General features: G+C 34.2%; 6 protein-coding genes and 3 pseudogenes across 7 annotated transcripts; 5 read left to right on the forward strand and 4 right to left on the reverse strand.

Annotated features, from left to right (window-relative positions):
• Positions 1-7,937: 7,937 nt before the first annotated feature.
• LOC120151876 (internal alternative NAD(P)H-ubiquinone oxidoreductase A1, mitochondrial-like) lies at positions 7,938-11,977 on the forward strand. 2 transcript variants are annotated; one of them, XM_039164189.1, is made up of 8 exons: positions 7,938-8,065; positions 9,512-10,128; positions 10,229-10,442; positions 10,631-10,791; positions 10,888-10,953; positions 11,037-11,200; positions 11,285-11,579; positions 11,645-11,977. In XM_039164189.1, exons 2-8 carry the CDS (start codon positions 9,553-9,555, stop codon positions 11,798-11,800), a joined length of 1,632 nt encoding a protein of 543 aa, XP_039020120.1. In that variant the 5' UTR covers positions 7,938-8,065; positions 9,512-9,552; the 3' UTR covers positions 11,801-11,977. The 2 variants fall into 2 exon arrangements, with proteins under 2 accessions (XP_039020120.1, XP_039020121.1); XM_039164190.1 differs by having other exon boundaries at positions 7,979-8,060.
• Positions 11,978-26,003: 14,026 nt separating this feature from the next.
• LOC120151912 (PAP-specific phosphatase HAL2-like) lies at positions 26,004-27,771 on the forward strand. The gene is made up of 4 exons (XM_039164211.1): positions 26,004-26,391; positions 26,492-27,158; positions 27,252-27,575; positions 27,638-27,771. The coding sequence occupies exons 1-3, from the start codon at positions 26,046-26,048 to the stop codon at positions 27,553-27,555; spliced, it is 1,317 nt and encodes a 438-aa protein (XP_039020142.1). The 5' UTR covers positions 26,004-26,045; the 3' UTR covers positions 27,556-27,575; positions 27,638-27,771.
• A 911-nt stretch (positions 27,772-28,682) lies between these two features.
• Positions 28,683-29,810, forward strand: LOC120151901. Its single transcript, XM_039164205.1, has one exon. The coding sequence runs from the start codon at positions 28,683-28,685 to the stop codon at positions 29,808-29,810; it is 1,128 nt and encodes a 375-aa protein (XP_039020136.1).
• Positions 29,811-51,030: 21,220 nt separating this feature from the next.
• Positions 51,031-51,699, forward strand: LOC120151877 (keratin, type II cytoskeletal 2 epidermal-like). Its single transcript, XM_039164191.1, has one exon. It carries the CDS (start codon positions 51,074-51,076, stop codon positions 51,536-51,538), a length of 465 nt encoding a protein of 154 aa, XP_039020122.1. The 5' UTR covers positions 51,031-51,073; the 3' UTR covers positions 51,539-51,699.
• A 1,437-nt stretch (positions 51,700-53,136) lies between these two features.
• Positions 53,137-57,564, reverse strand: LOC120151879 (secretory carrier-associated membrane protein 3-like). Its single transcript, XM_039164192.1, has 14 exons — positions 57,487-57,564; positions 57,248-57,338; positions 56,726-56,785; positions 56,046-56,177; positions 55,889-55,951; positions 55,102-55,135; positions 54,820-54,942; positions 54,500-54,562; positions 54,313-54,406; positions 54,154-54,199; positions 53,992-54,059; positions 53,803-53,851; positions 53,518-53,583; positions 53,137-53,423 (listed from the first exon to the last, which is right to left on the reverse strand). The coding sequence occupies exons 2-14, from the start codon at positions 57,308-57,310 to the stop codon at positions 53,337-53,339; spliced, it is 948 nt and encodes a 315-aa protein (XP_039020123.1). The 5' UTR covers positions 57,311-57,338; positions 57,487-57,564; the 3' UTR covers positions 53,137-53,336.
• A 6,916-nt stretch (positions 57,565-64,480) lies between these two features.
• Positions 64,481-65,861, reverse strand: LOC120151902 (N-terminal acetyltransferase A complex catalytic subunit NAA10-like). The gene is made up of 3 exons (XM_039164206.1): positions 65,708-65,861; positions 65,350-65,465; positions 64,481-65,007 (listed from the first exon to the last, which is right to left on the reverse strand). Exons 1-3 carry the CDS (start codon positions 65,859-65,861, stop codon positions 64,687-64,689), a joined length of 591 nt encoding a protein of 196 aa, XP_039020137.1. The 3' UTR covers positions 64,481-64,686.
• A 20-nt stretch (positions 65,862-65,881) lies between these two features.
• LOC120151903 lies at positions 65,882-86,084 on the reverse strand (annotated as a pseudogene).
• Positions 86,085-88,547: 2,463 nt separating this feature from the next.
• LOC120151908 lies at positions 88,548-89,537 on the reverse strand (annotated as a pseudogene).
• Positions 89,538-94,638: 5,101 nt separating this feature from the next.
• LOC120151904 lies at positions 94,639-97,324 on the forward strand (annotated as a pseudogene).
• Positions 97,325-101,217: the final 3,893 nt, after the last annotated feature.

The following is a 101,217-nucleotide window of genomic DNA, read 5'->3' on the forward strand; positions in this document are numbered from 1 at the left end:
TTGAAAACTATTTGAAAATAATTTTTGAAAAATCATAATATGTATATGAAAACAACATAATAAAAAACATCAAATTTAAAAATTAAATTCAGATTTTCGATTTTTTTTCGAAAATTCAAAAATTTCTTTGAAAATTTGTGAGTTTTTTTTATGAAATTGGTTGTAAAATCTAGTTTGTAATCATCAAACAATCAGTGCTCGATAAAATGTTCATCCTAGAACTAATTAAAACTAGTCCTAAGATTAGAATATGATAAAATAGAGGTTTTTAGAAAATACCTTGAATATTTCGGATTTGAGAGGAATGAGATGTTGTGTTGCATGATTTAATGATAGTAGCAGGATATAGAGATGAAAAGCTCGAAGATTCCGACAAATTTTCAATGATTTTGAGCAAGAGGAGAGTTTAGAGAGTGAGCGAGGTGTATAGCATGAGAGTTTATAGTTTTAGGATTTGAAATAAATAAGAAAATCAGGGTTTTTAACCAAAACCCGATGGATGCATCGATGCATGGCCTTGTGAATCGATGCACATTCAAGGCGTGCATCGGTGCACCTTTATGGTGTATCGATACACATTCAAGGATGCATCGATGCACTGTTAGGTGTATCGATGCATGAAGCACAAAAATGTCAAAAATCTGTTTTAAACACTCAAAATGCTAAATTAATTGGCTCTAGTGGTATTGGCAACTCATATATTGAAAATTAATCATGTTCAATCAATCAAATTAATCCTTAAACTACTTTTGAACATAAAATTAATTTTCATCAAGCAACATAAACTCCCCCTAACTAATAGCAAAGAATGCAATCAAAAATTATTATTATAAGCATTTTTCATTTATACTTAAAAGTGATAAAATTATTTTAAACACTAAGTGAAGATAGGTCAGTTAAACCTAATTCTCTCCTAAGTGTCCAAAATCTTTCATTGTCTAAAGTTTTTATAAAGATATCCGCTAATTGGTGCAAAATATCAACAAATTCTAGAACTACATTTTCCTTAGTGACATGGTCTCTAATGAAGTGATGTCTAATTTCAATATGCTTAGTTATAGAGTGTTGGATGGGATTTTTAGTGAGACAAATAGCACTAGTATTGTCACACTTGATAGGAATGGTACCTACTTCAATTCCATAATCAAAAAGTTATCGTTTCATCCATAAAACTTGTGCACAACAACTATCGGCTGAAATGTATTCCGCTTCAGTGGTAGATAATGCAACACAATTTTGTTTCTTTGAAAACCAAGAAATCAAGATATTTCCATGGAATTGGAAAGTACCGGAGGTGCTTTTCCTATCTAATTTGCATCATCCATAATCCGCATCAGAGAAGGCATGCAAGCTAAAGCTAGAGTCTCTAGGATACCAAAGTCCTAAACTAGGAGTGTCCTTAAGGTATCTAAAGATCCTCTTAACAGCTAGTAAATGTGATTCCTTAGGGCATGATTGAAATCTAGCATATAAGAAAACACTAAACACAATGTCCGGTCTACTTGCAGTTAGATAAAGCAAAGAACCAATCATTGACCTATATAATTTAACATCCACATATTTACCTCCTTCATCTATGTCAAGCTTTGTCGATGAGCTCATTGGAGTGTTATGTGGCTTCTCATTTTCCAGTCCAAACTTCTTGAGCATATCTTTGACGTACTTAGCTTGATTGATGAAGATGTCATCTTTTCTTTGCTTGATTTGGAGTCCCAAGAAAAATAAGATCTCCCACATCATGCTCATCTCGAATTCACTTTGCATTAGCTTAGAAAATTCTTGGCAAAGAACATCATTAGAAGAACCAAATATTATATCATCAACATAAATTTGAACTACTAATAAATCTTTACCTTTATGCTTTAAAAACAATGTAGTGTCAACCTTCCCTTTGGAAAAACCTTTCTCAATTAAAAAGATTGACAATCTTTCATACCAAGCTCTAGGAGCTTGTTTTAAATCATAAAGTGCTTTTGTCAACTTAATAACATGATTTGGAAATTTTAAATCTTCAAAACCAGGAGGTTGTTCCACATACACTTATTCCTTTATAAAACCATTTAAAAATGCACTTTTAACATGCATTTGATATAATTTAAATTCATGAAAACATGCAAATGATAATAATATTCTAATTGCTTCCATCCTAGCTGCGGGAGCGTATGTTTCATCATAATCTATGACTTCTTCTTGAGTATAGCCTTGAGCAAAAAGTCTAGCTTTGTTTCTCACTATATTACCACTCTCATCAAGTTTATTCCTAAATACCCATCTAGTACCTACAATAGATTTATTACTAGGCCTTTCAACTCATGTTCATACTTTACTTCTCTAAAATTGATTTAACTCTTCTTGCATAGCCATAATCCAATGTTCATATTTTAATGCTTCTTTAATATTCTTAGGCTCTATGCATGAGATAAATGCAACATAATTACAAATATTTCTAAGAGAAGATCGAGTTGTTACCCCTTTGGATGGATCACCTATAATCTCACCATCCTTGACATAGTTATACTCTCTTGAGTAAGATACTTCCCTTTCTTAAATGGTTGGATTCTCGAAAGGATCTTGAGTTTCCTCATCTTTCGTTTCTTCCTTTGATGATGGTTCTCTAACTTCATGTTCAACGTTATTTATATTTATAATACCTACATCATCATTCAAACAAGAATCCTTCCTCGGAAGGGGATTATCATCGAAAACAACATGTATGGACTCTACAACTAAAGTTCTTTATTAAATACTCGATAAGCTTTAGAATTTAAGGAATAACCCAGAAAAATTCATTCATCACTTTTAGCATCAAATTTGCCAAGATTGTCTTTACCGTTGTTTAAAACAAAACATTTACATCCAAAAGGATGAAAATAGCTAATGGTAGGCCTTTTATTTTTGAAAATTTCATATGGAGTTTTCTTTAAGATTGGCCTAATCATTACTCAATTTAAAACATAACAAGAGGTATTTGTGGCTTCCGCCCAAAAATATTTTGGCAAATTGTTTTCACAAAGCATGGTTCTAGCCATTTCTTCTAAAGTTCGATTTTTCCTCTCAACAACTCCATTTTGTTGAGGGGTTCTAGGTGCTGAAAAACTATGGCTAATACCATTAGAATTACAAAAATCAGTAAATCCAAGATTTTTAAATTCAGTTCCATGATCACCCCTAACACTAGTTATAGAGTAACCTTTTTCGTTTGGATTACTTTTGAAAACGTGATGAATTTTTCTAATGCTTCATCTTTAGTACTTAAGAATAGAATCCAAGTATATCTAGAATAGTCATATACCAAGACAAATGCATATTGTTTTCCACCCAAGCTAGTAGTCCTAGTTGGCCCAAAAAGATATATATGGATCAATTGTAATACTCTACTAGTTGATACATCATTAATGGATTTAAAAGAAATTCGCTTTTTTTCCTTTAGCACAAGCATCACAGATTTTATCATTATCAAATTTAAGCTTAGGCAACCCTCGAACTAAATTTCCTTGAATTAGCCGTTGTAAAACACTCATACTAGCATGTCCTAGTCTCCTATACCATAACCAACTATCATGTTCATCCTTAGCAACTAGGCATAAATTAGTCATATCAATAGAGTCTAAATGCACCATGTATATGTTTCATATTCTATGACCAACAAGCATATTCCGATTAGATGCAATGTCAATAACTTTACAACCATTAATTTCAAACATGACATTGAATCCTTTATCACATAATTGACTATTACTTAAGAGATTATGCTTTAATCCATTCACACATAAAACATTTTTAATTTGTATGGGAAGAGGTATTACCTATGGTACATATACCTTCGATGTGACATTTTGAATTATCACCAAAAGTTACTTCTCCTCCATTTTTGGCGTTAAGCTCTATGAACCGGCTTTTGTCTCCGGTCATGTGTCTTGAGCATTCACTATCAAGGTACCATGAGTTTGAATTTATTTCTCGTGCCTTGTAGCAATGCTCCTTTTCCTACAAACATAGATTAATTTCTAATTTTTGGTACCCAAATTATTTTGGGTCCATATTCATTAGTTTCCAAAATCCTAGTCCCCTTAGGTATCTATTTGTGTAGGACATCTTTATCTTTAGTAGTAATGAGTCCTTTAGGAACCCATATACTTCTAACGATTTTTTCATTAGAGGTTTTTCGGGGACCTCTATGATTGTAGTTTTTAAAACTTTTTCTAACAAAGTTGGATTTTAAATTTTCTCCATTTTCAAAACGTTTTGTTCCAACTTTATAAAAAGAAGCTTTAAGATCATCAATTTTCTTTTGATGATCATCATTGACCTTTGAAAGTAAATTTTGCAAATCCAAATTTTTCTTTTCAAACTCTTCTAGTTTGATTTGCAAATCTTTGATTTTACTTTCAAAATCATTGTTGGTCTTGGATATGAGTTTATTTTCATTTTTCAATTTTGAGACATCATTTTTATATTTTAAAAACAATTTCTCATAATCTGAAGCCAACCCATTAAATTCCTTTAATAACTCATCATAAGATAAAACATATAATTCAGATGAGTTAGAGGTTACCTTAGAATCTTCCCCGAATGTTCATCAAGCACAAGTTTGCTACTTCTTGTTCCTCTTCATCGGAACCCTCTTCATCGCTCCATGTAGACACATGAGCCTTGTACTTATTCTTTGATTGACAATTTCTTTTCAATTATGGATAATCATATTTGGCATGCCCCGGCTTTTTGCATTCATAGCAAATGATAGGGTCCTTCTCTTTTGGTTCATTTTTGAGACCTTCATTTCGTTTGAATTTTCTTCTTTGGTAAGGTCTCATCATTTTTCTGAACCGTTTGGCAAACAATGCCATTTCCTCGTCATCGTCATCTTCATCTGAATCACTCTTATCTTTTGTGGATTTGAGAGCAACTCCAATGTTTTTCTTCTTCTTCTCCTTTGGTGTTTCATCAATCTTATAGAGGTCCAACTCATCTTCAAGCATCATTTCATGAGTGAGGATAGAACTAATTAGCTCTTTAAGAGTTAAGGATTTTAGGTTCTTAGCTTCGATGATTGTCGTCTTCTTGGATTGCCACGATTTTGGAAGTGAGTAAACTAACTTCCTCCCAAGCTTTTCATTTGGAATGATCTCTCCATATGATTTGAGACCATTGATAATCGTTGAGAATCTATCCGTCATAGCTTTGATATCTTCATTTGGTTTCATCCTGAAATTTTCATAATTATGTGTTAGAAGACTAATTTTAGATTCTTTTACCTCGTTGGTGCCTTCATGAGTGACTTGTAGTTTATCTCATATTTATTTGGCGGTTGTACAAGATGAAACTCTTACATATTCATCTGGTCCAAGAGCACAAAATATCATATGGATTGCTTTGGAGTTGATCTGGAACATTCTTGTCTCTCCTTCACTCCACAATCTTGGATGAGTGAGAGGCTTGATTTATCCGTCTTCTACAACATTCCATGCTCCCATGTCACTTGCTTAAATGAAATACATCATCCTATTCTTCCAATAGGCATAGTTAGCTCCATTGAAGAAAGGTGGCTTGTTGACGGGCATCGAATCGGGACCGGAGTCAACATTTGAAGTAGAGGTCATTGATGACTTGATAATTGATGTAACTCTTCCCGAATCGACTCAAGAGACGATTAAAACTTCAAATGAGTGAGGCTTTGATACCAATTGTTAAGTTATTCGATCGACGGAATCGGCCAAGAGGGTGGTGAATTGGCAATTAAAATTTTGGTGGAAGCTTTTGCAGAAAATTAAAAGTAATTACACAACGATTTAGAGTGGTTTGACTTTCTCAATCAAAGTCTACGTCCACTACCTTAGCTATCCACACTAAGAATTTTTCAACAAATTCACTAATTTGTTCTTTCTTTTGAGGCCAAAGAGATAACCTTACAACTCCCTCAAGAATATACCCCAATTCTTGAGAACACTCTTTCTCAAATAGAATATTACAAATTTACAAACTTACAAGGAAATCCTCACAAGGTAGATTGTTTGCACAATTCTAGAACAAAGAAAAGAACACTAAAAATGAATACAATTGAGTACAAGTAGTGTTCTTAAAAGCAAAATGAATATTGAATGAAAAATATGCTTGAAATGCTTAAACTTGAGGTTTGATGCTTTCTCTTTGATTCTCTCTTGATTCTGGTTGATTGTTGTTTCTTGTTCTTGATCAATAGCTTCTAAGCTTGTTTAAATACACCTTCAAATGATTCTGAACGTTAGGGATGCTTAGTGGAGTCAATAGAGCCGTTTAAGTGTGAAAACAATTAATTAAAGCAGTTGGGAGCGTCAGTGCATCGATGCATACCCATAGTGCATCGGTGAATTAGTGTAAAATTCAAATATTTTGACCGTTGGACCCTTAGTGCATCGGTGCACTAAGAGTGCATCAATGCATCAAGTGCATTCGATGTTTCAAAATAGCCAGAGTGCATCGATGCATCAAATGCATTCGATGTTTTCATAAAATCCTCAGTGCATCGATGCATGGTATGTGCATCGATGCATGAAATGCATTCGATGTTCAATCTAATTCATGGTGCATCGATGCATGGATTGGTGCACCGGTGCATCACTTTGATAAATTGATTTTAGGCTTGATTTTAGTTCAAAATACTTTATGAAAACACAATTTGTAAGTTTTGAATTTGAACTTGAAAGACTTGGAGTAATAATTTGATATTTGATTAATTAAATCGAATATACTTAGAAAATCATTTGTAAAATCTTAAAATTCATTTAAACTTAATTTGTTATATCGAAACACAAAAATGTTTTCAACATCTGCTGTCATCAACGCTAATAGCAAAAATCTTAGACTTCTTCATATTTAATTTTAACCCCATTGCCAACTCAAATATTTTAAGAACACGATTGAAATTCTTTAAATTATTTTCATTTGCTGCTGAAAAAATTAGAAGATCATCGGCAAATTGAATATGCGAAATTTCTATATTTCCAAACCCAACTTCAACACCACCGCACAGCCCAGTAGCGATCGCTTTGTTTAACATGCCACTAAGGGCCTCCCCCACAACATTAAATAGCAGCATCGACAATGGGTAACCCTGCCTAAGACCCCTCTTTATTGCAAAATAAGTGGACGGGCAGCCGTTAACTAATACGGCAATGGACAGAGACGAGATACAAAAATGGACATATTTCCTCCATCTTTTTCTGAAACCCATTTTCATTATAATCAGGTTCAGAAAATTCCAGTCAACTGTATCATACTCTTTACTAAAGTTTACCTTAAAATGCACTGACTTTTTCTTGCTTTTAGAGATGTCTTCAATAACTTCGTTCGCAATCAAGATGAAATCCGCAATCTGTTTACCGGAAGTAAAAGCGAACTGATTCTCCCCCAACACTTCATTGAGACAACTAGCCATTCTTTTTGCCATAACTCGAGTTAATTTTTTAAATTAATCTTTTTCGTAAAATGAATAAATTATATTAAAATTTTTTAAGTATATATTTTCATACATATTATAAATATGTATAAATGTGTGGTTATTTGATGGATATAAAAGTAATTACAGTTCAAAAAGCAATATGACTTCATTCGTTAAAAAAAAGCTACTTTGGACGATAAAAACGCACTTTTGAATTATGAAAAAGGATAATGCTAAGCAAACCCTAAATTCATCAAAGACTACGTCGTGTAAGAGTTATGAATAAGAACCTTTACCGTATATTCTTGCAATTGTCTTCCCCATTGCCAACTCACATAGTATACACCGCAGCTTTCTTCTATATATATACATAAACAATATAAGCAGACGTGTTCTCAGTATGATGCTTATTTTGCTCAACAAACTTTCTTGCGCCTCAAGTCGGTTGCGCTGAGCTTTGATCTACTCTTTATTTAGTATTTGTAATTTCTTTTAGCTCAAGACATCACCAACTAAAAAAGAAATTTGGGTTTTGATTCTTAGCGTGAGAAACAACGCCATTAACATTTTCTCTTAAAACCCTCTCCAATAATCTTGGGTACAGCCGCCCACTTCAAGAACAGAAAGCTCAAGAATTTCCAAAGTAATGTTCTTCTTCTTGGTTTCAGTTAGCCATTCTATGAGCTTGAAGACTGTTCGTTTATTACAATTGCTTCTATCAGTTCACTGTGCATGCATGTTATATGTTTGATAAGTGTTTTCTGTGTGGGGTTTTAGTATCTCTCTTTTTTAAACGTGTATTCACATGGCTAAAGTTTGTCAAACTTGCTCTTGGAATGAAAATCTTTGTTTTGTGGAATCTTTTGTTTTTGAGCGTTGTAGGCAATGGTTATTTGTTTTAGTGACTTCATAGGTTAAACAATTCATGGTGCTTGTTGATTTTTTTTAATAGTCGGATATTTATTATGTTGAATATTTATTAAGCTGCCTCTAGTCTTCCCATGCTGCAGAGTCAGAACTTTCTTGGCAATGATCGATTGAGTTTTCTTCATATATATATATATATATGGTGTTTAGTGATTGGTTTTAGCTGGTATTGCTCCGAAATAAATGTTAGTCCTCCCGTCGGGTTAGAAATTTGGAGTCCTTGTACAAATTCTTAAAAAATGTATTTTTCTTAAAGTGAATTAGACAAAAAATGTCTTTTTCTTAAAGTGAGTTGGACAAAAAAAAATGAGATAAGCTTTACAGCTGTAGCATAGTATTAATTATTTGTATTTCTCATATCTTCTTTCGAAAAAAAGTTTTTTGGGCTCTTTTTTATAGTTTAATCATCTATTGTAATACCAATAATCTTATTGTGAATTTTTTGAGGCCATGTTCCGTCGCGCACATTAAACATGCCTAGCCTCACCTCTGAGTCCTCCCTTCGAGCGTTGAAAAAATTTAAACAAAGATTGATTATACTCGTATCTAAAGTATATATTTGTATATATACTCAGGGACAAACTTCTAAAATTTTAGGAGAGGGTAACATAACATTCTTGAGGAAGAGTTCACCTAAATGTTTTGATGAAATTTGGAATGAAAGCTGACAGCTTTTATTGTTTATATTATTTCACCTAATGGCCAAATAAAAGTTGGTATTTGCTTTCTTATGTTTTAGACTTTGAAACAAACGTTCTACTGAATGAGTATACTTATATCGAACATCTATACTCGTTTTGATACTCACATGGCCTTGGGGAAGAGTTCACCTGAACATTTTGATGAAATTTGGAATGATAGCTGATGGCTGCCATTTGAACATATTGTTGTCTTGTTTTGGACCTGCACATACCCCCAAATACTTGTCTGCATTGCATCTGATGACCAAAGTCGTTTCAATCCGGTTAAATCTGTTTGATCAAGTAAGTTATAATGCTTAAATTGACTTTGCAGGTGATTATAATAAGGTGAGTCACTGATATCTAATGTACCAAATCGATTTCGATTCGGATTTAATTCCTCTCCCTAGCTTCTTTATATAATCTCAGTCCATCCCTTTTGCTATATTGGAATTGCATAGCTTACTTTTGTTTAACCCCTGGACAGATTTAAAGGTCTTGCTGGAATTTGATTAAAACAAGTTCTTCATGGCACTTGCACGGTTTACCAGGAGTGGCTTGAGAAGATCAGGAGGTACCGTTGGCAATTACATGACCGAGAGGAATACCTTCTCCGAAAGAGTATCCGACCACAAAACTTTCTTTCCTTCCCCCGAAAAAAGTAATGTGCACAGCAACTTGACATGCCCTTCCACCACAGAAAATCACATTAGTTTTTGGAGCAGGGGAATTAGGACAACCCCACATCATCAGTCTAAGTTAGCTGAGCGGTTAGAGGAGTTGGAATTGGAACATGATGAAACGAGGTATCCAGGACTAGAGGCAACCAAGCCAGGTGAAAAGCCTAGAGTGGTTGTCCTTGGTACTGGATGGGCAGCATGCCGATTCCTCAAGGGACTTGACACCAGAATCTATGATGTTGTTTGCATATCACCTCGAAACCACATGGTCTTCACGCCTTTGCTTGCTTCAACTTGTGTTGGGACGCTTGAATTTCGCTCAGTTTCCGAGCCTGTTAGCCGGATACAGTCTGCATTGGCAACAAGCCCGAACTCGTACTTCTATCTTGCTTCTTGCATAAGCCTTGACACCACCAATCATGAGGTGAGTTAATGCATACCACTAAAAATATTCAATTTTTCAGTGTCTACCTTTCCCCTAACCAGTTTGTATGCCATATTGTGCATGTATATACTCATGATAGGTATACTGTGAGGCAATGAGCAATGGCGGACTACCTCAAGAGCCGTATCAATTTAAAGTTGCATATGACAAGCTTGTAATTGCCGCTGGAGCCGAGCCTTTAACTTTTGGCATCAAGGGTGTGAAAGAAAATGCATATTTCCTTCGTGAAGTGAATCACGCCCAAGAAATAAGGAAGAAACTTCTTTTGAACTTAATGCACTCTGAAAATCCAGGCGAGTGATACATTTTCCGGCCATAGATTTTTCTCTCTGGTGTCTCCTTTGGATTCTTGGTCTGTGCTTGTTACATATGATCATATGGAACACCTCGCATAACGATGACTCTCTGTCTCGATTCTAACTCCCATAACTTGTTTGCATAGATGATACATTCTCATACAGTTTGTGGTTCGTCGCTGCAGGCTTACCGGAAGAAGAAAAGAAACGCCTATTGCACTTTGTTATCATTGGAGGTGGCCCAACAGGAGTCGAGTTCAGCGGTGAGTTGAGTGATTTCATAGGGAGAGATGTCCATGAGAGGTACAGTCATGTAAAAGATTACATAAAGGTCACACTTATAGAGGTATTTAGGACCAACAAAGCAAACCCTTTCTGAAATTTCTACATGCAATATATGTATATGGATGCTGATTTTGCCGATATCCTTGCCTTTGATCAGGCAAATGAGATCCTGTCATCCTTTGACGTCCGACTCCGTCAGTATGCAACAAATCACCTGAAGAAGGTAATTCGAATCCCTCTCTATGTCCCAGAGATCTTGTTTTTTTCGTAATCCCTGAATCATGAAACTTCGAAATTTCGAATCAGTCCGGTGTGCACCTTATGCGAGGTGTTGTGAAAGAGGTTCATCCCAAGAAGATTATTCTCAGTGATGGAACTGATGTCCCATATGGCCTATTAGTTTGGTCTACTGGTGTTGGTCCCTCCGAATTCATCAAAGCGTTAAATCTTCCCAAGTCCCCAGGTGGAAGGTATAAACACTAGCATTGCTTTGCAACACCACCAATATATATATGTCTATGATCAGATTTAACTAACTTCAAAGAGGTATGCAGGATTGGTGTTGATCAATGGTTGCGCGTACCATCGGTAGAAGATGTATTCGCGCTCGGCGATTGTGCCGGTTTCCTCGAACAGACGGGGAAGCCTGTCCTTCCAGCCCTTGCTCAGGTTGCGGAAAGGCAAGGCAAGTACCTGGTGGATGTGTTCAACAGGATTGGGAACCAGGATGGGGGCAGGGCATTTAGTGCCGAAGACATGTCTTTAGTAGACCCTTTCGTCTATAAACATCTCGGAAGTATGGCATCCGTCGGTCGGTACAAGGCCCTAGTCGATCTTCGCCAATCCAAGGTAACATCAACACCCCATTGACAAATCTTCAACATTGTTCTAAACATGTGTGCCGGCTCTGGCAGGACGCTCAAGGCATATCGCTTGCCGGGTTCGTCAGCTGGTTCGTTTGGCGATCGGCTTACTTGACCCGTGTGATTTGCTGGAGGAACCGGTTCTATGTTGCGGTTAACTGGGCTACCACGCTGGTTTTTGGGAGAGATGACTCCAGGATAGGCTGAGACACGGCATGAACATGACAGTCATTAGCTTTGATTGGTGTTTAAATAAATTAAAGCTCTATATGCTATAAATCTTTCACTGATTCCACATTTGCTCTGTATTTTGTATTATTTTTATTGTCAGCTTAATGTTGGCAGAACTGATCAAAATACAGAGAAGCAAACATAGATTCAAGCATGTTTATGAATTAAAAGGGACCAATTAAAGCTATGAGCTTGATTAAAAGACGAACAGTTTGTGAAGGCAGATTAATTATTATGCTTTATAAAATAAGTGCCAAGAGGATATGGATATGCCTTGTTGGGCTGATACAGTGAACATCATGAAATCTTAAAGGGATAGTTTTCTATGTTATAAAATTTTAGGGGATAAGAGTGTTTTATTAATAAAAATATAAAAATTTAAATTATATATAAATTTAAAACTTTTAAGAAACAACATCCCGCGAAACTGTCCTTTCTTATTTAAAATTTTTTTTATTTGAGGATGGTATTATTGATAAATCTGATCTGATCTAAAAATTTTACATCTTCCATTTGATCTGAATTTAACTCGATTTTTTGTGATAGAATCTGAATTCGATCAAACCCGACTCGAAATAAAATATTTATTAAAATTTATTTTTATTAAATAAAAATAAGAATTTAATTAAAAAATAATATATAAAGAGATATTATTATAATTATTCTTAAATATGTAAGATAAAATTATATTTTTTTCAAATAAATCAAATCATATATTTTTTATACTAAATTCAAATATAATCTAACCTGATCAAATCAGATTAAATCAAAATCTGTCAGTCTCTTACCCATAATGCAGGGACGGACAGGTTCGAATCGAAAGTGTGAAAATGTCCGCAGAACCATAGAACATTTGGACACTTGCAGGTTGCTCATTGGCCAAGTAAAAACTGGAGGCCTTTGGTTTGAGTAAAAGACTTGATATAAAAAATAAGTATATAACGTTAACTTTTGATATTTAAATAATTTTTTATTAAAAATATGTGTTTAATATTTTATTTGCTACAATTTTAGGTACATGTTAAAAAAATTGTCAATTGACATGTAAAACGATTAGATTTTCTTTAAATCATTTTTTATTTTTTAAATATATAAATGTATCACTTATCAATTTTTGTAACAGTAAACGTCTAAAAGTATAATGTAGAAAACGTTAGACTGTTATTTTTAACAAAAATATTCTTTAGACACAAAAAATTAACTTTGAATATTTTAGACATTTATATTTGCATTAATCATCAGTAAAAAGATGAAATTTTTAATATAAATGACTAGGTCAAGGTCTTTAGAATTTAATAGATCCAAATACCATTGTATAAATCATGTAGGAAATTTCTTTATATTTGGTTTTACAATGTTAATCATGTTTAAATTTATTTTGATTTAACATGAGTATATTATTGTTATTAATTATACAATAATTTATAATGATTAATTTTGATTCTAACAATTCAAATATATGTAATACTGTGTGTACATGAATTTGTATGCTTCCTACATTATTCATGACATGTATATTAAATGGATTAATAAAAAAAATTAATAATTCGGGATAATTATGTAACACCTTCAAATTGATACAGATGACTTGATACGATCCGAGGTGTCACATTAAGGCCACAGGAGCGACCAACAATAAAAATATGAGAAAAATATTTTTTTTTCTTAAACCATTTAAAATAATCACAAGTTCAGAAAATCGTTCATATATCAGAAACAAAATTTGATCATACATCGTATTATAAAAGTTTCAGACTCATTATAAAAACAAATGTGACCTACATAACCTTAATTATACAGGTATCGTACTCACAAACAACACCGAGAGAACTCCTAATACTGATGTTGATAATTGAACATAATCAATTCTATTAACCTGAAATAGTAAGTAACAGAGTAAGCTCTGGAAAAGTTCAGTAATACAAAACAACCATGATGTTAAAGGCCAAACAAATATATGGTGATATATTAAAATTTTCTTATTGATCGAGGCATATACAGGTTCTAGTGATGAGTTGAGGTTTACTAATTAATCTTCAGGTAACAATTAAGAAACTTGCGGTTTAGAAGAAACATTCAGAGACACAGATTCAGAAGATAGAGTTGAGAAGTCTAGTGTGTTCCAACAAAACCAGAAATAATAGTTTATTTCAATAAAATAGATTTTTAAAAACATAGTAATACCTTCCACCCGAACACTCTATATGCCGCAGAACTGCATCCATAAGGACTTACCCTAGGCCCACTGGGTGTAGGAGCCAACCTAAGGGAGTACCTTGGGGCTTTAAAACCTACCTAATGCAGTACATTGGGGCCTAAGAGTCTACCCAAGGGTCACCTTAGGTCCATAATGAATTACCAACTTGATCAGAGTTAAACCTCAGAACTCTAGAATCCTACCCAAACAGTGTCCAAATAAAACAGTTTCAGACAGTACCAGTAATATAAAAATTAGGAGCCATATATATTTTGTATAAAAAAATAGAGGTCAGAGATTAGATTTTTAATTTCAGTTATCAAAGTCATACTTTAAAATCAAAGAAAATATTCATGTGTATAAGAAACACACTAGAGGATTCATATATTTTTCAGAGGCACGTAGCAATTATCAAGAAGGGAAACACAAACTTCTGCAAGTTGATCATATTGAAAAACAAGATCACTATTAAAAGGGGTTCGATTATTTACAAATCAAATCATACATTTAGAAATTGATACTTCAGGACCATTTAGGAATTGAGTGAAGTATGAATGTATTCAAGAACATTACATAAAAATTATTTAAGATTTATATATAACTAGAGTGATTCCATTATTTAGGCCATCAAGGGCATTTTAGTCATTTGCAACCAGGAGAAAGCTTGATAATTTGGTCTAATGAGGATAAAATAATAATTTACAGCATTCCATATGTATAATGAATCAGGCTTTTAAATCCCATCAAAGAAATTAGACTTCAATAACGCGATACTTACCGAATATTTAAACAAAAACAATTCACGAATATTCATTTCTTGCTACCAATTGCATTTTATGCTTGAACAGATCACCTTCACAAACTATCATTGAACCTAACTCGAGGAGGAAAACATGTAGTCAGGATTTATGTCGAATTATCAGGTTATCGAGTCAAATTGAACTATACATTTTTTCACACTGTGATATTTGTCAATCGGTCGGACCAAGATACTTCATGAATATTTACTTTTTAATACTGACTATGCTAGTTGAGAAGGTTATCTTGGAGTCATCATTGAATAGATCTTGAGGGGACGAGTAGATATTCTGGTGGTATTTATTTTATTTTTGTATTGCCATAGTGTCAAGAGTGGCTGGCATACTTAAGTCGTGTTCTATAACCTTTAGAGGCGATACAACATTTAGGTTTATCAGTGTTTCTAGAATTTTTCCGATAGTATTCACTCATTTATATGTCATGAGGGTATTTAGGTTATTTCCATACTCGAGGTTATTTTAATCATTCTGGAGCTCGAGGGTATTTTGGTCTTTTTATACGATTTAGTCTTTTCATATAATTCAATCATTTCGAACAATTCATACATAAAGGGTATTTTCGGTAATTTAGTATCTGAGTGTTTGCTTAGAATTCATAAATTCTAAGTCTTGTGCCTTCTTAAAGGTTAGGAATTTATTATTAGAAAATTTTTAATCAGATCAGTAATTCAACAGGTGAATCAGTAGTTCTATTGGGCCAAGCACTAGTTCTAGGTTAATTCCACTATCAGAGCCAATTCATGATCTTTTTATACTTTAAGGGTGCGTTTGGTTCACAGAATGTAAGATTACCAGTGGGAATGTAAGATTGCCAGGGAATAGGATTACTGAGAATGTTGTATTTTGTGTTTGGTTGTTTTAGAAGGAATGTAAGATTATCATGTTTGGTTAAAGGAATAAAAGATTATTGGAATGTATATTTGATCAAACCTTCGTCGTTTGCCAAGCCGACTATCGAGTCAAGCCATTGACTTGAGCCGAGTGGTGAGTTGATCGCTGATCGATCGTTAACTTTGTCCAAAAAGTTAAATTTTTTGAGAAGTCAGATTATCGTGTTTGGTTAAAGGAATAAAAGTTAACTTTGTCCTTACTACAAAGCTTTAGGTTTTCGACGAAGGTTTGATGTTCCTCCCATGGCAAACGACGAGCCTTCACGATAAACGGTCGATGGGTTTTGTTCGTAGGAGGTCGCCAATCACTCCGATAGTGGCGGTGGCGAACACGGTAGCCGGACGATGTCGGTTTGAGGGGAAAAAGTGATGACGACGATGAGGTAAATGAGATTTAGGGATTTTATTTTTAGGGATTTTATTCGAATTGGAAAAGGAAATTAGAGATTTTAAATATCGACTGAAAAGCTTAAAATAAATTTTTGCTTAAATTAAAACACAAAGAGTGTCCTAACCTAGTGACTAAAGAGCTGTTTGTTTGCCTCTTAATAGAACCATTGAACGCTGAATGCTGAATCGTTCAGTATTTAACGCTGAATGATTCCATTAAAAGATAAACAAACATCCCCTAAGTCATGACTCTTCTATTGCAACATGTGGGTTTAAAACCTCGCGGCTCAAAATCCTTTTTTTTTCTTTGTAGATAGAGAAGGTGCAAATTCGAAACTCCAAAGAGTTTCGAAAACTACCTTAAAAATTTATAATCTTACAAATTGGTCCTCGAAAATTAATTAAATAAGTTTAAATTAAAATCAACTTAAAATTTTGAGGTGTTATAACTATTAGGGGCTATTAGTTTAAAATCTTGTTAGTCATTAATAACATACATACATTTTTAAATCCAACTATTTGAATTTAAAATCTTTTAAAAATAATAATATTTTATTTAATATTAAGATTACTCGATAAATTTTGGATCAATCAATATTTAAGAGTAACGAAGCATTCACGTCATAATGAAGTATTAACTATTTATTAGTCACGTGGCTTCAAAGTTAGGCCCGGGACATGTTGGGTTTTATATTTTTATAATCAAAGAGAGAAAAATCTGCTGATAAATCCAAGCACAGTGCATTGACGCTACTACAAAAAAGTTTAGTGATGGAAAATTTCTCGCTTTCCCACTGCGGCAGATCATATCAGATTAGATCATGCAGTGCAATAATGCAACTCGGACTTAGTGGCCAACCCACAGCTTATCCCTTAGCTTCACATATTACTCTCATCATGCATATAAAATATCAGATACAAAGCCAAAATTCTAATTTAAGGGGTAAAATATAATTAACTATAAAAAATAAGAGGCAAAATCAAAATAAATTGAAATTTAGAGCCTTATTTTCATATTTTCTCATATATTTTCTAATAATAAAAAAATAGGAGGGGCAGTGACGCCCCCTAGACATAAGGTGGCTCCGTCCATAGTCGTCATCATCATCTGTTCACACTCTGCTGCCATTTCTTTCACACGTATCAATCATGCAGGACCCCGTGAGTAGTTCCTTCGTGTATGTAAATATCATATTACGACACATACAAAGAAATAGGCAATGCACTAAAGGTTGTTTGGAGGTGGAATGTGGGATTTCTATGAGAATAGAATCTATATTCTCCTGTTTGGTTGGTCGGGAATGTCATTCCCGGTAATCTTACATTATCAATAATAGATTTTTTTGGGTATATTACCGGAAATATCATTACCTCCATTTCCTTAAGTATTGTTGGATTACCGGTATTTTAGACTAAAATACCCTTAAAATTTTTCTTTCTTTCAAAAATATCATTAATATGTCATTGAATAATAAAAATTCTATGAAGGTTAAATTACAAATTTATCCTTAAACTATTTTAGATTTACAAAAAAAGTCTATAATTAAAATTTTATATGAAGTTCAGAGGTTAAAATAAAATTTTATCCTTTCATTAAATCTTTTTATATTTTCAATTTTGTAAAAAAATATATAAATTTTATGAATTTAAATTTTTTAAAGAAAATATATAAATATTTTTCAACTTGTTAAAAAACAAATATATAATAAGTATAATTTGGTTAAATATACATTCCAATAATCTTTTATTATTTTAACCAAACACGGTAATCTTACATTCCTGCTAAACCAACCAAACATAAAATACAACATTCACAGTAATCCTATTCCCTGGTAATCTTTTATTTCCATTGATAATCTTATATTCCGTGAACCAAACGCTCTCTAAATATTGTTACTGTAATTGATATTATTTTAACATGTCATATTTATTTACAATTTTTATATTCTTATAAATGAAACTTTGATATTAAATGTAAAAACTGTTAATTCATTATGAGAAAAAATTATATTGTTTTTAATATTAATATTGTCATGATTAATATTTGAATTTATTTATTGTTGCATCAAACCAACAGAAAAGTGTACTTGTCCAATGTTAGCACGTAAGTGCTTTGAATTATTTTTAGTATTAATAATTCATTTTGATGAATTTTAATCAATCAAAAAGGAAAGGACACAGAAAAGAATGATACAGAAGATGCGTCGGTCTCTCGAGATATGGAAAGGAAGGCTGCTCTTGGATTAACGTATAACGTATTGATGAAATCACGATGACCTAATACTCTAACTTTGATATATATAGAGTGATGAATCCATACATTTAATAATAAGACTTTAAAATTTTAATATTCTTTTCTTAGGATGAGTATGCAAAATTTTTATTTTTTTCTTAATATATTTATTGGAATAGTAAGAGGCACGTGAGTTGTTAAGCTGTTAGAGGTGTTGTTAAGGTGGTTAGCTGAGCAGTTAGAGTTAGGTATACGATTATATTAACTGTGAAGGTGTTATAAAACCAGTGTACTTGTAGTTCAGAAAATCGAAGAAATAAATTCTTACTCTTCCATTTCTTTTATGTTTGCTTCAGTTTTCCAATATGGTATCTTTCGCTAAAACTCCTGGGAAGTTTTCTTGTTTTTCGTTGCATAGAGTTTCTCCTCTGCCTAAAGTTATTTTTTCTTTTGTTGTTTGCCATGTTGAATGGTGGTGGTTCTGCTCCGTTGGTGGAATTCTCTGCAAGAAATGCCAAAGCAATCTCTAATAAAAAGGTGAATGTGATTCTTGATGAGACAAATTTTCTTCTTTGGAAGCAGCAAGTTCTGCTGATGGTGTGCAATCATCGTCTTGAGAGGTTCTTGATGGGTACGATGAGGTCTCCGCCTGAAATCGTGGTCAATGACGATGGTGAAATCATACCGAATGATTTGTATGAGGATTTTATGGCTCAAGACAGTACTCTTGCATCTTGGTTACTTTCCACAATCAGTCCTCAACTCCTGCCTCAGTTTGTGGGTGCAGAAATAACATCGGTGGTTTGGAGTACGGTGCTTCAATTCTTTAGAAATCGATCTACGACAGCTGTTATTAGCTTGCACTATAAGTTGCAATCTCTCAAGAAAGGTGATGATTCGATGAGGGTGTATCTCACTCGTGTAAAAGAGGCTTGTGATGCCTTGGCATCGTGTGGCAGCGTCGTTTCACATGCTGAGCATGTTGCTAGTATATTGAAGGATCTTCCTTGTGAATATCAACCGTTTGTGGCAGTTATAACTACCACACGAGAATCTCTTACTCTTGATGCAATATACACCATGCTAATGGATGCAGAACACACAGTTAGCTGGCTTTGGTGATAAACTTGATTTGTTTCCGATGAGTGCGAATGTTGCCCTAGGTATGGGTTTGGGCAAATTCACTAACTTTAGTTACCACTATGATCATAAGTTTTCTCGGTCGTCGGCTAATTTTGGTGAGCAGTCTGGTGGAAGAGGCTGAGGTCGTGATCGGCTAATGCAGTGTCAACTTTGTGGTAAAAATGGGCTTCTTGTAGATAATTGTTGGCATCGGTTTAATCAAGATTTTTTTGGTGTTAAAACTGGTAGTAAATCGTATTCTAAAGATCAATAAGAAGATATGTATTATTCCATGTGTAAAGCCAAAAGCGTTGACTGTGAATGTTGTCATGCTCAGAGCAGTGGGTCTCAGGTAAACTCACGTCCTCAAGCGCTTATGTCAACAGTATCTTGTGAACGGTGGGTGGTAGATTCTTGTGCCACACATCATGTTACACCGGATGGAGCAAATCTTGGTCATAAGGTTGACTATAATATCCCAGGTAAGCTTGTTGTTGGTGATGGGATTGCTTTAGATATTAAGTCAGTTAGTAATGCCACTTTGTGTTCCTCCTCTCGAGCTTTATTATTAAATGATTTATTACATGTGCCAAGAATAACTAAGAATCTTCTATCCGTTTCAAAGCTTGTTAGGGGTAACAATGTTTCCTTTGAGTTTCATGCGTATGAATATTGTGTTCGTGATAAAGACCTTGGTGATGTTCTTCTTCGTGGAAGAGATGAAGGTGACATATACTATTTTTTTTGTTGACCCTCAAATGGAAGCCCTTACGATTGTAGAAGCTAACTCCATGACTGCATCGCTTGGCACCTATGAGCTTTGGCATCGACGGTTGGGGTACCCCTCACATGATAGTTTTGTCCAAATTTGTAAAGAAATGAATGTAAATGTTTCAAATGCTATGAATAAAACGTGTGTTGCTTGCCACGTGGGAAAAAACCACTGTAACACCTGAGCCCGTATCTGAGTCCGATGTATCACATTGACTTTTCAAAACGTTTTCTATACAAATTGGTAAAAGTTTAAATCCCTAATTCAGGAAGATAAACAATTTTCATTAATTAAAACATTTGTTTTTACAAAATCTATAGAGCATATTCATTACAATTCTCTTAGTACATGCCAACTTTATTCAAGATAACAATATACATCTAAAAACATTTCTTTTCTGATATGAACTTTGTAAGGGAGATGCTGACCTGTCTTGCTCCTCATAGTTTCTCTTCTTGCTTTCCGGAACCTACGTGTGAATCATTCACACGCTAAGTCTATGACTTAGTGAGACGAATAAACATATAATGTAAACTCTAACTTGTAATCATGCATGAACAACTACTATTATCATATCATACACATCATATCAAATCAAATCACTCATATACTTTCCATATAACAATTACATACATATCATCATTTATGTTTTTATCTTGCTCCTATACTATTATCCTTCATATCTCTTATCTCTTATTCATGCAATCTCTTATATTCATATTATATATCTTATAACAAATTCTTATATCAGCATACAAGTCATTGATTTTCATTCATGCATACTTTAACATATGTTCATGTATATCACATAACAGATGCACTAACTCATAATACACATATATCATGTCATACAATTCCTATCACACATCATATATATATATATATATATATTACATACATTGTATTCAAAGTTATCTCTTTGTTAGCCCATGTACATATGTGAGAACTAAAGATATGCGAGTACATTGAGGTTGTGCACTATATTGTCATCACAGCTCGTATGGGGTCCCACTAGGGGCATGTGAAATTTGTCCCAAATGACCTATGCATTTGTCCCGAAGGACATAGGTAACACTGTCCATATGTCCCAAAGGACATAGGTAAACTATCCATATGTCTCGAAAGACATAGGTAACCCTCGACTCTTGGCATGCCAAATATACCTCTAGCTCTCCTAACACTTACATAGGCATTTTCTTTTATATCGTTTCACATAGTCATATATCATATGCTCATACCTTTTATCATATAATTTCCCATATTCTTATAATCATATGATTCACTTTCAAGTATCACATATATTTTCTCTTTCCTAATTCTCATGTCACATATCACATGGCTCTCAGTCATGTCTTCATATAGTCACATAGTTCATCTCACTTAACCTCTTATGTTCATATCATATAACATATAAACTCCTAATTTCTTATCCAATATATCATATCATTTATACCTTGTTATCACATAACTATTTATATATCCTTATCACACCAAATAACATATAACCTCTATTAATCTATCCATGTATTCATGCATACATAATAGTCGTATCAACCACATATATTAGCATTCATATATTTACTTATGTTAATACCAAATTACTTACCTCATATTCTCATGTTATCACATAAACATATAAGAACACATCCACACATATAAGCATGCATACATATAAATCATGTCATTCACATACTTCTATATATGAATTCATGCATTTTTACTATTGGAAATAGACTTGTCACAAGTCTTATTTCCTATTAAACATCATATATTAAATAATATGCACTCACATGGCCTCACTATTGAGATTGCGCTTGTTCTTCTTGCTCAAGCATCTATGCCACTTTGCTTTTGATCATATGAAGTTGTCACTGTAGTTTATCTAATTAATCGATTGCCAACAAAGGTGTTGTAAGGAGTGTCACCTTTTGAAAATTTCTTTGGCAAGAAACCAGAATATGGGTTGTTGAAAGTGTTTGGGTGTCGATGTTTTCCATATCTACGACCATTTCTGAAGTATGAGCTTGAGTTTCGATAGTAATCATGTATTTTTCTTGGATACAGTCCTCATCACAAAGGGTTCCAATGTCTCACTTCTGATGGTCGTATATATATATATATATCACGACATGTGGTTTTGATAAGGTGAATTTTTCTTTTGTAGATGTTGCTCATGCAGGAACTTCATCTAGAAAAGTTGGTCAGCAACCCCAGTCTCTAGAAGTTGTTACGGATGTAGAAAAGTTTAGAAGATGTGATGGTTCTACCTCATTAGATGTGGATTGTGGATCTAGTGATGGTACTTCAGTTCCTATTGAAACTGGTTTACTTGTTGTGCATGAGGAAGCATCCAGGGTAGCAAGTTTGGATGGTAATAGTAGAATTCCTACTTCCCACTCATCTAGTCCTATACATAATAGTCATAATGAGAACATAGGTAGTACTACGGAGCCAATTCAGTCGCTTGATGAACAACATGATAATGATGAAAGTACTGTGAATAAGCACCCGATGCTTACGCGAAATAAATATGGTATCTTTAAGCCTAAGGTGTATACAAGTTTCTTTTATGATACAATACCAACCAATGTTCGATGGGCATTACAGTCTCTTAGTTGGAAGGTTGTTGTCTACACGGAGTTTGATGCATTTCAAGAAAACAAGACTTGGTCACTTGTTTCTTTACCCAAATGGCGCGATGTTGTTGGGTGCAAATAGCTCTTCAAAGTAAAGAAGAATCTGGATGGTTTTTTTCAAAGGTATAAAGCCCGGTTGGTCGCCAAACATTACTCACAGGTTTCTAGATATGACTTTAAAGATATCTTCAGTCCGGTTATAAAGTTTGCCACGCTGAATGTTATTCTTTCGCTTGTTGTTACTAAGAACTGGCCTCTGCGTCAAGTAGTTGTGAACAACGTATTCTTGAATAGAGATCTGTCCAAATATGTGTTCATGCAACAACCTCCAGGGTTTGAAGAATGTGTTGTTGATGGTTCTCCTATGATGTGTAAGCTTCACAAAGCCCTGTATGGTCTTCGCTAGGCTCCAATGAATTAGCATGATAAGCTTAAGGCTAGTATTGAGCAAATTGGATTTGCTGAATCACGAGCAAATTTGTCACTCTTTGTGAAGTGTGTGGATAGTTGATATATGTTTGTTTTGGTTTATATTGACGACATAATAGTTACTGGTGAATCTAGCGATGATATTGAAAGAGTGATTCAACTCTTGAAAGATGATTTCTCACTCAAGGATTTGGGTGAACTGATATTTTTTTCTTGGCATTGAGGTTAAAAAGAGTAGTGGCAAGTTTGTTATCTCTCAAATGAAGTATATTCTTGAGTTGTTAGAACGGACAAATATGATTAATGACAATCCAACTGCTACTCCAATGGTGGGGTTATTGAAATTGAATCATGAAGCAGGGTCATTGTTGTTTAACTCTCGTGAGTATCGAAGTATAGTTGAGGCATTTTTGTATGTCTGCCACACTTAACCTGACGTTGCGTTTAGAGTGAATAAGGTCGTCCAACACATGCATGCACCTCGTGAGTCTCATATGGCAGCAGTCAAACATATACTTCGATATTTGGCTGGTACCTTGGTCTATGGTCTCACGTTCTTGGCTGCTGATGCAGGACTAAAGGTTGTGGCTTTTGCTTATGCAGATTACGGGTGATGCAGATGATCGTTTCAAGGTCGACCATGGAGACAGAATATCGAAGTGTCTCAGACGCAGTAGCTGAAGTAACATGGGTTAGTGCATTGCTAGCTAATTTAGGTGTAAAGCAACATGAAGAGTCGATTATCTAGTGTGCTAATACCAGTACCATTGCCATGAGCGTGAATCCAATTTACCATGCTCAGTCTAAACACGTGGATATGGATGCTTATTTTATTAGAGAAAAGGTTGTTGCTAAAGTGTTACGTGTCAGCTATGTTCCGACCAGCTGTCAGATTGCAGATGGTCTCACAAAGCTTCTGACTAAAGCTCCGTTTGAAGTATTCAGGGACAAGGTCTGTTTCTTACCTTGTTAACGCAGGAGGATGAGGAAGTAGAGTAAATATTGGAATAGTTAGATGCACATGAGTTGTTAAGCTGTTAGAGGTGTTGTTAAGGTCGTTAGCTGAGCAATTAGAGTTAGGTATACGGTTAGATTAGTTGTGAAGCTGCTATAAAACCAGTGTACTTGTAGTTCAGAAAAACGAAGAAAGAAAATCATTACTCTTCCATTTCTTTTATGTTTACTTCAGTTTTCCAATAATATTAAACTATATATATCAAAGAATTTAGATTTTGAATGTAGAAAGTTTAAGCTTTCAAGTTACGAGTCATTCATTACCTAAATATAACTATTGGTAATGACTGATGATTAATTAGATTGATTGGGGGAATAATAAAGTGATTTTTCTTTGAAAATTTATAATTGTATATAATTTAAATATTTTTATATTTTACTTAATAATATATTTTAATTTTTAAAAAAATTATAAGTTTATTTGTTAATACAAATTTATAAAATTTTACATCACTTCTGATTACACGCTTTGATAACACTTGTAAGGTTCAACATTGGGATGATGACGACCAGGAAGATAGACGTGCAAACTTGAGTTATCAAAGATCTTTCTTTTCCCCTTGGTCCATCAATGAAGTTTAATGACCATTTAAAGCCTTCCTACATCATTCCTTAAGTGCAATTAACGCCCATGGATTATTGAAGGAGAAGTGAAAAGGAAAGATGTTATCTACATTTAATGTTAATAAAAAGGTATAATGTCAAATATAATCCTCAATGGTTACCAAAATGGTCATTTGATCTCTATTATCTTTTTAGAGCATTTTAACCCCCAACGTCTGACTTTAGAACAAAAACTCCCTCTATATATGAAAATGATTAGTTAACACACGATTGAAATTCTAAAATAGGAGATTTTTTAATATGAAACGAAAGTTGAGGGTGAAAATAAAAAAAAGAATAAGGGATAAAGTTATCATTTTGTCAAATGTTAAGGGCATTTTTGCCCTAAAATAAAACCTTTGGGGGGCAAAAATGCTCCAAAAATAGAAGAGTTTAAAATGATCATTTTTATAAATATTGATGGATACTTTTAATATTATGTATAACAAAAAGGTTAATTGATAATTTGATTAAAGATTATTTTAATATTATTTTTAAAAGTTATAATACTAAAATAATAAATTTAATATTTGATCAAATTGTTATTTTAGTCCATATTCTTTTAGTACTTCAACTTCCCCGTATCATTTTGAGATGAAATATCAAATGATTAAATAAAACTCACTAGTTGACTAACATTTATAAATTATATATATATTTATCTAAAGTGATTATGTGTCATATGTCTAAGTATAAACTTAATACATGACTCTTATCTAAAATAATGACGTAACATATATCACGTCATAACTTTAAATATTTATCATATGATGTATCTTCATTTTTTAACACATATTATGTGATACATCGTCACTTTGAACATATCATCACCTTACTCGACTAACTTTTTTTCACTCAACCAGAAATATTTCATCTTAAAATAAAATATTAAATAAAAATAAAAATAAAATGAAAAACATATCAAATGAAAATAAATTTTGATACTATGTAAATTCTCGGGCTGCATTTTTATTGGAAAATGATCAAATAGTTTCGGTCACTTACATTTTGTCATTTTCCCCCTTCCATTTCCATATTTATACACCTTTTTTCATGGTCTTAACGTCCACCAAAGCCACGAAGAAGAGAGTGAGGGTGTGTCTAATCAACCTCCCAAATGCCTTTAAATTGTTGTACCCTGGGTTTCAGAGTCCTACATCTCCCGGGACAACAACCAAAAGTACCCCACACCAACAAATTAGCACCAACAACCTACGTAGGAACTTGCTTCCCAACAAAGCTTGGGAAAAAACCTCATCAAAACAAGTCCTTCCACATTGTTTCTCAGTCAAAGTTCAACCAAAACTACTCTCCTTATTCCCCTGTAATGGAAGACCAGGCAGAGCTTGTTGTTTCACCTGCAGGACAAGAAACATACGCCCGGGAATTGGATGTCGCTGTCAGGGCTGTTCAAATGGCTTGTTCACTCTGTCAGAATGTCCAACACACTTCAGTTCTGGCGGGTAATGTCAATCACCTTTGTTCTGTTTGATTCTTTGTCTGAATTGTGTTCTTGACAACGATTATGTTCAACTGATCATCTTGATTATGCTTTATAATCAGATTGGAGTGTTCGAGTAACGGTAAGCTGGATACTATGTGAATCTTTCGGGTGTCAAAATGTGTCGATTCTGGCCAAAGAAGATGTTCAAAGCCTCTCTAAAGCTGATGCAACTGGTGTGCTAGATGCTGTGGTGAAAACGGCCAATGACTGTCTAACCGAGGCGCCGCATTTCGGGATTAAGGGACCGGAAAGGCCGCTCGGGAGTTCGGATGTTCTCGAAGCCATTAGTCACTGCACTTCAACTGGAGGTCCTACTGGAAGATTTTGGGCACTTGGCCCCGTACGAGGCGATCAATACTCTGTTTCTTTAGCATTAATAGAGGATGGGGAAGTTGTGCTCGGTGTTCTCGGTTGCCCGAATTATCCGATGAATAAGGAATGGCTAACTTATCAACACCGCTATCACCGGATCCTATCGAAACTCGCCCCAGCGACATCAGAATCATGGGATAAAGGGTGCGTGATTTATGCAAGGAAAGGTAGCGGTAAGGCTTGGATACAACCTTTACACCAGAAGAATAAGCTGCTAACAAGGCCAAACTCTGCAATAACTGTTCAAGTATCCTTAATCGATAATCCGGGGCTGGCTACTTTCTGTGATCCGGTCGAGAAGTCAAATTCAACCCACTCCTTCACAGAAGGATTAGCTCACAGTCATGGCCTTAGGTGCATATGTAGTTTTCATGTTTTATATCTCATTTCCATGCACAAACTCCATACGTATAACAAAAAACATGATTATATGTACCGCAAATGCAGGAAGCAACCGCTGCGTGTGTACGACGCGGCAAAATATGTCGCCATAGCCAGAGGAGACGCTGAAATATTTATGAATTTCACGAGGACGGGGAACAAGGAGAAGATATGGGATCATGCAGCTGGTGTTCTTATCATACAGGAAGCTGGTGGTGTTGTAACAGATGCAGGGGGATCCCCACTGGATTTTTCGAAAGGCATGTCCATAGAAGGTATCGATCGAGGCATAGTCGCTTGTTCCGGAGCTAAACTCCATGAAGAAATCATCAACGCCATTGATGCTAGCTGGAACTCCTCCAATCTATGATCAATTTTACATTTGCGTATTGATTACTGCAAACCAGAGATGCTATGGCAGAGTGAAGGCCGCTATGTAAATGGTTATTTATATAAAGCTAAGTTGTAAAGCTGATTCAGCATCAGCCAATAAGTTTGGTCTTTATCATAAGTTTGTACTAATAGCTTTGTATTACGTTTGAGCTTCGAGTTTATATTTATAAATAAATAAATTGCTTTTCACACATATTTCGAGTACAATTTGATTTGGTTGTTTAATTGAAAACAATTTTCGGATAATAAAATTTTTACTTTTAGTCAATTTTCGAATTTTCAATTATCTGTCATCATTTATGATAAAATTGATATCAAAATATTTATATTTCTCTCGTTTTTCTTATCATATATTTAATTTTTTTTCGATAAGATTAATTTTGAGATATATTGTACATATTAAAACCTTCAAATTTAATAAAATCCCAAACTTCAAAAAAATGATAGACTTTTATGTTTAATTTTGTGAGTTTTAAAGAATATTTGAAAAAAATAAATTGATGGTATTTGATGATAACCCAAAGTAGAGGAAAATCTTAAATTTAATTATGAAAATGAAGAAAAATAATAAAGGATAAAAAATCACAAGAAAAAAATATTACATGACTCCCACATTTGCACGTATCAGAATAAAAATATTACATCATATAATTATTAATGATTTAATAATAAAAAAATCAAAAATTAATAATTAAATTGAAATTCATTTATAATTAGTGACAAAAACAAAATAAATTCTAAAATTCAACGACTAATGGTATACTTTACCCCGAAATAATTTCAAAATAAAGTGACAAAACTAACGAAATTGCAAATAAAAAATGAAGTGTTGAAAAGCTCAATGGCAAAATAAATTTGAAATAAAATCTGTGCAGCTCCATCCAGCCGCCAGCTTACACAGAATCCGGTCAGTTTAGCCCCTTCTCACCTTTATACACCGGTAACCGCCGTATGCTGGAACAGGAACGGAAAGAACCGCTTTCCCTTTCTTTCTTTTCGCCGGTTTAGTTTTTTTTTTCTTGTAAAGACATTACCCGGAAGCTATATATATAGTTTATTCCATTACCGGAAATTTTTGCTTAAAATTACATTGAAATAGCTCTCATGTTCCCCAAAGTTCATGCATTACTCAAGTTCAAGTTTCTGGTCTCTGCCTCGAGCCGCGGTTTTACGATTCCAAACTCTGCTTTTCGGATCACTGCCACCTATTCGACAATATGCCAGAACCAAGTTGAAAGCCTGAGGGAGGAAGCTGTAGAGCATCCGACAGACTCCGTTGAGATTTTCAGGAAATGGGGTTGCGGTGAAGATGATTTGTCGAATATCTTTTCGCGCAAACCCTCTTTGCGCCGCGCTCAAGTCACTCCCCTCTTATCCAAATTCAACTTGCTGAGCAGCTTGGGACTTACCGGTTCAGACATTGTCAAGATAATCAATTGTCGCCCTCGTTTTCTCTGTTCTCGTATCAATAACTGCTTCGAGGAGCGGATCGAGTTTTTCATTGGACTGTTTGGATCGCGAGAAATGCTGCGTAAAGCACTCATTAGGAACCCTTCACTCTTGGTGTATGATTTCCACAATAAGGTGAAACCAGTCATTGCATTGTATGAAGAGTTCGGGATTACTGGAAATGACTTGATTGCTATGCTCATCTCGCGTCCCACATTGATTTCAAGGACTTCTTTCAACGAGGAGAAGATGGAATTCATAAAGAAAACAGAGGTTTCAAGAGGTTCCAAAATGTACAAGTATGTGGTTTCACTCGTCGGGATATCGCGGATCGAGACGATACGCGAGAAGCTGACGAACTTGGAGAAATTTGGTTGTTCGGAGGAGGAGGTTTGGAGTCTCTTCGGACGTTCACCCTTCATTCTCACACTCTCGGTCGAGAAAGTTCAGAGGAACATGACCTTTGTTTTGGGGATGATGAAGCTGTCTCCGAAAGTGGTGCTTCGGAAACCCTTTTTACTGTTCTGCAATCTCGAAGCGGTGTTGAAACCGCGGGTCTTGTTGGCTCGGAAGATAAAGGAGATGGACCTTCACCCACAGGTTGACGGATCAGTCATGCTGACGGCGCTGAGGATGAAAGAAGATCGGTTCTTGAATGTGTTTGTTAAGTGTCATCCACAGGAGGTGGCCACCCAACTGTTGGAGTTCTACAGACATGCCAAAGGTCTCAGGCCATTGGCCGAATCCTCCAAAAAGATAAAGCGTACAGGATTTCCATTTTAAGCATTTTCGTTCCTTTGATGCTGTCTTCATTTCTTTTGTTCCTTGAAAGTTCATTACTTTAAACGTTAAGATTGTTCTCTTTTCTGAAACTTGGATATTTTCCATGTTGAAATTATATTTTCTGAAAAATATTTTAGAGTGTTCGGAAGCGGTTGTGTAAATTATTTTTCACTAATTAAAGAATTTTTCAGAAATTATTTACTCAAAATATTAAATATAATAAATAATATTATTTATCATAAAAATTTAATATTATTATTTTTAAAATATTAGAGTACTTTATTTATTATTATTAAAATATTATTTTTATAATTTAAAAATAAAATATTAATATTAGTAAATTCTATTAATAAATAATATAAATTTTATTAATAATTTATTATATATTATTAAAATAAAAAGATAAATTCTTATATTATATTATTATAATATATAATTGAGTATATCATTATAATATTAATAAATATATTTTAAATAATTTAACCATTAATATTTTAATTAAAATGATATTAAAATATTATATCAATATTAATTCATAAAATAAAATTATTTTGAGTATCTATTATTTGAAGTGAAAAGTTTGAAAAATGACTATAAAAAAATCAGACCGTAAGTCATTTTCCAGAAAATACATAGGAAATTCTGTTGACCGAAAAAATATTTTACGTTGACCAACCAATTTTCCTTCAACCAAACGATAGAAAATGAGGAAAACAATTTCCAAAAAACGTTTTACGTGAAACAATTAGGTGCTGACCTAAGTTCACCTTTCTTTGACATAAAATATCACGTCAATTCATATATATATATATATATATATATATATATATATATATATATCATCTCTTTGTTAGATATGCACAGATTCATCTGTGTTTTCTGGATCATACTCTTCATTTATCTTAAGGGTAAAATATCAAACATTCTCAGGGTTCTTTTTTTTGTTGATTTTTCTCAACTATGAAAAATTGTAAAATGGTCAGCCCAAAGTAACAAGTTGATTTGTTGTCGTTAAAAAATTGGTAGCAGATAATATATCAATATAATAATAAATTTAACCCGTAGTCTTTTATATTTGGTTTTGATTTTATTGAAACGGTCTTTTTGGAGGGGAAAAAGGGGGTCTCGTTTCGAAAATAATTCTTTGGAACGACTGGTTAATGAAAAAACGTGATTCGATGAGTCATCACCAATATTTGATTAGGGTGTGATTAGACACTCAAAATGTATTTGTCATTTTAATAAAATATTAATTTTAATTAAAGCGAAAAACTTGATGTATGCGTTACCAAACTTTGAGTTCGGGAGTCGGTTACGTGTAGGGAAGAATTAGCACCCCACAATGCCCTAAATTTGTACCTAATCGATTAATTAATTGTCTTTGCAATAAAGTAACAAGTTCGAGTCTAATTCAATTTAAGATCTCCTAAAATAACATTCTTTGAAATTTGGATGAAAGATGATAATATTTAATTATTACATATCGAGAAGAATCGATCTCTCATACCTTGAAGCAATCGATTCTTCCTCCAATCGAAATAAAGAAATATTAAAATTTCATTCTAAAGTTCACTATTAATTCAAAATAATAACACCCAAAATAATTTTAAGAGTGAAAATGATAATATCTAATTATTTCCAATCGAGAATATATGACCTTTTGTGCATTAAAACATTCATTTATTACCCTAATTGAAATAAAGGGATATTGCTATTTTGCCTTAAAATTACAAAGCGATTCTAATGAAAAAAATAATATCTAATGATTTCCAATCGAGAATAAACGACATCTCGTACCTTAAAGCAGATATTTATTACTCGGACTGAAACGAAAGGATATTACTATTCTCAATGTCGATTCAAATGTTATTGTCTTGAAAACCTATCGGAAAACACATGCAAAAATAAAACAAATAAAAGCATAACAAACAATAAATTAATTAACTATTTTACCGATATTTAATAAGAAAAATGATGTTCAATTATTTAAATATCTTGAGACGAGACCTTAGATTTGATCTAACAGTCTTTTCTCAATGAATTTAATTAAAAGAACATTAATGTTTTTTTCTCAATCCCCGACTTTTAAGAATGAAATTGATTTAATTTGTGTCACTAAATTGGATAACTTTCATTTTAAAATTATCGAAAGTAACTTTCTTATAAGTTAAGACAGTCACTTTACGACAATATTAAAATGGTCGAATATTACCCTTAGTCAATTTATTTCGAATCGAGTCAAGGGATGCTTATGAGGATATCATGCGAGATTAATTAGGACTAAAATGAATTAAAATGCAAAAACATGCAAAAATTAAAAATAAAACAAAATATACAAGTGACTAAAATTAACATTTTCAATATTTAATGCTGAAATTACAAGGAGTGAAAAATAAATAATGCATGGGGCTAAATCGAACTAAATTAAAATTATATGGCTGAAGTAAAATAAATAAAAACATATATTCAGGTTCGAAATATAAACATGCAAAAATACAAGGGGTTATACAGAGAATATCCCTAAAATTAAATATCAGGCATAAAAGGGTAAATTACATAAATAATTCTTATAGGGACTAACATGCAAAAACATGCTAAAAGTATGGGGACTAAAATGATATTATACCAAATATTGCAAAGCATGAATAAAATGGAAAAATAACGAAACTGGTCATTCCCATTGACTATTCTACAAAAACACTCTGAAACTAGGGGGACCTTTGTGTAATTTCCCCCGAAATTTCCTATATAAATACAACTTTTTGTTTTTTTTTCATTTCTAACAGATTTCAAAGGAAAAAAAATGAGAGAGCCCTCTGCTATCTCTCAAAGTTCATTGGCCGGCCCACTGCCGGCCACCGCGACTCACTTCCGGCCATCATTCAGCCGTCGCGCCGGCCATCACACACGGTGGCTGAAATTTCCAAACTCAACCAAAATTATTCATCCACTCCGATCTACCACCCTAGACCCTTCTTCTAGGCTAAAACGACCCTAAACCCCCAAAATAAGCCCCCAACCTTTCAATTTTCACACTCCGACCGCTGGAGAAGGCGAATCGGCTCCCCTCCGACAACTACCCTCTAAGGTAAACTCTACTCTCTCTCTCAGGTTTTATTTAAAAGCGTAGTTTTTTTATTATATTTATTTTTTTCTAAACTATATAGAAAAATAATAAAAAATACCTCGAAAGAAAACTCAAAATCTCTGCTTTTATTGTTTTTTAATATGGAGGTTTTTTGTGAACCCTTTTTACATTTTTGGTTCGACTTATATAGCCCGTGTTTTACATATATTACTTGCTTTTTCTTTTTTGAATGAAAATGATTAATGTGAAAAAGAGTGGTTTTTGCGTGTTGATCTTGGTATTCGGCTGCTTGTTGATTTGTGATTCTGACATTGCAGGGGGCTTGGTTGGTGGCAACAATGGTGGATTGGGATTGGGTTAAACGGGCAGTGGAATCTGCTCGATTTGGACCGTTGGATGGGTCCAAATATGACGGCTATTGAAACGGAGACTGAGACATATTAGGGTAAACCCTAATTTTGGTTCGATCTGGATCTTCCATCTTCAACTCGATCGGACGACTGGGATGAGAAGACGGCTGAAGCTAAAGATGAGAAACCCTAGTCGAGTTTGGGCCACTTGATCGGGCTGCAGCATTGGGCTTGAGGGCTGTTGTAACACCCAACCCGTATCCGACCCGGATATGAATCCGAGGTGTCACCTTAACTATTCAAAACATGTACATTTATAAAACCCATAGAAAATTTTAAAACTTATATTCGATAAAGTAATTCTTTTTTAAAAACATGTTCAAAACCTTACCAGACTCCATCAGAGCGTATATTCTTAATAACTTAGTTTACATGCCAACATACTAATTTACATAACAAAACATAACTTACAAAAGATTTCTGATCTGATCTTTGAGCAGAGATATGTTGTTTTGCTGGTACTAGGCGTTATCATCTTACTTATCAACACCTACGCGTAAGACACTTACACGCTAAGTTATAAACTTAGTGAGACATGTAAATACATATGTAATTAACAAATGCATGTACATACTATATAATACACATTCTACTTAACATGAACATAGTATATAATCACTAAATCACCTCAATATATGAACAATTACTATGATCATATCCTACACAAACACATAGCATTTCATATCACCATTACACATATGCACTGGTTATCATTATTATCATATAATCCTCACTTATCACTTACACATGTCATATATCACATATACCATTTTACGAAAATACACATATCATCATATCAAATTATTTATTCTTTTTAAAGCCTATACACACTTATGAGAATTTAAGGTATGTGAGTACATAGAGGTTGTGCACTATACTGTCACTACAGCTCGTATAATTCCCACTAGGGGCGCGTAGAATTTGCCCCGTAGGACCACTATGTCCCGAAAGACCACATATAACACATATCACATATGTCCCGAAGGACTACGTAGAACCCTCAACTCTTGGCATGCCAACTATACCCCTAGCTCTCATACACATAACATGGGAATTATTATAATATTAGCACATTTTCACATATTCATATCATATACACATATAAGCTCAAGGCTTCTTATCACATATATCATGTAATACTCACGTGGAGTTTCATATCTTTTTATCATATATGTCATATCACAAGTTCTTGTATTTACATCACATGTCATCACGTAGCTCATGTCACGTTTTCATATGATTTCATATTCACATATCACTTAGCTTGTTTCTTGTTATTATATCTTCTCATATACATATAAACACATATTTTCTCATCTTATAATTTATATTACACATGCATGTAATCTTATAACTTATTATCTAAGATAACATTCTTGTATTGTTTCATAGATCGTTATCACATAAATGCATATCACATAACATATAATGCAAGCAAGACACATTCACATAGTATACAATCCTAATCATACCTCAACTCATGCTATCATATACTCATATAAATCACATACCTTTATTCACATAGATCATATGTACATATGCACTTAACATCTAGACACATACCTTTATTCATATACATCTACATCATAACACTACATGCTTATATTCCAATATCCATATAGCTTACAATCGGAATTAGACTTATCACAAGTCTTAATTCCCTTACGTAACCCAATCTTAAAACATGTACTCACCTGGGTCTCAATGGATACTACCAAGCTCTTATTTTCTCTTGCGAATCTTACTCTGACGACCTATCAAAACTTTGCTTCCGATCGATATCTACACGAATATGAAATTTACTGAATGTCGATATTCGAATTACCAAACTAATTGGAAATTCACTTGCGTTTAGTCACTACACAACAATCTAGAATTAATATTAATCTCATCTCAACTATATCGGGTCATAATATCTTGATATATAAGAACCCTATATTTCAATTCATACTTGGGAGTATCGATACACTCCCCAGTGTACCGATACACAAATAACACTCGATGTTTTGAGGGTATCGATACACTCCTCAGTGTACCGATACATAAATGGCATTCGATGTTTTGAGGGTATCGATACACTTCTCAGTGTATCGATACACTTTGAACATCTTCCCTGATTTTACTCTTGATGTATCGGTACCTATTGAATGTGTACCGATACACACCAGCCCAGAAATCAATTTCAAGCACAAAAATTTACCCAAACTCATTTAATTCTTCTTATATAACCTCCTTTATGTCCTTTAAATTTATCTACTCTTATTCTAGCCAACTTATATCACTTTAACTCATCTTAATATCCAATCTTCTATCTTAAATTTAGAAACCAAGAATCTTATCAATTTATCAACATGTTCTAAATTCGTTTCTAACACTTTGAATTTCTTATTTTGACTGATGACAAGTCAATTTTCATTTCAAAATCCATTAGCTTCTTCTATTCCAATAATTCACTCTAAAACTTCTTTTACCAAATCTCTTATATCTTGTTTATTCTTGAGTTTTAAGCTTATATAATCCCCAAAGACTCAAAACCAACTTAAAAATTCAAGAAATCAACAACTAAAATCAACTTACCTTTAAAATGGAAGCTAACGTGAAGAAGGAAGAAGAAGAAGTAAGTTTTCCAGATAATTCTTTCCATTCCCACGTGTTATCTCTATAAATAAAGAAGATAAAAATATCCTTTAAGCTAAATTACCATATTACCCTTTCAATCCTTCTATAATTACCATTTAATCCAATATCAAAATATTTCACTTAAGTCCCTAAACTTTTAACTTATTTCAAAATTGAGCACAAAGTTTCCAAACTTTACATTTTAGTCACTAGCTCTGATTTTGAGATGTTACAGCTGTTGGGACATGTATTTTGGATCCAAATTTTTGGGGCTTGGGTCTTGTACAAGCTTACAGAAAATAAAAAATTATATTGTATTAATAATAATGATGATGATAATAATAATAATAATATAATGATAGTAGGATGAAAAATGAGTGTCGAAAGATTTGATTTTATTTTAGAATATTAATCCTCAATATTTTAATATTATATCAATTTAATCCTTAAAGTCTCATTTTCTGTTGTCATTTTATTCGATTCTTTTGGATCCAGTTCTCTTCTAAAATCCAACCATGGCTTCTTGTCTTCGTAACACAGGGCATGAATACTGAATAGGAGTTGGCAACAAAAAATATAGGATTTTTTTTTATAGAAAGAAATATTTTATTTAAACACTTTTTATCTCTCATTAAATTTTGAATTCGAGTAAATTAATTTTTCTCAAAAATATTTTTTGTGATTTATTATACAAGTTTTTAGGGGTAATGATCGAGTCAAGACAAGTCAAAAATTTTGAGTTACTTGAGTTGACGAGTCTTATTTTGTAATTCAAATTTTATTTGAAATTTTTTCAAGTTGAACCGAGTTTATAAAATTTGAGTCGAGTCGAGTTGTTCAAGTTTCTATTTAATTATGGTACTATTTGGTTCCAATTTAAACGGTTTTCTATAGTCATATACAATACATATATATATATTTCTTCATTTTTGTCATATGTAATATACATATATCATATAAATTCGAGGGATTCGACTCAAACTTGAAAATCAATCTACTAATTACTAAAAAAATTGAGTTATTATTCGAGTTTTATTTTATAATTCGATTCAAATTTGAAATTTGTTCGAGTAGAGTCAAGTTTATGAAATTACAACTTGAAGTTAATTCAATTTAATTTTTTTTTCAAATTAAATCGAGTCAAAAGAATTAATTTTTTGAATCAAATAGAAATTTGCTCACCCAAGTTTTAAACACTTGTAAAATATAAATGCAAATCTAAATCTCATTCGAACTCTAAACTGCAATGTCTTTACTTACAATAATATTACAATTACAAGTCAAAACATAAATATATTTAAATTATTTAAGGGTAAAAATGGTCACCAAACTTTTAGGGAACTTGCATTTTGGTCACTCAACTTTTAAAACTTACAATACAGTCATTGAACTTTTAGTTTGATTTCAATAAATTTCCTGAAGTTACCTCCCGTTAATTTCATATGATGTGGCGCGTTAATGTTATTTTTCAGCTTAATAAAATAATTATTTTAACCCATTTCAACATCCTAAAATTTTTTCCCAAAATTGACTGAAAACCCTAAACCCATTATGAACAGCAAAGGCTCTTTGCCTACACTTAATAAACCTTTCTAAAACAATCATCTTCCTTTTTCTCTCTTCCAAAACCAGAAACAGCACTGTGGCCATGGCGGTGATGTCAAAGCAATATCCCTCGCCTGCCTTTTTAGAATATAGTTGTCGCAACCATGATAGCACCTGAAACAACCATGATCGCGATACCCGCAATCCCCACAATAACGCTCGTTGTGTTTGCAATCGTGACAAATGCGACACGATCGCGATTGCTATTTGACTAAATAATATAAATACTTTTAATAGACTATAACTAGATAATGACCTTAGCTTAATTAGTGATGAAGTTGTTTGATAAGTATGGAGGTCGTGACCTTAGCATAATTATATCCACTAAAATAGTCAAATTCTTCACATGTGTCATGTGATCTTTGTAATGTGATGCCTAAAATAGTCACAAATTCATTTATGAGACGGCACGTTAAAGGACAATTATTACAAAACCATTAACTTTGATTTAAAGTTTGAGATTTGAGACCGTATTTTTAAAAATATTGAGAAATCCTTAAAATTTTGTTTTCATTTTATGAAAAATATTCTTAAACTTTTTCTTCCTGAAGTTTTAATCTATTTTTTTTTAGATTTCTTTTATTTTTTCGATGCTAAAATATATTTTCATCAAATTCCGACCGCGAAAAGATGAAAAAAGAAGGAGACAAACAACATACATTGATTCAACATTGATTAGCTGATGAAAAATATAGATCGGAGTAATTTTTCTATGAGTTTTAGGTAGAGTGTCATAAGTTTTAAAGAGATTTTTTTTATAAAAAAATCTAATTTGATAAAGTGATAGAGAACGAACGAACGATGAGAGGAGTTTATTATTGTTTGGAGTTGTAAGAGAAAACACTGAAAGATAACGATTTGGTTATGACATGACATAGTAATGAAACTCAAAAAAAAATATTGGGAAGTTGATAAAATGGAAATAAAAGAAAACAGGTCGACGTGTTATAGTTCATATTTCTCTATTTGTTTTTATTTAACGCCCGAGTAACCAAAATAATAATAATTCAAAAGTTTTATGATGAAATTAAAAATATTTGAAATTGAGTAACCAAAACATGAATACTTTCAAAGTTGAAAACGTAGTTTACCCTAGAGGGCACTAATATAACGTTTACACTAGTCGCTGCATCTTCATATGTTAGGGAACCGAAAATTGTGAAAAAGACATTTCATTTGTAAATTTGTGCAAACATCTCCCCACCTAATTTTGCTGGAGTAGATGTGGTGTTCAGTGATACATTCATCCTAATTTTCAATTACTTCCCAACCCAATATCAATAACCTTTGAAAATGAGGCTACATAAGTTACTTTGGTCAAACTAGATGACCCCACCTTTTCTCATTTGCTTATGATATATTCGATTGTAACGAACAATCGAATATATCATAAACAACATAATGATATCTAATACTAAAAGAAACTCATTGATTTCTAAGTATCATTGATCTCGACTATATTTTGAATAGAGTCTAATCAAATCTACACTGACAGATAAAATATTTACAACATTGTTATTGTTTTTATCCATAAGACTCGAACTCAAAACTTTATTTTCCCTCAGGGTGCGTTTGGTTCACGGAATGGAAGATTATCAGTGGGAATGTAAGATTATCAAGGAATAGGATTACTAGGAATGTTGTATTTTGTGTTTGGTTGACTTAGTAGGAATGTAAGATTACCGTGTTTTGTTAAAAGAATAAAAGATTATTGGAATGTATATTTGACCAAATTGTCCTTATTATATATTTGTTTTTTTAACAAGTTGAAAAATATTTATATATTTTCTTTAAAAAAAAATTAAATTCATAAAATGTATATATTTTTTTTACAAAATTGAAAATAGAAAAAGGTTTAATGACAGTATAAAATTTTATTTTATTTTAACTCCTGAACTTCATATAAAATTTTAATTATAGATTTTTTTGTAAATCTAAAATAGTTTAAGGATAAATTTGTAATTTAACATTCGTAGAATTTTTATTATTCAATGACAGAAAAAGGATATTTAAAAAAAATTAAGGGTATTTTAATCTAAAACGCCGGGAATCTAACAATACCTAAAGAAATAGAGGTAATGACATTCCCAGTAATATACTCCAAAAAATCTACTATTGATAATCTTACATTAGCGGGAATGAGATTCCCGGACTAACCAAACGAGAGAATATATATTCAATTCCCATGAGAATCTCACATTCCCCTATCCAAACACCCCTCAATATTTACATATGAACATGGACTATATCCAAAACGCGAAGCGTCAATCAAACATAAATTTTAAACAGTAAATCGGTGAAGTATTGATGAGGTTTATAGATTGGAGGTTGGATGAATTAATGCCATGTTTGAAACATTGCAAGTTCTTTTTCTTTTTTCTTGTTTGTCATCTCCGGTAGGATATCTAAAGTACGACGATTTTAATATGCTATTAAGGAAATGTATTATCGAAAATATTAATAATATTTTAATATTTTTAGTAAAACGTTACCTAAAATAATATTTTTTTCTAATGAAAATGTTAATATTAGACGCTACCTAAAATATTTAACATTTTTAATAAAACGCTACTTAAAACATTATTTTTTTTACAAAAAATATTAATATTAGACGTTACTTAAAATATTATTTTTTCTATCTAAAATTAAATAACAAAATTAACATTTATAATAAAAAAATAATATTTTAAATAATACTATACCAAAAATATTAATATTTTTAATAAAATATTCTTTAACCACCCTCTCAAGAACAATCCCGTATCTTTTTAAGTTCATAAATTTATTGTAAGGCTGACAGGCAATAGTTGTTGGGTGGGGGTACTCGGTAGTACCATACAGCAGAGTTTGAGAATTAAAAGAATTGTGTTTCATAAAGTGATGGGACGAATCTTATTAGATTTTCAGTCTATTCGAATACGATTTAAGTCTAATATTTTTTTCATGAGAAAATAATTTCAGTAATTAAAAATATCTTATAATATACGATTTTAATTAATTTTTTTTGGATTTATCAAAATAACCAACTAAATCGCAATGCGATCGATAATTCGCAACGTGATCTCCGGTATCGCAAATCAGTTTCCAGATTCGCAACGCGATTCTGACTATCACATTACGATTTTCCAAATTAGCGTTGCGATTTTCCTAATTCGCAATGCGAATACGTAAATCGCAATACGAATACGTAAATCGCAATGCGAATCTGACTATCGCAACGAGATTCTGACTATCGCAACGCGATTCTGACTATCGCAATACTGAATTTCAAATTCGCAACTCGATTTCTGAATTCGCAACAGGTTTTAGTTTCGCAACACAAATGTTTTGGGTATATAATTACGCAGCAGCAGCAACTCATAACCTAAATCCCTAAATCGCAACTCATTCCATCTCCATCTATCACTCTCTCCGGCGACATCCGTTCCTATATCCAACGACATCCTTCCCCATTCGGCAACAGGTTTTAGTTTCACAGCTCGTTTGTTTAGTAAATTAATTTACAATAATGAAATCATCTAATGTTGATCATGTTTGGATAGATTTGTGTTTTGGAGGGTCATGGGAGAATGTTCATGGTGTTTTACAATATATGCTATTACCCATGAATCTTCAACTAAAACTGTCATTAAAAAAGTTAACTTATGAAACTCTAATATTACGTGTTGCAAATAAATTGAATTTAGAGCCCCTAAGTGGATTTAGGCTATCTTATCAGAGAAATGGTAAAGTTTATTTGTTAACCGACAATGAAGATGTTGAACGATTCATTGCTTACATTAGTGTTTCAAGTGATGATGTTACATTGTATGTTGTTGAACCTAGAAGTAGTGAAGTTGGGTCAGTAGCGGGTAGTAATCAACTAAGTTTTTCAACCCCAGTTTATGGTGCTCAAAATTTAATGGTTCCACCACAATTTCATCACCAAGCAAATATTGTTTCACCACATTTCCAATACCAAACACAATCTCAAAACCCACAACATTTCCCTAATCCAAATCCCAATCAACTTCAAGCACCAAATTCCGGTTTTCGTATTGACCAGTTAGATGATGATGAGCCAATAGAAAAAATTATGAGTACTAGTCAGTATTCGAAATTTGATCTTGGTCAATACCCGGACTTTGATCTTGGTCAATACTCGGATTTTGATGATTTTCAGAAGAAGAAACAGACCCTGCGTGTAATGATTTTGATATTGGTCAATACCCGAATTTTGATGATGAAACAGCCGTTGCCGATGAAGATGTTGTTGATGATAATGAGGATGAAGTTACGACTGTAAATGAACATGTTGAACATCCATTCTGTAATTTATATAACCCTAAAGAAGAAAAAGAATAAGAAGAAATCCCCAAAGAAAAGTCCCCGAAGAAAAAGCCACGGGAGTATAACTGGAATATGCCAGAATTACTTCAGATACCGGAAGAAGAGTTGGTAAAGATAGCAGTTGATTGTTATACAAAAATTATTCGTATCAAGAAAGATGATTGTTTTGATACAAAGGAAGACTTGAAGATAGCTTTGTATACGAAATGTGTGGAAGATGGTTATCAACTAAAAGTTAACAAATCAAGCAAAGATCGTTTCGAAACAAGGTGTATGATTGACATAAACTGTAAGTGGCATATGATTGCAAAGAGGATAAAAGATTGCGAAATGTTTCAAGTTAGGACTTTTATTGATAAACATACATGTTCAAGAACCCAAGTTTTTCCTCACCATAGACAGGCAAACAAAAAGGTGTTGGGTGGTTTTCTGGCTGAGTTAATGTTTTTGAATGGCATGGTATATCGGGGACATGAAATTATGACTGACATGAATGCTCGGTTCAAGATTAGTATCTCATATTCTCAAGCTTGGAGAGCCAAATGTTATGCCTTGGAATTGTTGAGGGGGTCGCCAGAAGCATCGTTTGCCCAACTGCCGGCTTATTGTCACAATTTAAAGCTGAAAAATCATGGGTCGGTAACTCATATCAAAACAGATAGAGATGGACGCTTTGAGTTGCTGTTTTATCGCCATTGGTGCTGCGGTTAGTAAATCAATATAATTTTTTTGACTCATTTTTGTTAGTTACATGCATTTCACATTTAAATGATTATATTTCTTGTGTATATGATTTTGTAGATTCGTTCGTTTATTACTTGCATGCGCCCAGTTATTATAGTTGACGGAGTACATTTAAAAGGTTGATACCTTGGAGTAAACTTATTAGCAGTAGCCATGGATGCTAACAATGGGATACTGCCAATAGCTTTCGGGGTTGGCAAATCTGAAACCTCTGATTCATGGACATGGTTTATGGGGCATCTTAGGGATTGCATAGGTCCTATTAGCAATCTGATAATCATATCCGATAGGGCAAACTCAATTGACAACGTTGTTAGAAGGTGTTTCCCAGATGCTTTTCATGGACTTTGTGGTGTTCATTTGTATATAAATCTAAAATCAAGGTCTGATGGTATAAAAAATCACAAATGGACATACTGGAAGGCTGTAAAAGCTTATCGGGAAGTGGATTTTAATAAGCATATAAACTGTTTAAGACATGTTTTGCCTCAGTGTGCTCAAACACTAGAAGATGTCGGGTTTGAAAGATGGTCAAGAGTACATCAACTTGGAGCAAGATATGGTTTCATGACGTCTAATAGTGCAGAATCAATCAACGCTCTAAGTCGTCATTCTCGGAAATTACCCATTACTATGTTAATAGAGTTTTTTCAAGCCTTTATTCAACAGTGGTACTACAAGAAAATAAACCATGCATGTATTATTTCTTTAAATTCGTAACTTATCATATATTTTACTAAGTATTATTTATTTAAATTTACAGGAACATTGGAACATCGTGTTACACCATGGACTGAAAAAAAGATAACGAAACGTGTTGTGAAGTCAACGTCATGGAGAGTTGAACCATGTTCAAACACTTTTGTTTGAAGTACTGTATAATAACTTAAATGGGCTTGTCGATCTAAATGCAAAGACGTGTAGTTGTATGAAATGACAAACATCTGGTTATCTGTGTGGCCATGTTATAAAAGTTGCTCTTCATCTAAACCAAGATGATTCAAGCGCATACGCTATGGATTGCTACACTACAGAAGTATATCGACAGACTTATGTCGAGATTGTCTACCCTATTCCACATCCTTCTGAGTGGGACATACAAGATGACTTACAAACAGTTTTGCCACCAGCCATGGACAGAAGGCTACCTGGCCGACCAAAAAGTCACGATCGTATACTGTCTAAGGATGAAGAGAAGAAGAGATCGACATGTAGTCGGTGCAAGGAAAGTGGTCATACAAGGTTGACATGTGGATCACCAGTGCCATTACAATCATCTTTTCCTCTACCAAAATATGGATCCTCATCAAAATCCCAATCACAACCGGCTTCACCTTTTGGGACTATTAACTTAGGTGATTTTTAAATGAAAACGTTGTATTATGTGTATATTATGTGTGAACTTTTAACATTTTCACTTAGACATGTATTAGTAACTTGAGTTTGAACATTGCTATGATATGTTCAGTTGTTATCAGTTATTAGACATTTATTCGACTATCGCAACGCGAATATGACTATTGCAACACGGAAATGACTATCGCAACGCGGAATTGACTATCGCAACGCGGAAATGACTATCGCAACGAGAGAATCGCAATGCGAAATGAAAATCACAACGAGAGAATCGCAACGCGAAAATGAAAATCGCAACGCGAATTTAGTTTCACGTTGTGATTTTCATTTTCGCATTGCGATTCTCTTCGTTGCGATTTTCATTTCGCATTGCGATTCTCTCGTTGCGATAGTCATTTCCGCGTTGCGATAGTCTGTTTTGCATTCAACATAATGCAGATTGAAATCAACTATTACATTTCAATCAATTAAACAAGCACAAATAATAATTATGTACACATCAATTAAACAAATCAACATTTACAAATCATCTTTTACAAATCAATTAAACAATCAAAAAATAATAATAAGAATTATTTCCTCATCAATTATTGAATCAACTTTTGCACCCATACATCCATTTCACGCAGCTCACTTCAGGATTAACCTGCAGAAACCAAACATTGAATCAACAACACTTTCTACACATCTAAAACCTACAAACAGCAAATTATTGAATTCTAGCTACTTAACCAAACATTTTCAAACCAAAAAGAGTATATATGTTTAACAACACTTGCATTTGACTTACAAATTATTTATGGACACTTTCATAACGCGGATGCAGGTAGGCAGCGTCTCGCATATATCGTTCTAGCCATAAAATGCCGAAACCACAAGCCTACTGCACCTCTATCTCTATCGGTGGGAGGTAGAAATTATGTACTTCCTGTCGTCAAACGCTCCAAGCACATGCATACGAGAGGACCATAATCCCCTCTGGCTTCCTTCGTTTGTTGTGGCGCGGTCTCGTCTCTGATAACTGTAACATTGAACTTCTTTGGCTTCTTGTTTCCAGAATTAGTCCAATAATTAATTGCATCTAAGAATTTAGCCAAATGAGAGCTCAATCCCTTAATAATATCTCTCAAATCAGACAATGATATGTAATTTATCATGTTGTCATATACTATTATCTTTAGGGATGAGAGCTGAAGCTCGACAAGAAGCCAATGAGTACGTTCCAAAACAGGGATAAACACCTGCATCGAAATGTAATAATTCAAATTGCTCACTTATTTATGAACACCTTTAAAATATTTAAACAAATAAATACTAACCTTATCGACCTCCCACCATGCAGGATAAAGTTTAGCTTGTCCATTAGCCAACACATATGATTCATATCGTTGATTCTTCAAGTGAACTACGTGAAAAGACGTCGGCATAATTGTATATCGCGTTTTTTTTATATTTTTCTACAATTTCCTTACAATTAGAAGACGTGTCACCCATGCATCAATATGCTATTTTACAAAAAAAGACATATATTAGTGAATTACATAAATTTTAAAAAAAATTAATAAAACTGAAATATAAGAAGAAATATAAGACTTACCCCCCCATCGAAATAGCCGTTGTCTTCAACCCCTAATAATACACCCCACCAAGACCGTTCAATCAACAAATGCATATCATCGTTGAGTTTGTATATGTCAACGTAACACCCTTGGCTCCGCTCATGTAGATAAAAATCAACTGCGGTCTTAGCCCAAAGGGTATTATCCAGAATTGTTTCCGGTAGTTGTTTCCTCTCTACTTCATCTGCCGGAATGGTACTGGTCGGTAACTTATACGAAAGCCAACAGTCATCCATCATGTCCGGCACGTGAGGGGGCTTATCAATAATTCGATATATTACGCCGTGTGAATCGGGCTCTAGAATGTTGGGAGGGACCTCTTCAACGATGACAGTGGCCTCTTGAACGGTGGGAGGGGACTCTTGAGGGATGATATAGGCCTCTTGAACGATAGGGGAGGCCTCTTGAACGATGACAGGTGAGTCGGGCTTTTTCTTACTGATTCTTCGCACTATTGGGATGAACGGAGACGTAATGGTACGTGCACGTCGTCTGATGCGTGAACTCCGTCTTGCAAGAAAAAACCGACGTAGAGCATCCACCTTAGCGGGCTGCTAAAAATAAATTAATACATAAATCAGTAAATAAACAGACATGATATTAAACAGTGAAAACAAAGACAAATATATTTCAAACTTGCACGGTATTCACCCAAGTCATTATTATATCATTGTTCACAAAATGCATCAGATAACATTCAAGAAGTAAGCACTTATATAAACATTTAAAAGGACAACATATAGGTTTAGTGCAGGTTCAATGACAACATAAAGAGTAGTAGTTTATTCTTGAAACTTAAATTTTCAACACTGTGAAGTTAGTATTTGTCTTTTGGTTGAAGTAATGCAATTCATTCAAGTTTCAATTTGCAGAAGAAGAATAGAATCTGAAACTTAAAATCGCAATGCGAAAATGACTATCGCAATGCGAAAATGACTATCGCAACGCGAAAATGACTATCGCAATGCAAATTTAACTATCGCAATGCGAATTTGACTATCGCAATGCGATTTTTATTTCGCATTGCGATTCTTTCATTGCGATAGTCAAATTCGCATTGCGATAGTCATTTTCGCATTGCGATAGTCATTTTCGCGTTGCGCTTTTGTTGTTGCGATTTTCATTTCGCATTGCGATTCTCTCGTTGCGATAGTCATTTTCGCATTGCGATAGTAAACTATTCTTCTTCTGCAAATTGAAACTTGAATGGATTGCATTACTTCAACCAAAAGACAACCAAAAACAAATACTAACTTTACAGGGTTAAAGAATAAACAGTTAAATAATATTGGCAGCAACCGAATGAATTTACTAAGCAATCTAAGTGAAATTACGAGTAAATTTATTATCAAGTTAAATATGAAAAATATTAAACTTACATCGTTGCGTAGAGTATGAACCTCATTCTGCAATGATGCTACAATCTCACGTAGAGCTGCTACCTCACCATGTAAAGTAGACACCTCAACACGCCATGCACCATTGTCATCGCGTAAAGTACCGACCTCCTCACGCAAGGCATTGACCTCATTACGTAACTCCCCTAACTCATCCCGTGGAGGTGGAGGTGGAGGTGGAGAACAGGGAGATAAACGTCGTGACATCTTTGTCGGTCGCCTATCATGAGGTGATGGTGAAGAAGAGGCTCGATGATGTGACAGAATAGGTGATGACTCTCGTTGTGGAGGTGTATATTCGGGTCGATCAGGTGATGGCTCTGGGTGAGGTGGTGGCTCTCGAAGTGGTGGCTGCTCATCATCCGTGCCATCAAAAAAATGCTTACTAGCTTGCCACCAATCAGTGGCAAGCTCAACATCTGTGGGTGTCAGCCTTTGTAATGGAGTGTTGGCCTCCTAATAATATAAAAGCTCAAACAAAGTTAAACGTGTACTAGTAATAACTTGTTTATAAACATATGGTAGTATTTGTGTTAACTTACATTATTTATTGTAGTATACGGTAGTAAATCTTCCTATTGCTGCAAGGACCGTTTCCTCTTCCAGGAAATAGCCCTAGGAATATCATTAGAAGTTTTTAATGCATATGTCTGCATGGCGGGAAAGGCCTCAAATATCCAAATCTACAAACAATATAATAACAAACATTAGTAATTGTTAAAGAATTAATTATAATTTTGGAAACATTTATATAAAAATTATTACCTTAAAGGCCTAAATAAAGCCTGACAAAGTGTATTTGGAACCATCGTCACGTAAACTTTTCCGATCATCAAAGGCAGACGATAAATTATTCCATGTAGCTTTCCATAGATACGAACCCCACAGAAACATGTTCTATGCATTTAGGTCCTCTACCAATTTAATTAGATCATTAGGAATAGGTTGTCGGGCCTCTCTGCCTAAAAATCCAGCTTGCAAAAGTATTAGAAGGCATACTCGGACAACATCGACGTCATCCATCCGAGTAAAACCATCTTTCTTATTCAATAATCTCGTCAAGTCTTCCACGTGTAAATTCGACTTCTCCGTTGACAGCTCAGGAAAAACTCGAGAAAACCATGATAGGCGGGTAATATGTCTAGTGTACCGATCTACATCATCGTGTCCAAAGCGTAGACCGGTGATTAAGCAAAACTCCTCCCGCCCAAAACACGTATACGCCGGTGGAAAATCAAACCATATCTCTTCATCACGACGTTGTATAGTCTCTGGTAGATCGCTAGTCATGGTTTGAAGAAACAGATGGGTCAACATAGCATCTCCACCCGGATGTTGTACTTTCAGCCATGGCCCGAAGCAAGTATCCTCAAATATTTTTCTTTGTGCAGGTGAAAGCTTCGATGTAATTATTTTGGCCAGGCTTACTTTATTTCTTAAGGTCAATTGAGCCGAATAAAAGTTCTGCAAAAACAATAAACATACCAAGTTAGATATACAAAAAACTACACTGTGAAGATATAACAAGAACAATAAACATAAAGAGTAGTAGTTTATTCTTCAAACTTAAATTTGCAACACTGTGAATTTAGTATTTGTCTTTGTTTTTTGGTTGAAGTAATGCAATTCATTCAAGTTTCAATTTGCAGAAGAAGAATAGTTTCTGAAACTTAAAATTGCAACACGAAAATGAAAATCGCAACACGAAAATGACTATCGCAACGCGAATTTGACTATCGCAACGCGAATTTGACTATCGCAACGCGAAATGAAAATCACAACGACAGAATCGCATTGCGATAGTCATTCTCGGTTTCAAATACTAAAATTGAAAGAAACTTGAATAGATTGCATTACTTCAACCAAAAGACAAAACAACGACAAATACTAACTTCACAGGGTTAAAGACTAAACAATTTAGCAGTATTGGCAGCAATCGAATTAATATAATAAGCAATCTAAGTGAAATGGTTAATCTATTATTGAAAACATCAGTAAACTTATCATCAATTTCAATATGAAAAACCTAATAATAATGCAAAAATTTCAAAATAAAAAATAATTAAAAAAACTAACCCTCGGTGGTTGATTTGGTTGATTTTTCATTTCTGACCGTGAATGATTTCGCCGGAGATGGAGACTGATATCGTTGGAGATGAGAACTGATTTCGTCGGAGATGGGGACGGATGTCGCCTTAGAGAGTGAGAGATGAAGATGAGACTGAGTTGTGATTTAGGGTTTTAGGTTATGAGTTACGATTACGGGATATACTGTGGACGGTTCAGTGTTCCGATATATTAATATATTCGTGTTTGGAATTTGAAAAAAAAAATACGCGTTGGATACGAATGGCACTATGTAAATCGCATTGCGATAGTCAGATTCGCGTTGCGATTTACGTATTCGCATTGCGATTTACGTATTCGCATTGCGATTTACGTATTCGCATTGCGAATTAGGAAAATCGCAACGCGAATTTGGAAAATCGCAATGCGATAGTCAGAATCGCGTTGCGAATCTGGAAACTGATTTGCGATACCGGAGATCGCGTTGCGAATTATCGATCGCATTGCGATTTAGTTGGTCATTTTGGCAAATCCAAAAAAAATTGGTTAAAATCGTATATTATAAGACATTTTTTGTTACTAAGGTTATTTTCTCTTTTTTCATTTGTCATCTAATTAGATTTGAGTTTATAGAAATTTTATTTCATCTGAAATTTGATTTTCTTAGAGAAAATTTTATATCTATACTAACACTTGACCTAATCTAATATATATATAATTTTAACTTTTATATTTTTATTAAGTAAAACATGAACTTAGTTGAAAAAATATAAAGAGAGAATTATAGTAATTATCTTTAATATATATATATATATAATAATTGAAAGGTTGATTATAGTCTTATACTAATATTATTTTCAAGTCAAATGGAATATTTTTCGCTCTAAACCTAAATTCAATCTAATATGAACTTAAATAAAAAAATAGACAAAATGTTAAAATTAACCTCCAATATTTATTAAAATGATGCACGGATTTGTTTTAGTATTTTGGTCATTAACATTTTATTTTAGCACAAAAAATCTCTTAATATTTGATTGAAAAGTGATTTTGATCTTTATTCTTTTTTTAGAATGTTTTGACTCTCGATAATTCATTTTAGGTTAAAATACCTTTATTTTAAAGCGATAATTGTTTGTTGGCGAACGATTTTTATATAGATGAGCTTTTCCCCCCAAAATGAAACATTAGAGATCAAAATGTTTCAAGAAAAAGAATAAAAACCAAAATAATCATTTTTTATAAAGGTTGGGGGATGATTTTAACATTCTACCTAAAAAATAAACAAATTCAATTATCTCAAGTAGGGGTGAGCATTCGATCGAGTCGAGTCAAAATATTTTAAGTTATTCGAGTTGACGAGTCATATTTTACAACTCGGACTTGATTTAAAAATTTTTCGAGTCGATTTTTCGAGTTTATGTTTAAATTTAAGTGTAAATATTTGTAATACTATAATATTATTTTATTCAAATTTAAGTTATTTTCTATAACCATATATATAATAAAAATATATTTCTTCATATTTTTTCATATGTGACGTACATATATCATATAAAGTCCAAACACTTAACTCAAATTTGAAAATAAATATATTAACTACTAAAAATTTAGAGTTATTCGAGTTGTATTTTACAACTCGATTTGAATTTGAAATTTTTTCGAGTCGAGTTAATGAAATTGCAACTCGAAATCATTTCAAGTAGAGATTTTTCTAATCGAATCGAGTCAAAAAAAAATAATTTTTCAATTTGAATCAAATTTTAGTCATCCTTAATACCGAGTTATAAAATTCTTGTTATTCAAGTACTCATCCTTAATTGTGTCACTAAACATGAAGAATAAAGATAGGGTCATAATGGTGCCCAACCTACTTATTCATGGTGGACCCTCTACCTCAACTGTCACCAACTCTCTCTCTCTCTCTCTGCATAAATGTCTCATTTACACGCTTTAAATATCCTCTCTTCTCACCATTAAAGAGAAAAGAAATCTTCAAGTGAAAATCCTCTAAAAAGAACATCAAAAAATGATGAACCCCAAAAGCACCTTCATCTTGACCATACTACTCATCATCTCCGCTTCACTGTCCGCAGCTACAAGGCCGGACCATTTCGAACCCTTATCGTCTTCTTCCCAGCAGAAGCAAAACAAAGGCAGCAAAACAAGCGACCAGAACAATAACAACAATGGTGGGATCGGTGGGTTGTTTGGGCCGGGCTCGGCTGGGTTTGGGATTCCGGGGTGGGGAAATGGGATCATAGGCGGCGGTTATGGGGCCGGAGTGGGAGGTCCGAATGGAGGTTACTCGAAAGGTGGCGTGATTAGGCCGAGTGTTGTTTGCAAAGAGAATGGACCTTGTTTCAACAAGAAGCTCACCTGCCCTGCTAAGTGCTTCGACTCGTTTAGCCGCTCCGGGAAAGGGTACGGCGCCGGTGGCGGTGGTGGCAGCTGCACCATGGATTGTAAGAAAAAATGTATCGCTTATTGTTAAGTGGGTAATATATATATATTTAGTACTAGTAGCTACTTATTGTACCACGCATGTATGATCAGATGCATGGAGTTTTTAATGAGTAAAATATATACTCATATTTATGTACTATATTGGGAGTGAGTTTTGTCTACCACTACTGGTGGGATAAACTAATATATTTTTATTTAAATAAGTTCATTTTATTTCTTATTCCAAATGGATGCGATTCACTTGGATCGTGAATGACATGATAAGTCGAGATTATTAAATAATTTTTTAGTGATATTTTCTTTAATATTTAAATGGTTTTTTCTGTAAAAAAAATGCGTCTTACCATTGCTTTCTACTTCGTGATTATACATTAATTTTAGAGTAAGCAGAATAAACATCATTAAAAAAATCCCCTTTTGTTTTAATCACTAAATTTTATTTTTTTTCAAAATAATATCGTTTTGATAAAAAAAAAAAGAGAAAATTTTCTCAAGATAATGTTGTTTTGATTCTTCTGTCATGTCATAACACCATCACTTATTTAACGATAAAATGAAAAAAGTCAAAGTTGAACGATAATATTGATTTTTGGGTAAATTATATCATTTTTTATTGAACTATTCTCTCTCTCTCTCTTATTTTCCTCACACAACTTTTAATTTTTCTGTTTTGATCACTGAACTTTACAGATTGAATCATTTTGCTCATTATGTCGTTAACAATTTAACGGCGGAATGACATGCACAAGCATCAAAACGATGTCGTTTTAAAAACTCAAATATACACCAAAACGACGTCGTTTCGAATCCTATATTGAAAGTTTGGTGAGTAAAATAGGAGATGGGGTAAAGTTTAGTGAGGAACTGTGTAATTTACCTTTTCTTTTCTTCATTTTCTCTCTGCCGTCCACCACATGCCATTTTCATTCCATCCACTGTTGTTGACGATGTCCGTTCGATCCTAAATTTCATGGGTCAGTTCATCTCGACCCCTTGAGTTCGAATATGAAGGTTGTTTCACTGGAAAATGTCCCAAAACTCGTGAATTTTGACTGAAATATTTCGGCTTCCTCACTTTCAATCTAAAATTCGTGGACTTTGGAGCAACTTCCGACAAAATGGAGGTCGGATTTGAAATCACGATGTCGAGGCGAAACGAACCATGACATTTGGGTCCGAATGACCATCTACGACTGTCAACGGTGGCATCCGACCACCTTTTGATTTTTTGTTATTTTTTCAATTATTTTGTATTAAAAATAATAATAAATACCATGTTATCCAACCGTTAGAGAGAGAATGAGGAAGTGAGCAAAATGATTCAATCTGCAAGTTCAGTGAGCAACATAGAAAAATTGAAAGTTGGGTGAGAAAAATAAGAGAAAAAGTAGATTACGGTGAGTAACGGTGTAATTTACCCTTGATTTTTTTAAGAAAGAAAATTAGTAACTAAAACAAGAGTAAGTAGAAAGTTTAGTGACTATTTGCGTAGTTTATCCTTAATTTAATGAGTCAATCTATTTCCCCTATTGATTCAAGTAGTGTAGCCAGACTACATGTATATGAGGGGACATGGGACAGGCATATCTGTCATCTTGAAACTTATGGTCATAACTACACTTGCAATGGCAAAATGAAACTCTCCTTACTACACATGAAATATAAACCATCCAAGTCCTTGTATATGGTATCCGCTACTAAGAGAGAGAAATTTATTGGAAAACATGCACAATAAATTACAGAGATGGGAAGAACAAATCGCCATGGACGAGAAGAATAAACAAGAGGTTAATCGTACATCATCTCATTGCAGCTAGTCGGTGGCATTATATGGCAGCCCTCATAGCTCCTCTCGCAGCCTCGCGCTTCATCTCGGCAGCTCTACCGCTCCCCCGGAAATACATGTATACTTGCTGCAATCCCAACAACAAACCACTGTTATTACAAATACCCTTCCTGCACATTTACGTGATCGTCGCAACGAATAAGATCGGGAACTGAACGAACCTGGATAACCCAGATGCTTACGACTGATTCAACACAGAACAATCCAAACCCGATGAAGTAGAAGATCTATGCAAACAAAGTAAAATTTCCATCAATATGGTTAACAGAAATCAAGAGTAGAACAGGTAAACTTTTTCTGCTAACATCAACTGCAATGGCGATGTTCGATCCTCAAGTAGTAAACATCATTCATTCTTTCTGCTCCCATCTATATTACCACTAAGCATCTTGACACCATCAGTTTTTCAGGTTAAACGCTTCACTGTTTTAAAAAGATGTGCTTACCCCAACAATTGCATGGTCTCCGATAAGATCAACTGCCGGTAGGATCCCACTGTTTGGGACAAACAGCATCGGTAAGATTTATGAAGAAATAATTGAACAAGAACATCATAATTGAGATAGAAGAATCCGAAAAAACAAATAAAGACAGATGCAATTCATCAGTCAAGTTAAAACAGTTTAGGAACATACGTTAGTGATTTCCCTCTAAAAACTATAGGGGGAGCCACAGCAGCAAAGATGCAGAAGCCGATGTGAACCTATAAACAGGAAAGAAAAAGCGATAAAAGGATCAGAACCTATCGACTCCTCGAAAAAAAGAAACATATATATCGGAGAAACACGAGGTATTACCAAATAAAAGAGGAAGAACCGGCCAAATGATAAAGCACTTTCTTTCCTGTTTTTAAGGAAATGACGACGGAAATTGGCATTAAATGCAAGCCAACATTTAAAAAAGGTATGCAAAACTGAACTGTGATATTAAGGAACAGAGTGGAGTATGTTGAGTACCTAGAAGCACGATATAGTGGACGATACCACAAGACATAGGCTCCCGGAACCCCTGCTACGAAGAAGATAATAGCCAAGAACCAGATCCTCACACCTAAACAATAATAAATACAATAAACACGACATAATCCTAACATTATATATTCGAAGGAAAACAATAAATGACAAAGTGCATTTCTAAACTAACCTTCTCCACTGATCCATGCTGCGGTAACAGATACGATGTTCCATAGAAGGCACAGAAACAATCCTGCATAGTATCACCATATGTCACTCTACTGCACGTAACCAAATGACTTGGACAAAAAGCCTTTTCCAGCTAAAGAGTTAAATAAAATAAAAGCATGATACAAATAACCACCCAATGCAATCATTCAGAGATTACAAACTCAAACGAACGGAGCACAAATTTTCATTTTGGTAAACAAGATTGAACGTTGAGCGATGCATAGATGGACCAGGCAATATAGAAAAAAGGTAAATAAGTATTCAGAAAACCTTACATACCTAAAAATGTTGAAAATGCTACATACTGCACTCTTTGTAGATGAACCGGTATGTCATTTGCAATATCATGATGAATAATTGGGAAAAATGGTGGCCAATTTTTCTCTTCCAAAACAATTCCAGCTGCAAAACAGAGAATTCAAACTCTAGCTAATGAAAGAAATATAAGAGTATAGAATCAGGTCAAAAATATTTGCAAAAGTGTTATCAACAACAAAATTTGAAACAATGAGAAAAGCTAAATGTTTTCTATATGAATAGTCAAATTAGAATGACAGGTACCTCTTGCTGCTGCCTCTTCTTTCCGTCTCACTTCCTGCATGGAATAAGCTGATCAGTGAAAATTGTAGGGATCCAATAATTCACGGGGTGCAAAAAGGGCAAGCAACAAATCAAGTTCTTGCTATTTATTTATGAAACAATCATGCATGAACAGAAACTTGCATCTTAAAACCATCCTTCTAACTTAGCACACTAAGTACAAAGACATAACACATTTTCTAGTTATTTATGAAACAAACATCTTACAGCTATAAAAGAAAATTTGTGCACACTAATACAAGGAGAGAACACATAAGATATCCCACCAGCAACCTAATTGTGTCTTAATAATAATTTGTTAGCTTAATTCATGATTGCTCCCTCAAAGTATGCACTTTTTTGTCATTTTGCTTGCTCAACTATTTTCTTCTAAGTTTTCCCCCTTAAAATATCATTTGCATCTCATTTCACCCTGAAAATTATTGATGTCCAATAAGAGCATGCCACATGTCACGTTCTTATTAGCCTTTTTTTTATTTTGGGGTAAACTGAGATGGAAATGATAGTTTAGGGGACAGGTTGAGGAAATATAGTTTAAGGTGCAAAGTGAGAAAAAGTGTATACTTTGAGGGGAAATCCTGAATTAAGCCAAATTTGTAAGACAAATTGGTATATTCGACCTTTTGTTACATGTGATTCTAAATGTTTGATAAAGCATATTAGGGATCAAATTTGGAACAAAAATACAATCTATGATCTGTAAAATAAGAATGAATTTGAAGTTATAAAATTTATTTTCGCAATATACCTGCTCCCGCCTTTTCAGTTCAGCCTCCTTAGCTTGTAGCTCCTTCTCCTTCTTCTTCAAATCCTAGATTTATGCAGTAAAACCATAGCTGTGAGATTAAATGCTTAACCAAACTATGGAAATAGCATTTAGAGACAAGTTTTCAGTAGTCAATAACCTGATATGATCCTCCTGAAGTTGTATCCAGAGGAATGTCAATCGTCGCATCACGATCATAATTGAAACCGGCAGGTTCTGGAGGTAGTGGTGAAAGTCTCGAGTTTGATGCAGGTGGCGCGCTTGGAACATTCTGAAAAATTATTCACAACACATACGAAAAGCAAGTATTAGTATGAGAAAACTTTCCGGTTTACCTTCCTTTTGAAGCAATGTTCAAAGGCCAAATTTGACATAACCAAATCACAAGAATATATTAATCAACCTATCTTTTCTGAACTAAATCATCCTAAACCTTGGCATATCCAAGCTAACTCTAAACCCTATCTGCATTGGAGAAAGAACTAAGTTTCTAGGTTAATCACTATAATACAATGTGCTCAAGGGATTAAATAGTGGTTAGTTTAGCACAACACCACCTCAAGTTATGTTTTTACATATCATCGGTGACCAAGTATCCATGTCTCGACAACAAGCCTAAAACCCGGCCTTTCAAATATGAAGCACTCTCCAATCTACATGGATATAAAGGGGACAAAACAACCAAAGCCTTATGCTGAATTTCACATTTTATACCCATTCTAGTCAATCTATGTCCTAAAACAGTTCTCGTCTTGACCTCAACAACAAGTTTCTAATTAAACATTCCTTTGACACTTTATAAACAGGGATTTAGTTTACCTTTGAAAATAGACCACCAAATTTAGACTGGCCAGATGCCTTCCCTCTCACAGCATGATCCTGCAAGCACAAATGATTTAATCCAAAGAATAGTATTAGAACCGAAGTTGCCTAGCATCTGTATATAACTTATGAATCAAGTTGTAAAACCCAGTAAATCCATCAAAGTGCAAAAGAACATGTTTTTAGCTATGGGAAATGCTTATTTGTGAAAACGAAATTGATTATAATTCAATAATTGAACAAGATTAATATGGATTTCTACTTTATTTAATGCAATTTCAATAACAAAGAAAACAAAAAAGTCGTTGAAATGATCATCAACTACAAAATCCAAGCAAAACACTTTCCATAAATGAATTCAACCCAAATTTCAGATCAGTGAGTAAAATTAAAGTCAACTTATAATCTGTTAATAAACCTTTCATCAGGCAGCTAAAAGCTTCGAAAATAGAGTCTTAAATAAAACGAAGACAGAGCTTGCTACCAAAACATCATCGAATAACAGGAAGAGAAACTGACCGAGAAAGGGTTAACTTCGTCTTCTTCTTCAGCGAATGGGTTTTCGTCGTAACGACCAGCCATGGGTTTAGGATTTCTTTTCTGCAAAAACCTTTAAAAAAAAGAAATTGAAAATGGGATAAATATAAATGATGAAGATCTAAACTATAGAGAAGAAAAAGGAAGAAGGTTTTATAAGAAGCTAGATGAAAACTCAAAGTCAAGAATTTTATCCCTTTGAATGAGTTTTGTGTTCTTACAGAAAGAAGAACGAAATTTTGTAGAGAGAGAAAACGTGGTTTCGCGTTTGAGGATGGAGAGAGAAAGAGAAGTTGGACTTTTCGGTTGGACTTTTTGTTGGGAATATAAAGTACAATGAAACAGCGGGAAAATTATGTTATTTCGTATAATAACAAATCTAGTCCTTAATATTTATATTTGTATTAATTTAGACCTAATACTTTTAGCTAAATTTAGTCTCAACAATTTTTTATTTAACTTATTCTTATTTAACTCGAAAGTGTTTTAAATATATTAAAATAATTCAAATGTTTAATTGATTTTCTTAGGTAAATGAAGCTGAAAATTGAATGAAAACTTGGAGCTTCTGTTTCATGTTTGAGGTATTGACACATAATTTTGAAGACTCTGCTCAAATATGGAGCAATCCAACTTGATGATGATGACAATGTAGTTTTTATGGTTGAACTTCATTAATCTTCGAATAATCAAATGATTGATATATACATTGAAACTGTAGATATTTATACTTCCTCAACTGTTGCACCTATGTCCGACAAAGTAGGACCATCAGAAGATCGAGATAACCTTGTAAGGAGATTCGGTGAAAGCCTTTCTGATTTTAGTGAGGATGATGGAACTTTTGTTCCATTGATGGTAGACGATGACACCCTAATAGTCGATTATTTAGATATCGCCAAGGCTGCTTCAGGGATAAGGTTTTGATATAGAGGGTGATGTCTGGGAGGCAGCGATTTCTCATAGTCATGAACTGCAAAATGCTATGCCAATTTGGGCACATTCACCAACACTCAATCAACCATAAATGCCACAACCCCAACTGCCTCACTATCATCATCCAGTTGCAATACATGAGATAAACTATGATGCCATGAGGAATCATGAAATTCCTGATATGCTGGAGATATGCGTAGCCCACTGGGGTACCTCATACGACTGATCAACGGAATTGGCAGTTGGATCGTAGTTTGAAAATAAGAAGGATACCCAACTATCAGTAAAGAAGTTTTGTATTAAAGCTCATATGGAATTCAATAATGTGGAGTTTGATCAAAAGACATATTTTGTCAGGTGTATAAACAATAATGTCGACTGTAAGTGAAGGATATGTGTCTCATACCTACATCAAAAAATGTTGTGAGAAGTCACAAAGTTACACAACCAGCACAATTATACATTGAGCTCCTTGACACAAGACCACAAACACTTAGATTTTGATGTCATATGTGCATACGTCAAGCTTTTGATGGAGAAAAATTTAAAGATCCTAATTTCAAAGATAGTGACATCAATATGTAATACATTTGGTTATATTCCGTCTTACTACATGTCATGGATGGTCAAAAGGAAAGCTATGGCACTATTGTACGACAATTAAGACCAGTCGTAAAATAAGCTTCCACATCTATTGCACGTAATGTAATTTTTCATCCTGGGAACCATTGTTTGCTCTTATACTTATCCTGCGACCACATTTGATGGACATGTTATCCTAGGGAAGAGAGTTTTTGGAGGCTTGTTCTGGGATTTCAAATAATCCATTGAAGGTTTTCGTTACTACAAACAAATGGTTCAAGTGGATATACTTTTCTACATGACGTATACAAACACGGCCTGATGATAGCTGTTGCACAAGATGGTGACAGAAACATTTTCTCTATTTCCTTTTCCATTGTTAAAAATGAGTTTGAGGAAACGTGAAATTTCTTTCTGTCAAACGTGCGCTCCCATGCTGTCACTCAAGATGGGGTTTATATGATCTCATACCATTCACCTAGGTTTTTGGCTACGATTAATGACCGGGAAGTAGGTGGCCGCCTCTCCATGTATTTCCTATGTATTGCAAACATCATATTACTTCCAATGCTATGACGAGGTTTAAGAATAAGAATATCAAAAAAGAGATTATCAACATGAGTAACTTATTCTTTCCCCCTTTATTTATGGTCTTCATTTATTGTTATACTTAAATCTAACTTCTTTTCAGGTTAAGCATTATTACAACCGAACTTCCGTGCAAGGCTGGAAAATATGAGGAAGTTTGAAGATTGCAGCTGAAATACCTCAAGAAGAATGGTCAAAGACATATAACGATCAAGGTCGACGTTACGATCATATGACAACCAATCTTGTCGAATGTATCAATTCAGTGCTTAAAGGGACTAGACATCTTTTGGTAGCAAGTATTGTTCGAGAGACTTACTTCGTATTAGGTAAAGTATGTGAAGACAAAGGTTCCCAAGTAGAGGCAATGCTCAATAAAGGCAGAAATTGGGCTTCAGAAATGAACAAAAATCAAACACATGCAATATCAATGCATGTTCATAATTTTGCCAGACTCGATTCTAATTACATTGTCAAGCACTTGTTCGACCATATGAGGGTGCAAATTCTGCCACCTAAACTGGTGATCTGAATAAAAGATGGTGTGATTATGGTCGATTTCAAGCCTTCAGATACACATGCGCTCACGCGATTGTTGCATGTATACATGTGAATATAGACTCATATTTATACGTTGATGATTGTTATAGCCTGCATATTATGCGCAACATATATAATTGTGAGTTTATGTATCTCCCCAACGATTCATATTGGCCACCACCTGTTTCTGAAGAATAGTTGCCCAATCCACAATTACAAAGGAATTTGAGGGGTCGTCCTAAATCTAGTCGAATTCATATTGATATGGATGATCCTTAGCGAGAGCATGGTTTGCCAAAACGTTGTGACCACTGTAGAGGTGAAGGCCACAATAGAAAGCATTGTCCACATCTTCCAAAATATTGAGTGGACTGATAAAACCTTCATAATTGTATTTTCATGTTGTCTGTTGTACCTGTTTTGGATAATTTATCAATATCAATAACCATCTTTATTTTTTTACTTTTCATATATAATTGCAAACTACAACGTTTAACTAAACTCAAATTCATAAATATATTCAAAACATTTTTTCAACAAAATAAACAATTTTTCCTCTTATTCTTCATCTCAATTTTTACATTATTATTTTTCTTTTTCTTATTCCTCTCCATAATTTGTTTGTTGTGTCGGTTTCGTAAGTCTTCATTAGGGATGACAAACAGGCGGGGCAAGTGCGGATACCCCTTCCCCTATCCCCATACCCATTAATATTTTCGTACCCACTACCCACTCACCACCCACGATAGGTAAATTTTTTAAATCTACAGCTGCCCATACCCACCTGACAACAACATTAGAAATTACATATGCAACAAAACATAAAACAAATATGTCCATTCAGAAGCAAAACATACAAGAGAATGGGCGAAGAAAAACTTACAAAAGAAGATTGCAGCATAAAGAAAAACAAAAACGACGGTGACAATCACTAGTCTGATAAAGAAAAATTGATTCTAAAGATTGAAAATTGACTTTAAAAAAAATTATACCCCAACATTTGGTTAAATTATAAGTCATATCCTATAAAATTTTAAGATTTATAAATTAGTCTATGAAATTATACCTAAATTCATAATAGTCTAAAATTTATATAATGAGAAATTAGTAGGCGAGAGGATGTGCGGTGGGCGGATGTGTGGCAAATAAGGTCTCAAATCTATCACCTACCCACTACCCACGGCGGGTATGACTTTTTACATCCACACTCGCCCACTACCCACTAAACTTATACCCATCTCCGCCCCAATTAGAATAGGTACGGTGCAGAATCCACGAATTTTACCCATATGCTATCCCTATTCTTCATTATTTTTCTTATTCTTCTTCTCATCCTCCTCCCTTTTCATCTCCTTATGTTGATCAAGAATCAAGTTTATTAACTATTTCACCTACTCCTCATATGAAGACGGGTTTGAATCCGAATCATCATTATCAGAGTAATTAAACCAAAATGATCTTTTCGAAAATTGCTTGAAATATTATTCCCACAAATTCATGATTTGATTCTCATATAACTCTATCAACTAACTCAACTCCTATTTATAGTTAAAATTTCTTAAAATAAACGATGGAACACGTCACACCTACACAACAAGTTCCAACAGCTACCAACAATTACTTTTCAAATATTTCTAAATGACTATATATGAAACCAAATCAACTTGTCACCTCGACATATAAGTTCCAACATTTTTTTTAATTTTCAATTAAAATTAATTTTTTAAATAATATTATTTTAATGAGGTGACGAGTTCTTTAAAAATAATTAAATAATACACAAAGAATATAATAATTATTATCCCATAAAACTTATCACCTCGAGTTGATGAGTTCCCCGTACCGTAGAAAATATCGTAGATCCCAAATTAAAACTATGAGAGTTATATTTTCCAAATTTTTTTGCAAGTTGCCATATTGGGCAAAAAAAACCCTCAAATACACGTGGTTATAAAAATAAATAAAGCGAGGTCTGACCTAACTTTCTACATAATGCAAGATCCATCTACATAGAAGAATTTGGACGCGAAAAATACATGAAATTTATTTTCTGTAGAAATCTATGTGTGATCTCATTTTTTACATAACGCGAGGTATTTAAAGTTTATTTTTTCAAATAATACTGATCGGGTTTTTTGTTTAATAAAATAATAAAAAGCGCTATTGATTTAATTCTCCCGAAAGGAGCAGTGTCCTTGATACGACAAGTTGGTGTTTCATGTATTTGTTGTATGATAAGGATGGTTTCAACGTCAATGGTCCCAATCTTGAGGCTGCTTCTATATTTTCTCCATAAATTTGTCTTTCTAGAACGGCAAAATAAGGTAAATTTACACATGGAAAAAAGATAATAAAATGGGATTTTGAATTTATTTAGGGATTTAAAGTATATCATATATTATATCTTAAAGTCGTGATATAATTATAACGATTATTTTTAAATTTGTTTTTTGGATGAATTTTTAAAAATTTTAAAGTTTAAATAAAATAAATAAAAAATAAAATCAATAATATTTTCTCATTTTAACTTTTTTTATTTATTTTTTAATTCTAATTTTGGGCATGAACTGAGCGATTTCAGTGATAAAAGAATTGTTATTATTCTTTGAGGTCACACGTTTAAACACTAATAATATTAAATAATTAAGAATTATCTTTGAAAAGATATTACCTTATACTTACTTAGATAAATCAAACTAATTATGCTTCTGTTTTTCTATTATTTTGACTCCAAATAAATATTTAATAAATTCATTTCATTAAAATATTATTTAATGGATTTAAAATACACTATGAAATGTATCTCATATCTCTAAATAAATCCTTACTAACTTCGTTTCATTAATTTTTTTATAGCCTTACCTTCTAGAACATTTTAATATTTTAGAAGGAAAAATAGAGAAAACGTTTGGTGCAAGCTCATGACAAGAATATATATAATTGGAATGGATGTGATAGGTACAATTTAATTAACAAAAACGAGTTTAACTTTTATTTTTATTTATTAACCGATCGAACCAAAATTTCAGTCAGTTAATTTTAGATTCGGTCAGTTAACGGTTAATAATTTTTTTTCAAATTTTGATTTCTATTAATTAAGTTCTAAATCGGTTAATTAATCGAATTAATCGAAATTATAAATGTCATATATATATATATATAATACGTTATATATATTTAGAGAAAGTAGTTTGAATTGAAATTAACCAATATATAATATTATAAATAATTATATTAAAATAAAAATTCAAATAAAAATAATTAATTCAATTATACTCAAATTTTATAAATTTAAATTGATTTTAAAAATTTTAAAATAACATTTAAATAATAAAATGATATTTATTCATATGACTAAATTTTTTACACATTAGATTAAGAATCTATTTCGTAAAGCTTTTTAAAAGCAATTTTAGCAAAAAAAAAAAACTCAGTTTTGACAGTAAAATCATGCTAAAAGAGTAAAAAATAAAAAAAAAATTACGATAAAAACAGTGGTTTCAAACTAACTGTAAAATCTAGGATTTTTAGTTTTTTCACTATCAACTTTGCTTTTGTAAGAAAATTATAATTTTACCCTTACTAATGCATGAACTCTACTCAATTATATATTTACATTTTATTTTAATAATTTAATACTAACATCTTTAAAAAATAATTTATTACTTTTAATAATTTATTTTAATTATTTAAAAATAAATACAATTTATAGTTTATATATTAAAATATTAACAGCGAGTTATAAAAATACTATATTTTTATCATAATTATATTTTTTATTTGTAATTTTTTTTATATTTTTGTTATAGTTTAAAATGACATAACTCATATATAATAATATTTATTTTTAAATATATTATAGCTTAAATTCATATGATTCATATATAAGTATAAATATAATTTAAATGTTATATTTTTTATTTACATCATAATGTTTATAATCAGGGCCGGTCCAATGAGTTTTAATGCCCCGGGTGAGATAATAATTTTATGCCCCTATACTTGTACCGTATAATAGAAAAATGTAATTTCTGTAGGTTATTCCCAGAACATGCTTTATGCTTGAAAATTCATACATTTTCTATGAATTTTGAAATCCAGCCAAATTATTTAGTAGTATATATTATGGGAAAATGTCCATTGAAACTCGACCAGCAGGATCATTGCCTCTGACTTTGCAGCCACTGCATGTCCTGTTTGTGCTTGTCTTACAAACATATCCATTTCCACTACTCTCCCCAGGTTAAGATTGTTCGATCAAGGCAGCTTACATCATATTAGCAATGGCATGATACAAATACCAACAGGACTGGCAGATTGCCAACTAAATATCACTTTGTTCCACAATAACAGACTGCCAACTAACACTTCGTTTGGGCCCCAAACAATGACGGGAAGTTATGTTGCATGAACAAGGGAAAACATTGAAAGCAAACTGCAATAAAAAGGATCTGAACAAGCATAGATTACAAAGGGAGTGCAGGAAGCCGAGACGTCAACATATCATAAACCATGAATGCAGAAAGTGACACAAAGAAGACATCTTACTAGAATTGAAACAAAGACGCATTGTAAAAGAGATAGTAAAGAAACCATTGCATTTAGCTGGGATCATACAATATCTCATGTAGGAAACCGACAAGTTTCGAAATCTATAGTCAGATTATTACTTCAATAAACAAACTGAAAATATCATGAGCAAGAAATAGTAGCCTAGAGAATATAAACCAATGCCACTTATAGTTCTTCAGATACTTATGTTTACCTCCAAGTAATCATCCAGCTTTTGAACCAGATTCTGTGCGAGCTTTTGATTCTGATTTAGAATCTCCTCTCGTATTAGCTGTTTCTGCGCTTCTTGCATCACCCGAACAAAATCCACCACCATTATGGTGGTGGTGGTGGTGATTTTGATGGATGTGATGATGACTACTCTTACCTTTTAACTGCTTCCGTATGTCGTATGCATCCTCCCCATTAGCATAATATTTCGCCTCCACATCATGTATCTTATAACCCAACGTCTGAGTATACAGATTAAATGTTACCCTGTTACTCTTTCTCACATGGAGCAAGACATACTCTGCTCCAAACACCTGCATCACTTCGCATATTAGTATTGAAGAATACAAATGCCTTTTCTTCCTTGCCGATTGATTTTGCAGTTAATCTGTTCAAGAATTGCTAAATATAGAATCAATAAAAGTAAAAGTAACTCTAACATAAGCATTCTATATAAAAGTAAAACTATTCAATATTTCGTCAAGCAAAGATTGGAATTTCAAGTTCTACTTCTCTTAAAATATTCTTTTCCCTTCGAATCCAAAATGTAATCAAGCAAAAACTAATAACTAACTAATTTAAAAGTACTACAGTCCATATATGAGCAGATAAATGACTAAAAAGGAAAATGAAAAGAAAAAAATAAATGGAAGGACATGTTCCATGGCGGCTTGGGCAGCGATCATGAGCTTAGTGGCGAGGCCAAGCTTGCGGTGGGTACGAAGGATGGCGAGAGAGGTGTTGTGGCTGTGGCACTCGTTACCCCTACATGCTGGGAATAACCTACAGAAAGGAGGTGTGGATTACAAAGGCCGCCCATTCGCTACAGTTGTCATAAATGGGTATCAATTCTACTGATGCCCCTACATGTTGCCCTGGGCCGTCGCCCCTACATGTTACCCGACCCTATTTATAATAGATATCTTATTTTTTAAATTCACTTTTTATATAATTTTTTTAAATTCGTTTTACAACACTTCTAAAATCAATTTTTAAAAATTAAACCAAACTTACCATAAATACCCACTTTAGTCAAAAGCCTAGGTTCCACCGAGTCTCGAGCTCTCAACACAATGTGATACAAGCAAGTAGCCATGAATGAAGACGACGAGTTGGCTTTGGTAGCTTTATTAGCATATTGTTTCCATGGCGACTCCTCTTGCAGCATTACGTTTTCCCTCCGCCACCTTACCAGCGCGACGGAAATATCTGTAAACTCTGCCAAAAAAGAAAAAAAAAATATATGGGTAATTCTTAGAAATCCCCGAAGAAATCAAATCAAATAATCGATGAAACAGCAGAAGAGTGAAATGATTTCAAGGTGTTCGACTATATACCTGAATGACCCACATGCTTAACAGTGTTTCATACAGAATAACCCTAGAATATCTGTAAATAGAAAAAAGCAATCAGCCTTACCAGCAAAATGTTTTGATAATTTATAGTTTCAAATCCAATGATTCAAGAGAAAGAAATGATCTTTAACTTTACCCCAACTGAAGTACGCTTGCTGATAACATTTATTGCACTTCAGAATCCCCTGCACCGCCCGTAACATCTTATTAAGTCTTAATCAAGAAACGAAAATGCGTCAATTAAGAGTAAATTAAAATTAAAGTTGAAATATTCGTATCCATATTGGCCCGAAAAATATTTTTTTAAAGTAGACACATACGTAATAATGAAAAATTTCAGGATAGATAATTTTAGTAAAATGTGTTGAAAGCATGCACCGAAAGTGCATTTAGCAAGGTTGAAAAAAAAATGAAATTTTCAATAATGGTAGGCACCAAATATAAAATGTCAAAATTAGGTGCAATAATGGTTGAAAACTAAATGGGCAAATTACAAATTTTAGTCATTAAACTTTTAGGGTATTTTCAAGATTAGTCCTTAAAGCTTCTACTATAAATACCCTAGCTCATTTAGCTTCAAAATCATCCCAAAGCATTCTAGCTTTCTTCCAATACTAGAGAGAATTTAGAGAGTTTCTTGAGAGTTATTTTCTCCTTTTTATCAAGAGAGAATTATCATTGTTTTCTCATTGGTAAATCGAGAGAAGTTGTAATTCCTATTTTATCATAGTGAAATTCTTCTATCGTTGCCTGTGGTTTTTACCCTAAATTTTTAGAGGTTTTCCACGTAAATTTTGTGTCTCTTTTATCTTCATTTTTATTTTCTTAAATTATCAGTTGCGATTTTGCTCTATCCGATAGCCGTCTTCCGCAACAATTGGTATCCGAGCTAGATTAAAGTGTGTAATATCTGCTTATTGTCTTTGTGGTTGCCACCAAAAGGTGGATCCTCTAACATAAGAAAGTAAGAAGTTATTACCCATTCTTTGAATGTTCCAGATAACTATTCACGATAGTGAAATAGTGAGAGCTATCCGTAAAAGAAGCTATGGCAACAAAATTTGATATTGAAAAGTTCAATGGGAGAAATTTCTCATTGTGGAAATTAAAGATGAAGGTCATCCTGATGAAAGACGGGTGTCTAGCGGCTATCAGTGAAAGGCCGGTGGATTTTGCAGATGACAATAAATGGATCGAAATGGACGGAAATGTTATGGCAAACTTTCATCTAGCATTAGCAGATGAAGTATTGTCAAGCATCGAGGAGAAAAAGACAGCTAAGGAGATATGAGATCATCTCACCAAATTGTACGAGGCTACATCGTTGCACAATAAAATTTTCCTTAAGAGGAAATTGTATACTTTTCGTATGCCAGAATCTACTTCAGTGACGGAGCACTTAAACACGCTGAACACTTTATTTTCTCAGCTTACATCCCTAAGATGTACAATAGGAGAACAAGAACGTGCTGAACTTCTACTTCAAAGTCTACCTGATTCGTATGATCAACTTATCATCAACTTGACAAACAGTAATGTCACCAGTCTAGTCTTCGATGATGTTGCAGCTGTTGTTCTACAAGAAGAAAATCGGCGCAAGAACAAGGAAGACAGACAAGTAAATCTGCAACAAGCAGAAGCGTTGACAACGATGAGAGGGAGATCAACGGAACGTGGCCAAAGCAGCAATCACAAACATGGTAGATCGAAGTCGAGGAGCAAAAAGAATTTAAAGTGCTACAACTTTGGAAAGAATGGTCACTTGAAAATAAAAACTCTAATCCACAAGGCAATACCGCAAACACTTCAGATGATGGAGATGCTCTATGCTGTGAAGCGTCAACCACCGTGGAAGGCAGAAAAAGATTTGCAGATATATGGCTCATTGATTCGGGAGCGACATATCACATGACCTCAAGAAGAGAATGGTTCAATCATTATGAACCTGTCTCAGGAGGATATGTGTATAGTTGCAATGATCATGCCTTAGAGATCGTTGGTGTGGGAACCATCAAATTAAAGATGTATGATGGAACAATTAAAGTTGTTCGAGATGTGAGTCACGTGAAAGGCCTGAAGAAAAATTTATTATCCTACGGATTATTGGATAATAATGCAAGCAAGATTGAAACACGAAAAGGAATCATGAAGGTGTTCCGTGGAGCGCTTGTGGTGCTGAAAGGCGAAAAAATAGCTGCAAACTTGTACATGCTGATGGGAGAGACTTTGGTAGAAGCAGAAGCCTCTGTTGCCTCATGTAGTTCAGATTTGGCAATGCTATGCCATCAAAAACTTGGACACATGTCAGAACAAGGAATGAAAGTTCTTGTGGAGCAAAAGCTACTTCCAGGCTTAACAAAGTTATCACTTACTTTGTGTGAGCATTGCATAACAAGTAAGCAGCACCGGTTGAAATTCAACACGTTAAATTCTAGAGGCAAAAATGTTCTAGAATTAGTTCATTCTGACGTATGGCAAGCACCAGTTACATCCCTAGGTGGAGCAAAATACTTTGTCTCATTTATTGATGACTACTCTAGGAGATGTTGGGTGTATCCTATTAAGAAGAAGTCAGATGTGTTTTCAACTTTCAAAATCTTCAAAGCGCGGGTGAAACTTGATTCTGGAAATAAGATCAAGTGTTTCAGAACAGATAATGGAGGAGAATACACAAGCGAAGAATTTGACGACTTTTGCAGGAAAGAAGGCATCAAAAGATAGTTCACAGTGGCAAACACTCCTCAACAAAATGGTGTGGCAGAGCGGATGAACAGAACCTTGTTAGAAAGAACAAGAGCAATGTTGAGGGACGCATGCTTAGAAAAATCATTATGGGCGGAAGCAGTCAATACCGTCTGTTATTTGGTGAATCGAGCTCCATCAACTGCAATAGAACTGAAGACACCAATGGAGATGTAGACTGGTAAACCAGCTGATTATTCAAACCTCTATATATTTGGAAGTATTGGGTACGTGATGTACAATTCCCAAGAAATCTCAAAGCTGGATCCAAAATCTAGGAAATGCAAATTCTTAGGGTATGCTGATGGAGTCAAGGGGTATCGCTTGTGGGATCTCACTGCCCGCAAAGTGATCATCAGCAGGGATGTTATCTTTGTAGAGGATAAACTACAAAGAAAAGAAGACGATGATAGCACTGAAAAGTCAGAGACTACACAGATAAATGTGGAAAAGGAGTTTGAAAAAGGAGATTCTTATGAAGTAGATCCAGCACATGATGAACAAGAACCAGAGAGTTCTGAAGCACCAACAACTCGTCAATCAGATCGTGTGAGAAGACGTCCCAATTGGCACTCAGATTATGTTATAGAAGGTAATATTGCATACTGTCTTTTAACAGAGGACGGTGAGCCATCAACATACCAGGAGGCAATAAACAACTCAGATGCTTCACTGTGGATGATGGCGATGCAAGAAGAAATTAAAGCCCTTCATAAAAATAATACATGGGACCTTGTGCCACTACCACAAGGAAGGAAGCTAATTGGTAACAAATGGGTCTTCAAAATCAAGCGAAATGGTGACGATCAAGTTGAGAGGTATCGTGCAAGACTGGTGGTCAAAGGATATGCTCAAAAAGAAGGTATTGATTTCAATGAAATATTTTCTCATGTGGTTCGACTAACAACAGTTCGAGTAGTTTTGGCAATGTGTGCTACATTGGACTTACATCTAGAGCAGTTAGATGTTAAAACAGCTTTTCTTCATGGAAATCTTGAAGAAGAAATTTATATGCTCCAGCCTGAAGGTTTTGAAGAAAAAGAAAAGAAGAACTTGGTTTGCAGGTTGAACAAATCTCTATACGGTCTAAAACTGGCTAGGGAATTTGAAATGAAGGACTTGGGATCAGCAAACAAGATTCTAGGGATGCAAATTCACCGAGACAGAAGTAATAGGAAGATTTGGTTTTCACAAAAGAATTACTTGAAGAAGATCTTGTCACGATTCAACATGCAAGATTGTAAGCCAATTTCTACCCCTCTTCCTATTAACTTCAAATTATCCTCCAGTATGAGTCCTAGCAGTGAAAAAGAGATGATGAAGATGTCTCGAGTACCGTATGCATCAGCAGTGGGAAGTTTAATGTTCGCTATGATATGCACAAGACCAGACATTGCACAAGTAGTGGGAGTGGTTAGTCGGTACATGGCGAATCCAGGCAAAGAGCATTGAAATATTATAAAGAGGATTCTCAGATGCATCAAAGGGACCTCAAATGTTGCATTATATTACGGATGATCAAACTTACTAATCAACGGTTATGTAGATTCTGACTATGCAGGGGATTTGGATAAAAGCAAATCTACGACAGGATATGTGTTCAAAATTGCTGGTGGAGCTGTAACCTGGGTTTCAAAATTGCAGTCAGTTGTGGCTACGTCCACAACAGAGGCAGAATATGTAGCAGCTACACAAGCCAGTAAAGAAGCAATTTGGTTGAAGATGCTATTGGAGGAGCTTGGGCATAATCAAGAGTATGTCTCTCTGTTTTGTGGCAGTCAAAGCGCCTTGCATCTAGAAAGGAATCCATCATTTCATTCAAGGACAAAGCACATACGAGTTCAGTACCATTTCATTCGTGAAAAGGTGGAAGAATGAACGGTAGATATGCAGAAGATCCATATCAAAGACAACATAGCAGATTTCATGACGAAGGCAATCAATGCTGATAAATTTACCTGGTGTCGATCCTCTTGTGGACTATCAGAGACGTAAGCAACATGATGGTACAAGGTAGAAAGAATGGTGTGAAGATATGATTGTGCCAATCAAATCTTCAAGTGGGAGATTGTTGAAAGCATGCACCGAAAGTGCATTTAGCAAGGTTGAAAAAAAATGAAATTTTCAACAATGGTAGGCACCAAATATAAAATGTCAAAATTAGGTGCAACAATGGTTGAAAACTAAATGGGCAAATTACAAACTTTAGTCATTAAACTTTTAGGGTATTTTCAAGATTAGTCCTTAAAGATTCTACTATAAATACCCTAGCTCATTTAGCTTCAAAACCATCCCAAAGCATTCTAGCTTTCTTCTAATACTAGAGAGAATTTAGAGAGTTTCTTGAGAGTTATTTTCTCCTTTTTATCAAGAGAGAATTATCATTGTTTTCTCCTTGGTAGATCGAGAGAAGTTGTAATTCCTATTTTCTCATAGTGAAATTCTTCTACCGTTGCCCGTGGCTTTTACCCTAAATTTTTAGGGGTTTTCCACGTAAATTTTGTGTCTCTTTTATCTTCATTTTTATTTTCTCAAATTATCAGTTGCGATTTTGCTCTATCCGATAGCCGTCTTCCGCAACAAAATGAACAACTAATATAAAAAAATTTGGATTCAAGAGTGAAAACAAATAAAATTTTAAGGTGGATACATTTAATAAAATGAACAACTAACATAAAAAAAATTCAGATTTCAAGGTGATGAGTTCTAAGCAATTCACCACTTTGAGTTTGTACATAGAGTTATTGCCGTTTACCGGTGTTCCGGGTGAGTTGAAATAGACAGTAGACAGTGAATCAATTGAAAGAACAAGAGTTTACGATTCCTTCTCTAACCATATATAGTGAATTGTTAGTATTAATGTCAAATAATAAATTTAATTCTAATAGGTTACATGATTAGTGATCATGTCACTAAAATATAGTTGGTAGGAGGATATAAAATTCCTCTAAAGGCCTTGATTAGCGGGAGAGATCCGAACTGTCAGAACCGTCTTTCGGTTGAGGCCCCGGAATTGAGCTTCGACTTGAATGAATTGGGTTAGAGTCGCCACCGACCATTTTAAAACAAATTTAGGTAGGTCGGACACCATCTTACCTGATCTGCATTTTACCAGAAGTGAATCGGGTTAGGGAGTCGGTTACGGTCAAGGAAGGATTAGCACCCTTGAACCGCCCTTTCGGTACCAATTAATTTGCCGATTGTCTTTAATTACGAAAATTAGAAAATTTAAATTAAAATTTAGAAATCCGATTCGAATTACTTACCTTTGATCGGTTGAAATTCTTATAAAAAACATCGAACATGTTAGATAAGAAAAATGATAATAATAGCGACGATAAATAAAAATATAAAATAAAACTTAGGATCTAATTGAAACAAATTGGACTTAAGGGATTTTAAAACAATGTACTGCAACAGAAAGAATAAAAGGTTTAGGGCCAATTCACAAAGTATGAAAAAATAAACACGGGTTAAATTAAACAAATTGGAAATTATGAGGCTAATTTACAACTGGTGACTGAATTGTAAAGCGATTCAAAATACTGGGGACGGCGGAAAGGAATTGACAATCCTGTATTTGCACTTTGGTCCTTCGTATATAAATACCAAAACCAGCCTATTTTTCCCTCATTCTCACCATTTCTCTAAAACTCTCCTCTCTTAAACGAGAGAAAGCTCTCCCGATGCCCCCTCCCCAGCCGAATGTTGGCCACCACAGCCGTCGCCGGAAATCGCTTCGGCCGCCATAACCGGCGGCCGGACAAACTCGAAACTTACACAAAACGTACCTCTCAACGCCCCTAAACCAAAACCGAGCCCTATATCCCCTAGAAGCGCCTCCTCCGACGTAGATCTAGGAAACTAACTCCGGGTTCTTTACCTTTTTCGCGAGACCGTTCGTTTCCCGACGACCGTTCTCCTCCCCGATTTGCTCTTTAGTACGGTTGGCTTTGTTTTTGGCACTGCTTTGTTGACCGTTCGTTCCCTGTATCGATGATCTACTGTGTTGACCGATATTGTGGTCTCAGTTTTTGGCTCTCTCTTTCTGTCCTCCCCCTTCACATGGCCTCACCGGGGTATTTATAACCCCTCGGTGAAGGCCGTTTCCGATGATAACGGGGTCGTTCTCCTCAACGTTCACGTGGCCGGGATTCTCGGGATGGTGCAGTCCCGATTTTCCCGGCCGGCCGGTTCGGGCTTGACGTTTGGTTGCCCCCCTTGTGCGCCGCCTGTGACATGTATGACTAGGGTTTCCAGACCCTAAACCGTATCTTCTGCTGGGCTGGTTCAGGCCCAGTGTTTGGACCGGACTTGGACCATATTGGACCCAAAACAAATCTTTGACTTGGACCTGCAAAAAGCATAAATAATAATAAGAAAAAAAAATAATAATAATACTATATATATATATATATAAATATTTTCAAAAAAATGTAATATATAAATTTCCAAAATGCTTTTAAAAACTATATATTATACATGTTTTTAAAAACGTTTTAAAAACTTTATAATATATATTTTCAGAAACGGTTTAAAAATTATATATTATATATATTTTTAAAATGTTTTTCAAAAATTATATAATATTTAAATGTTTTAAAAAAAATTCAAAACAATATATTATATAAGTTTTCAAAAATGATTTTAAAAACTATATATTATATATATCTTCTAAAATGTTTTAAAAACTATATACTATATAGTTTTCAAAAATATTTTTAAAACTATATATTATATACATTTTCAAAATGTTTTCAAAAATTATGTATATTATAAGTATTTTCAAAGACCGTTTGCAAAGTAAATAATATATATATAGATATATATAATAAAAAAAATAAAAAATGGACGAAAATGAGTGTCTATAGCTGCCCCTCTTTGTCCTTTTTCGTGGAATGAAAAATAGGACAAAGACAAAAAGACACAAATTTTCGTTCTTTAAAGTTGAAAAATTGACTCTTGAAAGAATAACTCCCTGTCGAATCAGGTTGCAGATGACTCCTCCTTCGCGAATTCGAAATGATACGGAATTGAAACCGTAGCTCGAAGTTTGAATCGGGATGTGGCTTCTCGTTGCCCAATTGTAATCAATCTCGGTCTTCTTCTCGGATTAGAGACCTTGGTTAAAATTCGACTGGAAAGTAGTTCCTTGACTCCACCATGTGATTGACAGGCCCTTGAGCTGAATAAAACCGAACTCGAAAGGTCCCCGTCGACATATGGCTTTTCTCGGCTTAAACTATGTTGCCGAAAAACAGTTTCTTGTCACTAAGGCACGGTTAACCGGGTCTTCTTCTCGACTTGAAAACCTTGATTGTAGCCGAACAGTAGTGTGGTTGGGGTATCATCGAGCTGAATGGAACTGAACTCGACAATTTTATTTGACAAATAGCCCTTCTTGCCTTGAGCTATGTTGTAAATGATATGACCTCGAAGTTGAATGTAATCGAACTCGGGGGTCTTTGGCAGATAGCCCTTCTCGACTTAAGTTGTGCTACAAATGATATGCCTTGGAGCTGAGCGTAGTCAAACTCGAAGGTCTTTGGTTGGCAGACAACCCTTCTCGACTTCAGGTATGCTGCAAATGATGTGCCCTCGAAGCTGAGTGTAATCGAACTCGGGGATCTTTGACAGATAGCCCTTCTTGCCTTGAGCTATGCTGGAAATGATGTGTCGTTGAGCTGAGCGTAGTCGAACTCAAAGGACTTTTGGTCACAGATAACCCTTCTATCCTTGAGTTATGCTGTAAATGATGTGCCCTCGAAGTTGAGTGTAATCGAACTCGGGGGTCTTTGGCAGATAGCCCTTCTCGACTTAAGCTATACTGCAAATGATGTGCCTTGGAGCTGAGCGTAGTCGAACTCAAAGGTCTTTTGTTAGCAGATAACCCTTCTTGACTTAAGTTATACTGCAAATGATGTGCCCTCGAAGCTGAGTGTGATCGAACTCGGGGGTCTTTGGCAGATAGCCCTTCTCGACTTAAGCTATGCTGCAAATGATGTGCCTTGGAGCTGAGCGTAGTCGAACTCAAAGGTCTTTTGGTCATAGATAACCCTTCTAGCCTTGAGTTATGCTGTAAATGATATGCCCTCGAAACTGAGTGTAATCGAACTCGGGGTCCTTGGCAGATAGCCCTTCTCGACTTAAGCTATGCTGCAAATGATGTGCCTTGGAGCTGAGCGTAGTCGAACTCAAAGGTCTTTGGTTGGCAGATAACCCTTCTCGACTTAAGTTATGCTGCAAATAGTTTGTTTAAAAAAATGGCTTCCCTTAACGGGTCGAAGCCGATCATGATTCTTCAGGTGGTTCCTCTGAGCGAGAATCAAGTAAGACAATCTTTGGATGACTCCCATTTTATGGGAAAGCCCGTTGATGAATTCTGATAGCCAAATATCTTCCGTTGTGGAATTGAAATCTGGCTTGAAGACATAAACTGGAAACATGTTGTTCATTGTTGAGTTGAGCTGAATGTTGAGTTAAGCAATCACCATCCTTCTTTGAAGGCGCTTGAGAATCGAGTGTCATTCATCCTGAAGTCAAAACTTGACTCTAAAAGTTGCAAAATTATGCATGCTAAAATGATGGATGTGATGCACCTAGGTATGTCTAAGATGCATGCAATCATGAATGAATTATGATTTATTTCTTGGATGGAGTCTCGTGCTTTGTCTGCCAATCTGGTCCTTGGAATCGACCGTGCCCCATTTGCTTCTCGAGCTTGGGCTTTACAGACATTTCATATCTGAGATTGTTCTGTTTAAAAATGTTTTTCTCCTTTTTCTTGTTTTAGGAGAGAGAAATGATAAAAATGTTGTAAAGTATTGTTCGCAATTGAATCAAATTGTAAATGTGAGTTCAAAAAATATCAAAGGAATCAAGAGCTCTTTTAATGCTTTCAGAGTTACAAATCTTTGACAAATGTTCAAAGGGACGAGTCGGCTTTAGGTTGGCCTCCTTTCTAAGGTTTTTAGTAAAAAATGTCATTTTTTAAATATCGCAACATGCTTTGGCACTTTAATTGGGTGCGGACAAAATGACGCAACTAGCATGATCAATTACTAGACCTTTTATCTCAGTCCTCTGAAATCTTCCATTTGTTCAAGCTTTGTAGGCTCTTCCAACAAAGGCAGTGCAAAAAATATCGGTATAAAAATGAAATTCTTGAGTGCTTGTGTGTAGTCAACTATAACAGGTGTTCCTTAACTCCCTTAGTCCAACATTACCGAAAATTTCTTTTTTAGATAAATTTCATTTACTTTGCCATTGTCTGGCTAGCAAAATCCATAAAGCCGGGGCGTTCAACCAATTGCTTTAGAGGGACAGCTTAGTATTATAACCACTTTTATCAGGTTTAACTGAAGGGTTCGTCTCATCACAAAGTCTTCAGCCTGACAAAAGCAGTGGAGCAAACACCGAATTGCCAAGTTTTCGAGCAATGTCATGGTTTGAACGTAATCTACTCATAAGGCCAGGGCTTTCAAGTTTCCTCTATAACCAATTGCCTTAGCGGAATAGCTCAGTTTTTACGGATTTAATTTCTTAAGATTGTCAAGAAGAACCTGTTAGCCTAGGTATTTGTTGAAAGTCAAAAATTTCATCTTTAGAGTTCAATTTTCAAGCAACTGACCTAAACTGGATTCACCTACTCGACTCTTTCATTTGTAAAGATCATCATCGTCATTGAAAGTCTTAAATAAAAAACATAGTAATTGTCATATGCAAACGATGCCCTGTGTTGTCCGCATCTTATGAAAGGAAAAGGGTATATTGGTTAATTCCAAGAGCGGGGTATGGTGTTTGAGGGTATATTCTGGATAAGGTCAAAGTCCTTGTTTTAAATCATGTTACTTCGTCAAAGATTCGTAACTTTGAACCGTTTACAGAGTTTCTTAATTCAAATGATATGCAAAGAATTGCAAATTTGCAAATATGATCCATTGCTTAACATCTTTTAAAGTAACATAAATTTGATTAAAATGTCTTTACAAAAACTTGAGAAAAAATGGAAGAAAAACAAAGTCAAACAGAATGCCTCAAATGATGAAATGATATTCCTCACTTGGATGCCCCCAAGTTGTTGAAGTCGATCCAGTCTGGTTATGCATCTTTTGTACGACCCTCTTGAATGCGTAACAGTTCTCAATTGTGTGCCCTGGGACTCCGCCGTGATATTCACAATACGCATTCTCATCATACCACTTGGGGTATGGGGCTTCATGGGTTCTACTGGATATGGTGACACCACATGGGTGTCAAGAAGTTGCTGGTAAAGCTCTTTGTAGGTCATGGGAATTGGGTCGAAATGTTCCCTTTCCCTCCTGGAATCTTGTTTAGAAGTACCTAACGGTACAGTTGCAGTTGATTTTGGACTGGAGATTGTAACACCTTTGCTGGAGTGTTTGATGTTGTTAACCTCTCCATCCCTCTCCCTCATAGGAGGCTTCTTACTGGCTTCCCCATCCTTAATCTTGCCTTGCTTTATGGCCGACTCAATCATTTCTCCGGCCATAACCAAGTCTGAAAAGCTTCCTGATGTGATCGCCACCAGATGCCCGAAGTATGGAGCCTTCAGAGTCTGCACGAAAAGTTTCCGGGTTTCCTTTTCATCTAACGGTGGATGAACTTGCACAGCCAAGTCCCTCCATTTTTGTGCGTACTGCCTAAAACTCTCGTTATGCTTCTTTTCCATGTTTTGTAGCATAACTCGATCTGGCCTTATGTCATTGTTATGCTTGTATTGTTCCAGAAATGACTTGGCCAGGTCCTTCCAGGTCTTGATATTTGATCGGCTTAGCTGGTTGTACCACCGAATGGCTGAGCCCGACAGACTATCCTGAAAGCAGTGGATCAGGAGTTGGTCGTTTCCTCCATATCCTGTCATCTTTCAGCAGAACATGGTGATGTGAGCGGATGGGCAACTATTCCCGTCAAACTTCTCGAACTCCGGGGACTTAAATTTCGAGGGAAGAACCAAGTCCGGGACTAGACTAAGTTCCATTGCATCAATTTCATGGTAGTCACGGTCTCCTTTGACTATATTCATTTGGTCCTCCAATTGTTTGATTTTTTCCTCCATCTTCTTCGCTTTTTCCTCTTCGTCCAAATCCGGTACATGGTAATAACCCGGATTGTTCCTAGGGTTAAATATAGAGGACAAGGGCTTTGTTTTTGCAGCAGATGAGTCCCCTCGAAGTTCTGGTAGGATTTCAGGTGAGATAACCACTTGCGGGGTAGGTTGTATAGTTACCCCTTCCGGTGAACCTGCCCCGGGCGCACTGGTCTGTTGTAGGCCAACTAACTTGGCAACGATCTGATCAACCAAGGACTCTTGGTTCTTTGTGATTGTTTCCAGAGTATTTCGACTGTTCTGGTTTATCTTGTCTTCTAGCTCCTTCTGTAGTTTTAACATATTCTCCTCGATTTGTGTAATTCTGGCTTCCATCCTCTTCTTCTTCAAACGAGTGTTATGTGGATGGGGTGTGTCCAATGCTTGAGGAGGTGTATCCAGTATTTGTTCCCTTCGATGAGACATGTTTATGTTAGTTAATGTGAATGCAAAGAAAATAACAAAATCCAAAGAAAATAAGAAATGCAAAATGTCTAAATATATGATGCATGAAATGTCCGAGGCATTGATCCAAAAAATGTGCCTGTTATTCTGAATAACCCTTATTTGGTGACAAAAGTGTTACGTCTGAAGAGACAAAAAACTCTTTTTGATGGTACAAATCCTGTACAGCTTCTGACAAGCTGATTCGTCTTTTTCACTAGTTGAATATCCTGTCGAACCATTCCGGCTCCTTTGGCTAAAAAGTGCAAATAATAATGAGATGCTTGCCTCAAAAAAGATCTCGAAGGACTGCATCTCCGACTTTCACTTTCTACCGAGCTTGTTTCTAACGAAAGTGTCATTGGAGCCCTCCATCCAGAGAAACTATCCGAAGCTTGCTTCTTGAATTCGTCAGTAATGGCATCCAGCTCAGCTAGGGTTCCACCATCTTGTTCTTGTAGTTTTCAAAAGGAGCGACCGGGTCAGTGACCTTTTCCTCGTATTGCCCCTGCAACTTTGCCTTTGAGTATTCTTTGACCACGGTTGGACTTCTGAGTTTTTTTTATCTCTTTGTATTATAACCCCTTTGTCTGTTAATGCAGATTATTTACGTTTAACAAACACATTTTTGGTGGATCAACACCTCGTTTTAAATGATGCGAATGATGAGAACAAAATAAAAAATAAATAAATAAATTAAAAATAAAAGAGTTAGTGAGGTAAATCAAAACAATAATAAAAATGGGAAATGCTACCCCACATGATATCTACCCCACATGCTTATTATTCCTACCCGGACATGATCTCTATCCCGCATGCTAATTTCAAACAAAACCTAAACACATGTTTGTCTAGTTCGCATGCTTTGAACAGAAAATAAAGCAGGAAATAAAATAGCCTAGGGTTTGGAATGAGGTTTCGGGGCGGGCTCTAATTCCCTGTACTCTCCCGGTTTAGGTTCTAAAACGGTACTCGAGTTCTCCTTGCCGGTGCCCCCTTGGGCTTGCCAGACCCTTAGTCCTAAGCCTGTTACAAGCTTATGTGGACTAAGTTAAACTTGAGAGGAAACATTCTCTTATGTCCATACGGAGAATAAATTCACACGAAGACATAAGGTATATGAATCCCGAAGGTTACTTGCTAGGCCCATACGGTGAATAAATTCACACGAAGGCGTCGCTTTCACCCCCACTTAAATAGGGTTCGGAGCTCGGGCATAGAGCCTTAAATGGAAACTTTTCGAAAATCTGAAATCATTGAAAAAATGTTAGTACAACTATTTACTTGGAAAAATAATCAAAGGTAAATAATTGAAATCGAATAAATAAATTAAAATTTAAACTTACCATTTTCGCACAAAAAGACAACTGAAAAAATTAATTCTGGCCTGACTCACTTACCTTGTCCCCAGCGGAGTCGCCAAGCTGTCGGAACCGTCTTTCGGTTGAGGCCCCCGAAATTGGGCTTCGACTTGAATGAATTGGGTTAGAGTCGCCACCGACCATTTTAAAACAAATTTAGGTAGGTCGGACACCATCTTACCTGATCTGCGTTTTACCAGAAGTGAATCGGGTTCGGGAGTCGGTTACGGTCAAGGAAGGATTAGCACCCTTGAACCGCCCTTTCGGTACCAATTAATTTGCCGATTGTCTTTAATTACGAAAATTAGAAAATTTAAATTGAAATTTAGAAATCCGATTCGAATTACTTACCTTTGATCGGTTGAAATTCTTATAAAAAACATCGAACATGTTAGATAAGAAAAATGATAATAATAGCGACGATAAATAAAAATATAAAATAAAATAAACAAATAAATAAATAAATAGATCAAGAGTAAATAAAAGAATAAAATAACAAATTAAAAAAAATGAAAAATAAAAATAAAAGTTGCAAAAAAAGGAAAAATATGGTACATAAAAAGGAATAAAATAAAAAAAAATACGAATAAATCAAAGAAAACAAAAATAAAACTTTTTCAAAGAAATGTTAAGGCGAAAAAAGGTTAAGGTTTAGAAGCAATAAAATAAAATAATACGAGAAAAAAAATAATGACGATAAAACAAAATAAAATAAAACTTAGGATCTAATTGAAACAAATTGGACTTAAGGGATTTTAAAACAATGTACTGCAACAGAAAGAATAAAAGGTTTAGGGCCAATTCACAAAGTATGAAAAAATAAACACGGGTTAAATTAAACAAATTGGAAATTAGGAGGCTAATTTACAACTGGTGACTGAATTGTAAAGCGATTCAAAATACCGGGGACGGCGGAAAGGATTTGACAATCCTGTATTTGCACTTTGGTCCTTCGTATATAAATACCAAAACCAGCCTATTTTTCCCTCATTCTCACCATTTCTCTAAAACTCTCCTCTCTTAAATGAGAGAAAGCTCTCCTGATGCCCCCTCCCCAGCCGAATGTTGGCCACCACAGCCGTCGCCGGAAATCGCTTCGACCGCCATAACCGTCGGCCGGACAAACTCGAAACTTACACAAAACGCACCTCTCAACGCCCCTAAACCAAAACCGAGCCCTATATCCCCTAGAAGCGCCTCATCTGACGTAGATCTAGGAAACTAACTCCGGGTTCTTTACCTTTTTCGCGAGACCGTTCGTTTCCCGACGACCGTTCTCCTCCCCGATTTGCTCTTTAGTACGGTTGGCTTTGTTTTTGGCACTGCTTTGTTCTTTGTGGCTCGTTGTTTATGTGGGTTTTGTGTTGGTATGGTCGTGTGGCTTACTGTTTTGTGCTCTGGTTTTATGTTGGTCGTGTGTTGATGGTTTTTCTTCGTTGATGTTGGCCTCGGTTTACTCTCTCTGTGAGTACTGTCGTGGGTTCCCTGTATCGATGATCTACTGTGTTGACCGATATTGTGGTCTCGGTTTTTGGCTCTCTCTTTCTGTCCTCCCCCTTCGCATGGCCTCACCGGGGTATTTATAACCCCTCGGTGAAGGCCGTTTCCGATGATAACGGGGTCGTTCCCCTCAATGTTCACATGGCCGGGATTCTCGGGATGGTGCAGTCCCGATTTTCCCGGCCGGCTGGTTCGGGCTTGACGTTTGGTAGCCCCCTTGTGCGCCACCTGTGACATGTATGACTAGGGTTTCCAGACCCTGAACCGTATCTTCTGCTGGGCTGGTTCAGGCCCAGTGTTTGGACCGGACTTGGACCATATTGGACCCAAAACAAATCTTTGACTTGGACCTGCAAAAAGCATAAATAATAATAAGAAATAAAATAAAAAAATAATAATAATAATAATACTATATATATATATAAATATTTTCAAAAATATGTAATATATAAATTTCCAAAATGATTTTAAAAACTATATATTATACATGTTTTAAAAACGTTTTAAAAACTTTATAATATATTTCAGAAACGGTTTAAAAATTATATATTATATATATTTTTAAAATGTTTTTCAAAAATTATATAATATTTAAATGTTTTAAAAAAAATTCAAAACAATATATTATATAAGTTTTCAAAAATGATTTTAAAAACTATATATTATATATATCTTCTAAAATGTTTTAAAAACTATATACTATATAGTTTTCAAAAATATTTTAAAACTATATTATATACATTTTCAAAATGTTTTCAAAAATTATGTATATTATAAGTATTTTCAAAGACCGTTTGCAAAGTAAATAATATATATATAGATATATATATAATAAAAAAAATAAAAAATGGACGAAAATGAGTGTCTACACGAACGAAGTATAACAAGGTCGGACATAAATCCCGACCCGAATACTCATTTGAATTAAAACATGTTTGTTACCAGTTCAAGTAACTTACGTGAATGATAATCCATCGTAAACTATAGGTGGAGCGATCGAAACATAGACGCAGAAGCAAATATGTATCTGTAAAACAGGAAAGGGTATAAAATAGCTAGCTATAGGAAGCTGGCAAGGGTTACCAGTCACCAGATACATAAAATGATGCACACTACCATATAAAACATGAAAAACCATCTAAAGCTAAACGCACTATCTTTCCTGCAACATGATAATAAGATAACTCATTAAACATAATGAAGATCGAAGAACATAATTCGAAACGGTCGAACAGGGTTTTAGTTAGTGCCTGCAAACTCGATAAAACGGACGATACCATAGAAAATAGGCGCCTGGTACACCTATGATGAAGTATATGACTGCCAAGAACCATAACTTTATGCCTAAAAAATGTTTAAGATTTAGGATTTATCGATCGAAATCAAAAGATTGTAAAAATGGAAGTAAAGAGGTTTCTAATCCAACCTTTCCCTTTGATGCCTGCTGAGGAAACAGCTATGACATTCCAGAAAAGACACAGGGTCAGCCGTGCATAAAATTAACATTCATCATTTTTCTATTATCTGGGATCCTAGGTGCTTACTAGGACTCGTATGCAAGTGTTGTGACATAAGTGTAACACGATAATTCAACAAAAATGAAGAAACGAAACATGGATTGGAATCTAAGTTATGCATTTTAACAAGAATCTTGCATACCTAAGAAAGACACAGGGTCAATCCTGCATAAAATTAACATTCATCGTTTTTCTCGTCTGGGATCCTAGGTGCTTACTTGGATTCGTATGCAAGTGTTGCAACATAAGTTTCAAACATGATAGTTCAAAAAAAAAAATTTGAAGAAACCAAACAATCGAAGTTATGCATTTTGACAAACAGCCTGCATACTTAAGAATGAGACGGGGTCAGTCCTGCATAAAATTAACATTCATCATTTTTACGTTTTCGGGGATCCTAGGTGTTTACTCAGACTCGTACGCAAGTGTTGCAACATAAGTTTCGAACAAGATAATTCTATAAAAATGAAGAATCGAAACAACATAGATTCGAATCTAAGCTATGCATTTTAACAAGTAGCTTGCATACCTAAGAGTGTGGAGAAAGCTACATATTGCATTCGGTGTAGATAATTTGGTATCTCATTTGCAATATCACGGTGAATGATTGGGAAAAATGGTGGCCGATTTTTCGCATCAAGAAAAACCCCAGCTGCAACAATAAAAACAGATGATTTAAACAAGAAGTTGCACTGCAAATTTAGGAATAAAATCATCAGTCCTGCCATAAGTTAACCTGAACAAGCTTCAAAATACCCAGAAAAGAAATATCTGGTCTGGCTAACCAAACTTTAATGGCAAATATCACCTTTTGCTAAAGCTTCTTCTTTCTTTTCAACTTCCTGCATGCATGTCCCCAAAAGATGATAATAAGATTCTGATCGAGGACAATGCAAGGTTTCATCCAGTGCAAAGCAGTGAATCTATTTTAGGGTAAGAACTGAAATTTAAATTCTTAGGATTATTAGTATAATTTTACCCTTGTATTAATTTATAATTTCAGAAATTTGAAGAGACTAAAGGAGAAATTTTCTCATGTGTCAGCCCTATGGTAAAGGCCATTTTTGTAAACTATATATACCAAATTAAAAATATAACAAAATTATTATTTGAAAATTAAAAAAATCTTAGATTGCATGAACCAAACGATCTCATTGGTTAAAGGAATAATTATTATCTATAAAGTTCTCAGTTTGAGCACCAGCGACAGCATGGTATTTGATCGTTCATTGTATAATAGTTGAGAGTTTTTAGAATATATATTATCACCTGTAATCATCCTAAATTAATAAAAAAAAATCTTGGGTCAAATTACTATTTTATTCTTTGTGACATAATTTTGGTCCCATACTTTTTCAGTAAATTGTTAATGATGTCAAGATTCCATTAACTATGAGGTTTACTTTAGTCAAATTAAAGTAAAAAAATGAAAGTTAATCTACTTTTGATGATAATACAGGGACTAATATTATAATTAGACCAGGTTTTTAATATGTTTGTAAAGGAATTAATTACCTCTTCCCTCTTTCTGAGTTCAGCCTCCTTGCCTTGGAGTTCTCTCTTTCCGCTTCAAAGTCTACATTTCAAGCATCGTAATTAATACATATATTCAAAGAAAATTGATGTCACAGATTCGGTCATATTATAACAGTTTTTAAAATCATTGCAACATTACAATCGTAGTCTTAATTTAAAAATAGGGTAAAGTACATAAAGGTCCCCCAACCATAGGGTACAACTTTATTAAATCTATCGACTATCAAAAGTTACAAAATGATATTTCGACAATGGAGTGTTACTTTATTGAGTCTATCGACTATCAAAAGTTACAAAACAACCATCCGACCATTCACTATGTTCCAAGTTAGTCTTTTTCCGTTAAAAAATGGACGGTATTTTGGGTTGAACGTTAACCTGTTAACTGTGATAGGATAAAATATGATCATAGATTATCAAATGACTATCATATCACAATCATCATGTTAACGTACAATTTAAACAACCGCCAATCTTACGAGCAACATGCAATATATTGTCTCAAATGCTTACTTGGTATAATGGTAGCCTGGTTGATACAAGTGTTAAGGCTCGGAACAACTTATGACCAATAATACATGTTGCTAAGAGACACATAGAAGACAGATTTTATCTGCTTAAAAATTAAATTTTCTTATCATTTTTATTAATATCTTAAGGAAATTTTTAAAACTCTATATAATATTATATAATTATTTGGTATGATTTTATAAATAAACCATTAAATATTGAATACTTTTTAACAAATTTTAGTTAAAGAAATTAAATAATTTAAATTTAAATTTAATGACATTTTTTAAGTTTAATCTATTTTATTTTAGAGTTTAAATATACAATGTAAATGTAAAGGAGATATAATAGATCATATATTGATGATTATAAAAATAAAGATATTATTAATTTTAAATTTAGATAGATTGATAAAATCTCATTTAAAGTTTATTAAAATTTATCCCTCTCGGAGGTCAGTGCATCAACTACTGGCATGGAATCCATCTCCGCAGTAGGAAAAATTATTTCATGGTCCCGACTCACCACGTCACTTATGGTCTTAGTGAATAATAATTGGACCCGCTCTTTATTTACACGTAGGATTGAGGTGAAGATTCACCTTAAAAAAATGAGATGAAAAATTATTATTGGTTGGGACCACAGATGACGTAGTGACCGATGTCATCTAATAATTTTTTTCCTACAGCAGGAACTGCAGCCGGAGTCTGACAATCAGGTGTCCGGTTTGTCTCGGCTTCCTGTGTGAGATTACCGGACGGGAGACCATCCTCATATGTGTCCTTGTTGGAATATTCAAATCCTTCGGATTTAAGACATAGTAAGGCTGATTCTGTCTGTCTGGAACCGTAATCAACCCTCAAATCATTTCGTTTCTCAGCTTATAAGCTTTGATTCCAGAGACATGAGAAGGACTAGAATAAGTCCATAGAAATATACATCAGAGAACGCAAGTTTTTAGGGCGTAAAAAATCCGAAGAACCCAATATCAAAAGCATAAATTTGCATGTGTCCTAGTTTAGAACAAAATGCAGGTCCATGTACTCGGAAAGTTCTGAAATTAAAAGCTCACTTTTCACCAAGTTCGAACCAATATGCAAACATAAGAAGAGTAACTAAGAATCTACACTTTGTCCGGGGGGTTGAAACTGAGTTTATCTCCATTAGAAAGTTAGAGACAAGGCCATGAATCTCCACATCAGAAGCAATGGTACCTTGGTGAAGATGACAGTTACGGCCCCTCAGAGAGTCCACAGAAAAATAAACAATCGTGGAAGATCGGGATGAGGGAACTGAGTCAACACAGCCAAGAGCCATCCCTGAAAATCCGAGGTTGTCACACTGAAAAGATTTTGCTTGAATGAAAAACATTTTTAATATTTGTAGGTTGTTCTTGTGTGTGAACATTTCGATATCTATTACTGAATTTCAAAATTAATTTGACTCTGGGTTTTCAACCGTTATATAAACTAATTACAATGACTTGTTTAATCGTTAATTAGCTAATTCAGAGTTTCTTGAAGACAGCTCATTAATCATAATTAACGAGATATTTCCAACATTTTTAACTCTCTCAGCTAACAAATAGAGAGTATTTCTCTTCATCTTCAATTATCTAACACAGTTTTCTCTCCATAAATCTCTAAAAATTCTTCATATTCCATGTTTTCTTTGAAGTACCGATGGGAATAATACCTCAGATTTCCACAACTAAATTGCATAAAGTTCAACTAAGTCGAGAATGTACCGTGGCAGGGTACTATTCTACCCTAAACCAGCCGGGAATCAAACTCGGGTCTGTACTGTGGTAGGGTACTATTCTACCACTAGACCACTGGTGCCTGTTGAAACCTTTTGGAAGGCATCCCAAATTCTTGAAAGTTCAGGAACCCGGGGCAAACATTCCATTCACAAGGCGTAGTTTGCTTGCCAAGGAATATCAATGGAGTGAGTAGCAGCTAGATAAGGACCACTTGATTTCTATGACAATGACTCGTAACTTTCAACTCTAAAATACCCTCACCTTCACAATAGACTCGTAATTCGTGTACTTATATTGTTTTTATGTGAATTATAATCATGTTTAAAGTATTCCAATATGTTGATAATTCGTATTAAAAAGATTTTGAAGCATTTGTTTATTCATATCTCGCTTTCTTGGCATGATAGGTTGTACTAACAGAAAAAAAAACACTACGATGCTTTAGCATACACATGTACACTGTCATGTCAAAATCAGTGCAAGCAAAAGAGGCCTCTCACTTTTGAAATGATGCAGGGATCATCTACCTTCCACCATACCACTCTTCCATGACACAGATATGGAAGACGAATGTGACCGCCGGATATCGTCGAATGTCGGGTGCGATGCGTAACCGGGACTTTGAGAGTAATTAGACTACACACCCATGTCTTCTGTTTCCATTTCCAAAGGCTAATTATTCCGTTCCAAGGGACTGACTATCTGCATCATCGTTTTGTCTGGAATTCGGATTCGGGTACGAACACAACAACCCTAAACACAATGCATTGAATTCGAGGGGTGGATTTGTTAAGTGAGACAAAGGGAAATTACGTGGAAACATTTAAGAGCAAAATGGCTTTAAAGATGACAAGAAGAGACAAGTTAAAGAAGAATTATATTGCTTGTTTTTTATGCATTAATTTGGTTGAAAGTAGCTTGACATTAGAATGCGAGGTCTGACATTGGATGCGTCCAACAATATATGTTCGATTAATTTTGAAGATTATCATATGCTTAGACAGTTCAAATGAACTGATACGATGTACGAGAATCAAGAGAGTAAAATCAATCATTTTAAATAAGAAATTGAAATTATTTTTAAGACCGGAACATCAATAATTTTACGACCATTTTTCAGATCAGATACGAATTTTTATAAGAGCTAAGGAGAATCTTACTTGGTTAGGTAAGGTTGGACTTTTCGGCACTGCACCGGCAGCAGACAAAACTGGGAAATGGTCCCAATGACCATCCAATTTAAACTATGGATTGAAACCAAACGTATCCGATGTTGACACTACGACAATAGGGAAGTCTCACTGCCACTGCACACTGCCCATTGTAACCCCTTTTTCTCTCTCACTTTCTGATGGAATCTCATCACTCCAATGTAAAATTCCAGATAAAAACCAGTGTTTGCCGTTGAAAACTGCAAGTTTCTTTGAAAAGCCATATATTTTAGCCTAAAGGGTCATTGAATTTCCTTCCAACGACAGAAATAACAAATGGATTTCATGGCAAGATCTGGGAAGAAACGATGCAGGAGTTTATTTTGGAGAGTCAAAGCAGGTTTGAAGAAAGCAATGAAGAGTCGAAGCAAACAAAGGTTCATGTCACAGTACGATCCTTCCAGTTATGCTCTCAATTTCGACGACGGTCGTGGCTGCCGTTCTGGTTTAGCCGCAAACACGACGGGAGTTGTTCGGTTTCGGGATCGATCGGAGTGTAAGAATAGTATGTGGGTTTATGTTGTTTGGGTTAAAACTTGAATCGATGCTTTGTTTTTTTTCAAAGTTATTTCTTTGTTCATTGTGTTGTTTACATTCAGAAGAGCTTGAGCTTCTAGGGAAGAAGATTTGCTCTTTTTGTATCCACTGATTAATGTCACCATCATTCATGTGCATTGATCTTTACTTTTTTGCCGATTCGTAAGTTTATTGATTGACAAACACCAAACAAATCAATAATAAAACATGATCTATTTCATTATTCAATCTTCTTTTTGAAGTCGAAAGATCTTACATAAATTAAACCCTACTCAGATCTTTGTGTTACATCTATCATTCCACCAAGACAATACATCACTACGAACAACATCGATGTTCTCATCAGGCTCGCCGAACAACAGCGAGTGCCACATCCCTTCATAGATCTTCAACGTCTTGTCTCGACTCGACGCTTCCTCGTACAACGTCCGGCTCACTTCCGGATCAGTAACGACGTCAGCACTGCCATGGACAACCAAGAACGGGATGCTCACATGACTCAGTTTTTGACTCAATAAATCGGTCACCCTCAAGAGCTCAACAACGGTTCCCAGTCTCGGTTTCCCTCTATACCTGAACGGATTACTGTTCCCAACAATCTTCTTTTCTTCAACCTTGATCGACTTGTGCAAGAGGTCTTCGGTTGGTACGATGGCTAAAGTGGGCAAGAAATTGGAGATAAAAGTGAGGGCTTGAGGAATTGGCCGTCTGGGTCTAACCTTGCCCGAGATTTTAACCATGGGTGCAACCAAAACAGCACCTTGTAAACCCTTGGGGTCGGCAAAATGAGCCAGCAAAGCAATGGCGCCCCCATGGATTCTCCACACAGAAAACAGGGCAACCCATCAAAGCTCGGATCTTTCTTGATGAGATTGAAGAAGGGGAGACAATCTTGGACAACTAAATCAACACTTGGGACATAACATCTTAAACCCTGAGATCTGCCATGGCGAACCCTTTTTGAGCAAGAAGAATGACGTGGACTGGAAGGTCCAACTTATGTCATTGCCATACCCATGGATCCCAAAAATGATGCCACGTGGAGGGTTTTGAGACAGGGGAAGCCATGATCTTGTGAAGAGGGAGAGGCCTCTTGGTGAAGTGTAGAACGATTTTGAACCTTTGATCCCTTGCTGCTTGTAGTACTCTTCCTCTGAGATGTTCCCCCAGTAATGGAGATTTTCTTCTTCTTCAACCATCTTTGGCGAGGAAGAAGAGGAGAGAGACGGATGGGGGACTCTGCTGTGATTGGTGCAGAGTTTGTGGATGGTTTTTTTTTTTTTTGGAAGGGTTTCTTATTCGGATTCGGTGAAGATTTTGACTATTATATTGGGCTGTAGTAGTAGCAGTAGCTGAGTTGGGTGGTTGAGTTGGGCTACGAGAGGGAGGGCTTGGGAATCTATTTATATCTAACGAGTTTTTGACACGATTTAACTTTATCGAGTAATTTTTTTATTTTGAAAATTTATTTTAATTTGTATCCGAGTTTAGAAGTCGAGTTGGATTGGATTTTGGTTATAGAATGATTTTTTTTTACTGAAACTTGATATAATATTATAATTATCGTTTAAGAATAATTATAATAATATTATTAGCTGACCCTTTTTTCCATATATAATGGGATAGAAGGATGTATAATAGTAGGCTGGCCCCCAACACCAAATTGGGAACAGCTTCCGAGGGAGACCTCCAAATTATGAAATGCTCTCCGTAGGACTCGATCCCACGGCCACAAGATTAAAAACATTGTGCTCTACCAACTGAGATGGATGGACAATTCTTAAGAATAATTATAATAATGATATTTTCTATTTTTCAGTTAAGTCATATATATATATATATATATATATATATATATATATATATATATATATATATATATATATATTAAGGTTGGGTTGGATACGAGTTTTGACTTAGAAATTATGTCATATTTTGAATTGAATAAAATCTTCTTAAACCCAAATGAAATTTAGTTCGAATGGAAGAATCTAACAATTAAATTGGAATTTCAAATTGAATTCGAAATGATCGAAATCTAACTTATGAAGATCCCTATTTACATTTACCTAATATTTGGATGCAGTGAAGAGTATTACATGCGTTAAAACTTAGGGTAAATTATGACGATAGTCTCTTTTGTTATCAGTTTGATTGACTTTGGTTATCGAAAAAAATAAGAAGAAATGGTATCTTATATTATCGGTCTGTTCGGTTTAGATCCCTATGCAATTAATTTTTTTAACCCCTTTTTATTTTAAGTCCCTTTTGTTGAAGTCACTAACATGGCCGGGGGACAAAAATCGAACGGACCGATAAAGTTAGGGACTGAAATTAGACAGACCGATAACAATCGAGACTTAAACTGGATGGACCAATAACGTAAGGTACCATTTCTCCTTAATTTTTTTTTCGGTGACCAAAGTCGTTAAATTCAAATATATGATAAAGAGTGGTGAAGAATCCCAAAACTCATTTCAAATCCTAACATGATTGACATCCCAATCCGAATAAGAAACCCTACCTTCCAAGATCGGAGTATGAATCCAATAACATTGATGTTAGAAGTGTGTCATCTAGCAACTTCTAACACAACCCTAGGGTTCCCCTTAAGGAGATTTTGTTGTTGTATTTAAGTTCGAGGATCTCTCAAACTTTAAAAAATGTTTTTGCGGATATTCAACTAAAAAATAAAGTATTTTTTAACACAAATATATTAGACAAAATGTTAATCCGAGACATAAAATAATAATATTATTATTATATAATCGAACAAAGAAGAATAAATAAAAATTTAAAGTGAAGAAATGGAATTGTTTTACTCCTATTTTGACATGAAATAAGATCAGTGGAGTCAGATAAACAAAAGATGAAGTTTTGTTGAGGTCTGTATGAACAATTTCCTTAAGACATATTCGTTCTCTCTTAGGAGTTTTGAGTAACGTTGAACGTCGGTTAAATAAGTTAACATATTTACAGATTAGATAAAAAAACCTTAAGGCTTAACCTTAACTCTTCATCTCTAAAAAAAATTAGATTTTTCGTTAAAAAAACTCTTGATCTGAATTTGATTTAGTCTATGAATATTTTTATTGTCAACTTAGAATAATTAAAAAAAATTAGGCTAAAAATAGATCTTAACTATTGGGTGCATGCCGTTAAAAAAATCGTTAAGTGACACATGTTACGTTCAATTTTTTCTAAAATATATTTTAAAAAAACATTTTATTATAAAAAAATAATAAAATATAAATGTGATAACACTTCACAGTTTTTTTAATGGTGGTCACCTAAAAAAGTAACGAAAAAATATTAGATACCTATTTTTAACGAAAAATTATTCATATACCAAAGGTCAATCTAGTTCACTACGTCATCTGTGATCTCAATCAATAATTTTATCTTTTTTTTTTGAAGTTCAATCTTCACATCTTTCCAACGTATAAATAAAGAGTAGATAATTATTTGAAAATTATTTTAAAATCAATATATGTGATTCACTAAGACTATGAATAACGTGGTGAGTCGGATGCATAAAATAATTTCTCCCAAATAAAGGAGTGACGGGCTTTATAAATCGCTTTGAGCATAGGCTTTAATCACAATTGAGTTTTATTGGCTCACTTTATTAGATGAGGTACCCTAGCATAGGGTATCTCAACATAAAGTTAGTGGGTTTGGTATTTAACTGCCCCAAAATGACATAAATGATAACCCTAAATGAAAATTAACCAAAGAAAGAAAGTTGTATTCACACTTAGGGTAGTAAACAAATCAAGTTTGAGTATTGTTGAGTTTGACTTGATTTAAAATGTTTAAGGCCGAGCTCGACTCAACTCGAAAGTTTGTGAGTTTAAAATTATTAAACTCGACTCGAACTCAAAATTAAAAATTGAAGCTTGACTTGAGCTTGAAAAAAAACTTGAACTAGAAACATTATCATACTTAGCTCGATTAACGACCGAACTCGAACTTTAACCTTAAGTACATAAAAATCTTAAAATGTATTAAAAAAACAACATATAAATTTCAATATTATTAATTATTTAATTTAAAAATAAAAAAAATTAATACATTATTTTTTTCGAATTACTCGCAAACTTTTTGAGTCAGGTATTAAGTAGTTCGTTTCAGTTTGTTAAAAACTCGAGTTAAATTCATTCAAATCATATTTTGAGCAAATTTTGATTGAACCAAACTCAAACAATTTACAATCTATCTCGTCTCGTTTACTTTCATGCTAAAGGGATTACGTGGGAATCCATTTTTGGCCAATATAGGGATTACGTGCATTAATGCTGGTCCAAAACTTTATTAAATATATTCGTATTTAGTACTCATATATTTATCTTAATAATATAATCATAAACGGCAAAATAAAGAAGATATGAACTTTTCCATGCCATTATTGAGTGAAATAAAGTTGGAATCCAGGTCATTGCTCAACAACCTAATTGGTGTTCATGTACGATGCCTTTATTCACAGGTTCATCGGAATCAAAAGCGAGTACCAAGTTAGCCATAAAACTCCATCTTTCAACTTTATGATGACGAGTTTGCTTAAAAACAGGTCCTTTATCTTCTGTATTTTGGGATCAATAGTCCCCCAATGTATGGGACAGTGTCTTTTCATGAACTTTTGGTAAGATAATGGGCAATAAGCCAATCCGATTCTTATGAAGATGCTGTCATGCCCATGTGATGTTGTAGTCTCGTGTATTCTGGAATTTGTAACATTTTCTCTGAGGTTTATTTGAACTGGTCGTCTTTAGTTTTATTTGAACTGAATAATTATTTTGATTTATATTTTGGTTTTAGAGTATTTTGATTTTCTTTCGTTTTATTTGGGGATAAAATACCCCATGATTGGATGAAGATCGTTAGTTGACTAATAGTCAACACTTAGGATGCGTTTGGTTCACGGAATGTAAGATTACCAGTGGGAATAAAAGATTACCAAGGAATAGGATTACTGGAAATGTTGTATTTTGTGTTTGGTTGGTTTAGCAGGAATGTAAGATTACCGTGTTTGGTTAAAGGAATAAAAGATTATTGGAATGTATATTTGACCAAATTGTCCTTATTATATTTGTATAATATTACAAATTGTAAAATATTATATATTTTCTTTAAAAAATTAAATTCATAATATTTATATATTTTCTTTAAAAAATTAAATTCATAATATTTATATAATTTTTTACAAAATTAAAAATATAAAAAAGGTTTAATGAAAGGGTAAAATTTTTTTAAACCCCTAAACTTCATATAAAATTTTAATTATAGATTTTTTTTTGTAAATCTAAAATAATTTAAGGATAAATTTGTAATTTAACCTTCGTAGAATTTTTAATATTCAATGACAGAAGAAGAATATTTTTGAAAAAAATAAAAATTTAAGGGCATTTTAATCCAAAACGTCGGTAATATTACAATACCTAAGGGAATGGAGGTAATGTCATTCCCGGTAATATACCCCAAAAAATCTACTATTGATAATAAAACATTACCGGGAATGAGATTTCAGCCAAACAAACATGGAAATGTGGGATTCCCATCCCATGAGAATCCCACAATCCTTGAACCAAACACCCCCTTACGGTTGACGTCGCAAGTCCTATAAATCCAAAATACTAACGTGAGACTGCCATGTGTACATAAGTGATGATGTGTCATGTACCATGTCATCACTTTAGACACATGACATGTATTATATCATCTCTTGTATACACGTGACAGTATACATCAATACTTTGGATACAAAAACTTGTCACTTCAGTGATAAACATTGACATTTAGTCAATTAATAATTTGCATTCAATCATGGATACTTTATCTCAAAAATGAAATCTTTGAGTTAGATTACATAAAAAGAATAAGAGACAATAAAAGTGTTAAGATTCAACATCGGAAGAAATCAAATTATTGAACATAAAATTTACACGACCTGTATGTCAAATACTTTTCTCTCTCTATATATATATACCCAAACTGAGCTTTAATTTGCTTTCCAATCTGTTCTTCCACTTCACGCATGACCATATGTGTTTGTGTGTGTGTGGTCACCACATGTATATTTTGTGTTGTTTCCTTGCATCACCATGTGGATAGTGTTAATCATAAATTATTGGGGGATAATAATAGACGTAATTCACGTCAACAACCCAATACCACTGTCCCCTAAACACTCAAGAAAGTTGTCTAACAAAGCCATGCCAGATTGTCACAAACAGGCCAACAACCATATAAAAAAATCACAGTGCCACCATATTGATGCCAGTATAAATACACGTGATATTTCTCGGTAGTCACCGTTCCCTGTTTCTTTGAACTTAATCCGACTTGCTCCGTCTGTTACTGACATGGTTTCCGGCCAAGAGTTGTGGTTTTATTTACTTTGGTCTTCATCTCGACTATTTCGTCGTCGGATCGAGTCGCGGGTGAAAGACATTGGCGATGGCTCGACGAGAAGGGATCGAGTTCCCTAGGGAACCATGACGATCTCGTTACCGACTTGCCCGGTCAGCCGCCTGTGGATTTCCGACATTACGCCGGATATGTCACCGTGAATGAAATCAACGGAAGAACACTCTTTTATTGGTTCTATGAGGCAATGTCTCAACCTGATGAAAAACCATTGGTTCTTTGGCTTAATGGAGGTAACAATAATGCCCTATCTCCAAACTCATCAAACTTGTATCTTAGTAGTCTAAATACATTTGTTATCGAATTCGAGTCAGATTAGATATTCAAACGAGATTAAAGATTAGATATTCAAACAAGATTAGAATCCCTTAAATTTTTAACATGAATTTTAAAATTTACATCTTTAATATAAAATCCTACGTCTGGTTTTTCATTTCAGGTCCCGGGTGTTCTTCTGTGGGATATGGAGCCACGCAAGAGATGGTCCTTTCATAGTGGACACTAATGGCCGTGGGATTAACTTCAAAACTTCTCATGGAATAAAGGTATAAAGTTCAGAGCTTATAATTATCTACCAACTTGTATATTTAAAGTTGCAGTATTTTTCTTCTTATCTATCCATTATTCATTATCGTCGTCATCAACATCATAACTGATTTCATCATTAAAATATAGGTCATTGCATCACAGAAAATTCATATAAAATCAGTGCACTTGCTTTTTGGCGGCACTTATCAACCTATGTATATGCTGCTCTCAATATTCCAATATACCATTATTAAGAATTTTTTTGGGGTCTATTTTAATGTCTTTGCTTGATGCAGAAGCCAATATGTTATTCCTGGAATCTCCAATTGGAGTTTCATACTCAAACACTTCAACTGATTATGACAATCTAGGAGATGAGTTTACTGATTATATTTTCTCTTCGCATCAGTATACGATACGTATCGAATACACGTAAATAAAAATGAAGAGTTCGAGTATCGTAGTTATCCGATACTAATGGTAAATTGTGCTTATTTTCATCTATGGACCAGCAAATGATACTTACACTTTCCTGCATAAGTGGTTCCTGAAGTTTCCATCATACAGGAAAAGAACCTTTTATATAGCTGGGGAAAGCTATGCAGGTATTCCCTCTTTAATAAGTTCACATTTGCCTTCAAACTCAGCAGATTGATTCTCAATTGACTTTTTTGTTTCCCAGGAAAATATGTGCCAGAGTTGGCTGAACTCATTTATGACAACAAGAAGGACCCTTCACTTTATATTGAACTTGATGGTATTTTGGTACGACCATATTGTTCATCCGGTCCTGTTTTTGTTTCCCACCACTAGACTATTCAATTATTGCTTGACTAGCTGGGAATTTCGACAGTTGGGAAATCCCGAAACATATGACGCCGAGGACTGGCGAGGCATGGTGGATTATGCGTGGAGCCATGCCGTGGTATCCGATGAAACTCACAAAACCATCACCGAAACCTGTGATTTCAAAAGCAATGATACATGGAGCAATGAAGATTGTAGTGAAGCTGTTGATGAAGTGCTCAAACAGTATAAGGAGATCGATATCTTCAGCCTATACACCCCGATGTGTATCGGTGATACCACTAGTTCCGACGAAAAATTGCTACTCGAAGTCACGATGAAGCGAAAATCCAATATGGTGATCATCTTCTGTAACTTGCATTCCCCTCTATGTCCATATTATGATATGGTGGCCTTATGGATTTTCCCCCCTTATCAGATGCCAAGGATTTTGGGCGGTTTTGATCCCTGCCTTGATGGCTACGCAAATACTTTCTACAATAGACTGGATGTTCAAAAAGCTCTTCACGTTAGTGATGGTCACAATCTCAGGAACTGGGCATCTGCAAGTAAATATATTGCATATATCTTACTATATATAATGTCGCAATCGTATCGTTATGTTCTCATTTTACCGTGCCGCAGTGCGGTAAAATGAGAATACCTGATCGAGCAGTCATGTCCTATGATTTTGGTTTACTAAATGTGACAATGCCATTGTTTTCTGTAATGCAGTATGGATATATTTGATGGTTGGGCAGATACAAAGCCGTCAGTACTTCCAATACACCAAAAGCTTATTGCAGCAGGAATTAGAATTTGGGTTTACAGGTAAATTCCCCATGTTTCTAGATATCGCAGTATATAACACAAACAACCTTATACGAACAGTTCATGATCATTTTAATGTCTTTCGGATTGGTTTTAGTGGAGACACGAATGGAAGAGTTCCGGTTTTGTCTACTCGATACAGCATAAGTGCTTTGGGATTGCCAATCACTAAGGCATGGAGACCATGGTACCATGAGAAACAGGTATTCGATCTCACCCGAATCCGAATAAATGGGCACTTGATTCTTGCGGATGATAACACCAAGTTCATGTTGTTAATCTGGCCAGGTCAGCGGTTGGATTCAAGAATACGAAGGGCTTAAGTTTGCAACATTTAGAGGAGCTGGCCATGCAGTGCCTTGCTTCAAACCAAGCAGTTCACTTGCTTTCTTCTCTGCTTTTCTCCATGGGGAATCCCCATCTTCCTCTCGATACTGAACTCCTTGGAGGATTTTGGTCTTATATCTAACTATATATGTATCATTTATATATATAGTAGTAGAAAAATAACTAAAATTAGACGAGAAGAAGAAGAAGAAGAAGACAAGTTCTGGGTCTGGTTTTTCCCATTAAAGATGTCGTTTCAGTTTATGCATGGATGATGTCAAATGAGCTATAAGACAAAGAATACCAATTAAATCATCAAAATCTTAAACTTATGAGACTATTTTAACAATTATAGGCAAATAATACACTACGAGAGAAAGGATATTCTATTTTAATTTTTAATATTGGACTTCAATTATCAATATTTTATTATGAGAGGGGAAGAGTTTCATAATGGACATCCATTAAATAATATTATAATAGTCCCCTTGCATATTTATTGTAAAATATGTCCTCTTTAAAATTTTATTAGAAAATATTTTGTGGATAAAAATCCATAAAAGAAAAAATAATCATATTTTAATAAATATGACATGTTATTCATTGTATATCGCGTATCTTACTCCCTCTCATGAATGCATCACTTAATATCTTTGAAATGATACAATATAATGTTTTTTTAACAATGTAAAGGAAACAAAATTATAACGCATCAAACTATAGAGAGAAATTTGGAGACCATAGTCGTCGAAATACTCATACAAAAGAAATAATTAAAATTAAAGATACAAATAAAAATAAAATCTTCTAATAAGAATGACGGTCAACATCAAAACTCAATAACCTTAATAAAATCTCCTTATCTCTGTCGAATGAGACGTTTGAGGAAGTGATAAAAGAGTGGAGAGCGAACCAAATAATCTGGCAGGCTGCTTCGCTACACAATATGATTACATCATCAAACAACCTTTTACCAAAAGAGATGATCTGACTATACATGACCACCGACTAACCAATCATAAAATAAATGTAGTTATGATTTTTGTGGGAGAACCAAAACGATCACAAAGGTATGCGAAAACATACCAAATCATGAGAATTTGCCACAAGATGAGAGAAAAATCATGTCACAAGAACATAATCTTATTCAAAATTGAAAATACTAAAGCAAAAAAGATAAAAGACATAATATAAAAAAATAATAAGAGAAGTAATAGTCACCGGCTGTTGACAACCAACATTAAGATCGGTGACGTCACTGACTAAACAAAAATCAAAGAGAAAGAAGAAGACGGCACAAAAATATTAAAAGAAAACTAGGTTTAAAAAAATAAGAGGCAGCCAGATTTTTTTTGTAACTAAATCTACTAATTTTTAGTTGGTATAGAATGTCCGATACAATATAATGTTAAAGATTAACTTCTTAAAAACGGTAAAAAGTTTTTTTTTAATAGATCTATCAAATTTTTACTTCAACATAAACATCAATTTCTCAATTAATATCATAAAATATATCACGTACTTTGTTCCAAGCTAACCACTACAATAGAATAGGTTTATAACAATGTTTTTTTGTCCTATAGTGACGTTTAAAAGTACCGTTAAAAATACTTTCGACACAAAAAAACCACAAAAAGCGTCGGTCAAACGAATGCCGCAACTGTTAGTGGCGTTTTACAATAACAAATGCATAAAAAGTCAGATTCTTTAGCGGTATTTTGAATATAACACCACAAAAAAGTGAAGTTCTTTAAAGGCGTTTTTGTAATTTTTAATTAAATTTCAAAAAAAAATATTAGTCTAATCAAAATTTTAATTTGTTTAAAAGATAAAAATAAATTTTTATTATTTTATTAATTTACTGTTTCACAGTTTTTGAAGTGGTCCAAAAGTAGGATGTCTTATATACTGCAGCCTTAATATATGGTTAAAGAAATGTGCTATTTAAAATGTTAATATATTTTTTAATATTTTTAGTAAAGTACTAACTAAAATATTTTTTTATCAGAAATGTTAATATTGGGCGTTACCTAAAATGATTAACATTTCCGGTAAAGCGTTATATAAATCATAATTTTTCTACCGGTAAAATATTATTTTTTCTATTAAAAATTAGGTAGTAAAATTAATATTTTTTGTAAAAAAATAATGTTTTAGATAGTGTTTTACTGGAAATATTAAAAAATATTAATATTTTTTATAACATCTTTTCTTAACCGTATATTAAAACTGTAGAGGGAACTACCAAAAGTGAAACCTGCCCTTTGACATATATTCTCATGGACACTTTTGTTTTCATTGTCGTTGGAATTTATATCAACCAAATAGATTTTTAATAAATAAATCAATTATAAAATGGTTAGCTTTGTTCGCTTGCCAAACTGAACAGCTTGACTTCCAATTCGAAAGTTGAGATTATTATTTAAAAGTTTATAAAAAAATAATACCCTTTATGTCCTATAAAAGATATTTATTATTGATTTTTTATCAATTGTTCTAAAATTTAATTAATTATTATTTAAAATTTATTATTGATAAAAATATATAAAAATATATTTTAAAAATCTTCAATCAAATAGTTTTCAAATATATATTTTATAAAATTTAATTATTTTAAAAACAATGACTTTAGTGATATCAATGAAAGTTCTTTTTACAGTTGGCGTATCAGAAAACTCATTAAGCTAAGGAGTGAAGCCCTCTCTATTCTTAGCGCAAGAATTACGAAACCCAAAGATTTATGGGATGAAATTAGAATTCATAGAACCAAGGTATCATGGCACAAAGTGATCTGGTTTCCCCTTCACGTTTCTAAGCTAAGCATGATTTCATGGATGGTTATTCTGGACCGTCTACCTACTCGGGATAGACTTTCTAGAATGGGAATTGTATCTGATGGATTATGTATCTTATGCAATGAGGCGCTTGACTCAAGAAACCATCTGTTTGTTGATTGTAACTTTGCCACTTCTATGTGGAACTCTATCTTGAGTAATACTAACATACGTAATACACACAGGACTTGAGAATCAAGGATCGAATGGGCTTCTCAATAATGGAAGGGTAAATCTCTACTTTTCACTATTTTGAAGATAGCTTGGACCGCTTACATCTGCTCGATTTGGGAGGAAATGAATAGAATAATTTTCAAAAGAGAATCAAGAACAACTTATCAAGTTCTAATGTCCACAAAGGAGCTTGTTCGAATCAAACTCAGTGACAGAAACTCTAATAGAATTGACAATGTTAATATTAATATATGTAATTATTGGAGTATAGACTAATATTTTTTGTTGTAAGTAAGTTGTTTATACTCCCAATTGAGATGGTTGTTGTTGAACTTTTCTTTATTAGATAATAAAAATCTACTCATCAAAAAAAAAATTATTTTAAATATTTAAAATAATTAATATCAAAATTTAAAATTTTTAAATTTTTATAAATTAATAAAAGATATTTTTATAAGACGGAAGAAGTATTTATTTAACATAAATAATAAATCAAATTAATTCAATTTTCAGTACGTCGTCCGACCTGATTTTTATAAGATAGTGAACTTTGCATGTACCGTTCGATTTTCATCCCTTTTGCAAATAAACTCAAAGGTAACACCAAACTTGCGCGGGAAATATCCCTGTCATTCTTTTATTTCTCAAAGTCAACGGTAAACGCTAATGGATCTTATCTTCTCCTATTGATATTTTATAAATATTATTTAATTTGAATTAATTTGGGTCCCACACTTAATTTTAATAGATGAATGTCTTAACGAAAATTTTCTGCATACACAATAACTCAAACTTTAGGTTTTATTTAAACGATATCAAACTACTTACACTTGAACTAACCTTGTTGGTAGAGATTTTATTTTCTCTTTGTTTCACTTTTAGTTTTTTAATAAGAATAATTTTACTTTTGTAGCACATTTTTCGTCTTTTTTCTTGTTCGTTTGATTGTTTCTTTTATTTTATATTTTATTCAAGTTAGATTTGACGACTTCACGATTGATTAAGATGACGTTTATTTATAATCATGTTGATCT

This window comes from Hibiscus syriacus, unplaced genomic scaffold (genome assembly GCF_006381635.1).
Source record: "Hibiscus syriacus cultivar Baekdansim isolate YM2019G1 unplaced genomic scaffold, ASM638163v2 tig00111070_pilon, whole genome shotgun sequence".
In the NCBI taxonomy this organism is placed as follows: Eukaryota; Viridiplantae; Streptophyta; class Magnoliopsida; order Malvales; family Malvaceae; genus Hibiscus; species Hibiscus syriacus.

Excerpts from the sequence above, each read along its gene's own strand:
- LOC120151877 (XM_039164191.1), top strand. The coding sequence starts at position 51,074 with ATGATGAACCCCAAAAGCACCTTCATCTTGACCATACTACTCATCATC.
- LOC120151912 (XM_039164211.1), top strand. The coding sequence starts at position 26,046 with ATGCCTTTAAATTGTTGTACCCTGGGTTTCAGAGTCCTACATCTCCCG. Across the intron at positions 26,392-26,491 it reads ACACACTTCAGTTCTGGCGG|ATTGGAGTGTTCGAGTAACG; the intron begins GTAATGTCAATC and ends CTTTATAATCAG. Across the intron at positions 27,159-27,251 it reads GCTCACAGTCATGGCCTTAG|GAAGCAACCGCTGCGTGTGT; the intron begins GTGCATATGTAG and ends CCGCAAATGCAG.
- LOC120151901 (XM_039164205.1), top strand. The coding sequence starts at position 28,683 with ATGTTCCCCAAAGTTCATGCATTACTCAAGTTCAAGTTTCTGGTCTCT.
- LOC120151902 (XM_039164206.1), bottom strand. The coding sequence starts at position 65,861 with ATGCTGCAAGAGGAGTCGCCATGGAAACAATATGCTAATAAAGCTACC. Across the intron at positions 65,466-65,707 it reads GACTAAAGTGGGTATTTATG|CATGTAGGGGTAACGAGTGC; the intron begins GTAAGTTTGGTT and ends GGTTATTCCCAG. Across the intron at positions 65,008-65,349 it reads CCCAAGCCGCCATGGAACAT|GTGTTTGGAGCAGAGTATGT; the intron begins GTCCTTCCATTT and ends GAAGTGATGCAG.
- LOC120151879 (XM_039164192.1), bottom strand. The coding sequence starts at position 57,310 with ATGGCTGGTCGTTACGACGAAAACCCATTCGCTGAAGAAGAAGACGAA. Across the intron at positions 56,786-57,247 it reads ACGAAGTTAACCCTTTCTCG|GATCATGCTGTGAGAGGGAA; the intron begins GTCAGTTTCTCT and ends TTGTGCTTGCAG. Across the intron at positions 54,563-54,819 it reads AGCATTTTCAACATTTTTAG|GATTGTTTCTGTGCCTTCTA; the intron begins GTATGTAAGGTT and ends GATACTATGCAG.
- LOC120151876 (XM_039164189.1), top strand. The coding sequence starts at position 9,553 with ATGGCACTTGCACGGTTTACCAGGAGTGGCTTGAGAAGATCAGGAGGT. Across the intron at positions 10,443-10,630 it reads AATGCACTCTGAAAATCCAG|GCTTACCGGAAGAAGAAAAG; the intron begins GCGAGTGATACA and ends TCGTCGCTGCAG. Across the intron at positions 11,201-11,284 it reads CCCAAGTCCCCAGGTGGAAG|GATTGGTGTTGATCAATGGT; the intron begins GTATAAACACTA and ends AGAGGTATGCAG.